This window comes from Delphinapterus leucas, chromosome 12 (genome assembly GCF_059928025.1).
Source record: "Delphinapterus leucas isolate spDelLeu-1000000601 "Yukka" chromosome 12, BTC_Dleu_Yukka2, whole genome shotgun sequence".
NCBI lineage: Eukaryota > Metazoa > Chordata > Mammalia > Artiodactyla > Monodontidae > Delphinapterus > Delphinapterus leucas.
Genome location: NC_143140.1, coordinates 74,237,345 through 74,359,240, shown reverse-complemented (window position 1 = coordinate 74,359,240; position 121,896 = coordinate 74,237,345). Strand labels below are relative to the sequence as shown.

The 121,896-nt window shown below is 35.9% G+C and overlaps 3 protein-coding genes across 5 annotated transcripts; 1 reads left to right on the top strand and 2 right to left on the bottom strand.

Annotated features, from left to right (window-relative positions):
• Positions 1-503: 503 nt before the first annotated feature.
• On the bottom strand, positions 504-73,468 carry VTA1 (vesicle trafficking 1). 3 transcript variants are annotated; one of them, XM_089922059.1, is made up of 9 exons: positions 73,290-73,468; positions 54,998-55,092; positions 52,323-52,450; positions 51,613-51,688; positions 33,591-33,699; positions 28,024-28,197; positions 15,958-16,038; positions 12,637-12,679; positions 9,041-9,186 (listed from the first exon to the last, which is right to left on the bottom strand). In XM_089922059.1, the coding sequence occupies exons 1-9, from the start codon at positions 73,408-73,410 to the stop codon at positions 9,153-9,155; spliced, it is 861 nt and encodes a 286-aa protein (XP_089778185.1). In that variant the 5' UTR covers positions 73,411-73,468; the 3' UTR covers positions 9,041-9,152. The 3 variants fall into 3 exon arrangements, with proteins under 3 accessions (XP_089778186.1, XP_022413660.1, XP_089778185.1); XM_022557952.2 differs by lacking the exon at positions 12,637-12,679 and having other exon boundaries at positions 507-9,186; positions 73,290-73,467; XM_089922060.1 differs by lacking the exons at positions 12,637-12,679; positions 54,998-55,092 and having other exon boundaries at positions 504-9,186; positions 73,290-73,442.
• A 9,783-nt stretch (positions 73,469-83,251) lies between these two features.
• On the bottom strand, positions 83,252-85,904 carry GJE1 (gap junction protein epsilon 1). Its single transcript, XM_089922058.1, has 2 exons — positions 84,751-85,904; positions 83,252-84,191 (listed from the first exon to the last, which is right to left on the bottom strand). Exons 1-2 carry the CDS (start codon positions 84,937-84,939, stop codon positions 83,796-83,798), a joined length of 585 nt encoding a protein of 194 aa, XP_089778184.1. The 5' UTR covers positions 84,940-85,904; the 3' UTR covers positions 83,252-83,795.
• A 20,768-nt stretch (positions 85,905-106,672) lies between these two features.
• On the top strand, positions 106,673-113,383 carry NMBR (neuromedin B receptor). The gene is given in 6 exon segments (XM_022562873.2): positions 106,673-108,149; positions 108,592-108,723; positions 110,144-110,433; positions 110,436-110,487; positions 112,976-113,018; positions 113,021-113,383. Coding segments are annotated over 6 exon segments (1,182 nt in total). The 5' UTR covers positions 106,673-107,847.
• Positions 113,384-121,896: the final 8,513 nt, after the last annotated feature.

The following is a 121,896-nucleotide window of genomic DNA, read 5'->3' as shown; positions in this document are numbered from 1 at the left end:
GAATTACCTATTCCATCTTTAAGAGATTGCTGTCTATCTCACTGGGACCATGTGACTATACCCATCCTGTTATGCAGTTTCTCCTTAGGACGAATATGGCTATTTTGCTGTAACTGAAAAAAGTTATCATGTGCTTTCCTATAATTTTTTTTCCTCAGATGCTTCCCTGTTATCTTAATTACCCACCTTATATTCTCTGTTGGAATAAGGTACAACTCAATGTCACCAGCTCAATGAAATGTCTGCTCCAGCTCCCCCAGTTTGGAAAAAAAAATTAAGTTCAATAGCAGTTCATGAATGTTTTCTTTCTGGAACTTTAAACTATGCTTCCAATTATGTTTATTTGTATACATATGCTTCTCTAAGTAGATTCTGAGGTTGTGGGTAGCAGAGACTTCTAAGGAAACTTTGTGCCTCAGGTTACACAACTCAGGACTTTGTACTTTGCAACTTCTTTTTTTTTTTTTTTGCGGTACGCGTGCCTCTCACTGCTGTGGCGAGAGGCCACAGGCTCCAGACGCGCAGGCTCAGTGGCCATGGCTCACGGACCTAGCCGCTCCGCGGCATGTGAGATCTTCTCGGACTGGGGCACGAACCCGTGTCCCCTGCATCGGCAGGCGGACTCTCAACCACTGCGCCACCAGGGAAGACCACTTTGCAACTTCTTAAGCAAAGTTTGTTGAACTGAAGTAGATTGAAAACCTACAGTATCTGTTCATCAGCTCAAAGATCATTCATTAGAAATGTTTGGATCATCTCTTGCACTCCATTTTGAGGAGAAATAACTACCCAGTACGGTAGGAACAAAAATGCACCTCCAGTCATAGCAGATGAGGAAATTATAGTAGAAAATAAATTACTTATGATTTTCTTTGCTTTTTGTTCCACATAATTCTAAAAATAATTTTCAAAAGGATTACTGTCATTCACGAAGCAATTTCATTCTTTTTCCAGTATTGTCTTAAAACACTGTTTATAAACATCTCCTGACTTTCTAAGTGTTTTCAAAAGTCTGCCAAACAAGCAGCTTGGAAAAAATTTATTCCAAGTCACTATAGTAGAAGCTCTCAGATTAATTATATATACATATGTAATATATGTAACTTATATAATATAAATATAATTACATATACACAAACACAACACATTTATTTAACAGGATCTTCTATGTTATTCTACCTGTGACATTGAGTTTTCTCATAAATGGTACCAATAAATAAAGAATTAGAGAGATTTTGTAATAGTGACTTGGAAGAAATATTTTCTATGCTGCTTGGTTGGCAGACATTTGGAAATACATAGAAAATCAGGGGATGTTTATAGACAGTATCTCAAGACAATATTACAAAAAGAATAAGTATATATATATATACACACTCTCAGTAAGTATATATATTCATTTGTAAATAACTTAGCACACTCATGCGTTTCCCTTTAAATTCAGCATCAAAAAAAGCAGACATATTGCTTGCAGTCTTCACACATGTAGAAATAAAACCTCCAAGTTTGACAAACAGGGTCAGAAGATTATTCTCATATCATCCTATGTAGGAGTCATTACAAAAGAAGAAGAGCAAAAAAAACCCACTGCAAAAAGAAAAAAAAGATACATTGGTTTTATTCAGGGTCATAGACCAATTTTAAGGGTCATATTTTCTTATTGTTCCATCAATTAATAAGATGGCTATTAAAGTCCCCAATTATAATTCTGAATTTTTCTATTTCTCCTTGAAATTATACTAGTTTTTGCTTCATGTATTTTGAAGCTCTGTTAGTAAGTACATAAACCTTTAGGATTGTTATGCCCTCTTGATTAACTGACCACTTTTTCATTATGAAATGACTCTCTTTGTCCCTGGTAATATTCTTTGTCAGATTTTTGCTCACTGGCAATCTTTGCATTGGCAGTAGAAAATTCCCTGCCCAAAGGAACAATAATTATTTTGCTGTCTTGGTCCTTGGTTTCAACTTTGTTCAAAAGTATTTATTTACTGAATTCTTGGCATATTAATATAAGATATTCAGGGGATATTTATTCATTAAATAGGATGGATGTCAGAATTTAAGTTTTGAAAACATGGTATAATGTGTCTCGTTCAAATGAAGACTGATTCAAGGACCACTGACCTAGCCTCAAAATTTGCCTACAGAAATCTATGGAGTAGTCAGAGACTTAAGGAATCTTAGATCTTTAAAGGACATTAGATATCTAAACCAAGCTGCTTATGTTATATGTGGGATGGCTAATGCTCAGAGGAAGGTCAGGGAGGGTAAATTTTCTCTAGTCAATGGGCAGAAAAGATTACAGCAACAAGGGTACTGGAACCACGGTTTCCTGACTCAGAATAGGACACTTTGCATTATAGCACCCTGTGCCCGTGGTTTTATAATCTTCACACCTTTTCTTCAGTTGCTTATCTTTGGAGCAGTAGGTAGAATAAAGTAGTATATACTGAGAAAAAAAAATCAAATGAGTTCTGACTTTTCTCAAAATGTTCAGGTCTCAGTGGCAACTTCTAAAATTTTAAACTTTTATTTGCCCATTCATCTGTAAAAACAATCTTTCAGTTACAATTTCCTCAGACACCACAATTATTTCCAATTTTCACTGTGGCCTGAGTATTTTTTTCCCCCTATTTTTAAGACAGAGGTTTTTTTGTCAAGTAACTCCAATGGGCTTGAACATGTTAATTTCTGCTAGAGTACAGATAGACTGAGAACTATAAGCTGCCAGCAGGGAACACGTATGTTGTTACAAAGATATTATTAGTATACATGATAAGAATGTTCTGAGCATATCTAAGTCACTGTTATCCTTCATGTTTTCAACAGATAAAGAACCATGTATTTGAATTAGTAATCAAGACTTACTGGGTGGTATAGATGGATTCTACCAATATTCCAATATTCTGATATTGTGGAATGAGGGTTTTTTAGATAGCAATGATTAACAAATGATTTCAGAACTTTTGGATGTAATTATCCTTATAAATTTATCTTACACTTCAATATTTGAGAACTTTGAACACAATATTTGAGGTTTCTGAACACAATTAACATTTATTTTATGAGTTCAGTATAATATCTTTATTCTTCCACCCATTCATCTATTAATTTTGCCAGTTAGGGATACTTAATATGCAACAGACATCATGTGAAATACTAGGGATTCACAGATGTATAAATAGCTCTCACCATACTTAGCATCTAATGATCTATCTATATATATATTTAACTTACATGATATATAAGGTGAAGATGTAAATAGTAATTTTGCCAAGTTATGGTTGTTAGAGGGGTATTATTAGTTTTATATAAAATAGTATAGGGACTTTCTTGGTGGTGCAGTGGTTAAGAATCCACCTGCCAATTTAGGGAACACGGGTTCGATCCCTGGTCCAGGAAGATCCCACATGCCACGGAGCAACTAAGCCCGTGTGCCACAACTACTGAGCATGTGCTCTAGGGTCTGCAACTACTGAGCCCGCGTGCTGCAACTACTGAAGCCTGTGCGTCCTAGAGCCCGTGTTCTGCAACAAGAGAAGCCACCGCAATGAGAAGCCCGTGCACCACAACAAAGAGTAGACCCTGCTCGCTGCAACTAGAGAAAGCCTGCACGCAGCAACGAAGACCCAACGCAGCCAAAAAACAAAAAGTATAAAAGCACAGCACAATAGACAAATCTAAATTCTTCTTCTTTCTCAAGGGACTTTGAATGGCTCCTGTATCACAACACAAAATAACACAGCTGAGGGGTCAAAAAGACAAAACCAACTTGATGGTTTGCCAATATAAAGCAAGCAACCAATATGTTAGGAGCATATCTGAGGCGATCAAAGCCTTAAACTGTGAGAAATTTAGGTTGGAAGTCCAAGATCAAGGTGCCAACAGGGTGGGGTTCTGGTGAGTTCATTTTTTCTGGCTTGTAGGTGGCCGCCTTCTCATTGTGCCCTCGCGTGACCATGGAGGGAACTCTGGCGTCTCTTATTTCCAATAACACCAGCCCTATTGGACTTAGGGTCCCGCCCTTATGACCTCATTTAACCTTAATTACCTCCCCAAAGGCCCTATATCCAAATATAGTCACATTGGGAGGTAGGGCTTCAACCTGTGAAGTTTTGGGGGGAGACTAGTCCATAACATCTTCCCACATATGCAATCTCACATTTATAATTCTTGGTCTTGATAAGCCATCTGCCACAGCAACACTAAATTCCTCAAATTCCCTGAATTTCTAACATTTTTTTCTCCATGTTTTTGATCACGTTTTATTTTTGCTAAGTTCTCCCTGCTTCTCTCTCTGGCAAACCTGCAGGTCGATCTCTTTTCCCAGGCCTTCCCTGACTTTCTGCAGGAAGAATGACTGTGTCTCCTACATAACCTCTCATACGGTACAGCACTATCACGTTAAACTTTAATTTATGGTAGACGCTCAATACATATTCATATTTTTCAACAAATGGATGATAGTAACATTTTTACAAAATCTCTCAATATTGCTCACTATGAAGATAGTTCTCCAGGAAGTTATATTCATGGATTATCGTTATGCAATCATTTCTTTTCCCCGCAATTTTAAGGGATATCTAAAGTTAAGGGATAGGTGTTCTTGTCTCATACTTTTGGGCAAAAATTTAATTTAAAGAAATAACTAATTATAAACATTACTGTTATTTTGAAGTCCTGTGACAGCTACGTAATTAGGAAAAACAGTTACGTTGTTTAAAATAAAGAGAAAAAGACAGGTGTGTCTGGGAAACCCAGGACTCCCTAGTGATGTGGAACTCTCTCCAGATGACATATTAATCCATTGCACCAGTCATTCAAATCTGCCTATTTTCTCTCTGGGCACAAACTCCATTTGCTATCAGGCCATGGCTCCAGCGTGTGTGATCATGCCCGGTATTCACTGCCTAGCACCCACAGTTAATTGGAACATATTGTCCAGATAACAAAAAAATCTAGTTGCTACACGTCCCACTAATAAAAGGAATTGTCCAGTGACCTTGACAACATCTCATTCTCATAATAATTTAACCGATCCTTTACCTACATGGATGATATTATTGCCTGAAATAGGCAGCCTGAGCTTAGAAAATTTCAATATTAGCTGTGTAGCCTCAGGCAAATTTATTACCCTGTGGTTGTCTCATCTGTAAACAGGGACCAGTGGTAGGACCCACCTCTCAGGATCGCTGGCAAGATTAAATGAATACATGTAAAATACTCAGAATAGTGCCTGACATTTAGTAAACACTCAAATGTTAGTTATTATATTTACTATTATTAAAGTATCACTTAGTTGAAATTAGTCCTACTTTAAGTATACTCCATTAAATGAGCTTTTAGTCTCAGAATCCCACATGGACATCAAAGATTACAACCAACCAGGTGAGCATACCTCCATATGAGGGGTGCCTTAAAATTCTGTGATCTCTTGAAAATAGAACTTTTCTACTGGTGGAGGTTTATGTACTGTCCAAACTAGATGATCTGATCCAATTGCTTTGGAACATAAAATGAGTAAAGTTAAAAAAAAATGGGGATGGGTAGAGAAAACCGTGCAGATCACCAAAAACATTCAACCCTGAGTCAGTTATTGTTTTCAAGTTGAAGATAATTGTAACAATGCTATCAGGATTTAAGTTTCTTTAGAAAGGACAGTATATAACCATTTCTTAACCCATACACAGTGACGTCACATTTCTAGAAGTACAAGTTATATATAAATAAATTCTATGAATACTAGGATGTTAATTTTCAAGACCTGTAACTGGGGTCTTTTTCATGGGTGTAATCTTGAAGCCTGCAAACTTCCTTGACCATAACCTTGGGAACTGTTCTTGGCTTCTAGGTCCAGTTCAGCAGTGATTTGATGAGATGTCTGTGACAATCACAGTAGACAGAACTTATCTTTTCTTCTTCCTCCTCCTGTCTCTATTGACAAAACGGTATTATCAAATAGTTTTACTGGGATGCTCACAAGAACTTGGGAACACTGTACTTCAGCCTAAATGTCAGCAGAATTCCGCGACTTTCCCCACTGCAATTAATGACTACTTGCTCCTTCTAAGCGTTCAAGTTAAATTTGGGGAGTCAACCTTCACTCCTTCTATGCTCATACCTCAGATCCGGTTTATCAGAAATACTGTGGCTCTACAGAAACCCATTACACTGTATAAACCTCCACTTCTACTCCTGATCTAAGCCATCATAACACTGCACCTTGAATTGTTGCAATACTCTTTAACTCCTCTCCTAGCTTCCACCCTTGCCCACCTTATGGTCGTCTCAACACAGTAGCCAATATGATCCTTTTAAAAGTTGTGGCTACTCTTTTGTTCAAAACCTTTGAGTGGCTCCCTATCTTGCTCAGAGGAAAAGCTTAGTGTTTTACAAAAAGCCTGTGTAATCCTGAGCTTCTCGCTCCTTCACCAGCGTTCCTCACTCATCCTCTCTTCCCTCCTCTGTCGACCTCCCTCTGCCACGAATACTCTTCCTCCCTTTCCCTTTTCACTCAACTGTCACCTCAGTGAGGCTTATCCCATCCTATTTAAACGTGCACAGGCCCACACACACCCAGGCATTTCCTATCCCATACTGTGGTTTTCTCCAGAGCATTTATCACTGTCTAATACATAAGTTCCTGAAGTGTGGTTCCCATCCCACGTGACACTGACGCTAGGCGTCCAGGCACACTTCAGGCGAATCTTCCTCCCAGACTCTCAATCTTTCCGATGGGAGTAGGGCTAAACCACTGACTTGAGGGACCACCAGATTACAAGAAGTGTTTTGTAAAGTGTTTCTTAAATCTCAGAAGGCTGGGCCCCACCCTTGGAATTTCTGATTGGGTAGGACTGGGGTAGGGTCTGAGATTTACATTTCTAACAATTACATGTTCAAAACCACTGGTTGAATAGAATATATGATATACTTTTTATTAAGTTTGTCCGTTTCCTTCCCATTAGAATAAAACTCTATGAGGCAGGGATTTCTTTTTCTTGTTTTCTGCTGTTTCCTCATGCAAAGGACAATACCAGGCGCATAGTAGCTGCTCAATAAATACATGTTGACTGACCAAAAGAAAACTATTTACCCTAGTGTTACACCAGAAAATTTCTAACTTTCTCCTCTCAGATTTTATATGCAGAAGTACAAAGCTAAAAAATCTTTATAGTTCAATCCCTTCATGCAAGAAAGCATTTTAAAGCAATGGGCCACAAAACAACTGGGATTTCTGGTACATCACAGCTCACTTCTCAGTGGACTCCGTGGTTTCCACAGCATCTTCTCCCCTCCATGTGCTCTCCCAACTGGGAGCAACAGGTAGGGTGTGAAATGAGAGGTGACAATTTTCTTCCTAGTGGCCAGACATGTTAGGATTTGAATTAAAATTTGCTGAACTGTATTTTACATTTATCTTTTACAACATGAAATATCACCCTAGTCATTTTTCTATTTCAATAAACTTCTATAGAACTATATCAGAGTCCTGGAATTCCAGATGCAAATGTTGAACCCTGCAAATGTTTTAAGAATTCAGCTGTGAAAGATATGAAAATGTTTTTCAGGAGGCATGTTTTTGGGGGGCTTGTTTTTGCAATAATTTAGAACAGTTTATTCTGTCAATATTCATTCTATCGAACTCTATATAAATAACATTACACTTATGCAAAGAAAAATAGAAAGACATAAGAGATTATGAGATAATGATTCATTTTCTTTCAAACAGACTGTCAGAACAGGGGTCAGCAAACTTTTCCTTAAAGGGCCAAGTAGTACATATCTTAGACTTGCAGGCCATACAATTCTGCCATCGTGGAAAGCAACCAAACACAAACCATAAATAAATGGCTATTATTTGGTTTCAATAAAACGTTATTTACACAAATGGCCAGCCCATGGACCATAGTTTGCTGACCCCTATGTTAAAAGATTCCCAATATTAGTGGAATGAATGAAATGGACCAGATAATTTCAGGTAAATCTGCCAACTTTCTCTCTCTTTATATTCTTATAACTAAAAATAATGACTTTAGAAAAGTGACAATTTTAGCATGCAAAACAGACATTTGGCTCTGCGATAAACTGAATTAGTTAAAAGAATCCTTGTATTTATTTTTTAAACAGCACAAATGCAGGTGACATAGGAAGTCCATAATTCCCACGTAACTTATAAACTTAACAACTGAGAGTCTATGTTTTTATAATCTTCTGCATCATTCATAACTATTCACTCTATGGAATCCATTCCATAGCAGCAGAGGAGAACCTTAACTCAAAGCACCAAGTTTCCAGGCATTATTACAAATGTCTTGTTTTCATTCTCTAACACATGCAGTCAAACTGCCTAGGAAGCAAATACCAATTCACCTTAAGCGTCAATGAATAAGGAAAAACAGTTAAGCAACCAACATTACTCTTACGTCTAAAACTGATTCTACCTCTTTACCTTATTACATTTCCTTCCATGAACATTTTAACTTTTAATGTAGCTATATTTAATATGAATATAAATTGAAATTTGAACATAATCTCTTTCAGATTCAACAGTTTAGGATGTTCGTATCTGTTTCAGAAGTCCTGAGGAAAACAAAAACATTTCTAGAATATTCTGGCAATCTTTATTAAAAGTTAAATTTAGAATTTTATAGCAAAGTAATATGGTCTGTTTGTCCAAATTATAGATTAAAAAAATTCCTTAATTTACGTAGATTAAGATACAAAGCTAATTCCCAATACATTTTATAGAAGTGTGTTCTCATTTTTTGAACGAGCAGGGTTCAAATGGGCATTTTTAGGACCTTGCCCACACCAGCCCTATACACCCAGAGACTACTGAATCCACTAAATGGACAATGAAAACTGGCTGAGGCTGCTGCTGAATGCTTCAACAGGAATCTGATACACAGACACAGATTCCATTGTTATAGTCAATGGAACTGAAGTCTTCCTTAAAATATGCTCCTGATAGGCTGAAGATAGAGTAGTGGACTGTTAGTTCTTTAAGCCAAAAATGCATGGATGTTGTACAAAGGCTTCATTCTCTGCCTGTAGTCAGTAACTTGAGGGCCTTCTGTAGATTCTGCACTGCAGTGCTGACATCTTCATACTGCAAAGCGCTGCCAGCATATTTGCAGTATTTCTGAGCTCTAGCAAAGTCCTCTGGTGTTAGTCGGATATCTCCTAAGAGAAATACAGAATAATTAAGATATTTATAAAGAATATAGGAAGCGTTCTTTTAGGCTAGGTAAATGCTTATATTCAAGATTACAGAAAATGTTTAAGGTTATATTAAAAACTGAAGGTTGTTTTCCCCAATCCCCAGTTGTATTTGAATAGTTTCTTTATGCTTTTAAATTTTTAAATTACTAATATAAACCATACAGATGTCAATACATAACAACTTATATGAGCAAGATTTTCCTACCAGAAGTCATAAACTGGAAGCCTTTATATTTTGGCAAATTAACTGCAAAAAAAATTATATTCTGTATAAAACAAGGAAAATTGCTTTGGTGTGTATGTTAGAATTGCTGAGACTCTCTTCATGGAACAATAAATACACACAGACTAAACCATTCAACCCTCATTTGAACTAGAATATAAATATAACTCAAAAAAAATTAAATAACAAACTTTATGTTAAAAAATTACATAAGTCATCTAATTTTTTTTAAGCAAGAAAATAGTTTGCATTTTTGTGCTGTCCATATACAAAACTCTAAGGTTTAACTAAGACATATCATTACACTACACAATTTTTAAACATGTAAACAACCCTTACCAATTATTTGTCCAAAATTTTTTCCAGCAAGTTTTCTAGTTACACTATGATTGATATGGATGAGCCCAACTAAATAATTTGGGTAAAAAAAACACACTGAAAACATTTCATTTAATCTAAGATTTGAATATACTTGAATATATATTTCTAAAGGTGAAATTAAAACTGACTTTGTGTCTTATCTTTGGAAATAAATAAAATTTTCTTCAGAAATTTTTATGAGGACTCTAAGGAGAACTGGTCAGAAGGCTGGGGGCATACAATATAACGAAAAGATAATAAATTTCGATTCTGTTTCTAAATGAACATATATTTTGATCCTGTTTATAAGCTTATAGTTATAAATATAATTACTTTTTTTAGTTGCTTTTAATTTTGCCAGATAGTACAGCATTAAATGAAAACTTTGACATTCCCTAGGCAAGGACTTCAAAGTATTTAGCAATTCCAGGTACTCTGATACTAAATTCTTATCCAAATTATTATTTTCTAAAAATTTTCAAAAAAGAATACTGAAACAATGTATCCTAAAGTTTCTAGCCCAGTGTAAGTGCTGAATAACTTCAACAAAGGAATATAAAAAAGCTGTCTGTACTTTAAATTCTTTCCCACATTTTAAAAGGAATAGAAGTTCACATAGAATTAAACATTAATTAAATTTCAGATTTTAAGATAATGCACTTATACATCTACATATAGTAACTAGCCCAGTGTGTTACACATACAAAGCCTTCAAATATTTGTTGAATTAATATTATTAAAGCTTATATTAAGAGTTGGTCCTTACTGTTGTGAATCAGAGATTACACATTCCAATTTTAACAGAACTTATTTTAATTTCCCTGAATTCTGGTCTTGCCTAAACGTAAGAAATACAAATGAATAAACTAGTAAAATGTAATTATATATTTAAAAAACAAAAAACAGTTTCTCCACAGTTTTATTTTTAGTATTTTAGTGACTTGGCATTTGTTACCCATTAAACCTAAAAAACAACTGTCCTGCAGTTCTTTTGACAATTTAGTCAGGCACACTTATTTTTTTTTACTGAAAGATTCATCAATGTTTTTTCAAAGTATACTGAGAGGCTCTAGTCACCTAGATGTATACTATTATCTAGGTGAGTGAGACATATTATCTAGGTGAGTGAGACATCTATGAAAATTAAGTTTACCTTAATACTACTCACTTTGTGCTTTAAGAGTCTATTCTTCTATCTCCAGGCAATGTTTAAATATGTAAGACATCTATCCAGAATTTACTGGACTTGCTGGAGGAAAGCCCTAATGCTCCAGACTAATTTTATTTTTTACAGCATCAGCTTTAACACTGTTTTGCTGGCATATCACTTATTTATTAATAAGATAAAAATGTGTATAGTAGTAAGAACTCCATTACTATTTTAGTTTTTATAAACTAAACTTATCTACTAGTGATAAAACTATTTAAAAACACAAATATTGCAATTTTTATGGTATAACAATTTCAATATTTATAAAATGAATATCTTAGAAAACTATAATTACAGATACATAATATATAGCTTACAGCATGTATGACAAATTATGTAACTATCTTATAAAATGTAATAACTAGATGATAAGAACCAACTTAGATGCAAAATGTAATTTACAAATTTATATAGATGTTAAGATTTATTTTTACCAATTAAATATATAAATATTTATAAGTAAATATATATTTATGTAGAATATATAAAAATATTCTACATAAATATATAATATATATATAAATATATAAATAACTTAAAAAGCCATGTCAAATACTTACTTTTGCTATTTTATAATATTTCAAGCTTTCTTTCCTTTAAAAATATTATCTATAAGTCATTAATAATAAAACACATGAATTAAAATTTTAAATTAAATAAAAATAAAATCTGCTTCCTAGTTAGGATTCTTTTAAATTAGCATTTAAAAACTAAATAGAGAAAGTAAAAAAGACATAACAAAGGAAAACACATTTCAGGAAGAGAACAACTGTTCGATTTCAGTTTATCTGATTTTATATTCAAAATAGTAACTATTACTTAATGCACCTAAATGAAAGCTGTTTTTTTTTTCTATCACATACAGCTAATCCAACCGTTAAAAAAAAAAAAAAGAATTAGAGAAGTTGTCTAATTTAATATCTCTTTTTTGCAATCTGTGCTTATAAGTTCCAGATGCCTTCAAGAAGACTGTCTTTATCACAGAGCTGCTTCTCCCCTTCATAGGGCAGGACAAGAACCGGGCAGAGGAGAGGTAGAGCCATCAGTTAAGTTCTCTATTCCGGGGGAAAGAGCCTGGGTCAGCACTGGATCAAAGGTAACATTATTTGGTATAAAGAGAAATCCCTGCATGCTCAGTTGCTAGAAGCATCTGTTTCCAAGGTTGATTTATCTAACCTTGACAGAAGATGGAATACTTAATTGTAAATATTTCCGAAATGGGCCTTTAGAGATTTTTTCCTACTTACCTAGAAATTCATGTGAAGGACCTTGGATAATCTGATCCTAGTGTACTCAATTATCCTCTGACTTGAATGGAAAGCATAGGCAAAATCATATGGGAATCATCTGATTCCCTGAAGTAAATCTTGGAGGTAAATATAAAGTACAGTACTGATCCCTTAAATCCAGGCATCACCAGGACACATCACTTAATAATGGCAACAGCAATAGTAATGATTAGGGGCAGAATATTACTATGTCACGAACCATGCTAAATATTTTTCATATATTCTATTTAATTTTTAAAAAACCTTTAAGAAGTAAGTTGTTATTCGCACTCTAATACTATCAGGTATATACAAGTTAAAAAAGTAAATACTGAACTTCAAATACCTACCTTCCCAATTCCATTCTCCTCTTCAGAGTGAGCCACAAATTCACTATAAAAGTATTTAACCTTTTTTAATATGTGCACAGTATTCCATAGGACAGATGGGCCATAATTTCTCATTAATAGACATTTAAAATTGTTTTCTACTAATACAAGTGATGCTGAAATAAAATATCCTTGTAAATACATTTTGTGCTCATGTCTAAATATTTCTCTAAGATAGATTCCCAAAAGTGGAATAGCTGAGTCAAAAAAAATTTGCAATTCTGACAGTGACAGAATGCTACTGAAGAAGGCTTCACCAATTTATATTCCCACCAACAGCATACAAATAATTCCCTATGTTTATTTCTCTGGTTTTTTTCCCTATTGAGTTAAGTTTTATTTATTTATTTGCAGGAGCTCTTTATATATGCTCTGAACAGTAATTCTTTATAAGTATTGATTTCCTCCTGGTCTATTAGTTGCATTTTAACAACATAATGGGGAGAGGAAATCTTTTGCTGTATGCAATTCATTACTTTTCATTAGTCTAACCTGTTAAGATACAACCAAATGAGATACAGGAATTAGGGGATAATATCTAATATATATTTTTTCTAACATCAGTTTTGATGTTTTGTTTTTCTTGCCACACTGTTCCAAATGCCACTTTTGTCATTATTTTAATTCCCATACTGTGTGGCCTGATTTCTGGATTCTTTATTCTGTTTCACTGTTCTCTCTAGTCTGCTTCTGATATTTTCACATCATATTTTAGGGAGAGCTTTTACAGGTACATGGGACTGTAGAGAGGAATCTGGAAAACAAGTTTAACAGAGGAATATAGTATTTACTGGGCAGGTTATCTGTCTACTAACAGACATTTTCCACTATGTTCTTGGGTAATTTGCTAGTTTATTATAGTTTCTTTACTCTTCTTACCTTAGCACTATGTTCCCCCATGAAACATACACAGACTCTTTTTTTTTTTTTTTGCGGTACGCGAGGCTCTCACTGCTGTGGCCTCTCCCATTGCGGAGCACAGGCTCTGGATGCGCAGGCTCAGCGGCCATGGCTCACAGGCCTAGCCGCTCCGTGGCATGTGGGATCTTCCCGGACTGGGGCACAAACCCGTATCCCCTGCATCAGCAGGCGGACTCTCAACCACTGTGCCACCAGGGAAGCCCCATACACATACTCTTAAACTAGGCCTTTCAGGATTCAAAGGCCATTGCAGCTCTTGATTTTAGGTTTTATAACTTATCTGCTTTTAATAAAACCAGGAAAAGTAGAATAAACTTAACATAACTCATACACTTAAATAAGTCATCTGCCTTGCCCCTGCCCACTTCACTTTTGAATTATTTCTATTTTTTGTTTTCTCTAGGTTACTTCCCTAACCCCAGTTGATAAGCTTATACCACCATTTCTTGATTTATCAGTTTTTAGGCTTTATCTACTGACACTCTGCTATGAAAGGTAAAGAATTTATCTCACTATCCTCTCCTGCCCTGTCTCCTTCTAAATTTATTAGTGCTTTTAAACTGCTTAGTTGCTTACTTTTGTCTTCTATTTCTCATTCCATCAACTCTAGAAAAAAATCACAACATTTCACTTCTGGACACTCATCCTAATAACAGCTTTCTTTTATTCCACCTTTCAACTTCCAGAAATATCTCTCTACCTTCACTTGTCAGTGATGATTTATATTCTGCCCTGAATAAAGTATTCTGTTTGTGATAAGCCTATGCCATTGCAAGGAGAATGTTCTTTGTGTCCAAGTCAAACAAAATCCCTTTTCTTATATTTCATAATTCTATTATTGCTCAAAATCATGGCATATTTCAGTTTGCTTCTTACTTGAAACTACTTGTACGATTTAAAATGTTTTCTTGGATATTTTCATTCTTCTTGGGAAAGGAATTCTACAGCTTCTTATCCATTTCTTTCCCATTCTACAGCTTCTTATTCTATGTATTGCATAGAATCCGCTTGATTTTTCTTAAAGGAGGGGAGCTCTGATGTTCTGTTCTAATTTTAAAGCAATTGCTTTTCAAGCCTATGGAAAAGCTGTCAGTGGACTTTTTCTTTAGGTGACCTAAGATTAATTTCACCATTTCTTATATCTCATATTTCTTTTCTTGGTTATCATTCTTTTCTTGATGGAGTAACTTCTTCTGATAACTTCCTTAGAAATGGTGTATGGTAGGCAAAACTTCAGAATCCTTACATATTTAATAATATTTATTTTGTCTTCATACCTGACAGTTTGGTTGGGTAAAGAATTCCAGGGTTCTAGTTCTAGATGGTAGACTAAGCATACATAATTGACTATTTTTCCTTCTGAAACTATATTAAAATGATAAGGTAAAACAAAAGGAAATAAAATTCTAAAACTGAAGGAAAAGCAGAGAAGAGAAAAGAGTGTAAAAACTGGAAAGGATAATTGACAAGAGATTTAAAGAAACTTCTAGAAAAGTAGAAATTAAGTGAAGGTATGCTGTTAGATAAAACAGTGTCAAAAAAAATCCCAACTCAGAACATGTAATATAGGAGGCAACTGGGGAGCCTATCCAGAGAAACTTCAGAGAGGGTCTAGCTGTACGAGGAGTGGGACTGGGGGAATCTTTACTGAGTCAGTCTAAAACAATTATCTGCACTAGTCTCACATCCTTCCCCCCTCTATCAACCTCTGCATACCTGTACACCCTCAGCCTTAATGGCTTCCCATCTCTCACATGAGGCCCTAGGCAAAAAAGATAGAGAATGTCTCTCTAAAATTGTGGAATTAACTTCCTGGACAGAACTAGGACGGACAAGGTATGTGTGGTACACCCTTTGCCATCCCTCTCCAAGAAAAGATCTCCTCATCCATGGCTGAGATGCAGGAGGAAGCTGAATGGCCTGTTCCCACTCACAGGGGAGAACAGAAAAATCAAGTGAGAAACAGACCTGCAGACATAGTATCGGGGGAAATTCAATAACATCTACTGAAAATAATCAATCAACATCTTCATTCTAAATATAAAAGGACTAATCTCAGCAGACACATGAAGAAAACTCTGAATAAGAATGACCAAATTTAACAAACAGAACAACCAAGTGGGGGAAAAAAAAAAGAAGTTGAAAAGATAAAAAAAAAAGAGAGAGAATGCCTTTGGATTTAGGTATTTTTGATAATAAGAAACAATCTTGGTTTACTGGAGAATCTAGTGAATAAAGGCATTCAAAGAAATGTGTTTCAAATTACCTAGACATTCAAATACACTGCACTCCTAAGATAAAAGTACAAAACAACGCCCCCAAACAGCAGAAACACTATATCTCATAAAACAGCTGACTTACCCTGGGAAACTGTATTGAAAAGTGCAGGATCAATGGCCGGAATAGTCTGTGGAGTAGGCTGGATAGTGTTACTTGCTACACCTGCAAATCAGAAAACCATAAATGGGTATAAAAGTGTTACACCTCTCAATTACATTCTAGGAAAGTGCTCAAAGGATCATGGAGGAATTTCATTACTTCACTTAATTACTTTCTTGAAACCTTAATGAACTGAAATTTGATATACTTATTTGACGGTGGAGGCTGCTATAGGAAATATGCAGAAAAATACATTTTGAGTGTTTACACACATGTATTGGCCACACATTTCTTATTATGTATTTTGCATTTTCTATCATGTCTAATACTTCAAGTTGCTTCTCAAGTAAAGCTTACCTAATATCTGTAGAAGTAACAGACTCCCTTCCTACCTTTTAATTTCTTAAATAATTAATTAATTTTGGGGATAAGGTGGGATATAATTATGATTTAGTTTAACTTATGGGATGAGTCCCATTTCATCACTATGAATGAAATTATAAATTATATATTCCAGTTTTCCAGTTTATGTTTTTAAGATAATATTTTTATATATCCAATAAGCAATTAGTTTTGACTTCCTATTAGAACCTGTCATGACTGTCATATTCAGTGGATAACTAGCATTCTTGACTAATACTAAGTAATATACTAGAGTTGAAGATTATTAATCATCTAAAAAATTAACATAAATTGTTGAAACTTCCCAAAAGAGACTTAGGTGACTCAATTAACAAGAAAGCAAATGAACAGGAAAAGTTGATTGCTCTTGATGAACGGACTGCCCTAAGCTAAGAGGATTCTTCTGCCCTAAGCTAAGAGGTTAAATCTGAATAGGCAATCTGTAGTAAAGGTAAAGTAGGATAGACACTAGGACAAGAAGACGGGAACAGAAGAGAGGGAGAAAACAAATTGTGAAGTTTTCAGGGTCACGGATACATAGCCAATGAGAGTTCTAGAGCTATGGTTTCACAAAGGTTGACTGAAGCTCTGAAATATATTCTACAGCTATGAAGTCTTGAGTGTGAAGGATCTTCTCAATCCCTATCCAAAGGAAAAAAAATGGTTTAAATATATACTATTTTATCTCATTTAAGTTTGTCTTAGGACAAACTAGTTTCACTTTACAGGCTTGGTGCTATTAAGTCATGAAAGTCTTACTTTTTAAACTAAAAATTGAACTAACAAAAATTTTAACAGTACAAAGGGGTATGGATGAAAAGTCAAGTACAAATTTTAAATAGTACAAAAAAAAAAAAAAGAGAGAGACAGAGAAAAAAAAACGGTGAAAAGCCTGCCTCTCATTCCTATTCCAGGTCACTTGAGGGCTATCACTAGTTTTAGGATACCCTTCTATGCACATACAAACGTGTGTGTCCAGGCATGTGTGTGTGTGCAAGGAAATAAATGTACTTTGCTAAGAAATTTGTGTTCTAGCCTAAATCAAAACCCTCCGGACAAACTCATTTCTCTATGGAGAGTGCATTATTTGGTATGTATGTTTTGCCAGTGGTAATATGTCTGCATACTGTACGATTCTGTGCATTTTTCACTTAATACGCCTTAGCAATAATTCCAGTTAAATATATTTAAATCCACCTTTTTTTTTTGATGTGGACCATTTTAAAATCTTTATTGAATTTGTTAAAACACTGCTTCTGTTTCATGCTTTGGTTTTTTGGCCATGAGGCATGTGGGATCTTAGCTCCCCGACCAGGGATTGAACCTGCACCCCCTGCACTGCAAGGCAAAGTCTTAAGCCATGGACCGCCAGGGAAGTCCCTAATCCTCCTTGTTCTTTTTAATGGCTACATAGTGTTCCATTCCATGCATGAACCACAATTTATAATGCTATCCATTACTGACGAACATTTACGTTGTTTCCAAACTTTTGTTGCTAAAGCTAATACTACATGAATATTTTTATACACTGTATACATATATATGCATGAATATATTTACAGGAAAAAATTACCGAAGTATAACTGCAAAGTCAGGAGACATACAAATTTAAACTGACCAATTCAATGTCTATCTTTTGCTTGATTTTGATAAATACTAACAAACTATATTAAACTGTAAACATATGACATAATTCTCCCCATAAAACTTGAACTTTCAAAGGCACATAATTTACATAACATATATTTTTTAAAGTTAGAATGCAAGATTTGAGAGGGCTCTTGAGACTACCTGGTGAAGTCCAGTGATTTGAAGCAGCTGAGCATAAAAACACAGGTAGGTGACTATATATATTCTTCACACAGATCTTTAGAAAAGAGGATAAGTTGACAACCATCTCACAATCTGGGTATCAGTGCCATTCCTTACTAAGTAATTTGTGCTTCTGCCTAAATTAAAATTCTCCTAACAAACCCTTTTCTCTATGGAGAAGGCATACTTTCTTTGGTCAGCCTCCTGCATTAATTTTTAAATGCTTATTTGTACATCTCCAGATGATTAATTAAGTAGGTAATATTATTTAACAAGAACAAAACAGAATTTACAGAGAAATAATTTACTTATGTAGTAAAATTTTACTTGAGCAATATTAAAAGAAAAACACAGGTAATCTGCATTTTATTAAGAACTCTGGTCACAGTCATTCAACCAAGACTTGAACAGACAGCACAGGCTGCTCAACACGCCTCATGCAGCAGTCAGAAGATGCTGCTTCTCATTTGTTTCCACGCCCAGGGACCAAGGCCTGTGTTCTTGGCAGCCATCATGACATGTTCCCACGGGGGCCTAGCATACAGGTTCAACTAAGTGCATAAATATCTGTTAAATCAGTAAAAATGGTTTTTAGTTTATGTTATTTATTTTTTGAAATGCCCAAATCTAGTTAATTCTCCTTCTTTCTTGATTTGGAAAGATTTCAATTGTCAATTATTGAATGGATTGCAGCCCCCTGGACTACAGTATGTTGGAATGATGTCACCATAAAAACATTCCTGGGGGAAAGCAGAACTGTGTTAGAAATTTCTTTCTTTCTATTACTTAACAAAAAGAAATGTTAACAAGTAACTTCTGGTTAATTTTTTAGCGGATGGTTGTTACACAGGCTATTTGATGAGATTAATATATATTCAAGAATTAAATGCTATATGATTTCTATTTAAGTACTAAATTGTTCTCCTGACTATGTGGTGTGGGGATTCTGAAAAGGGAGAAATGGGTGTTAGTTAGAAAACTCTAGAAGATGTTGTAAAAAGTATTAATTAAACAGAACCCTGAAGGTCAGTGGCATTTGAAGAGGCAGAGAAAGAGAAAGACATGCTAACTATGAGGAACACTGTAAGCAAATGTAAGAAGATTGGGTTAAATAAACCTCAGAATAGTCATGGAAAATAGCACTGATAGAAATGGTTAGGCCAGAATATTAACCACTTTGAAAGCTGTACAGCAGAATTCAAATGCAGTACTTCTGTCACTTAAAAGAACAACAATAAAAGAGCTAAGCTTTGGATTTACTTATGAGGTGAGCTGCATTTATAATTAAAAGGCTAGCATTAATTCTAAAATAACTCTTTTAATCTATTTAGATTTATCACTGACATCTTCAATATTTACAGACTGTGAAAAGCATGTTTCAAGAGAAAGAAAAAACCATAGGCTGTGTTGCCTCTATCTGATATTACACAGTGGTAAAACCACAAAGAGGTAAACACTTGGCTGTTCAAACAATCACTATCCCCGCCCTCCTTGCACCCTCTGCTTTTCTGTGGAAGAACTAAAAACTGTATATTAGTACATACTATTCTTTTCAGCTATCTTAAGGATTTCCCTTTGATAAAAGTGCATCCTGGACCTTTATATGAGAGAAAGTAAATCATTCTTAAAGCGAGTAAAAGGGGAAACATCTGCTATATTTATAAACTAAAAATGTTATTTCACTTTCTATTAGGCAACTATGAACTATTTTTTTTTTACTGTTTTAAATATAATAGAAAAAAAAATCTGCCAGCAAAGAGGAGATTCCCATATCTCAAGCCAACCTTAAGAGGAAAAATATTATGAGAAATGTAGGTTTTGATTTGATAGAACTTTAGTTCCGTGGAAGGGAAACAGAAGGGAGGTGCCAAAAACATGAAATCCAAAAGACTTGGATTCAAATTCTAGTACTGTTACTAATTAGGTATGTTTTTATGTGTATTTTTTTTGGATAACTGCTTAATTTCTTTAGTTTGTAAAGTAGGGATAGCAATATCTAATATAGCTCTGTTAGAATAAGTTTATGAAATAGCTATGATAATTATTTAAATGCTAAGTCTATAAGAAAGTACACCTGATGCCCTAAAGCAGTTCCAAGGTTTTTAGTTTTATGTCCCACTCTGAAGAACATAAGAGAGTGAAAAAAAAAAAAATAAGGCTCATGCCAGATTTAAATGGATCAAAATGAACTGTTCATGCCAGAAAACTTCCTAACAGAAATAGACTACCTCCTGATATCTATCTTCATGTGTGGATATTCTGAGCAGGAGTCTATTAGCTTGAACATATGAAACTACTAATATTTTATCACTTTTGTTGTACAAAAAGACACTTTGTTTGGTTCAACCTATTACAACCCTCCTACTACAAGCATATTTTCCCTCTCATATATACACACAGTATGCCTACATATAAAATATATGTATATGGGCCTATACCACAACTCTGCCCTAAGATACACTGTCTGAGCAATAGCCCTTAGGCAATCTTTTTGTAAGGTCAATGTCCTACCCCAACAGTGACACTTTTCTTGATTCACAAAATGATTTTAAGTGTTCATTAACTTCCTATTAAATACCCTTTCTTTGGCACAGAAATAGGAAGGAACATTAAAAAAAAGGAAGCACAACTAAGGCACGTACCAGGCACCTGTGGAGGACCACGGACACCTAAGGGGACGGCAGGAACCCCCAGTGACCGGGTAGGACGTGGGGCGTGGGGGGGTAGTGAAGGGGGAGGAGAAGTGGAGGTGGGAGGGACTGGCGCCCCTGGGGGGGGCTGGGGGAGGGGAAGGGATCCCACGCCAGAAGGGAGAAACTGGGGAACCACTGGGAGGGCAGAGGATCAAAAGGGAGCGTGGCCAGGTTTATCCTGCCCACTTGGGCCCCCAGGAACCTGCTGAGATCCTGGGCCTGATCCTCTGCCCACCAAGGCCCCCTCCAGCCATGCGGGTCCTGACAGAGCGGGAGGGAGGGAAGGGGGAGCAAAAGTAAAGGCTGGACCTCTGGAACCAGCACCCCTGAGGGGTGGCTGGGGGAAGGGAGGAGTTCCTAAACCCAGTGACCCACACACGGTTAGGGGTCCCGTGGGGATGGGGGAGACCCTGGGGGGGAATGGCGGGGGGGTACTCAGAGGAACAGAAGGGAACGGGGCCAGAGCTTTCCCTGTCCACTTAGCTACAGGGGAGCCTGCTGGGCTCTTGGGCCTAATCCTCTGCCCGCGGAGCCAACCTCCTGCCGTGCAGAGCCCAAGCCCCACTCCCACACGCTCACCCAGGCCCTACCTCCAAACTCCGGAACTCCACACTCCAGAGGCCCTCCTTTGTACATGCTGCCTCTCGCCTTCCCTTCACGTCCTAAGCAGAAGCCCCGTCCCCAGGGCCTTTTCCAGCTGGGTCCTGAGCCTAGGCCCCGCCTCACGCTCAAACTTCACCCCCCCACCCGCCTAGGCCCTGCCCTGCCCTAAACCCCGCCCCTGCCTAAGTTCCACCCCCGCCTAAATTCTGCCCCATACAAAGGCTTTTTTTTTTCTCCTCGTTTAGATTGGGGTTCTGTTTCATCTTGTGGATTCACTGTTGTTGATTCATTTACATTTCTATTTTTCCTAATAAAGCTTTTATTTTTCTAAATTTATTTTATTCTTTATAGTTTGTTATTGTTCTCTCTCTTTGGCTTGTTCCCCTGACCTCCCTTTTTTTTTTTTCTTTGCTGTGCCATGCAGCTTGCCGGATCTTCACTCCCAGGCTGGAGGTCAGGCCCCAGCTCCTGTGGTGGGGGCTCCAAGTCCAACCCACTGGACTAACAGAGAACCTCAGATCCCAAGAAATATTCATCAGAGTAAGGCCTCCCAGAGGTCCTCCTCTGAACACCAAGACCCAGCTCTATCCAACTGCCTGCAAACTCCAGTGCTGGACGCCTCAGGCCAAACAACCAGTAAGACAGGAATAAAGCCCCACCCATCAAAAAAAATTTTTTTTAATGGAAATGACAAAAAAAAATGTTACAGATGAAGAAGCAAGGTAAAAACCTACAAGACCAAATAAATGAAGATGATTAGGCAACCTACCCGAAAAAGAATTCAGAGTAATCATAGTAAACATGACCCAAAATCCGGGAAACAGAATGGAGAAAATACAAGAAACATTTAACAAAGATCTAGAAGAACTAAAGAGCAAACAGACAGTGATGAACAACACAATAACTGAAACTGAAAATACTCTAGAACGAATGAATAGCAGAATAACTGAAGCAGAAGAACCGATAAGTGAGCTGGAAGATAAAATGGTGGAATAACTGCCAGGGAGCAGAATAAAGAAAAAAGAATGAAGAGAATTGAGGACAGTCTCAGAGACCTCTGGGAGGGCATTAAATGCACCAACATTCGAATGACAGGGGTCCCAGAAGAAGAAGAAAAAAGAAATGGTCTGAGAAAATATTTGAAGAGATTATAGTTGAAAACTTCCCTAACATGGGAAAGGAGATAGTCAATCAAATCCAGGAAACGCAGAGAGTGCCATATATGATAAACCCCAAGAGAAACATGCCAGACACATATTACTCAAACTATCAAAAATTAAATACAAATAAAAAATATTAAAAGCAGCAAGAGAAAAGCAACAAATAACATACAAGGGAATCCCCATAAAGTTAACAGCTGATCTTTCAGGAGAAACTCTGCAAGCCAGAAGGGAGTGGCAGGACATATTTAGAGTGAAGAAAGGGATAAACCTACAACCAAGATTACTCTACCCAGCAAGGATCTCATTCAGATTCGATGGAGAAATTAAAACCTTTACAGCAAGCAAAAGCTAAGAGAATTCAGCACCACCAAACCAGCTTTACAACAAATGCTAAAGGAACTTCTCTAGGCAGGAAACACAAGAGAAGGAAAAGACCTATAATAACAAACCCCCCCAAATTAAGAAAATGGTAATAGGAACATACATATCGATAATTACCTTAAATTGAAATGGATTAAATGCTCCAACCAAAAGACACAGACTGGCTCAATGGATACAAAAACAAGACCCATATATATGCTGTCTACAAGAGACCCATTACAGACCTAGGGAACATACAGACAGAAAGTGAGGGGATGGAAAAAGATATTCCATGCAAATGGAAATCAAAAGAAAGCTGGAGTAGCAATTCTCATATCACACAAAATAGACTTTAAAATAAACACTATTACAAGAGACAAAGAAGGACAGTACATAACGATCAAGGGATCAATCCAAGAAGAAGATATAACAATGGTAAATATTTATGCATCCAACATAGGAGCACCTCAATACATAAGGCAAATGCTAACAGCCATAAAAGGGGAAATCGACAGGAACACAATAATAGTAGGGGACTTTAACACACCACTTTCACCAATGGACAGATCATCCAAAATGAAAATAAGGAAACACAAGCTTTAAATGACACATTAAACAAGATGGACTTAATTGACATTTATAGGACATTCCCATCCAAAAGCAACAGAATACACTTTCTTCTCAAGTGCTCATGCAACATTCTCCAGAATAGACCATATCTTGGGTCACAAATCAAGCCTTGGTAAATATAAGAAAACTGAAATCATATCAGGTATCTTTTCCGACCACAACCCTATAAGACTAGATAGCAATTACAGGAAAAAATCTGTAAAAAATACAAACACATGGAGGCTAAACAATACACTACTCAATAACGAAGAGATCACTGAAGAAATCAAAGAGGAAACGAAAAAATACCTAGAAATGAATGACAAAGAAAACACAACCACCCAAAACCTATGGGATGCAGCAAAAGCAGTTCTCGGAGAGAAGTCAACAGAAATACAATCCTACCTCAAAACAAGAAAAATCTCAAATAAACAACCTAACCTTACAACTAAAGCAATTAGAGAAAGAAGGACAAAAAAAACCCCAAAGTTAGCAGAAGGAAAGAAATCATAAAGATCAGATCAGAAATAAATAAAAAAGAAAAGAAGAAAACGATAGCAAAGATCAATAAAACTAAAACGCTGGTTCTTTGAGAAGATAAACAAAATTGATAAAACATTAGCCAGACTAATCAAGAAAAAAAGCGAGAAGCCTCAAATCAATAGAATTAGAAATGAAAAAGGAGAAGTAACAACTGACACTGCAGAAATACAGAGGATCATGAGAGAATACTACAAGCAATTATATGCCAATAAAATGGACAACCTGGAAGAAATAGACAAATTCTTAGAAAAGCACAACCTTCCAAGACTGAACCAGGAAGAGATAGAAAATATAAACAGACCAATCACAAGCACTGAAATTGAAACTGTGATGAAAAATCTTCCAACCAACAAAAGCCCAGGACCAGATGGCTTCACAGGCGAATTCTATCAAACATTTAGAGAAGGGCTAACACCTATGCTTCTCAAACTCTTCCAAAATACAGCAGAGAGATGAACGCTCCCAAACTCATTCTATGAGGCCACCATCACCCTGATACCAAAACCAGACAAAGATGTCACAAAATAAATTACAGACCAACATCACTGATGAACATAGATGCAAAAATGGAAATAAAAACAAAACTAAACAAATGGGACCTAATGAAATTTAAAAGCTTTTGTACAGCAAAGGAAACCATAAACAAGACAAAGACAACCCTCACAATGGGAGAAATATTTGCACACAAAGCAAATGACAAAGGATTAATCTCCAAAATATACACACAGCTCATGCAGCTCAATATCGAAAAAACAATCAACCCGATCCAAAAATGGGCAGAAGACCTAAAGAGACATTTATCCAAAGAAGATATACAGATTGCCAACAAACACATGAAAGAATGCTGAACATCACTATCATTAGAGTAATGCAAATCAAAACTACAATGAGGTATCACCTCACACCAGTCAGAATGGCCATCATCAAAAATTCTACAAACAATAAATGCTGAAGAGGTGTGGAGAAAAAGGAACCCTCTTGCACTGTTGGTGGGAATGTAAATTGATAAAGCCACTATGGAGAACGGTATGGAGGTTCCTTAAAAAACTAAAAATAGAACTACCATACGACCCAGCAATCCCACTTCTGGGTACATACCCCGAGAAAACGATAATTCAAAATGAGTCATGTACCACAATGTTCACTGCAGCACTATTTACTATAGCCAGGACATGGAAGCAACCTAAGTGTCCATCGACAGATGAATGGATAAAGAAAACGTGGCACATACATACAATGGGCTATTACTCAGCCATAAAAAGAAACGAAATTGAGTTATTTGTAGTGAGGTGGATGGACACTGAGTCTGTCATACAGAGTGAAGTGAGAAAGAGAAAAACAAATACTGTATGTTAATACATATATACGGAATCTAAGAAAAAAATAATGGTTCTGATGAACCTAGGGGCACGAAAGTAATAAAGATGTGGACGTAGAGAACGAACCTGAGGACACAGGGAGGGGGAAGGGTAAGCTGGGACGAAGTGAGAGAGCAGCACTGACATATATACGCTACCAAATGTAAAATAGATAGCTAGTGGGAAGCAGCCGCATATCACAGGGAGATCAGCTTGGTGCTTTGTGACCACCTAGAGGGGTGGGATAGGGAGGGTGTGAGGGAGACACAAGAGGGAGGGGATATGGGGATGTATATATATATACATATAGCTGATTCACTTTATTATAAAGCAGAAACTAACACAACACTGTAAAGCAATTATACTCCAATAAAGATGTCAAAAAAAAAAAAGATAACCAACAAGGACCTACTGTATAGCAAAGGAAACTCTACTCAATATTCTGTAATATGGGCTTCCCTGGTGGCACACTGGTTGAGAATCTGCCTGCAAATGCAGGGGACACGGGTTCGAGCCCTGGTCTGGGAGGATCCCACATGCCACGGAGCAACTAGGCCCGTGAGCCACAACTACTGAGCCTGCGCATCTGGAGCCTGTGCTCCGCAACAAGAGAGGCTGTGATAGTGAGAGGCCCGTGCACCGCGATGAAGAGTGGCCCCCACTTGCCGCAACTAGAGAAAGCCCTCACACAGAAACGAAGACCCAACACAACCCAAAATAAATAAATAAACTCCTACCCCCAACATCTTAAAAAAAAAAAATTCTGTAATAAAATATATGGGAAAAGAAAAAGGAAAAAAAAAAGGAAAAGGAAGCTAATTTGCTGAACACTGATTTTGTGTTAGGCATAGTAGTCAACTTTCATACTTCTTCCCCTTTAATAATTGAAACAACTATGAGAAGTATGATTAATTTCATTTTCAAAGAGAGAATAACCTCAGTCGGGAACTGAGTACAGTTGAGTTTGTGGTTTAGCAAGGAGTAGAAACTAATTACTAATACTATGTGACTCCCAAGTGTATTTTATTCTCACTTCACGCTTCTGTAAAGATGCTTGTGTTGGAGGGTCTTGGTCAGTTTTTAAACTTACTACCAATAGTATAACTTGAGCAGTATTTATCAAAGGCAAATACATCTAAATATGTAGCTGGTTTTGCTTACTTCATTCTACCCTGGAAATACTGAATATTCCCAAAAGATAATAAAATATTTAAAACAGTGTTCCATGAAATTTTACTTACAAAACTAATGGGAATTGGTTTATTAATTCTATCACACAGACCTTAAAGCAATGAAAAGTCACGCAGGGTAAAATATACAGAATGATGATACTAAAGAGATCAGTGTTAAAATTATCATGTTCATCAATATGCTTACAAAAATGTTTGCATTATTTGTAGATGATATGAAGTTGAAAGCTTTAAAATAGGAGGAAAGAAACTAATCATAATTGCTGCTACAAGGGTCAAAACAGAAAACTCTTAAATGTTGTTCAACTCATGCAAAATAACCTAAATGGTTTGGGTAAACTGAGGCTGAAAATTTGAAAGTCAATGAAGTAATGGTGAATAACCACAATAGTAGAAATCAAGGCACAAAGGCAACTTTTATTCTATTAATTAAATATTTTGAAATATATAGGTTACTACCATAGATTACCCTTATGCTGAGATAAAAGTTTAAAAACAATTTTTGGAAAAAAAATTAATTAAATTTAAGATTTATTTAAACTATGGTTTTAAATGCCCCTCTATTTGGAAGTAAGGGTTATACTCTGTCAACAATACAAGTAAACAAGAGTATTTGCAACTTTCAAAAGTTTATATTATGACATTGACTTATTCCTGGAGACTAGTTTTGTCAGATCTTTTTTCTATGAAAACACAGACATATAGTACTAATTTATTCAAAGATAGCAGGTATCACTTCTGTGGTTTATTTTTAGACACGTTTGTAATATTAAAAAACCAAACCACCAAACCCCAAACCCCCTCCTTTCACTTGTCTGTGAATCCACGGCTATTGAGATTCTGTGCTCAAAGCTTGCTCCTTCATCAATAATACCCATGTTGAGGGAGGAGGCAGGGTCCTAAGGGAATAAGTCAAGAAAAATGAATCTTGCGATCACAGTGGGAACCTGACAGACACATCCTATAATAAGCCCCACTCACCTCAGTGCTATTCTTGAACAGTGAAGGGGAAAGAAAGGGAGGGGAAGAAAAAGAAAACAGCCACACACACGAAAAGCACAGGAACTTTACTTATTAATAAAACATAAGGTCAATAGTAACCAATTGCACATAAATATATTTTGTCATTTCTTAAAAAATTAAAATACAACTAATATTAAAACTTCAACGAAAAGGATGTAATTTTTTGGTGGGTTCAAGTGGAACTTAAAGATCTTATCATGCTTTAGGACCATCATTATGAGGCACAAATATGAGAAGCGCAGTTGTTATTTATGAAAGGAGAGTTCGAATTTGTTAAGCTTCAATTTCCTACCTGTGCTATGAGGCACTTCTGCTGGGGTATTAGCTGGAGCGTGGGCACCGGGAGGAATCTGTATTCCAGTATAGCTGCTTGATGGCATGTTGCTTGGGTCATACGTTGAAGATGACGGCTGAGGTGGCTGACTGGGCAGAGAGGCTGTTCCAGCATCTTCATTTTCCTCAACATCTATTATATAATATACATGCAATGTTAAATGAGGTCCACACAGTCCCTGATTCATGGGGTTTTTGTACGATGGTGCAAAAGTGATAGGAACTCAGTAGAAACCATACTTTGAATTTTGATCTTTTCCCAGGCTAGCGATATGCAGTATAGTACTCTCCGTGATGCTGGGCAGCTGCAGCCACAGCTCCCAGTCAGCCACGCAACCACAAGGGTAAAAAACCGATACACTTACAACCATTTTATTTTTCACTTTCAGTACACTATTCAGTAAATTACATGAGATATTCAACACTTTATTATAAAATAGGCTTTGTGTTAGATGACTTTGCCCAACTGTGGGCTACTGTAAGTGTTCTGAGCACTTTTAAGGTAGGCTGGGCTAAGCTGTGATGTTCAGTAGGGTAGGTGTATTAAATGTATTTTCAAATTATATTTCCAGTTTATGATGGGTTATCAGAATATAACCCCATTGTAAGTTGAGGAAGATCTGTATTTTGAAATAGAAATGCCAAATATTCTTATTTTGCTATACGGACATGACAGACATTTGAATGTAATTCTATTTAATGCAACTGATAAGCAGCTTCTCTTAAAATAATTGTTTTAATTTTTTTCCTTTTCTTAAAACACTTAGTTGTGCCTGGCAGTATGATCAACATTTCTTTAAATTAATACTTTCCAACTCTGTTAAATCTTTGCATATATTGTATTTTTCTTAAAAATAAATTTTCTTTAAACCCATTCTTTAAATTTATGAAAAATGGAGGACATTTTTGGCAAAACATGTCACATTTATGCTCTCCATAAGAACTCTACTTTCTGACAGCTGCCTTTTACTCAATATTTATTGTTTACTAGCTATTAAATGATTAGCTGTGTGTTGTTCAACAAATTAATCAACAAAAACAAAGGAATAAAATTTCACATTGAGCTGTCTATGTAGAAAGGAGTAATAAGAGAGCCACTTTGTTGTTCCATATCCAAGTGGATATGGAAACTTAGAGTTTGAATGTTAACAGATATTCCTTCAGTTGAGCCTAAATTTTTTCTAGAACACTTTTTTGTACCAATCATATGGCTTCCTTAAGTATTTTCTGACAATACGGTGACATAGTACTGTTTTCAAAAATTAGGTATACTTTTTTTTCTTACTCTAAATTAACTAACGTATAGTATCTATTATTTTTTACTAGCTTTACTAGAATTAAATTCCAGAATGACAGAAAATTAGACTTTTATTAAACATAATACCTTTTACACCTAGAATATCTTATAAAATTTAAAAACACAAGAGAATATAATGCTACATTGAGAAAAAGAAAAATCAGTTTTAAAGAAGAGTTTTTGCATACATATTCAGATTTAATAACATCCTCTTTTAGAGCCGTAAGCCATTTCTGAGCAGACACTGTTAGATGTTATGACATTAACACCTAATGACACCAGGGTATTTTTTAAATTAACAGGTTGAAAAGTATACAATGAAAATATTCTCCTTTATATCTAAAAGGATTATTAGTATTCTATAGCTAACAATTTTCTACTACCCAGAAGCTCTATAAAAACTGAATGAAAATAATGAATAAAAATTACAAGCTCAATTTAAGCCAATTTTGGGAAAGCAAAATAAAAATTACATAGATTTAATAATCTATAGTATTATAGAGGGCTTAAAACAACCATTTCAGAACAAAAGAGATCAAGATAATAATCAACACTTTCAAGAGAAAAAGGTTAAAAAGTTTCAGATTAGAGAAAGTCACTGATGCTGAAAGAGTGCCTGAAAAACAAAATTGATCATTTATTGGTATTTCAGTGTATCTAGAATGATACCTCAGAAATACTACTGAAAAGTAAAATGATATGTTTAAAAAAACAAAGATTTTTTTCATGGTGTATTTTCATACATAAGCATATATAAGCAGTGAAGTATCTTTCAAATCAAATGTTTGAGAGTAATTATGAATATTACATGTATTTTTACATTTACTACACATATGTGTATGTACCTTATATGTAATAAGATAACAGAAGTGTCTCTGCTTCAGACTCCAATTTAATATGATTACTAAAGGTGAAAAAAGGTTGGTTCCACCTTTGGTTTTAATTCTTAAGCAATCCATTCCCCCTGGGTGATCCAGCATTTTACTTTGGCTTCACTTCTTCCTTTCAAACTGACAACTCCAAAATTCTACTTTCAGCCTTGACCTTTCTTCTGAAATCTTGGGTAGAATATCTAATCGCTATTGAACTTCTTCAAGTAGTAATCACATTAGCATCTCAATGCCTTCCCTTGACTTTTCCCACCAACCTGCTCATCTTGTATTAGCCATTTCTTTGAATGGAATCACCATGCCTCTGAGCACAAAAGCCCAAAACAGGAATCATTTTCTGTTTTCTCCCTCTTGTCTCATATTAAACTGTTCCTTGATCCTATTGATTACACTTCCTTAACTATACTTCCTTCTCTTTATTCCCCCCCCGGCCAATAACTTATCCAGATTTTCATTATTTATAATTTGGACTACTGCTCCTGGATTCACATTGCAACCTGCAGAATTATCTTTCTCCAATTCACTCTCAAAAACATTTTTCTTCTTTTTTTTCCTTTCTTTCAGTTCTTACAGTTGGCCAGTTCTCAATCCGCCTCCCTGCCTTTGAAGATGCTATTCTCTTCAGTTGTAGCATCCCTCCCTTTTTTCTTTACCTGACTTAATTAGTTCAATTTATCTTTTAAGACTCAGCTCAGGCACCACTTCTTACCAACATGTACTATAACTACTTATTAACCTATAGCTCCCCATGAGAATGTAAGCTCTTACAGTACAGGACCATGTCTTATCCAACCCTAGTACCCAGGTGACGTCAACAAAATGACTTTAAAAAAGAAAAAAAAAGTTTCTTAAAAAATGAATGAAAAAAATGTATAAGATTTAAAAAATGCAAGCACAAGGGTATGTCCTAGGAAACGGGAGGTCATTACAAATTTGGGGCTCTATACCATGGCTAAAGCACAGAAGTGTTTCTCATAATGTTGGTACTATGTTCTCAAGGGAAGACTAGATTTATGTTAAGTTGATTGGTTGATTGGGACATTTTCCTGGAAGGCTCAATGGGGAAAATATATACGTATTAAGTCTTGTTATCTGGTTGAGGAAAAAATGCATCCACTTAAATGTAGAATAAGAGCATAGACGTTAGAATGATAAAGATTTGGGTTCAAATCCTAGGTTCCATTAACTAGTCATTAGAGCTTGAATAGGGATGCCCAGCTACCAACAGAATTATATGGGGACTAAATTAGATAATATATGTAAAATGTCTATCACAGTGCCTAACACCTAGCATGTGCTCTATAAATTATAAATATTATCATAAATTATGAAAATACTCACTTTATTAAATATATATTTTATAAGAAACTATAAATACATACATAAAATAGCTCTGCAGAAATTCACATGAAGGAAGACTTTTACAGAAAGGCAGGATTCAGACAGGTAAAGAAAGATGAACATTTTAGGAGGGAGAAATGGTTTTAATTAAAGAAAGAGACAAAGGTACTTTCTTGCCGTTAACTTCTATGGATGTAATAAAGGGTTTATATAGGTGTTATGGACTGAACTGTCCCCCCAAAATTCGTATGATGAAGCCGTAACCCCCAATGTGACGGTATATGGAGACAGGGTTTTTAGAGGTAACTACAGGTTAAGTGAGGTCATAAGGGAGGAGCCCTAATCCAACAGGAATGATCTGCGCCTCTCCCCCTCCTTTGCCCCCTCTCCTTGACACTCCACCATATGAGAACAGAAGGAAGGTGGTCCTCTGAAAGCCAGGAAGTAGATTTTCACCAGAAACCAAACTCTGCTGGACCTTGATCTTGGATTTTCCAGCCTCCAGAACTGTGAGAAAATAAATGCCTTTTGTTTAAGCCACCCCGTCTATGGTATTTTGCTATGGCAGCCCTAGTGGACAAAGACAACAGGAGACAGGAGTAGGAAATAAAACTGGTCAGTGCCAGATCATGGTGAGTCTTGCTTGGTAGGCTAAGGATCTTGGATCTTTTCTTTTGGAAAACTGGAAGTGACTAATGGTTTTGTAAACAGTAGAACTAACATAAAACATGCCTGACTGTGGTCAGTATTAAAGCAGCGAAGGAAGTATGTAAAACATTCCAAAATATTAAATGAAAAAGTGAGAAATAAGGTTGTAGCAATACACTTGAAAAAATCCAATTTCACCGCCATGCTGTAAATAACTCCAAAACTTAACCATGTCTTAGAATAGTTAACTTTAAACACTTAATAACAACTTAATATTACAGTATTCATGCTATAGTGTTAGTAAAAAGAACAAAGGACTTTGAGTAATAATTCAACTTCTGGTTCTCCTTCTCTGTGGTTCCATGACATTAGGCAGGCCAAAACCCAGAACCTCAATTTCCTCTTCTGTAAAACAGAAATAACACCAACTATCTCTTGGAGATTTTTGAGGGTATGAGATACATGAAAATGATCTGCAAGCTTTAAGGCATTATATGAATGCAAGGCATTTATTATATGACTGCAAGAAGCATTCTATGTGAAAAAGGCTACCTCAAGATTAAACAAGGATATATCATGAAGTGTCCTTCAGGAACAGATAGCAAAAAATTCACTTGAAATGATGCATAAAAGCTTGCTTCTCTAGGAGAAGAGCTGCAAAAATAGTTTACACATAGTATTTATAGGTAGAACTGTAGTGTTGCTTTTTTACTGAGTGGCATTATAAAATTCTAAATAGTCCTCCAAATGAATGAATAAATAAACCAACCAACCAGATGTAGAATAGTGTGTGTATTACCAATTGTGTGAAAAAAGTGAGAGTATATATTCCTATTTACTAGTAATTAATAAAAAATAATCTCTGTAAAAATACACAAAACACTAAAAACATTATTTACTTATTTGGGTTTCAGTAGAATCTGGGAAGATAAAGGGTATGGTGGAAAGGAGAATTTCACTTCATATTTCTTATATACTGTATAAATTTTTAACCATGTGAAAGTATTACCTGCCCCTCTCTCCCCAAAAAACCCACCTCAGGTATATACAAAATAAATTCAGTGTTCTTTGTGGTTTGGAAACATTTTATAGATTAAAAAAGGATTGCCTGTCCCACGTAGGAAAGAAATCTGATTAGAGGCCAGAGACAGATATTAGAGCAGTTGACACAGACAGATATTAGAACAGTTTGGCCTTAATTTTTCACTTGTCCCTAAGTTTATAATTTTACACCTGATTTCGGACCTGATGAAGGAAACAAAATTGTATCACTCCTTCTAAAAACTCTGAATAATAATATATTGAGCAATTATGATTCTACTAAATCATTTTACTTAGATAAATACATACCATTATCTTCTTCAATCCCAACAGGTCCTGCTTGAGGAGTCTCTCCATTCTTTAAACAATTGTGAATATATGTTGCCTTCCACCTTGCATACTTTCTGTGTTTCACATTCTAAAAGAAATATTTTTATGTCAATGTTAGACTGCAGTAAAAAAGTCAAATAAAAATATACATTATGATGACCATCATACTTCTGTGATAAAACCTATTTTTGCACGGTACAGCTCTGATATATTCTGGCAATCTCCCCACTTTATCATGGGATTCTACCAACTGCCTAGGGCTTGACAGACTTCATGAAAAGCCATCTTCCTCAAGACACATAAATAGTTCTCTTTTGTGGTTTTGTGTTTCAGAAAAGGTCTATAATGGAATTATAGGAGTGTCCTTTCAGCAAAACTGGCAACTTTTATGCACAGGACAGAAATAGGCTAAATTGAATTTAAAATTAAACGTAAAATAACAACATACTAAACGATTTTCACTAAAGAGGGAAAAATTAACCTGTACAAATATATGAAAACAAACAAACAAAAAAATAAGATGCTACAGTGGTTACAGCAAACACATGAACATTAGACCGACAGCTACGCAAACTTGACCTTTTAACTTATGTTATTTACCAGCTCTAAAACTCAGTTACCTCGGTTCTAAAAAGGGGAAAATTATACATCACTGGGTTGCTGTAAAGAGAAATAGAAAATCAGTGAAGAACCTGCTAGTTGCCTCTTCTTCTTACCTGGCTTAAAATTTATGCTACATGCTATAAAATATGACAAAAATTTGCTTTAAAAATACAAGAGTAAAATCTGTTCGAATTTCGGATGGACTACTGATTTTCAGTTTATATTTTCATTTGACCTTTATTATAATCATGGACCAGTGGCACTGCTAACACCTGGGAGCTTGTTAGAAATGCAGACTCTTCTAGCTTACCCCAGACTTCCTGAACCACAATCCGCACTGCATCAAGGCCCCCCAGGTGATCTGTACGCACATTAAAGTTGGAGAGAACACATGACTTTATTATGTTGAAAACAACTGTAATTTGCCTTTTGTAAAGATCCACTAAGTCATCAATAACTACAAGTACTGCATACAGTCCAGATACTTAGTTGAGTATTCTGTAATGTGAGATTCTCTACATACTACTATAGATAAGTAGTACAACATACAGAAACCTAAAGAAAAGTAACCCTTCAAATTACTGAATTTGTATATTTAACTTCTCTTCTCTTATAAAACAATCCTCTCATATATTCCATTTTTAAAAAAGTTCCATACGTTGATTTTCATTTTCTTCCAGGTACAATTATATTTTGCTCCACTTCCCCTTACCTGGTCCTTACCACAACCTTGAAATTTAGGCAGGTCATGTTTTACTCACACTAAGGCTCTGAGACATTAAAAGATTGACTCAATGTAAATACAGATTAATCTGGCATTCAAGGCCTTCTACGTTGTGGACATGGCTTCAGTCTCATTTCCTACCACTGCCCTCAAACCAGCTGGGATTCTGCCTCACCTGCAGTCTTTCTCATGCTATTCTCCCTGTCTCATACGGTTTCCTCTTCTGCCAAAAATCTCCTCTTCTCTTAGGTTCAGTTCAAATGTTTATTCCCGTATGAGCTACCCTGACTCCCAGCAAGTCAACAGCTATTTATCATTTACTCAAGTCAGGCACCATGCTAAGTGCTAGAGGTAATGGGATGAACAAGTTAGGCATGAGCTTTGGAGTCCAATGTGAAAGCCAGGCAATAACTTCCATCACTAAATGTGACACCTGTATTATCTGAAGTCCATAATATTTTCTTCATCTTTTTCTCTTAGGATTCTATAATTCCAACATTATAGAGATGAGGAAGTGGCATTACAAAAGTAAAATGACCTATCCCATGTCACACTAGTAGTCAACCCAGCCATTCAGTTTAGGGCTGTTCTGGTAAGCTACAACTGGCAAACTGCAATTTGCAATTTAGACAGGAATATATACAATAAGGGAAAGTGTGCTTTTTAAAATTATTTTTTTAACACCTTTATTGGAGTATAATTGCTTTACAGTGGTGTGTTAGTTTCTGCTGTATAACAAAGGGAATCAGATATACGTATACATACATCCCCATATCCCCTCCCTCTTGCGTCTCCCTCCCACCCTCCCTATCCCACCCCTCTAGGCGGTCGCAAAGCAATGAGCTGATCTCCCTGTGCTATGCGGCTGCTTCCCACTAGCTATCTATTTTATGTTTGGTAGTGTATATATGTTGATGCCACTCTCTCACTTTGTCCCAGCTTACCCTTCCCTCTCCCCGTGTCCTCAAGTCCATTCTCTACATCTGTGTCTTTATTCCTGTCCTGCCCCTAGGTTCTTCAGAACCAGAAAATGGGCTTTTAAATGTTACTTTAAATATAAAGAGAATCATTTTGAAAGTAAATGAATAAATTGCTTAGGAAAGTTTAAGTTACCTTCTTTTGGAGTCTTTTAAAAATGAGACAGACTTTCTTTGGTCTGAAATAATTTAACATCGTCTAAAGCCTTAATTGGGTAAGTCGTATTGTAATGACTTTAGAAGGTTCCTTCATTCCTAATTTCATAGTATGAACAGTGTAGAGACATTTAAACCACGTTGGGTTCCTTCATTAGTATGTGAAGTTTAAAAAACATTACTCTAACCTGAAATGGGTTCATTTTAATAAATAACATTTAAAAAAATTTCCCCAAAGCAGATAAATCAACACAACAGTTTGATTTTTATTCCACACTATTTCCAAGACATCGCTAGAAACTGGTGCTTAAATTCTGAGCAGATTTTGGCAGTTGTAACTCAAAACTAATTCACCTTTTCATTGTTTTCTTTAAAACAAAGGATGCTAAATATTAAACAATATTTGAAGAGGAGAATTTCAAGATGTCAATATTTTTGAAATTTTTTAACTTATTTTGGCTGATTAGACATCCTTTCTGGGAAACAGGAATTACAAAAAGAACTTTTACTTTTGTCCCTGGCCTCTATGTTCCTGTTTTGTAACTGGATTGATGAGAGTCACTGACAACTGCAAATTTTAGCCACTGAGTCAGCAGTTAAATAAGAATTTTCATTTAATTTTTAAATCATTTGCACTTGCTACACTGAAGAATGACTGGCCAGCAAACACCAATCATACATTAAAACAGGGGTTCTCAAACCTGGTGCATGTAAGAATCATATTAGGGTGTAATAAAAAAATAAATTCCTGGGACTTCCCTGGTGATCCAGTGGTTAAGACTTCACCTTCCAATGCAGGGGGTGTGGGTTTGATCCCTGGTTGGGAAGCTAAGATCCCACATGCCTCACGGCCAAAAAACCAAAACATAAAACAGAAGCAATATTGTAACAAATTCAATAAAGACTTTAAAAAAATGGTCCACATGAAAAAAAAAATTCCTGGCCCAAATTATAGAAAACCCGATATAAATCATTCTCCATTAGCATACCAAAAAGCCACCTTGAAAGAGAATGCTTTATTTTTTATAACATCTTTATTGGAGTATAATTGCTTTACAATGGTGTGTTAGAAAATGCTTTATATTAGCTGTCTCCAATTCTTCCTCTTGAACCCATCCTAGTCAAGTTTTTATCCCTAGCATGCACTGCAACTGCTTTTGTCAAGGTTAAGGATTACTTCTCTTGCTAAATCCAAAGTTTAGATGTCATCTTACTTGTCCCCATTAACGTGGAAAGTTGAGTACTCCCTCCTCCTCGCAACCCCCTTTTCACTTGCTTTCCTGGTCTTCTGGTTTTGCCCCACTGGGTGTTCCTTTTCAGACCTTCATAGTGATTCTTTCTCATCTCCAGGGTGGGGAGTGCCACAGACTTCAGTTCTTAGACTTCTTTTCTTGTTTTCCACACTTTACCTTGACGACCTCTTCCAGTCTAATGGCTTTAAATACTGTGCAGTCAACTCCCAAATTCATATTCTCTGCTCAGACCTCTCTTCTGAACTTCAAGATGTATACATTCAACTCAGCATTTCACTTGTACATCTGATAGCTCAAAACATCCAAAGTTCAAAACCGATTTCAGACCTTCCCGCTACTCAATTCGTTCCTCCACGTCAATAAATGTCTTGTAGTTGTTCAAGCCCCAACCTTTGAAGTCATTTTTGAGCCCTCTATTTCTCTCATATTCTACCAATGAATCTTAAATTCTGTCAGTTCTACATTCAAAATGTATCCAGTTTCTCACCATGTCTTCTATTGCAATTTCTGGTCTGAGCCACCACTGCCCTCACTTTGATTATTAATAATATACTAACGGTGCCCCTATTTCCACCGTTGTCCATTATAATGCAAGTAATAACACTTTAAAGATAGCAGTCAAATCCTGTCAACTCTATTTGAACTCCCCTTCCCCACCGTCACCTGCCAGCACTTTCCTCACTCTAGATTCAGCCACGTTGTATTCCTTGCTATATCTTGAACTTTAACAGGTACCTGTGCTGTTCACAGATCTTTGCACTTTCTCTTGTCTCTTCCTGGAACATCTGAATGATTCATTCCCTTACTTCTTCAGGGCTTTGCTAAAATGTTGCCTTCTTAGTGAGACATTCCCCAAATACTTTATTTAAATTGACCTTCCTATCCCTACCATGGGATCCCTACCATAATACTTACCATATGACATACTATACATTTTATGTGTTTATTTGCTTATTGTCTGTCTTCTCCAGAGGAATGTGATAACCACGAGGGCAGGGATTTAATCCACTGCTGTATTACTACTGCCTAGAACAGTGTTTGGCATGTAGTAAACATTAACAAATATTTGGTGAATGAATGAATGGACAGTAGATTCTGGAATCCATTTTTTTTTTTTTAAATCAAGTACCACAAACGATTCTGCAGCTGGCTGTCCTAGAACGGCACTAAGAAAAATACTGAACTGGAGTGAAACGCTTCTTGCTAACAAATAAATGTGAACGCTAAACTTCAGTACACAGTTTCACTTAAGCTTGCAGGGAGGGGTCAGTGGATAGGGTGAAGGGTGTCCTTGAAACCCCCTGCATTATATGAAAAAAAAGCAATACACATATGCATGGGAGAGAAGCCACAGCTTTCATAACATTTCAAAGTAGTTAGTGACACAAAAGAAAATAAGAATCTCTAAGCTGGTGGTAACATCACAGATAACACATTTATACTCTTAGGCCCTCAATTCTCCCAAGTATATTACACAAACAAGGGCTCTATATAACTCCCAGGAACACTGGACACAGCACAATGAGAAACACTTTAAAAATACATATTCAACAAACTTACTATCATGATTCAAATATTAAAGTGTTATCACAAATAATATGTATTTCCTGGAGACTTACTCAAAATTTTTATACCTTTATATTTTTCAAAGCAACTAGAATTTTATAAAACAAATTTTAAAAATGAGAGTAAAACTGTACCAAAAAATCTTAACTATAATACACAAATACTTAAATTTACTCTATTTTTATAATATTTGAAAGGTACACTCCAATTAGCTGAAAGATATCCAAAGAAGGTATGAACATTAACTATTTAAAACTTAATCCACCAGGGCAAGAAAAGAAGCCAATGCTATCTTCTGGAGGAGAAAAAAAAAAAAAAAATATATATATATAGTTTTGTGAAGGAACTTTATATAATTTCATCAAGCTTGGAGAAAAGTTTTAAAACTAGTACACGATATCTTTCACTCAGATCACCCAATTGCTTACATTTTGTATTATCAATCTACTCATATATGCATGGACTTACTATGCACATATTAATATGCAAAATGTTTACCGCATTTTTTTCTGTACCAATTAAGAGTAAGTTGGAAGTCACTCTGCCTCCTTACCCTTTCATTAATCATTTTCTAAGATCAAGGACAATCTCACACACAATGGTTATTAAAATCAGGAAATTTAACACTTACACAAGAATGCTGTTTGATCCACAGTCCCAATAAATTCTGTCAATTGGCCCAATGATGTCTTTGGTAGTTCCTCCCCTGGGTCTACTTAACTTAAAAAGCATACATTATTTAGTTGTCATTATCTTTTTAGCCCTTAATCTGGAACAGCCTTTGTTAGTGTTTCTTGACCTTGACATTTCAGTTTGGATTTGTCTGATGTTTCCTCATGATTAGGTTCAGATTATGCATTTTCCACAGGATTTGCACGGAAGTGATATTTGCCTTTCTCACTTCATCTTATTAGGAGCCACATAATATCAGCTGGTCCCAATATTGAATGTGTTAGGTTTGACGACTTGGTTAAAGTGGTGTCAGACAGGTTTTTCCATTACTGGCTTACTATTTTCCCCTTTAAAATTAATAAGCAATCAGAGGGGAGACATTTAGAGACTAATGTAAATATCCTGCTCGTCACCAAATTTTCTACCCACTAGTTTTAAATCCCATTAATGATTTCTAACTTCATTGTCATTTCTCTATTTAATAGTTAGAACGCTACTGTAAGGAGCTTTCTCCGTCCTTCCATTAATTATTCATTCATTTATTTATTCCATTGTATGTTTCAGTAGGGACGAATGAATTCTTATTTTATTCAATGCATTACCTATTAATATCATTCATATTTCGATAGTCAAATTGTCTCTGATGCCGACAGTGGGAACCCTTTCAAGTTGGCTTCTGGATCCTTCTGATATGTTCCTGTGATTATGTGAACCATTTCTTTACTTTCTGGCACAGTAAGAAGATCCAGCTTCATTTAGTACTTTCCCTTACCCAGCCCTAGATTCAGTCCTTTCTATAAGAGTCCTGGTTCCTTTTATAGATGAAGGGTATTTAGAACCCAAAATCAGGCACTAGAGGTGCTCACTGTTATTGATGCATCATTGCTTCTAGGTTCTTTCAGTACAGAGATACAGGAACTATGTTTTATGTGCATGTGTACACACACCTGTGTATATATGCTGTATATACAAATACATGCATATACTGTATATGCACACATTTATAGTATACATACATACTGTTTATAGAAATATATCTATTTTGCCTTATTTGTATATTTAAAAGCATGAGTTAATATGGACATCTCCAACGCCAATCCAACAATATAATACAATATAGTCTTCTCCCACCCGCCACTGTAACTTCTTTCCCCAGAAGTAAGAAATCTGGCTTCCTCAATATATTTACTCATTTGCACAATCCTCGAATATAGAGTAAGCAGTTTTAGAATTGCCAATTCAATATCATCAAGAAAAAACAAACCTACAAACAATAGTTCAATATTTAACTGTTTTTGCAGTAAAACTGATATACCTTGAGATGTATAAATCTTAAGTGTATAGTTTGAGTTTTGACAAAAAGATCTACCTGTGTAAAACATACTCCTATCAAAATACAACATTTCTAGTTCCCCAGGAAGCTCCTTTATATCCCTTTCCGGATCAATTTCCCCTTTCCATACACCAAAAAACTCCTAATTTTCTTCACTAGAATCAAGTTGTCTATTGTAGTACTTTATATGAAGGGAATCATACAGTGTGTATTCTTTTGGGTCTTTTTTTGCTCAACATAATGTCTACAAAATTGATCCATGTTTTAGGGTATATCAGTAGCCTCTTTTTATACCTTAGTAACAGCACAATTTATTTATCAGTTCCTCTGCTGGTGGACATCTAGGTTGTTTACACAGCTTTGGGATATCATGAATAAAGTTCCTATGAACACTCCTGAACAAGTCTTTTCTGGACATATGTTTTCATTTCTCTTGGATAAACACCAAGGAATTGCTGGGTAAAAAGGTAGATGTATGTTTAACTATATAAAAATCTGCCAAATCGCTTCCCAAACTGGTTATGACATCTAACAGTTTCACCAAGCGATGTACGAAAGCTCTTGTTTTCACACATTCTAGCCAGTATTTGATGTGGCAGCCTTTATTCATTTTAGATAATTTTACTGCTTTTAAACTATTTATCCTACCATGACTGAGAGGGGGGTGTTAACATCTCCAACCACTATTATGATTTTTTTCCTGTATTTTCTTTTATTTTTATCACGTTTTGTTTCATAAAGTTTAAAACTGCTATTAGGTACATAGACATTTATAACTGTGGTACCTTCTTAATGAACTGTAATATCTTCTTGATAACAAAATGTCCCATTTTACCTCTGGTAAAACATCATCTTAAAGTTCACTTTATCTAATATTAATATGGCCACCTCATATTTTGCTAACTTAGTATTTGCGTTGAATATTTTTTCATCCTTTCAGTTTCAAAATATCTGTGTCTCTGTATTTAAAGGATGTCTCTTATAAATAGTATACAGTTAGGACTTGCTTTCTACTTTTAAATTGGAGTGTTACTCCACTTACATTTATAGTATGTACTGATACAGCTGTATGCAGGCCTAAAATTTGCTATTTGTTTTATATTAGTCCTATCTGCTTCTGTTTCCCTCTGTTCCCTTTCCCTGCCTTTTTTTTTAGAGGGGGGGTTACCAAATATGTATGTATAGTTACAATAAGTTTTAGTTAAATGGCATATATATCTTTTTAAAGAAACGAATAAAAGAGGAAATATATAGTTTTTAATGTATTTACTTATACACTGTATCAGTGTACTTTATTCCTTCCTATAAATCCAAGTTGTCATCTGGTATCATTTTCTTTCAGCCTGAAAAACCTCCTTTCTGCTGTTCTTTAGTTCTTTAGATCTTTAGTGCAGATCTGCTAGTAATGAACTAATTTATCTAAAAATGTCTTTTATTTTACCTTCATTATTTGAAGGGTAGCTTTGCTCTACATAGAAGTCTGAGCTGTCAGGTTCTTTTGCTTGTTTGCTTTTTCTTTCAGTACTTTAAATATGCCAATTTCATTATCTTCTTGCCACAACTTTTTTAAAAAATGAGAAGCCATCCATCCTTCAAAGCATTGTTACCTTGTGTGTAATGTGTCATTTCCCAAGACAGCTCCTTCAAGATTTCCTCTTCCATCACTGAACTTTACTGGTTGGACTATCACAACCAGTAAATGCTCTCAGGTATGGTTTCTTTGTATTTATTTTACTTGAGGTTCACTGAGCTTCTTGGCTCCATAACTATTTTTTTCACTCAATTTAGAAAATCTATGGTAATTATTTCTTCAACATTTTCTTTCTAGTCTCTTTTTTGGGACTCCAATTGTACATGCTAGACCTCCAAATATAGTAGTAATAATACACAATATGCCTATTTCTGAATAAATTTATCTTAATATATAAGATTGAGTAGATGAGGATAGTTTCCATTAAAATTGTCATGTATTTTACGTGGATGTCCTCTCTAAATACAGGATATTAGAACATTATTCATCAACTAATAAAAGCAAAATTAATGTTTTTAAAGGTTTACTATATGCTAGGTACTTTGTTAAAGGCTTTACATGTATTTTCTCATTTAAAATCCAAGACACCTTGAAGAAGTAGGTGTTACAATTTTCTTCATCTTCCAGATGTGGGAACAGGCTTACATAAGTCAAATAACTTACCCAAAGTCACACAGTTATGAAGTGGCATATGGGATTTTGAGGCCAATGCCTGCAGTATTCTGAACCACATTATACTAACATTGTATGCAAAAATACTTCATTCATTTACAACTATTTGAAGATCATGTACAAGACACTGTTCTTGGCAATTATTACACAGAAGTGAACACAAGATACATGAAATTCCTACTCTAATAAGAGAGACAATACTACCCTCATATCTTTCTATTTATTATTACAATTACTAAGAATGAGACCTTCAGTGTACAGTGAGAGCATGAAAACTTAAGGTATGGTGTATGTACAAAACAGTTTTGTAAGTAGATGAATTTCTCCTGATCTACCATGGTGTTCTAGGCTAGCAAGAAGATGTTGCTTAATTCTGAACCTTACAGTGCAAATGAATACCTTAAATAGACTGCCTCCTTTGCAGACAGCTATTCATGTATATTATTATTCCAGTTATGTTGCAGCCCTGTTTTTCGAGTAGGGAGAGTCCATGATTGAGATACAAACAGGATTCTCTGGGAGCTCCCACAGAGGGATGTAGATCAGTGCCAATCAAAATATGGTCCCAGAACCAGAGCTGGCCTGCAAACTGTTTACCACTTTTGTGACAAGACAATACAGAAATTGAGAGCATTTAGGAAACTTATAGCAAATTAGGCTTGTATTTTATATGTCTTTTTAAGGTTTTATTTTTCTAGTTAATCATTATTTATATTTTACAAAACAATCAGCTTGCAACAGAATGGAAATTAAGAAGAAAAAAACGCCAGACCTTTATCACACAGAGTTTGTTAATACTGTTCTGGGCCATAGCATCTGGGGACAAGGAACTTTTATTTTCTGATTCTGTTTTCTCACTGTAATTCAGGGTTGTGAAAGTGAAACAAGATATATCTAAAGTGTCTAAGCACAGTGCCAGGCAAATGGTAGGACTGGATCGCGTCACTGTATTTTGTCATTACTACACCATGTTACCATCATACTCAGTTATTCTGCTTCCCTTTCCAAGTTGGAACACAAACCTTGTGAGGGCAGGAAAACATACCATATTCATTTGATTCCCCCAAACTAGCAGAAACTCAACAGATAAAGGCAAAATGGTATCTGCTCCTCAAACATTGCTAGAAGTGAAATAAATCTAAAATACGATAAAAGAAAGCCTATCAATACTGGCCAGAAGTAGTTAACACAAGATGTTAAAGTAGAAAAATAACATTTATATTTTGAACATCGCCTGCTTTAAAATACAAAATTAAAAATTTTAATATATACTTTTGGTGACTCTATACCTAAAACTGGGACACTGATTCCAAGACAGTTATAACTGGAATGGTAGAAGTTTACAATGACAACAAATTTAATCAAATTCTGAGATGGAATTGTATATATAAAGCACAGTTAAAAGAGTTAAATACATATAACTAAACAGATAGGAGTGTTCAGAAACAGAATAGCAACAAAGTATTTATTTTTAAGTTGAAGATGAAAGAAAATACAGACTTTAAAAATTTTTGTGAATACTGCAAACTATGAAAAATGACATGAAATTAAAAGGAAAAAATGTCAGGAAATAGACCAAGAAAAATGAGATCTATTACATTTTAGATGAGTTATGAAAGAAGTTCCATGTAAACAAGTCTGAACATCATCTTCAACTATAGATTGAAAAATGAAAAGCTAAACTATAGCAACTTTTGAAATTTCTATAGCTAAATAGCTACTAAATAGCTACTGTTTTTACTCTGAGATTTTACCCAATGTGCAAATTTACAGCTACTGCCAGAGAAGATGTAAGAGTAGAATGAGACAGTCTCCCCTTTGAGGACTTGCAGTATAATTTACTCCAAAATACGATATATAAAACTTAAGTCAGGGACTTCCCTGGTGGTGCAGTGGTTAAGAATCTGCCTGCCACCCTGAGAAAACCATAATTCAAAAAGAATCATGTACCAAAATGTTCATTGCAGCTCTATTTACAATAGCCAGGAGATGGACACAACCTAAGTGTCCATCATTGGATGAATGGATAAAGAAGATGTGGCACATATATACAATGGAGTATTACTCAGCCATAAAAAGAAACGAAATTGAGCTATTTGTAATGAGGTGGATGGACCTAGAGCCTGTCATACAGAGTGAAGTAAGTCAGAAAGAGAAAGACAAATACCGTATGCTAACACATATATATGGAATCTAAGGAAAGAAAAAAAAAAAAGGTCATGAAGAACCTAGGGGTAAGACAGGAATAAAGACACAGACCTACTAGAGAATGGACCTGAGGATATGGGGAGGGGGAAGGGTAAGCTGTGACAAAGTGAGAGAGTGGCATGGACATATATACACTACCAAACGTAAAATAGATAGCTAGTGGGAAGCAGTCGCATAGCACAGGGAGATCGGCTCAGTGTTTTGTGACCACCTAGAGGGGTGGGATAGGGAGGGTGGGAGGGAGACGCAAGAGGGAAGAGATATGGGAACATACGTATACGTATAACTGATTCACTTTGTTATAAAGCAGAAAGTAACACACCATTGTAAAGCAATTATACTCCAATAAAGATGTAAAAAAAAAAAAAAAAAGAAAAAAGAATCTGCCTGCCAATGAAGGAGACACAGGTTCAATCCCCAGTCTGGGAAGATCCCACATGGCGTGGAGCAACTAAGCCCGTGTGCCACAACTACTGAGCCTGTGCCCTAGAGCATGCGCGCTGCAACTACTGAAGCCTGCGTGCCTAGAGCCCATGTTCCACAACAAGAGAAGCCAATGCAATGAGAAGTCCACGCACAGCAATGACGAGTAGCCCCCGCTCGCCACTACTAGAGAAAGCCCGTGCGCAGCAACAAAGACCCAATGCAGCCAAAAAAATAATTTAAAAAAAACAAAAATCTTAAGTCAACACATTTATAGTGTAACATTCATAAAGTTAAGATCCTAAATGAGTTGAGAGAATGGAGAAATGCATATAAGGGCTAGAATAATGGAGCTACGACTCGAAGAGAAGGTAACACTTAGACAAAGCAGGCTAAAAAACCAACTTTTACAACGGTGAAAGCTGAGCGCGGGAGGTAAGCAGAATGGTCTAACAAACATACAATGGGACTGGTAAGAAGTAGCATAGGAAGGAGTCTGGACTTGCAATGCCAGGAAAGGAAAAGTCCCTGTTAGGTTCTTCAGTAAAACAATGACAGAGAAGAATAGGTTCCAGGGTAAAAGAGCCTAAAATAGGAAAATTAATTAGGTAAACTGCAGTAGTGTAGCTTGTGAACCAACGACCTTTAAAAAAAAAGGCTGGAATGTTAAATAAAAGGAATTAAATTAGAAAACTCAACATCTTTACGTACAAATGCCATAAGAAGGCCCCAGATGTTCGTCTTGCTCCCTCCCTACACTGACAACCTCTACATTGCCATGTCATGTTTCTTCTCCTTTCTTCCTACTAGAATTTAGTTCTCTGCTGTCATAATTTCTGGTGGCTCTACTTTTCATTATCATTTATATAACTTAAATGGGTAATTTTTCATCCCTCCTTTTGGAGCTTCTAATCTAAAACTATTTTTGCTTCTCTCATTTTCTTTTTTTGTCTGCTTTTTCATCTTTGCTTTTTATTCTCCTTTTCCTATCTCTTCTTGCATGTTTGGAACATATAATCATAGACTGGTAGAGCTGCAAAGGATCTCAGAGATCTGCTTGACCAGGCTTCCCATTTTACAGAAGAAAAACCAAGTCCTGAGAGGTAAAATGACCTCTTGGCTTGGAGTTTAGGCTTGGCTCTGACAACCACTGTTGCTATTCTTTTAAATAAATTTTCAGAACTGACAGGAAAAAACCATACCATTTTTTAAACTTTAAAAAAATATAATTAAAAAACCCCCATTATCTTGATTATAAAGATGATAAAATTAAAAGATAATTTTAAAATACACAAATAAAGGGCTTCCCTGGTGGCGCAGTGGTTGAGAGTCTGCCTGCCGATGCAGGGGGACACGGGTTCGTGCCCTGGTCCGGGAAGATCCCACATGCCGCGGAGCGGCTGGGCCCATAAGCCATGGCCGCTGAGCCTGCGCGTCTGGAGCCAGTGCTCCGCGACGGGAGATGCCACAACAGTGAGAGGCCCGCGTACCGCAAAAAAAAAAAAAAATACACAAATAAAAACTACAATTATAATGCCTTTCCCTTCCTCATTTTCTGTTATTGTAGACTTTAATGTTTCTCAAGCAGCATTCTTTGAGAAGCAAGGCAAACAACTCTTTTTGAAGAAAGTTCCAGCTTTATTAAAAAGCTATGGGATATTATGCAGGTAATAACACCACCACATTTCCTTTATAAATGAACAAATAAGAAACAGCAATTCCTGAAATATACCTACAGGAGTATATATTAAAAAACAAAATCTGACGGCTTCCCTGGTGGCGCAGTGGTTGAGAGTCCGCCTGCCGATGCAGGAGACACGGGTTCGTGCCCCGGTCCGGGAGGATCCCACATGCCACGGAGCAGCTGGGCCCATGAGCCATGGCCGCTGAGCCTGCGCGTCCGGAGCCTGTGCTCCGCAGCGGGAGAGGCCACAACAGTGAGAGGCCCGCGTACCGCAAAAAAAAAACCAAAAACAAAAAACAAAATCTGCCTACCTGAAATCCTTAAACTTATTCTTTTCCCACCTTGCTGTTTCCTGTCTTTGTCTCTGCTAGTATTTTCAAAGTATAGGATGAAACTAAAGTGAAAGTGGAAAGAAGGAATGAGTTACAATGCTTTGAGTAACCAGTTATACCCAGCTTTTAAAACATGTCATATTTTTAATAGTTATTGTGAAATAAGAAATGTTCTGCTAGTTTGTGTCTTATTTTAGGCATAGAGTGCTTAAATCACAAGTAAATAAATACAAGCCTTAGATTTCCTCAGACAACAATGAGGACCTACCAGAGAGGGTTGATACCGATGATACTCTGCTTATCTGTTTTGGTAGGAGCTGCGAAAGTCACAGCTAGAGTGTATTCCTCCCTATTCCACTCAAGTGGAGCATTATTTAAAGTTATGACATTTTAAATCATTACTTTGAAAAACCTGTATCTCAGTGATAATGATGAATATGCCACTTCTAGAAATGGAAAATGATGGAACAAAAATCAACATTAAAAGTAAGGGAAAATAGAATTTGAAACTAGGCTGATCAAACTGGCTGGCTAGGGGATTATGTTATTGCTGTATGAACAGTCTTGCCAGTATTTCACTTTCCTTGTCAGCTGCCTTTATTTAGTCAACCTTAGTTCATGGCCAAAAACCAGTTCACTAGTCATATAAGGATAAGATCACTGTATAATAATGGATATGAGAAATGTCAGTATTGTATGCCAAACAAATTATAACTTTTTTTTTTTTTTTTTTTTTGCGGTACGCAGGCCTCTCCCTGTTGTGGCCTCTCCCGTTGCAGAGCACAGGCTCCGGACGCACAGGCTCAGCGGCCATGGCTCACGGGCCCAGCCACTCCGCGGCATGTGGGATCTTCCCGGACCGGGGCACGAACCCGTGTCCCCTGCATCGGCAGGCGGACTCTCAACCACTGTGCCACCAGGGAAGCCCATAACTTTTGATATATACAACTTTCACTGGATGTATAAACTTTGCATGTTATAACAAGCATATGTAAGTTAGTGAAGAGCACCCACATATAATTACATACTAAATGTGTGTACATACATTTTCTAATTTAAAATGCAGGATTTACATAAAGGCCCAAAGAATAAACCTCAGCCCAATCAAATAATTATAGAGACGTCCTTTCCATGCTGGCCTTACAATGCCTAATTTCTTTTTTCCATACCATATCAGACCCCTCCTGCTCTCTGGATCCTTTAACCACCAACACAGATGTTATTTCCTACTTTAATGCCAATGCAAGGCAGAAAAACTTAGGTAGCAGGTTGGGTGATTAGACAGGGAAAGAAAAGAGTGTAAACATTTTGGAAAAATGTCCCTTTCACTCTTGGGCTACATGTAGTCTTTAGTATCCTCAGTATCTAAACATCTCTCCCCCAACTCCTTTTGAAGCCCTCTCATTTGTCCCATTAAGAGTCCCTGCCTTAGCTACTATATTCAAATAACTAAGAAAGCTGTTCTTTGTTAAGGATACCTGTATGTAAACTTAGATTTTTTTTCCTTCTGAAATGCAGATGAATTACATGCTAATTATGTGTGGAGGTATTTATGTGTCCCTTAAGTAAAACAAAAACAAAACAAAACCTACATTACTCACTTAAGACTTCTGGACATTTTGTTCTTTTTCCCGTATCTATTACTTTACCTTTTATCTGGGTTCCCCACTGTTAGCAGTTATAACTTCAAAGAACTGTGTGCTTGCTTCCGAGATACGTGGGCAAAAGCAGCTCCTCTAAGTAAGGAGTAGGAGAGGCAAGAAAAGCCATCTCAGAAGTATCTGGCAAACTGATCTGCTACTGTGCTTTACCATGACCTTCTCTTCTCATATCTTACATTTCTATCCACTTCTCTAATTGTGTTTCTTTATTCACTTCTTCCTCTAGCCTTTTAAATACAGGTGTTTATCAGGATGTTTACCTGACCATTTTCTCTCTCTTTCAAAACTATCTTCTTACCTGAGGGTTTGTCTAATCTCCTAACTGAACGTTCATCTCTATTTTGCATATTTCTTGTCTTTTTATTTCCAAGAGTCTTGTGGTGATTTATTTTTGTATGCTACACCTGCACCTAACACTTTAAAATTTAAGTCTAAACATATTATTTCTCCTCAGGTCAACGACAACCCACTTTGTACGAAGTTCCTCAGTAATCATTAACTAGTTCTTTTGCCAAATGACTTGTAGTTCTTTCCTACCCCAGTTCATTCTATAGAGTCTTATCATACCAAGCACCCCAAAGTCGAATTCTTTATTCAATAAATATAATAAATATAAATCCCCTAATTGAAGATGCCAGGCCTTTCATCATCTGTCTGATCTGGCTTATGACTTACTTTTCTAACCTGGTCTCATTATTCTCCTTCAGCCACCTGGTACTCACCAAAACCCTACTACCTATCTACAGCTTTCCATAATATCATGCTTAAATCACCTCTATGTCCTCTGTATGCCCTGTTTAGTATAGAGCCCCATACTAGTAAAACAGGAAACAAAATCCAGATCAGTAGTAACAGGAGACAGGAGTAGAAAGGGAGCTAAACAGTGGATCCACAGGGCCTCTAAAATGCAAAAAAGTGAGAAGCATTTGTGGTTTTCACACTCCAGGCCTCAGTTTTCTCTGATGTTTCTCTATTTCAAGAAAAGTTAACAGCTGTGGCTCTCAATGGGCATTGCCCCATACCCTTGCGGGTGTTTGGAAATATCTGTTGGTGGTTTCTAGTCATCTGACTGGGGAATGCTGTGTGGGCAAGAGACAGGATGCTTGATGTTTTGAAAGAAAAGGGACAGTCACACACAATAAAAAAGTGTCCCTCATTTGGCACAACTTTGAAATGTCCTGCACATCTCTGCCAACTCAAAAACTCAGCTTATGATCATCAGGCCTCGAGCTTAACTACATTTTACATATAAACAAAGCATTTATTGCAGTTTTGATGTACTGTTTTACGAACATGTAAAATATCGCATAGATAGATTGTACTTTGTTTTGTTTGGAATGATACACTGAGCTGCTCACCATTTTGAAAAAATCATTTCACAGAAAGCAATGTTCTTCACCGATCTCAAATCACTAATATGACATGCCTCTATCAGTCTCATTTGTAACTCTCTTTTCTCCTCCCTTCCTCCCTCCCTCCTTCCCTCCCTCCCTTCCTTCCTCTCTCTCTCTCTTTTGTTCTCTTTCTAGATTAACATCTCCCCTCTCAGAAAACAAAATTTCCATGTCAATGGTAAAGCCTGCTACAGTGAAAACAACACTGAACTCACGGCAACAAGTTTGTCACTTAGCCTCAGTTTGCTCATATATAAAATGAATATGTGCTCTACTTAACTTAGAGTGGTTATGAGAAACAAACTGATAAAATGGATAGGAAGTATCTTGTAAAATATCAAGTTCTATATGTATTTTACAATAGAGACAAATCTTTAACAATAATATTTCTGGCTAGAAACAAAATAGGAAAAAAGCAGTACTAAAAAGTCTCTGCCTCCAGTAATGTTTACCAAATAACAGTACAGAAATTTAACAGCATCCAGGATCAGTAATATTTAAACACTTAATAAAATCAAACTCTGAACCTGGGGTTCAGAGACCAATACAGTAGCTATGTACTCACTAAAGTATAAAATACATGCTGGATTTAAAGAACTTACTACAAAAAATAACATTTATCATTAAAAATAATTCCATCTTTTGTTTTCACTTTTTAAAATGTGGCTAGTAGACAATTTAAAATTACACGTTTTGCTTATACTACATTTCTGATGGACATGCTGCTCTAACTAAATAATGCAATAATAAAACTAATAAAAAGCAACAATACTGATCTCCAGCTAATAAGACAATAAAGAATGTACACTCACTTCATCAGTGAGTTCTCCAAACACTGTTATGACATCTATTAAAAGACTTGCAGTATAGAAGGACTTGATCATGTTTCTGGAAGAGAAAAGAAAAGTTCATCTAATTCAAATGAAAAAATGTAAGAATTAGTCTTGTAGCTACAAGACAAAAGCTTCCAATGTTTATAAAAGCACTCTGAAATTGTTTTAAATAAAATCAGATTTCAAGAACACAATGGAGCTCCTTCTGTAATCTGTTATTAGGAGGAAGTTACAACACATATAACAGGTGAATATGCTACAACAAGGTTTCATAGTATGCGTCTGATTTTAGAAAATGTAATGACAGTACTATCTGAATCCATATCAAGCCATGTGTATTTCTTTGTATTTAAGTCTTGTTATAATAATGACAAGTCATTTGAATCTGTAGGGGTGGGAATTTTTAAAATCAGTATCATTGGACCAGGCTGTTTTTGGCTAAAATCAACACAGACCTTACTAAATGGCTAGTTAGGGTATATTTACGAAGAAAATGAATCTGCCCTGGGTATTCTTCGTTTAGCCATTTTCTCTAAAAAGCCAGGATCACTCTTGTAACCCAAACTCATTCTGAGATTCAAAAAAAAAAATCTAAATCGTTAATCAGGAAGTCTGAGAGTAATCAAGAGAAAACTGGATAAATTCTGGTTATACAGTAACTAAATTTAATTTTATCTATCTTTACTTACTTGTGAAATCGCCCAGCACGATCTTCATTATCTGCATACAAAAACATTTTCAAAGCATAATTCTCCAAATGGGCACAGCCAACTATTTCTTGAGTAACAGCTTCATTATCACCCAACTGTTTCTTAAGCTAAAATAAAATGAGATACAGAACTTATGATTCTGGGCTCACAGAAGTGTATACTTAAGTATAATAATTCCCAATAATCAAATCCAACGTTCACAAAATTTTGAAGAAAGACACTCATGATAACGTGAACGTTTAATTTAGCTCTAAATATCAAAATAATCAAGAATAAAAAACATCCAACTATCTATGTAAAGCATCAGACAAATATTTCAAATGTACTAACAAGTATCCTAAAAATGGGATTAAGAAATTCTTTCCTAACCATACATAATTTAAATCTTTAATTTATTCCTATTTCAATTTCTTCTATCAAATATAGAAAAATACAATGAGAAGGATCATTATATCCTAAAAAAGTATCTCTCAGAGCACACTGCATTAGAGATCTAATTCTAAGTAAGGTATAAGAAAACAAACTTAGAATAGGATTACGGAAGTTTTAAAAATTTAGACAAATATATACCTCAAATCAACACAATTTACAACCATGTAAATTTCCAGTCAGTACATCCCTTTCCTACACATACAATAATTTAAAGTGTTTTAAAAACAACAAACTAAATTTCTACATTTTACTCAGACTGTCATACTGGAGTAAAATGACCTTCTGGAATATTAGATCTGAGCACCACACTACTGTTTAAAAATTGCTTTTTTCAAAGAACATTATAAAATAACAAATTAAATTTAGAAAAAGCGAGAGGATTTTTCATAAAATCAGCAAAGTACATATTCTCATAATTAAGGCCCAGAAGAGTTTGAATACTGGAATTTAAGGACATCTGAGCATGCTTATCCTGAACAAAAACAGAAAAAAAGCCCCACATATAACACTGGTTTACTGTATCCACACTGCGAAATGATTTAATTGTAGAGGCAACTTATTTCTAGAAAAATTTAGTGGGAGCATGTCATTTCATCTCACCTTCAGCATAAAAAACTGGCAGCAAAAACATAATATACTTGAAGTGTTCCAACTATAAACATTATAGCACAAGCAGATATGTTCTCACCATGGAATGAACTTGTTATTTAATGTAGATAATAATAAATTCCTGGTAAGTCTCTTTATAAATGTGATTTTACATTTTGCATATTATAAAGACTGTTTGAGTTTTGTCTTATCCATAAGCTATTGTTATTTTAGCTATTATTGTTAAGCTGTAAAATTAATAAAGAGATATATTCTATATAAAATGTCTGTAAGAGACTATTTGTACAAATGTATTGCTACGTGTCAGACACATTCTTCCTCCCACCTCCTAACCCCACCCTCCAAAAGGAGAGTACTCAAATTCTTCCTGCATCCACAGAAGCAGTTTTAGAAGCAGAAGGCCAGACAGGCTCCAAGGGCAGCTGAGTTGTCATCAGTGGTGCCACCAGGCTACCTTGGATGGTTAATAGTAGCAGATGACAGGATTCTGGGTCAGAAGGCCAGGCACCCATACAAAGTTAGAGAGAACACTATTGCCCATGGCTGCTTAATACAAGTAGGCTTTGATCTGAATAACTTTCAACATTTAAAAAAAGTTCTGGGCCGACTGGTAAAAGTGTATTGATTTTTAATATGTCTGAATTTTGTTTCTCTAAACAAAATAATGCAACTGATCAAATAAATATTTAGGTTTCTAATTCTCTTGAGCAGGTCACATAACTAAATAAGCAAATAAAAAGTAAACCACAGCTATGAATATAACTGCCTTGGAGGAGATGCATTAATGAGAAGTAAACCTTGACATTGTTAAAAAAGAAACTGGGATGGCTGGGCATGGGAGGCACAGGGTGGAGCCCTGCTTACTAAGTAAGGTTACTATGGTTTAATAATGCCTTCCTGATGCACTGACACCTAATCAAATCCTTCAATTTTCCCTGGATTCGTGCTTCTACATAATCTGTGAAGTTCTATCACAGTTCAAGATGACTTATTGGTCACCTACCACATTTCTGCTAGCAGAGGAAAATGCCTAGACCATAAGAGTATCTTGTTATGGGACCAAGAGTAGGAGGAAGAAACAACAGGCAACTTCCTTCATGGTCCTTTTCACTAAATAAATAGCCCGTTTCTTTCTTTTATTTTTTTTTTGCCCGTGCCTCACAGCATTTGGGATTGCAGTTCCCCAACCAGGGATCGAACACGCACCCCCTGCAGTGGAAGTGCGAAGTCTTAACCACTGGACCACCAAGGAAGTCCCCGATTTCATTATTACAAGAGCCATTTAAGAATTCCCAAATCAATCATCGGTGTGACTGCATGAAGGAAGGTTAGAAAGGGTTTGTTACTTACGAAAGAATGACTCAAAGGTCATCTACAATAACCTGGAACAAGATATAATGTATATGTAAAGATATTGAAACCGACTTATACCTACTTACAACTCCCTAAGCAGTATGATGTAAATGAAAAAAAAAACGTGTCTCATTTTTCCTCAGCTATGACATTGCTGATTGCTGCCAACAGGAAGAACTAAAATGACAACACACACACAAATGAAATAAAACGGCATTTTAAACATTAAGCAGAAAATAAATTTTCAGTGTTCCACTTACAGCTTCTAACTGATCCATTAGCTTTGATAAAAATTTACGACATTCAGGAGTTTTACTATCAATCTTCATTCCCGTTTGCATCGCATACAAACGACCTACAAAGAAAAATACGATTTGAACAATTTCCAGGACTGAATGTTTAAAATATGTTTTGTCTAATTAATAATTTAAGTTTTAAGTGAATTGAGAAATAAAATAAAACTTTGATTTACTATGGCTCTTATTCACAAATATAAAGAACACAAAAATATTATCCAAAGAATGCAAGATGAATGATGATGGTAAGTTTTTATGAAGTAAGGCCTTCTCTTTTGGCATTATGTTTAAAAAATAAAAGGACTAGGTCCTAAGCTGTCAAAGGGACCTGCAATTTAATAGGTAAGTGAGGGCATGCAGAAAAACAACCACGTGTACAAGAGCACTTGCCAAGGGCGAGATAAGTAATGCTGATAAAATACACAATATGGGCTGGGACAATGGGAAATGCCACTCAAGCTGAGGCTAACAGGGAGAATTTTTTTGGTCATTTTTATATATACAAATAAAAATAAGTATACCATCTCTTTAAAAAAATAGAAATATTAGAGATAAGGCTGAAGCTAAAAACCTCTCTGCTACCACAATCCTAAATAGCTTTCCCAGTGATAAGAGCTGTAAAGTTTGGTGGTAATTGTTGTTACCACTGGTATGTACATATACTGCCTATAATTTACCTCTTACACTCAACAATATGCTCAGGAGATCTGCGTAGCACTACAGTGCTCCACACTGTGGCCACAACAAACTAAAGCACATTTGGGTAGTTCTCAGATTTTCATCGTTACAAACCATGTTGCGCTACCAGACCTTCTTGAGCACACATTCAAGAGTTCCCTGAGGGAGATACCAAGAATGAGAATTGCTGGCTCATAGTATATGTAGTACCTTTCTCACTTTAAGAGCTACTCTTAAAACTGTCTTCCAAAACGAATTACCACTATGCAGTTATATCTATAACACATGCAAGCACCCATTTCTCCTAAACTCACAAAAAATTGATATTAAATTAAAAATTGATATTAAACTTATCAATCTCAGAACTGTGTTACCTCACTGTTTGATTTTGCATTTTCACTATTCAAAGGTATTAGAGATTTACTGGATAGCTCTATATCCTCCTTTATGAATTAGGAATAGCTATCAAAATAAAAGGAAAAAATCTGCCAAATTTTCTGTTGGGTTGTTTGCTTTTTAACAAATTTCCGTGTGGCAGTTCTTTGTACAGTAGAAAGGAAGGAGATCATGTTTCCCCCACCAAATGGAATCTTGTGAACACTATCCCCCTTCCCTGCTTTATTTTCTCCTCAGCAGGTAATCATCTTCAATTTATTTATCCTCTGATTCTACTACAACTCCAACTTAAGCTCCATGAAAATGGCGATTGTAGTCTACTTGGTTTGATGTATCCCTGGCATCTGGGATAGTGCCTGGCCTTCGATAAACATTTTCTGAATAGATAAATACATGAATGAAAGAATAGCGCATTCTGCCCTACTGATTTAAATGCCACTTTTATCATTCATTAGCATACATTAAGTTTTCATGGGATAAAAGGGCCTAATTCTTTATATTATCTATCTTGCTTGTTATTTGTTAGTCTACTGGTCTATCATTGCTTTATTTACTGCAGCTTTAGAACATGGCTTGGTATGTTAGCTACTCTCAGGATTTCCAACTCAATTATGTCAACCCAATCATATCTTCTTTAAAGATGTATTAATATACAAATAATACAGTTATGTATTCTGCATGTGTTTTTAATTTCAATAGCTGTATCTGAGGGAACTACTTTTGAAGGCTTAGGCTTTTAGAGCTATCTCATGTTATAGAGCTTTAAACTTAATTAATTAACACCTTTATTTCTATATCAAATTTAAGGGTTTGATCCATCTAGGTATTAATGAGAGGAAAAAATGGAGTTCTAAAAGTACTGTATAGATTTACACTGACTTACAGTGTAAAAAGCATGATGCTTTCATTTTCACTGCACAGTAACCAGCACTGGATATCACTCTGACAAAAAAAAAAAATCCGAGAAGCAAAAAAATCACTTATTATCCATTGCTTTAATCACAAGTGTGACTAAATTTTGCCTTTTCCTCTTTCTTTTAATCAGTCATATTTAACAACATGTCCAGGTCGTTTACCCATTTGAGTACCAGGTTCTAATCACCTCTCCCCACTCCACGCCTTTTAAAGCATGGCTGAACACCCTCCCCTCTTCAAACCAGTCATATCTCTTGAGTTGTTCAAGCTCTGTACCTGTTTTAGTCAGCTTTTGTTGTTATAATTGTGACTGAACTCCCCAACACCTCCTCTCTGTGAATTGTTCTGGTCTTCCAGCATTTTTGTTGCATTTTTTTTTATTATTAAAAGTGCATCACATGAGCTCTTTGGAAAATAAACATATTGGCTGCAAATACTGTGCCATCTTCCAATTTTTGAATATTGTTTTAAAACACAGAAGCTTAAAATATTTATGTACCCAAAGTGATTTTCCCCCCCAATTCTAAGCTTGGAAAGCTCTTTTATCTCTAAGAAACTGGATATTCAGTTATGATTTTTCCAGTTAAATTCCTTTTTGAATTTAACTTTTAATAACATGCATCCACCTCAGTTACTGGCATCTGTCTCAAATACACTCAATAAATAATCCTTTCTTTCTCTAATGATTTGTGGTTCCTTAATATGTTTTTGCTTTTTATATGTCTTGGCTATTTGATTTCACTGAGATCACAGATTAAATGTCATCTCACATGATAATACCTATAACTGATAATATGCTTTTTCTTCCTCCAAATTTAATCTTACTATGTCATATGGTATTACAAATTTTTTTCTGAAGAATTTTAAGTGTTCTTGCTCTTATTTTTAAGGGGAAGGCTTTTAGTTGAGAGTAGGGATCAATTCTGTGTTAGGTTGCTCCTATTTCCCCTAATAGTCCCCACCCTAAGCTATACTGAGGCTGCAGCCTTTGAGACCTATAAGATCCCAGGGATTGGTAGGAGTGTGGGGAAGAAGATATCAGCATTTCTATTAATACATCTATCTCACTCTTTATAAGTTCCTATTTTTACATATCTTTTATAACACATATAGTATTTTTCTAATACATATATAGTATTAGTACATCAATACAGAAATGTTATTTATAAATAATTACATAATATTGGAGATTTGTGTTTAATTATTTTTAACTCGTGGGTAGATGGGCAAAAGGTTAAGAATCACGGCTCACTGCATCCTTACTCTTCTCAACTGTAAACTGTATTTTCTCCACACAGCCCTGTTCCTTCTACCATATTCCCTGGAACTACTGTTTCAGAATCAGCAAACTCCCCTACCTCTCCTCAGATTCCTTCTTCCTCTTTGTCTTAATTAAAACCTGAATGTCACTTGAAGAAATAATTTTATTTGCAGTCCTCTCAAGTAATGAGTTTTAATTCTCTTACATTCCTTCTAGTGTGTAAAAGAATTGAAAAAGAGAATTGGCAGGTATGATTGGTTTTCTCTTTGCATCCCACTATTACAGTATTCTCTCAATGTTTTCTAAATACGCTGGTCTAGGGCTCATCCACTCTCTTCCATTGGATTGTTATGCTTGTAATTGCCCATGGACCTCAGGGTCTCTCCTTGTCTTTCCACCATCTTGAAACTTTCGCTGTTCACAGGGATAATCAATACTTCTGGCAAAGACTGCTAGCTGTCTACCTGCATCCTTTCTCCCCGTGTTCTTTACAAACTAGATCCCTACACATTATTAGGGAGTTGTAATGTAGCTAGCCAAAATAGTATATTTCCCAGTATTCCTCAAAGTAAAATATGGCCATGTTATTACCTAAGACAAATATCATATAACCAGAAATTGTTGGGAGAGACTTCTGGACCTTAAAAGGGGGAATGACAGCAGGGAAAGGACCTTACTAACTCCTTCCCCTTTCTCCTCCCTGCTGCCAAGAATAGAAATGGGATGACTGAAACTCTAGCAGATATCTTGGACCACAAGGCGACCTTGGTAATCGTGCTAGTTTGTAGACTTGAAATTAGAAAGAGCTTGAGTCCCTGATGACTTCATGGAATTGGCACACTGGCGCTGGGTACTGCCAACATCAGACTTTCCTTTAAATGAGGGAATAAATCCTTATTTTACTTAGCAATTGTAATTTTGAATTTTCTGTGATGAAAAAGCAAATCTATTTCTTATGCATACAGTGAGTGCTGTGTTCTCAATTCTTATCAACAATGATCTCCAATAACTGTACATACTCTCCTTTACATGCCAGTCGCCCCATAACTAAATTACCATCTCAAAGTGCTGTACTGTCAATATCAGTATATCAATCACTCACTCTAAGCATAATTCCTTTTCTTCCAATTTTAAACTCTGCTTGTTACAACAGGCTTCCAGTTCACTGGTGTTGCCCTACTTCTTCATTACAACCAGTCTTTTCTCCTTTAACTTCCCGCTGCAACCAGCTTTGATTTTATGATAGATTTTTCTTGAACTTTATTGTCCTATCTCCTATCCCTGAATCTTTTTATTACATTCCTCTGGCAAAAGCACACTCATATATAAGCCCAACTACCCTCTCTCCCTATGCCTACATACTAGCAACAGAGACCACTGGCAGATCAGCATCACTATAAATACCCTAATTATCAACCTCAAATGAGCTTTATACCTTTTTTATAATTGAATATTTCAGTATTATTTATTCGACCAAAGTAAAATACACTTTCTATCACTATAAACTGAGCACAAGCTACAGTTGTTTAAACATCCATATTTTTATGATGTGCCAACATTTTGCATCCAATGTGAAACAGCTGGTTTGAAAATATTAAAGTTCTCTATTTTGTTTACCATCTTCTCTCCTGTTTTCTCCATTCTCTGAAGACATTTTATATTAATTGTGTAAGACGGATTTCCTTATCTTCCCAACCTCTCAAATGACTTTTTCAAACATCTTTCAAACAAAACCTCACCCAAACACACACACAGAAAATTTAGTAGACATTAATTAATTACTCGCTATCTATATATACTATTAGTCAACACAATAACACAATAATGTGAGGAAATACAGTACTGACGGTTTCATTTCCCTAGGAGGTCTTTCTCCCTACTTTATCAAAGTAGTGAACAATATATGAATCCTACCATCTATGGAGTGTAGTTAGCTACCTAGTGGACCAACTTTGGGCATAAATGGCTATCCAGCATAGGTAAGAGCCCATTAAGCAAACATGCACAAAATTAATCAGCACTTTCTTGCTACCAAGCGATGAAGATTATCTGTATCTCCTTTGAAGCAAAAATCAAATTATTCCCAATTCACTATCACCACAACCATCATCAATCTCCCTCACAACACAAATATAAACAAATGTCAGCTTCTTGTTCTTTAAAAGTTAACCTTAATACAAATGGCTAATGCTCAAAATATAGTTTAATAACAATATAGTTTAATGGTTTCACTTACATGCATTGTTTTCTTGGCTTACATGCATATTCAGTTTTCGCAATTATAGGACATTATTATAAAGCAACACCTTTAAATGAAGGACTGAAAAGAATCATCTCAGACCCGGAAAGATTTAGGATAAAAGTTGGCCTTTTACATTTTTGAATATCTTACATGGTTTACAATTCTTAAGTTGTATCACAAGATACACTTTCTAATATTAATAAAAGTGAAAAGGCATTAAACCTACTTATGAAAATTAATAAATACACCAAAAGACCTTTTTCATAATGGATGGAAAAAAGCATCACTTTCATATAGAACTCTGTTCAGGACAAGTAATTCATTGTAGCAGCAGCAGTACGACGAAAAATTAATGTCTAACATGGAAAGTTGCCTACTGAAACAGAATAAATATGTAGCTAGAATCATGTATAAGAAAATATATTTGATTTATTTCATCAAGGAAATGTTTATTTTTATGAATAAATATTATTTGAAGATGAGTAATGAGGCATATTTGCCAAAGGATTAAATACTTTCCAACCTAACTTTAATGTGAAACATTTAGGAGACAAACATTTACTAATCCTGAAGGTATGAACATTAAATCTAAACATTAACATTCTAACACACCCTTGCTTATACATGAGAAATCTAAAAATATGAAATGCATGATATAAGCACACAAAAGGTATATAAAAGCAATTGTGAAGAGTTATGAGTTAATAGGTTAAATTAATGTAGCACTCAAATAGGGATCATTATGCTATACACTGATGTATAAAGGCAAATTTTATTCCAATAAATAGAACTAAATATATTACTCTACTCATAAGTATATTATAAATCCCTGCTTTTGTGAAAGCAGGGATTTTATTATCTTTTGTGAATGGACTTCCAAATCAAAGAATAAAAACAAAGTATGAATGAATATATATTAATAAAGGGTATTTACTTCACTCATTCCTTCTTAAACAAATTTTTTAGAGCTTCTGTCATAATACAGTAGCTTTAAGAAAAAGTAGCTTTAAGAAAAAGTTAGCTATTTCTGAATTCCTACTAAAAGACCATGCTGGTACTTAGCGAACACTAAGTGATGATTTGATTACTAAAATGAGAACACAGATTCTAATTCTGACCACATGGAGTAGTGAGATTTGCTATCCCACTGTAAACAACAAAAAAACTACACAAAATATACAAAACAAGTTTTCAGACAATGGAAACAAACATGGTAAGACCAAGACATCTGAAGAAAGGAAACATATGAGGTGACACCAATATCAGCCTAACATTCTGTCTGCCTGGAGGTACATCCCAGTCTAAGGAGTAGGAGGGGAGTCCAAAGCAGAGCACAGTCCTCTAGCTGAGTTGAGAAAACAGACTGGAGTTCACGGAGACTGAGGCAGCTGTAAGTTGAGGGGCAGAGTTCTGAAGAGGATGAAGCTATGAAGAAAAGAAATCCAGAAATCTGTATAGGGGTAAACTTGAGGCTCAGGAGAACCCTACCATAGTGCATGTGAAGGAGAAAACTCCACACGGCCAAAGAATGAGCAGAAACTGTGAGCTGGACTGTCCCCAGAGCACACACAGGGCTGGGATGTATTCAAGTTCCAACCAGAAGGAGTGGAGAGCCCTAGATGCTTACCCAGGATATTCAGTAGAGACCCCCAAAGGGATATGCTTTAGTGATAGGGTTAACCTGTCCCTAAAGCAAAGGCTACTTTAGACCTGCTCCCCAAAGCTAAAAACAAACAAAATAAAGCACAAAAGAATCTAACTGAACAGCAATTAACTTAATTGTTGGTCACATTAAATCCCTTCAAGAACAGACATTCAAGAACTTAAAATTCACTATGCCCTGCAACCAATCAAGAATGACTAATGATGGCAATAACAGAAGAATGTGAACATAAGATAAAACAATAAGATAAGATAAAACAATGACAAAATAATGGAAATAGCAGACAATGACATTAAAATACTGGGGAACTATTATAAAGTATATTTAATGGAAACCATGAATAAAATGCACAGAGAAACAGAACATACACAAAAGAACACAAATGGACCATCCAGGGATGAAAAATACACTATCTGAAATAAAAAATTTACTGGACAGGATTAATAGTAGTTTAGACACCATAAAAGAAAAAATTAGTAAAATTCAGAACATAGCAATAGGAACTACTTAAAGCAGGGAGAAAAAGGATTGAAAAGAGAAACAAAAACAAACACAAAACCGGAGTTTCAGTGAGGTGTGGGAAAACACCAAGTGCTCTAACACACATGTAATTGGAATCCTCCCCTCCAAAGGTGGGGAGGTGTGGCAAAAACAATTGACAAATTAAATTTTTTTAACCAGCAAAAATATCTTTCAAAAATGAGAATGAAATAAAAGCTTGTTTCACAAAAGAGAAGCTGAAAGAATTGGTGGCAATGCTACAAATGAAATGATAAACTTTTCAACAGGAAAGAAAATGATACCAGATTTAAAACAATCTACACAAAGGAATGAAGAGTGCTAAAAATGGTAATTATGTGGGAATATATTAAAAATTATATTTCCTCATTTTATGAATCTTTTTAAAAAGGATGGTTAAAAAATATATTATAGGGCTTATGGTATATGTATAAATAAAACACATAACAACTACAAGCAAAGGACAGGAGAAAAGAAAGTGAAGTTCTTAACTTATATGTGAGGTGTTATATGATAGTAGACTGTGATAAGTTACTGTAAATGCTAGAGCAACCATTAAAAATACTAAAACAAAGAGGAATATCTAATAAGCCCACAGTGGAGGTACAATGGACTCCAAAGTGTTTCCAAAGAGAAACAACTGGGATTAAAAAACACCTAAAAACCAAAAAACCTGGACAAGCCACAGAAAAATACATGATGAATTGAATGAAAGTGAGAATTTATCAAGCACTGAAGCCTGTGCTGCTCAAGAGGATGTAAGCTTTCACTTTGAACAATCATAATTGTCATTAAAAAAAAAATCTTATCAAAGATGATTTAAACTTGCATGGGTGCCAAACATAAGACAATGACAGATAAGGACAAGTTACTTGACCACACTGATCCTGTCCCCTCAACCTTAGAAACAGGTTGAAAGAGTCTAAAACCAAAATGATTTACTTTAGTCAAAAAAGGAGTAATTATTGGGCTTCCCTGGTGGCGCAGTGGTTGAGAGTCCACCTGCCGATGCAGGGGACACGGGTTCGTGCCCCGGTCTGGGAAGATCCCACATGCCGCGGAGCGGCTGGGCCCGTGAGCCATGGCCGCTGAGCCTACGCATCCGGAGCCTGTGCTCCGCAACGGGAGAGGCCACAACAGTGACAGACGTACCACAAAAAAAAAAAAAAAAAAAAAAAAAAAAAAAGGAGTAATTATTAAAACGACTATTTTACGATATAAAATGCATGTCTGCATATATGTTTGCAAAAACAAAAAGAATGGAGTACTAATGGATAAGCCAGTAGTCCAACTTTCTGTGCGTATTTATTAACCTGTCATTGCTACAGTAAAGTATCCCGAGTCAGCTTATAATAAAAAATGATAAGTACTTAGATAAGAGGACTATGGGCTCAAATTAATTGTTACAGGTTCAGTAATCAGCAAAAAAAAAAAAAGAAAAGAAAAAAAAGCCACTGCTTATCTTCATTGGCTTAGTTAAGCTTATCTGTCATTAAAAAAATCCAATTTCTGTGTAACAACAAAAAAATAACAGGCAACTGATTATTAATCCTAATATCCACCATCAAGCAAAAAATCCAATATTTTTCGGCCTTTAAACTAAATTAAAAATTTACATTTGTGCATCTTATAACATCTTGTATATGAAATATACCATATGTATTTAAAACTTCCTGAAAACTACATTTAATTTTCCTATGATCATATAAACATGACTCTGAAAGAACACTTGTACACTTTCACTGAATGTCTATTAACTGTACAATATCACCCCCTAGAGGAAACTTTAAAAAAACGAACTTGAAACTTTATGTATTTAGTTACTTAAGCAAATTTAAAAGGAAGGAATCTTTCTACTTTTAGCTTTATCCACAACACCAAACTTCACAGAATCAAAATAGTTATCATATGGTGCCCATGTTTAGTAGAGACTCAAGTATTTTCTGGCTTCATTAAGGAAAAAAAAAAGAGACATAACAGAGCTCAGAGATATGTTAATAACATCAAGCCTGTCCTCCATTTCTACCTTCCACTTATTAGGAATCTTCCAGATTACTGCATTGGCTCCCACTTTCTTTTTCACCAATTTAACTAGTCCCTTTACCTTCACTCTGTAAGTGGTATTCTAATTACTACCTACTATCAACAATTTTACATATAACCATTTCTCATCTAGAATCTGTCATTCAGGTCCTGGCTCCATCACTTACTAATAAAAGGACCAGGATAACTATAAGGTTCAAATCCGATGCTCTGAAGAAAAGTATTGTTATTAATGCCAAGAGCTACATAAATGTTAGTCATCTGGCCTCTTTATTCAGTGACAGCTATAAGGCCATAGCTCCCTGTAGGGACCATAGTTGCCTTAAAATTCAGATCAATTTAACATTTTTGGAGCACCTATTCTTTATTGTGTAAATATGTCTAGTGGCCTAGCACTACGTGGTACAGTAAATGAATAAAGAGCTCCCAGCAGGGTGCAGCCTTCTTAAGTTTACCACCCAGAAGACACAAGAGGCAAATGAAAAGCAATTAGGTAAAGCCATACAAGGCATAATAAGGACACAGAGATGATGCACCTTAAAACTAGGGAGTTTAAGAGAAGGTCTCCCAGAAAAAGTGACATTCAAGCTAGTATCCAAAGGATAAAAATGAAGCAGGGATGGCAGGGAAGGGAAGAGGTACCAAGGGAGAGAGAACAATGTTGGAAAGCTTGGAGACAACAGAAAGCCAGTAAGGTTCTAGAAACGGAATGAAGTTCAGTTTGATTAAAACTACAAAAGATGATGCCATGTTCAAATCATAAGTGGTTCCTAAAGGCACTTATATTTTTTCTGATAGTCAGATGGAGCTACCACAAGTACCTTTACAAAAATTTTTGCTTTCAATAAAGCTTTTGTTTTTTAGTATTTATGGGACATGCCCACTTACAGAATAGAAAACATTAAAAAAAAGACAATCAAAAGAAAACCATATATAAACCTAAAAGCCACAATTTCTTCTCCAAGTGTATGTATGTATGTACATACAAGAAAGTTCAAATCGTAGTATATATATAATTTTATATCCTGTATTTTTATATCAATTTTCTCCCATGTTTCAAAAGATGCTTTCTAATTTTTAAATGATTACATCACTTTCTATCTAACGGATATACCATAACTTACTTAACCATTTCCACAATGATATATATTTAGGTTGTTTTGAGCTTGCCACAAATGTATAAATAATCAGTCAGAGAATTCTGCATAAAGTTCTTAATATATTAGTGATTATTTCCTAAGCACAAGCTTTTCAAAACTGGAATTACTGAACATCAGATAGTTTTACAATTCCATACACTCTGACAAAATGCTTTCTAAAACTATGAATCAACTCACACAGCCACATCAATGAAAATTTCACCATATACTCATTTGCACTGTTATAACTTTATAGTCCAAAAAAGGTATGCCATTTTAACTTACCTGAATGTTAATAACTAGTATTCTCTCCTTTAGTAGTACATACATATTCTTTGTCCATTTATCTATGGGGATCTTAGTTTTTTTTTTTTAAAATGGATTTATATGAGTGTTTCATATATCAGGGATATTGGCTCTCATCTATTGGATCTTGGATCTCTCATCTTTGTCTATCATCTATTGGAAATATTTTTTCCTAATGCAATGTTTTTATAAATTAATTGTACTGTTTGTGTCACATACAATTCCTAAATGTTTAGTTAACTTTATCATTTTTTTATTCTACATTTTTTCCCCTAAGCATTTAAAGCAGAACTTTTTAGTAGCAACAGGGATTACCTGCTTGAAGTAGAAGGTAGGAAGCTATGTCAATAGCTTAGATGTAAGGTGAGGGGATGATATCAGAGAAACTAAGGAGATAAGTAAAATTTTAAATGTTTGATGACTGGCTGATTGTGACAGGTATGAGGAAAGGACGGGAAGGTTAAATTTGTAATTTTTAACTAATAAATTTGAAAATCTGACAGATATGAAAGATATTCTAGAAAACTTTAATACATCAACATTAGCTCAAGTCGAATTTTTTAAAATTTAAGAAATTGACAAATATAAAAAATAACTTCCCCCAAAAACATAAAGTTCTGGCTCTAACAGGGTAACATGAAGGATTCTTCTTAGGAAATTGCTCTCTATCTTCACTACGGTGATGGATACATGAACCTACACCTGACAAAACTATTTAGAACTAAAAACACACGCACACGTAAATGAATACATGGAAAACTACGGAAGTCTGAATCAGATTAGTGGATTGTGTCAATGTCAATATTCTGGTTGTGATACTGTACTATAATTTTGCAAGATATTACCATTGGGGCACAATGGGTAAAAGGCACACAGGATCTTCTGTATTATTTCTCACAACTGTATGTAAATCTACAATTATCTCAAAATAAAAAGTTTAATGAAAAAAAATCTAATAGGATTCTTTCCAGGAATGAGGAGATGTTCCAAATATGAGTAAATTTAATAATTTGTTATTAGTTACTACATTAAAAGGTTCAGAGAAGTAAACACTAAGCATATTAGTCAAACAGTAATTTGATCTATGGTGTTTCAACACTCATTCCTGACTTAAAAATAAAAGATCAAACAATTTAGAAATGTTTAATTCCCGTTAAGGCCAGATATAAATCATTTTTGGAAATCACAAAATACTGGAAAGGAGGAGGCACAATGGGCACATCCTATGACATATCTATGACTTAATCTAATACCCACAAGTCATAAAATACTGTGTTTTGAAATTCTTTTAATTACGTTTCCTTACTGTAGTAAGAGCATGTGAAAAAACTAAGAATTACCGTATAGTTCATTTATTCAATCAACAGATATAACATGTAAATTACATAATTTACAATTATCCACCATGGCTTAGGTACTGTATTAGGAGTTAAGAGACTCAACTAAGACATACTTCTTGCTCTCACAGAGCTTACATTCTAGTAAGAATGGAATATTCATAATATTTAGAACAATGGCATTCATTAAATATTTATGAATGCCAATTATGTGCCAGGTGAAAAAAAGGTATCAATCCCTGTCCTCCAGGAGAATCCAGGAGACAGAAAGATAACAGTGTTATAACACAATGTGATCAAGATGAGGGACATATATGAAACAATTTCTAGACCATTCTATGAGGTCAGGAAAACCAATCTGCAAAAAGTACTGAGTCCGTAAGCATAAATTAGTTAGATTAAGAGGAAGTCAGAGGGGATTCCAAGCAGAGAGCAACATATATAAAGCCTCAGAAATAAGAGAATATGGAACTTTTATAAATCAGCAAGTACTTTAGCAAAATAATCTTGAATTTTTTTCTCACAAAAAATTCTTCGTTGCTCTAGGAATTTAGAATATTTTTGTTTGCTCTAAGTTTATAGAAATGTATCCCTTCACACATTTTTCAGTTGACATCTACCACTTTTCATCAGAAGTTTAAACAGGTAAAAAAATGTAATTTCTGTACTACATCAAATATTGACGTCTAAAAATTATATCACTCTTTCAACTGTAAATACCATAGTAATTTGGTATCTATTTTAATCTATTTTAAGATACAAAAAGCTCTTTTTTTAAGAGTCAGAAATAATACTGTGTATTTTATTTTAACCCATATTTCTATTTACTTATCTTATAGAATTTTATTATAAAAAATGTATTTGTATGCTCAAAAGTCCTACTTGATTATCCTATCATACTGCTCTGCAACAGAAAGGATATAAAAATTGAAATTTTGACAAAATTTCCTGTGAGAGAAGCTACTATGTGTTAAAATATTTCTTCTGGAATTGAGTTTTGGCAATTATTATTATGTATAATTGATCAAGACAACATGATTATTTATTTTAATAATCATTAAGTATAAATATTACAATTTTCTTGGAAATGCATCAAATAATGAGTTAAACTGCCTATCTATGAATTAATGATTTATCCTCATAATGAACCAGGGTAGAGTACTGGTTCTATTCCTACGTTCATTTTTATGAATTTAACAAGGGAGAAAATTCATTCATATAAAGCAGCAGATGTGAATGGAAGCTCTGTCACAGCAAAATCACTGAATTCTTTAAATTCCTTCTGGGTTATAGGCTAAAAACCACATCATCACTTATCATCAAATAATATTGTTAATAATCTCTCTTAGCTGACATTTTAATTAGGTCTGCCTGAAAATTTGTTTTAAGACTAGAAAAGAATCTGTCACCCCACATTAGAGTATTCATTCTCTCAATTCCTGTGAAGTATTCAGAAAAGATCTTATAAAGAAAGACTCATCATTTTCTTTCAAAGGCTTCTTTTTATCCTAAGACAGTGACACAGGATTGGGAAAATGGAAATACTGTTCATTTCAACATCTGCTGGCAGGAAAAAAAATTTTTTAGTATTTTAATTTTGTCACTTGTTTTAAATGTATTTCTGAAAAAACAAAACACTTCAGAGCTAAAGATTGACCTCATTTAAGGAGAATGTCCACCATTTTACATAAATGGCAAAACCAGCTGTTAAAGCCAAACCAATCAGCCACTGGAGGTTTACTTTTTTCAGAAAAATATGACTTCTCTAATTCGAATAAATACGTTAACACGTCCCCGCAAGCCCCATCTCATTTCTGAATTCTAATTCTAAAATTTTGATAACCTACAGACCTTTACATGAGCTTGTGACTTGGATGAAATAAGGCACTGCCCCACTTCAGCATTTCCCTTTTGTTTCTTACCTCCGGAATGACACTTTAGTAAGGAACAGAGAACAAAAAGGTAAGGTCATATAATGAAAACTCTTACCATTTTGAAACTTCAGAACACCTCAACACAGGCCAATTTTGAACATGAGATGTTACCCTTAATATATATACATACAAGTGTAAGAGACTCTGAAATACAGAGACGTTTCCACTGTGGTACGTTCATGTGCTTGTTCCCACAGCTAACCCTCTCCACACCATCTTGCACTTGATCTTGGTCGCACACTGTCCCTCTGCACTCCTCTGGATAAAATCCAAAATGACCAAACAATGGCTGCTAATACCTAAGAACAATTCCTTCTTCTTCTGAGTTTCATTCCTGACCGCTCCCCTTATAAAAAGTTATACGTTAGAATGTTCCTTTGACATCCTTTCTTTCTCATGCCCAGCATTTTAAAATAAAAGCTTACTCTTTGCTCTGACTGGTGTTCTTCCAAATAAGACAGAGAAAGATAGGAAGCTCTACCTAATACCTTAATTAATGGAGGTTTCACTAATACCAGTAATTTATTTGAACTGTCCCTTTTTTCTGGACACCCTGGAGTATTTTCCACCTTCTTCTCCAGGGCAATACACCATAAAAATGCTAATGAGGCATCAGAGTATGTCCTTCTTCTTTAAAGTAGGAGAAGGGCAACTGAGAACAGGATATGATTTAAAAAAAAGGAAGAAGCATACTACTTTGCTACCTTGACCAAAGGAACTTTGTCAGGAAAGAAACATACAGAAGTTGAGAACTGTGAAAATGATTCCTGTAGAATTATTTGCATACTGAAGTTTGAAGAGCACTGGTTTAGTACATCTAGAGCATAAATTACAAGGAAAAAAGTCATCATGAGCCATCTTCTGTTAGACAGCAGAATCACACCTAAAATATAACGTGCACAGGAATTATCAGACAGCAAATATAAATGTAAATATTTTTTAAAGCATTTAAAGAAGAGGGTTTTAAAAACACAGTTAACAGAAGATTATCAGAAATGGCTAGCTGATTTAAAAACAAAATGAGAACATCTATAAATAAAAAATGGAAATAGAAACTCAACAGACGGGTTCTACAATAGGATATGTGGAGGTGAACACAGACCTAAAGAAATTATACACAATGTAACACAGAAAGAAAATGGATACAAACTATGAAAGCATTAAGAGACAAAGAAGCTAAAGGAGAAAAATGCAACACATACCTAATTAAAACTGCAGGAGAGAATAGAGATAGCAGAGAAGCAGTACTTGAACAGATGATAGTAGAAATTTTTCTAAATTTAATGAAAGACACCAACCTACAAACTCAGGAAGGCAAAGTGCCAAATAAAGTACACAAAAAGAAATCAAGGCCTAGAAAATCAGAACATGAACCATAAGGAAGAGATTAATAAATTGGCCATATTTTAAAATTAAAAACTTTTGCACATCAAAGGATTTCATAAATCAAGTGAAAAATCAAACTATAAACTTAGAGAAGACAATCACAACGCATATACCAATGGATCAGTAGCTAGATTGTTAAGAAAAGACAATGAAATAGAAAAACGGTCAAAAGCAATAAATAGGTATTTCAAAAGGAAATCACAAATGGTTAATTAAAATATGAAAAGATGCTCAACTTTATTAAGGCTCAGTGAATTGCAAATTTCACTCGAATGAGACATCATTTCACACTCGTCAGATCAGCAAAAATATAAGTCTAATAGCAGCAAATATGGTGAGTACATTAGCATTCATTTTACTGCTCCTTACATACATTATATATGTTCTTTAACATGCATATGTTTCATAACAAAAATATTTTTCAAGTGCCACCTGGATTTAGCAATAAAAATGTTTGTTCATGACCCTGCTGAGAGCAATTACAGTGAAATAATGGGCATGAAAACCAGACCACAATGGGCTGAAAAAGTTCTATTAGATAAGGATGTAAAGACAACTACAGACAATTATTTCAAGCTTATCTTTGAGGCTGGGCAAACAGGACTGCAACTTTAGGGGAATGTCACAGTGAGAGCTCCTTTTAGTTTTTAAATAAAGGAAACTAGGGCAAGTTTAGAAAGAAATAGCAAAAGAGGGAAGATAATGACACGGGAAATAAAGGGTCTCTGGGCAGTCACAAAGGTATATAATACAGAACCCATAAACAGGGATTAGTTTTACACAGAATCAAGGGTTCCTATTTCATTGTTATAAGAGATAACCTCTTTGACTTTAATCACATCGTTTTTCTCCTTGCTCTATCACTCCAGTTACAATGGTCACCTTGATCCTCTTTCAAGCAAGACTTTTGTGCTTGTTACCCCCTCTATGGAGAGTACTCTTTCCCCGGTGATGCAAAGCCTGCCTTTCACTCCTTTCAAGTCTTGCTCAGATGTGAAGCCAGTGAAGCTCTCCCTGACCAGTCTAAAAATGAAATCCCTTCCTCACTTCCTACCACCCTACTCCTGGTACTCCCTATACTTTCCCTGCTTTATTTTTCTTTGTAACCTTCTAATATTCTATATAATATACTCATTTTATTGCTTAATCTCCCCACCCCATAGTATGTAAGTTCCATGAATGCAGGAACTGTAGTCACAGTTCCTGGTAATGCTCATACAGGTAGAATCTTAATAAATACAAGCTGAATGAAAGACTAATGGTCCCTACTTAAGGAACCTCAAAAACAAGTATAATGGGAAAATGCTGCTACGATTTGAACAAGCTGAGGTAAAGCCTTGAGAGTAATCAACTTACTGCCCACAGAAGTGGTGACATTTGAGTTAGACCCTGAATCATAAGGAGTTTGCCAATTGGAGAATAAAGGAAGAAGGTCCAAGACAGTGAAGAACGTGGAGGTTTGAAAGAGGCTTGCAATTTGAGAAATGAAAATGGGGTCACCTGGAGTATGGCAGGGATGACAGTGGACCATTTTTTAGCTAATCTTATAACGTCCACAATAGAGGACACATTATATTGAGCTTCTCAAGGCTAAAAATCCTTTTCAGAAGCTTTATAGTTGCTTAGTCACGTGTTTTATTTGCAGTAACATTAGAGTATGGAATATGAAATAAAGTTTACCGGATCTACTCTCTTTACTGCAAAGGAAAAAGTGTCAACAAAGTTAATCTGTGTTTTTCATCACCTGTAGATTATAAGCATCACAGTCAACCAAAGCGAGACTATTGCTACCAAATGTCTCAACCCCAGGTATTATTCAAAATCAAGACTATAAATTCTCATTGGTGGGACAGGGTAGTTTGAATGCAGAAGGGGGAATGGACAAATCCAAGTGCTTGTTTTGTAGCAGCTACTCTCCATTTATGAATTTTTGAATGCGCTTGCATGTTGTCCTAATTCACCTGCACTTATTACTATAGTTTCAACTAGTCAATCTTCCTTTTGTCCACATCACTACTGTCTTTGGGACACTTACCTTCGTTTTAGCTCCAACTCAATTACTTAACTACCCAGGTTATTATCAGGATTCCCTGGTGGCGATAGGAGCCTCTTGTGTGTACACGCAGAAAAAAACCCTTAGAACAGTGTGTTCCAGAGTTCATGAGCCCAAGTATTCTGTTTAAAAATATTTAAGCACAAGACTGGGTAGGTCGTGGACACCATGGTCCTTTCGAAGTTTTGCCTTTCTGGGGCCTTCGAGGGGGCGGAGAGAAGGTGGAGATCCCTGAGGAGGGAGGGGCCCCAAGGGATTCCCAGGGCAGGTCAGAGGTCAAAGCTCAGATCTAAAGCTAGGGGAGCGGGGCCTGCCTTAAGAACCAGGGGGTGGTGTGTGGGCCCCGGGGGGTAAGTAAGGCCGCGGCGACTCGGAAAGACTCACAGTAATAGGCCACCACAGGGTCCCGCTTGTCATGCTCCTGAGCCGTCCTCAGATGATGCTGTATGCTCTTAAACTGTGGAGGCAGCGGAGGCAGCGAGGGGAGCGGAGCAAGGGCCGCCATCTCCACTCCAGGAACAAGCCCTTCTTACTCGCCGGCCACCGACACTTCCGCTTCCGTCTGGGAGGGTGCGCGCACTAACGCGCAGGCAAATCCCGCCCATTTTCCCGTTGCTCAGCAACGTCGAGGCAACTACGGGTTCCCAGCAGGGACAACCTCAGTGCGCCTGGCTCGTAGCAGTTATAGAGCCCAGAGGAGGTGGAGCAGCTTGGCTGTGATACCGCCTATGGCACCAGCGCTCCCTGCTGGCCGCTGGCCGGAGGGAGAAGAGATTTTGTTTTATTTCTCTTCTGTTTCCAGCCTCTACCCGCCTTTTGTGGCTGAAGGATGGGTAGAAAGGGAAACACAAAAAGAAAATAATGTTTGTTGATTGGAAGAAAAGGTAAAGATATGAATTGCCTTTGGCATCCTTCAGGAATTATCGTTTCCAGTACCTCAGATTATATTAATAGCGTCCATAGAAGCTTTTCTAATTTTAGAAACTTTAAATTCAATTCTTGCGTAAGATGAGAGACGATGTGTTTCCATTTTAAATTACACTCTTCTGTATGGGCACATTGGATAAAATAGCCAGTTACTTTTTCAACATAAATACTAACACATTAAGCTTAAAGAAAATCGAGCTTTTGTTCTGAGCTGGAGAGCATATACACTAGTGAATGAATAATTTGTAGATCGTTTGTTTCTGGAGAGTAATGAGAGATTTGCAAAGTCATTTGACAGCTACTATCTTGTCAATGCACAGATAAGGCGTTCAGGTAGTAGTTCTTGCTCAATGCTGCCGACTCATACCGTTGTAGGTAGGCATCAACTTTTCCTTCTACCATCAGTGACGTCATCAGTTCTTTTTCTCTCCTCTCCAGCCCATGCTATCAGGACTTTACACTTTATTTACCTCCTCCAGTAACCTTAATCTTTATTTCTTTATTTTATCTCACTCCCCAGTTTTGAGAGTTCATCTTAAAACTGGTTTTCATTGGAATCACACCATCTCCAAGAAACAAGATCTCAAGCTCTGAAATTTCCCTCTGCCTACTATTTTCTAATCAACACTCCACCCTATCCCCACCCCCAAGCTCAGCAGAACCTACTCTGTGTCCTTGTGTTGTCTCCAATCCACATTTTTGTCTATCCCTTTTTGCAGAGTACATCACCTTAGTTAGCGGGCTACCTGTTTTACAAGAAACTTGAGTTCTGTATTCTCCCCAATTTCAGCAACACATTCATTACCAGTTGAGAACGTATGTACTATGGACTGAATACTGGTGTCTCCCCAAAATTCATATGTTGAAACTGAATGCCCAAGGTGATGATATTAGGAGGTGGGGCCCTTGGCATATGATTAGGTCATGCAGACAGAACCCTCATGAATCAGATTAATGCCCTTATAAAAGAGACCCCAGAGAGCTAGCTTGCCCTTCCGCCATTTGCAGATACAATGAGAAATCAGCAGTCCTCAGCTTGGAAGAGGGCTCCCACCAGAACCTGACCATGCTGGCACCTGAACTTGACCATCCAGCTTTCAGAACTGTGAGAAATAGATTTCTGTTGTTTATAAGCTGCCCAGTCTGTGGTATTTTGTTATAGCAGCTGGAACAGACAAAGATAGTATGGTTTCTTTCTCCTGCTCTATTCCCACTATCCAGTCAGAAGTTGCTAGATTGGTAGAGAAATTAATGAAGCAAAGCAGAATCATCTCTCTGTCCTTATGATGTCTCATTTATTCTTTCCTATTAGTCCTTGATTCTCAACTTTGGTTGTCCTTAAAGTTCACCCCAGAAATTTTTTTTTTAATTAATCAATTTATTTATTTATTTTTGGTTGTGTTGGGTCTTCGTTTCTGTGCGAGGGCTTTCTCTAGTTGCGGCGAGCGGGGGCCACTCTTCATCGAGGTGCGCGGGCCTCTCACTGTCGCGGCAGAGCACAGGCTCCAGACGCGCAGGCTCAGTAGTTGTGGCTCACGGGCCCAGTTGCTCCGCGGCATGTGGAATCTTCCCAGACCAGGGCTCGAACCTGTGTCCCCTGCATTGGCAGGCAGATTCTCAACCATTGTGCCACCAGGGAAGCCCCAACCCAGAAATTTTTTAAAAGCTCATGTCTAGGTACCCCCGCCCAGGCTTACGGATTTAACTGTTCTGAGTTGGATCCTACATACCAGTATTTTTAAAAGGTCTTTAGTAAATTGGCACACTCAAGTTTGACGGCCAGTGCCCTAGTGAATCATCAGTACATGGCTGATGTTTTAAGCCTTCTCCACTCTCTTCAAGTCAGATCCTCTAGCCTGATTGCCTTGGTCAGAAACTGCACTTCCTGCTACTGAAGTTAAGTTCACCAAATATGAATTCTTTCACCTCTTCCGTGCCACAACAAAGCAAGAATAACTAGCTAGCAGTTTGCCAAGTATCTACTGTGTATCGGGCATGTTTCTAGTGACTTTAAATCACTTAATCTTTACTACAACCCTGCAAAGAAGGTGTTATCATTTTCATTATTTTACAAGTGAGAAAAATGAGACACATAGAATTTATTTAACTTGCACCAGGTCACAGCTAGTAAGTGTGAGCGTAAACAGGGTGAATATTTACAACATGAAGTTGATTTTTCCGGTTGATGATTTACAATTAAGAATTTACTGATATTTTACTATGAAGAAGGACCTAACTCTCTTCCATCCAACTCTGATCAGTTGCTGAAGGACCTGATGTCACCCTACAGGTTGGGGCTAGAATCTTGGCAAGTTAGGGGAGGGCAGAGATAGGGGATAGGAGCAACCACAGGAAGAAGAAAAGGGAGAGAGACCAGAACTGACTGGTGTTTTGGTGGGAAAAGGTAAATGTTCTGCACCATTCCCTGGACTCCAGTGTACTCGTGGTCTTCTCACAGCAAAACTTTCTGTTCTAATTGTGGTCACCAATATTTTGATGGGAAATGACAGAGCTCAACCAATGTAATAATGGTAGTATATACCTATAGCTGTCTTTTTTGGGTACACTCTCTATGGTAGACATTTGTCTTCCAGTATATGAGACTCACATTCTGATTGTTTAGCATCCCCTAAAATAGAGTTGTTTTTTTCCCCTACAGTTGCTATCAGAAGACTGAAAGAGATGACCAATGACTTGGCCAGGTCCATTTACACATCCATGGCTGAGACAGGGGTAAAGGTAAAAAAATGCTTTTTATTCTTTTCAACATGGATATCTGGTTGTTCCAGCACCATTGAATTAAATTGGAGAATTAAAAGAAACAACAACTATATATGTGCTGAACTATTTTTGGTCTCTATTGTTCCTGTAATCAATATGCCTATCTGCATACCAACCCTACTCTGTTTTGATTATTGTACCTTTGTAGTAAGTTTTGAGAATACATAATGTAAGTCGTCTTTTACTTTTTCAAAATCATGTTGGCTATTCTAGGTCTTTTGTATCCCATATAAAATTTAAAAGCAGCTTATGAATTTCTACAAAAGCTTTCTGGGATTTTGACTGGGATTATATCGGATCTACACATTAATTTGGAGTGACCAAAGTTATAAAAGATTAAGGTCTCTAAACCATGAACTTGGTTTATTGTTCCACTTATTTAAAACATCTTTAACTTCTTTTTTTTAATAAATTTATTTATTTTATTTTAGTTATTTTTGGCTGCGTTGGGTCTTCATTGCTGTGCATGGGTTTTTCTCTATTTGCAGTGAGCGGGGGCTACTCTTCGTTGCGGTGCATGGGACTCTCATTGCGATGGCTTCTCTTGTTGCGGAGCATGGGCTCTAGGCACGCGGGCTTCAGTAGCTGTGGCTCACGGACTCTAGAGCGCAGGCTCAGTAGTTGTGGCACATGGGCTTAGTTGCTCCACGGCATGTGGGATCTTCCTGGACCAGGGCTCGAACCCGTGTCCCCTGCATTGGCAGGTGATTCTTAATCACTGCGCCACCAGGGAAGCCCTAACATCTTTAATTTCTCTCAACACCATTTTGTAGTTTTCATTGTACAGGTTTAGCATATCTGTTGTAAAATTTATCTCTACCTGTTTCATACTTAATGAATAATATTGTAAATCTTATTTTAAAATTTAAATTTCATTTTTTATTGCTCTACAGAAATTTCAATCTTGATAACTTAATTACAAATTCTAGTAACTTTTAGCATATCCTTTAGAATTTTTTATTTACATGATTATGTCTGTGATTAAAGATGATATTTCTTCATTTCTAATCTGTATATCTTCTATTTTTTGTCTTACTGCATTTATTGAATAAGTATATATTAAATATATATGTAATTTTTGTTTTGTTTAGTCTCATTGGCCTTCAGTTCAATGTTAAACAAAAGTGGTAAAAGTACACATCCTTACCTTTTTTCCCGATTATATGGGAAATTATTCATTCTTCCACTATTAAATAGGATATTTCCTGTAGGTATTTTTAGATGCTTTTTGTCAAGTTTAGCTAGTTCCGTTTTACAGTGAGAGATTTGGGGTTTTGTTTGTTTGTTTCATTATAAATGGGTGTTATGTAATCAAATGCTTTTATCCGCATCTATTAGGATGACTAGGTGATTTTTTTCCTTTATTCCATTAATCTAGTTGAATTACATTAATTGGTTTTTGACTGTTAAAAACACTTTTCATTCCTGGGATAAACCCCACTTGAACATAATGTATTATCTTTATATATACTGCTGGATTCCATATGCTAGACTATTTTTGCTAAGAGTTTTTGATATCAAGGTTATGCTGGCTTCGTTAAATGACATGGCAAATAGTCTCTCCTAGTTCCTAAAAGAGGTTGTGAAGTATTATTTCTTAAACGTTTGAAGGAATTCACCAACGAAGCTATCTGGGCCTGATGTTTTTTTTCTGGGAAAGCTTCTATTTTAAATTCAATTTCTTTAATAGGTGTAGAGATATTCATATTTTCTGTTTATTGTTGAGTCAGTTTTTAGTAATATGTGTCTTTCAAGGAATTTTTCCATTTCATCTAACTATCAAACTTATTGGTGTAATATCATTCATGGTGTTTCCTTATAATCATTTAAATGTTCTGTTGTGATGTTTCTTTTTTCATTTATGATATGAGTAATTTTCATTTTCTCTTTTATTATCTCAATCTGTCTAGCTAGAAATTGGTCAGTTTTACTAATCTTTTCAAAGACCAGCTTCTCCTTTCATTGATTTTTCTATTGTCTTTCAGTTTTCTATTTCAATGTTTCATGCTCTTATTTTTATTTCCTTACTATGTAATTTGTATTTAAACTGTTTTTTAAAATAATTTCTTGAGGTGGAAGCTAAAAATTCTTTTTTCTAACATAATATATAGAACTTTTAAAATGCTGTCGAGAACCATTTTAATTGCTTTCCACAAATTTTGATAAATTGTGTTTAAAGTAGTTTAAAACTTTCCATGTAATTTCTTCTTTGATCAATGGGCTAATAAAAATGTATTGTTATTTTCTCAAATATTTGGGCATATTTCAGATATCTTATTTTTATTAATTTCTAGTTTAATTCTATTGTGAATTAAACAAAGTCATTGAGACTTTATCATGACCCAGAAAATGAACTTTCTTGGTGAATGTTATACTTGCACTTGAAAAAAATGTACATTCTGCTGTTGTCTAGTAAGGATGTTCTCTAAATATCAATTAGTTCAAGTTGCTTATTGGTAATGTTTGTGTTCTGTTTCCTTCCTGATGTTCTACTTTGTCAATTGATTACTGATGAGGAATGTTGAAATCTTTAATTATAATTGGATTTATTTCTCTTTTCAGTTCTAGCAGGCTTTGCTTCTTCTATTTTGGCACTGGTGGCATACACATTTATAACTGTTATGCTTCCTAATGAAATTATACTTTGATCATTATGAAATGTCTCTTTTATCCCCGTCATTATTCTTTGCCCTGAAATCTGCTTGAGTTTTCTCATATTAATACAGCTAATTCAGCTCTCTGATGCTTACTGTTTGCATGATATATCTTTTTCCACTTTTATTATTATTTATTTGTAAAAATATTAAAATGTTTTAAATATTTAAAATGGGGTCTTGTTAATAATTTGATCTGGATTTTTTTTTTTAATGTGTGGCTTCCCTGGTGGCGCAGTCGTTGAGTCCGCCTGCCGATGCAGGGGACACGGGTTCATGCCCCAGTCCGGGAAGATCCCACATGCCGCAGAGCGGCTGGGCCCGTGAGCCATGGCTGCTGAGCCTGCGCGTCCAGATCCTGTGCTCCGCAACGGGAGAGGCCACAACAGTGAGAGGCCCGCATACCGCAAAAAAAAAAAAAAAAAAAAAAAATGCAGTCAGAAATCCCTGTTTTCGTTTGGAGTGCTAAGACCTTTATATTTATTGTAACTGTTGATATTTTTAGGCTTAGTTCTACTACCTTGCTATTATTTTCAATTTGTCCCATCTGTTTTTTTCCCTTTTTGTCTTTTTGGTCATCTTTTGGATTAATTGAATGTTTTAATTTCCTTTGTTGGTTTAGTAGCTAAAATTTTGTTGTTTTTCTGGTTGTCTTGTATTTAATAGTATACATCTTTAAATTATCACAGTGTACTTCAAGTGATAATATATAACTTCATATATATTATAAAATCTTATAAGGATATACTTCCACACTTGATTTGATATGCCACACATAGTTTTTTCAAGAACAATTTTGGATTTATCCATCGTATGCTGTTTTTTTTCTAATTTATTACTTTCTGTCTTTATTCTTATTATTTTTGTTTTCCTTAGTTTTATTTTGAAGTTCTTACATTTGCTGTTTGAATTACATTTATTGTTTATTTTTTAAAAAGAAATGTATTTTCCACTGTCAATTGGCCATGCACTACAATTTTGACAATATCTTATAGGTTTTAATAGGTAATATTCTGACTGTTGTTCATTTATAAACAAACTGAAAAACTTCAGTTTGAATTACCTTATTTGACCCAACAACTTTTTCTGGAATAACTTTAAATATATTTTCAAGTGGTTAGTTATTTGTTTAGCTTTGACATTCTTATTAATTTTTGCTACATTTGCAGTTTAGTTAGAAAAATCAGTTTTTATATTTTAAGCTGTATTACATATATTTAAATATCTTCTATTTTATAAATGCTATATTTTTATGTAGCATTTATTATCCAGGAGTGTACAGCTGTGTGCTAACAATCCTGTTATACTTACTAACAAAATGAAATCATAGAATAGTATAGATCATTAAGGAATTGAAAAGACTGTCCAAACCAACTCTCACAGGATCTGTATCTTTACACATAACAATATGGACTGTTTACTTAAAAGAAGCAGAGGTGACCAGGGTTCGTCTAGTGGCTTAGAAATGCTATCCTTCCTCCTTGTGAGTTGAGGAGAGAGAGTCCAGGGCTAAAGAGGCTAGTTTTCATAGGACAGACTACCTTAGAGGGAGAAGCTACAAAGCATGAGCGCTCCAGAGATCTGTAAAGGGTCTTCGACTGAGTCCTGATCAATGTAACATCTTTAAACATCTTTGCAGAAAAAGAGCTACCTGAAAGGATTAAAAGGAACAATACCCAAGATTCGCACAGAACTGAGAATAGTTACTTTTTCCAACAGCTAGGGTAGAAATCCTCTTAAAAAGGAACATACTTTGACAATGTCCTAGGATGAATCAGCATAAGAATAAATCAAATTGTTCGCCTGTGAATGGGCAATGATATTAAGGGGAGGTCTGTTGGTTTTTTTAAAAAATGGTCTTCCCTTAGAAAAATCCTGAGGGGCAAACAAGAAGAACGTCTTTTTGCCCCTTCTCCCTTCTTTCCCTGGGCACAGCAAAAACCTGCTTCCTGTAGCTACAGCAATTTCTGTTGTAACCATGAGTGCAATGGGCTGAATGTTGTGTCTCCCCAAAATTCATATTTTGGAAATCCTAACCTCCAATGTGATGGTATTAGAAGGTGGGACCTTTGGGAAGTAAGTAGGTCATGGGGAGGGAGCCCTCATGAATGAGATTAGTGTCCTTATAAAAGGAACCCTAGGGAGCTCTCTGGCCTTCTTTCCACCATGTGAGGATACAATAAGTCTGTAACACAGAAGATGGCTCTCATCAGAACCTGAACATGCCAGCACCTTGGTCTCAGACTTCCATCCTCCAGAACTATGAGAAATAAATTTCTTTTGTTTATAAACTATCCAGTCTAGGTATTTTGTAATAGCAGCCCAAATAGACTAAGACAATGAGTCAACCAGCTTGAGGAAGGAATTCAAGAATTTGAGAATGGTGGAAAGATAACATTTCCAAAGCACCAAAGAGGCATCTCATAGAGCACTCAGAAACGTTTTGCCTTAGTAACGGGGCAAAATTAGCCCTTCAGTAAGGGCTACACTGGTCCCATCTAACAAAGCTTAAAAGGAAGTACAAAGGATCAACTGTTTCCAAGTAATTTAACTGTGCCCCAGAATAAAATTTAAGAATTATTTATGGGAAGACAAAAATATTCAGCATCCGACAAGGTAAAACACACAATGTCTGGTATCCAATAAAAAATTACATGCCTTCTAAAGATGCAGGAAAATATGAACCATATTGAAGATGTATGTGTTTGTGGGAGAATTGGTTGGAGGAGTCCACCCTAGGTACAGGCAATAAAGGGTATATTATCTACAGATAATTTAAAAATAAGAATAAAACATACTAGACATTGTTGCTGCTTATTATCACTAAGGGCCAGTGATTCTAAACAAAAACAGTAAGCAAATAGTCTTTCCCTTCAGAGGGGGCTATTTCCAACAGCCCCCAGCCTCTTGTCATGTCACTGTGCCCCCCACTAGAATATGATCTTATAAAGGTACTACATCTTGTTTATCTTTGTATTTGAACTTTTAATGTGGTACATGTTTAATAATCGATACTATGCAGCTATTTGTTGAATGAAGGTAAATTGGATTTTTTCTTGTGCTTTTCTGTGGAGAAAGCCTCAATGATTTAAAAATTAATGTAGAAATTCATGATATCAACCATAGGTTGAATAATGCTTAAGAAAAAAATTGAAAACCTCAGTTTTTGACTGACTATACTTATTTCCCTAATAAAGCACCAGTACAAGGCAGTCATACATAAAGTTTTTAAATGATATCATATGGACATGATTCTTGGTAAGGCAGGCAGATAAAAGGAAATGCACTGAATTAATATAAAATTACCTTTGACAATGTTATGTGGCAGCCTGAATGGGAGGGGAGTCTGGGGGAGAATGGACACATGTATATGTATGGCTGAGTCGCTTTGCTGTGCACCTGAAACTATCACAACATTGTTAATCGGCTATACTCCTTTATAAAATAAAAAGTTTTAAAAATTGCCTTTGAAATCATTTCATAGCTATTTAGGAAGTCTGGCTTAGTATAAATATAACTTACTATTTCAATAATCTTGAATATAGAAACTATTGTTGTAGGATATCTATGAGCACAGAGGTTTTTTTTTTTCCAACAAGCAACAAGGAAACCATGTACGTTATTTTCCATAGCATTTTTTATTTATTTGGTGGCCACATTACCATATCATTTAATATTTAAAATTTCAAGAGAACAGTATGAGTATAATATTAAAAATGTAAGTGATCCATTTCTTCAAGTTAGTCATCAAATTATAGAATGACTCTTTTAATAATTAATTGACAACTTTTGCACTTAAATAAGTTTTATTTTACATGAATACAACAATAATTACATCCTCAAAGTTTATGCTGCATAGTTAAGTGGAAAGGGAAATAGCTTTATAGTTAGGAAAGCTGAATCCTAGGGTTGCGTATATTAATCTCCCTGAGCCTCATTTTTCTACTCTGTGTAAAAGAGTTAATAAAAATTTCTCTGGCCATAAAATACTGTGATTGATTAAGATGTTGTATATGAAAGAACTCTGTAAAAGTACTATTTAAAAATGAGTTAACATTAGTTCCATGTATGTTTCCTAATGTGTGACAAAATTAAAATGGAACAAAGGTTTTGTTCAAGAATCCCTTTCTTTGGGGCTTCACTGGTGGCACAGTGGTTGAGAGTCCGCCTGCCGATGCAGGGGACACGGGTTCATGCCCCGGTCCGGGAAGATCCCACATGCCACGGAGCGGCTGGACCCGTGAGCCGTGGCCACTGAGCCTGCGCGTCTGGAGCCTGGGCTCCTCAGTGGGAGAGGCCACAACAGTGAAAGGCCCGCGTTCCGCAAAAAAAAAAGAAAAAGAAAAAGAATCTCTGCCTTAGAACTGAGTATTGTACTTTATACTAGACATAAATTTTAGACACACTGAGATTAGTTTGAAGAACAGATATTTATGTTTGAAATTGAGATACTCACTGAATGAGATAAAACTAAATAAAAATGGTTGATAAATAATTGTGGCATGACAGTAGGTAATCAACCTTTTGGTCATTGCTTAATTAGAAAGCATAATCTTCTAAATATTATCTCAAAAATCTCAGCAACACATAAGACTATTGTAATTACAGTAAATGTATACATTGCAATGAGAAAAATGGTCTTCTCAAAGTGTTCTGGCACCATGCATTTTATGGTAGTAAATTTTTTCCGAAGAGACACAGCATCACGCAGGTAGAGAGGTTTTACTTGGAAACCAAAGAGGTGAATCTGAAGCCAAAATGCTACCACTTCTAGACTAATTCTTAATAAAACAGAGAGGATATAAATCACAGTGTAGTTGGGCTTTTGAAGAATGCATTCTTGATTGATGCTTTTACATGCAGCATAAAGATGAAAAATAGCTCCAGGAACCAGGACAATCACTAGTTGTAATGCCCAGAACACCTAAAGTATGTCAGAAATATCTCAGTCAAATCAGTCAACGCGTAATGAAAAAACACACTAAAAAAACCCATAATTCACTGACCCTCAATAGAGGCTAATTTAAAAATTCTAAGTTTTGTAAGTCTTATGAGGATAAAAATAATATAATGAAGGTGGTAATGCTGGACATAATCTCATTTAATTACCAAGATGTTTAGAGTTTAAAATTTTAAACACTTAGTAATTGTAAAAAAGTAGTCATATTTTACTGTCATCACCTACCAATTACTAATAATGATGGAATATGTTATTTTAGTATCTACTCAATCTCCATTTCTAATTACAAGCCTGGAGTATAATTCTAACATCAATAGATAATAGGATGCTGGACTTGGAAGAAACTCTTGACCAACTCAAATTAATTTACCTGAAATATACAGATAATATTTTAAAAAGGTAATTATTCTAGAAATAATACCTGTTAGAATATTCTTCATCTTATTATGACATTATTTTACATTTAAAAAGAAAACAATTTTATCTGGTGTGGAGTAAGGTTTACATTTGTGCACACAGAAACACTTACCTGTGGAGTGATTGGCCTGAACTGATTGTAACAGATGAGGTTTATTTCTCTCTTGTCTGGATCACAACTGAAGTGCAAAGCCTCATTCCCATAGACTGCAAAGCCTAACACCCCAAGGAAAAACATTCGGACCGACCCAAAGAAAAGGGTGTGGAATTGACCGATCACGGTGGGAGGCTTCATCTGTTACAGTTTTAGGAGAAAAAAAAAAACTTTTGAAAACAAACATTAAAGGGGGATATTTTAAAGAATGTTTTCATTATCACATTAGAAAAAATTTAAGATTCATAAAGTTTCAAAGAAAGACAGGAATTTACAGATCATCAAGCCCAATTCAAATCCTGCATTTTGAGATTTCTTACCCTTTTCACTTTGAAAATCTGAAGTGCAACAGTCAAATAGGGACTTGTTGCTAATGACATAAATAATTTTGGAAACTTGTAAAAAGCTTTGAATTTAATTAATATCCCTTACCCCTGTAATCCTTTTGCAATAAAATCAAGGTAATCTTAGTATATCTAGTACCTTTTTAAAAAATTGGATAATAAATCCAACATTAAATTCATTAGTATACACACTATCTTAATAAGCAAATAATGTTTATTTAGTTGTCATTACAGCTTCTCTTCTCAATTATCAAATTGAGAGAGCGATCAGCTTTAAAGCACCAACAGCTAAAAGTACTTCCTGAATTATTCTACTTACAGTTATTTAAATTCAGAATATGTTGAAGCAAATGGTTGATATTTATATCATTCTCCATACATGTAGAGGACCTTATTCATCAGCACTCATGCAAATCGGGTTAAAATAACAGGACTCATACAATTGTTGTTGCTGCTGCTTGTATAATACTTACACATCCTTCATAGAAGTTTGTGATGTAATTTAGAGACATGTCTCAGGAGATGTTATCCCAGCATCCCTGTGGGTTAATCCTTGACCCACATTGCCAGTTTGTTTCTGCCAGAATCAAACTCTTATTTTCTGTCATAACTTTTACAACAGAAAGCACTTATCACTGCACATTTCTCACCCCTCCTCCTTTTCTTTTTTTCTTTTTTCATAGATCTCTGGGGCTCCAGTCAACTTTCCTCTCTCCCTCCCCAAACAAAACAAAAACAAAGAAACAAAAGACTAGGGCATGTGGTCAATCTGATAATCCCTTGATTTACACCGCAGCATAGCCAGCCAGCCAGACAGGAGTGCCAGTGAAGCAGGAGGCCAGGCCGGCAAGGGTTCTGACACTCAGTGCCTCTCAGTTACCTAAGAATTGCCTGCGTGTAAAGCAGCGGACTCTTTAGCTTAGAGTTTTCTCTGAAATGTCAAGTGATCTTTTTTTTTTTTTTTTTGGCTTCCTTTTAGGTATGTCTGAAAAGATAGGTATGTGGGAAATATTCCTGATTCTTTCTTGTTTACTTCCGTGGAATAAAACTGATTTCTGGGAAGTTTAAGAAACTGTAAAGCAGGTTATGATAGCTATTACATCACTGAATATTACTAATGTGTTATTATCTTTGTCTTTTTGATGAATACTTACGACAGCCATGGAAAAATCTGCAGTTAGATCTTGATTCTAAGGAAAAAGATAGGATACTGCTAACCAAGATAAGACCTGGATCTAGCATAAACCATGTGAATAATCCCACCCTCCCTTTCTTTTGTCCTCGGTAGACACATCATCTGCTAGGCATGGTTCTGGGTACTGAGAATGAGCAGGGCCAAGAACAAGTGGCTGCCTTCTAACTGGTAATACATCTGCTTGCTATCTTCCAGCCGCCTATAACACTATTCAGCCAATGGCTGATCAAACTTGATTTCTTCACTTGCTTTTCTCATCTTTGTTTTGTTGGCAATCTGTGAAAGTGATAACTCCAATTGACTTCATTGCTCTTGTCAGCAAGTGGAGAAGTGATTGCATAACACATGTAGTTATAACCAATGAGCAAGAGGCAGTGGCCTTTTGAACCAGACTGTTGTATTGGATAGGAAAAAATAAAAATGGGCAATGTAATCACCCCTCAGAACTGTTGAGTAAGAGAAATTGGTATATATTCTCATCTTCTGTGAAACAGAATTCCAGGTTCACTGTGTGTTGATTCCTTCGAAGGGGTATCCAAAAGCCAAAACAATCATTGGCATGAGAGGAATCCTGCTTTGACTTCTACCATTGTACAGTAGTAAATGTTTTTGTTTAGACAAATATATTCAAGTGTCAGACTTGCAAAAATCATCAAAGTTCTTCCTGTGTTTTTCCAGAGATGAATGAAATTGTCTTGAACCTTAATTGCATGTGTAGAAGAGGAAAATGCAGCATCATTTCATTGTTGGGATCTATGAGAGGCAAAATAAATAATACTGGTCTTCCTCTTATGGGTTATGACCGGACTGAATCATAAGACAAAGGAATAAGGCAGATGGGTGCCAAAATGTCACCTTTGTTACACTCTTACTACCATAAAGATTTGGTTGGAAAAGGGACATGGCTTAACTCTTTGGGAAAGTGTGACTTTCAGGCAGACACAGGTGCAGGCCAGGTCAATGCTGTATCATGGCTGCCTTTCCAGCATGGAGCGGCCCTCTCCTGTATAAGATTTATGCATGAAAAGAGCAGAATAGAACTATTGATCTCTGTGGGCAACTTGCTCCCAAGGGGAAGATGCTGAGAAATGAATGATGTATGCCAAGTTTTACTTTCCAAATGTAAGGTGAACTCACCAGATAAGATAGTGAGGTTGGCCTCACATGTATGATACTTGGTAGGGCTGTTAATTAGGGTGACAACATGAGCTTCCTTACATGTTAATAGTTGCAAGTTTCCAAAAGCAGCAAAAGAGGGCAATCCCCAGTGTGCAAGCATTGTTTAAGCCTCTGCTTGCTTCATGTTTGCTGATGTTACATTAGGCAAGATGAATTACGATCCCAACCCAGATTCAAGAAATAGATTCTATGTCTTGATGGACCTGCAAAGTCATGTTGCAGAGCTGTGGGTACAAGGATAGAAAAAAATCTGTGGCCAACTTTATATTCTACCACAGTGTGCCCTATGATCACATATATTCATATCTCTCCTACATGTCTTCACCTTAATCCCAGGATGTCAGAACTCTCATCTAATTATAGCATTAAAGTTTGAGTCCAGGGTTCTGTGATTTGTCTCATGTGCAAATCTGGATGTGGCTCAGAGGTGATTCTTGGTGATCCAGAATCTAATGAAACAAAAGGAAAAGTTATTTTCCATACAAAGTCAATATACAATGATGATAAGGGGTAGGATGATTCCAATAGATGCTTCCACTCTAACAGAGGCACATCACTGTCACTGGTCCATAACAATTTTGAAATCTTGCAGGGGAAATGTTGCCAGTTCTTCTTATTCTGGAGTCAGAAAATGTCCGTGATTAAGGTATAGTACTATTCCCTGAAAGTTGCTCCCTAATTTACTGTACTCTACTGCTTAATGGAAGTGGGTCCTTGGCTGAAAATATCTTCCCTTTTGCATTTAAAAGAATGGCTATATTCGAAGCTGATTATCTTCCTCAAACTGCTTCTTGTTAGAAGAAAGTTGGGGCACCAGAAGTCGTTTCTACAATTTCACCACTATTTTATTTTAATTGAAATTAGTAGTTCTTTTACTTGTACAAGTCTCTTAATCACTTTTTGAGTTTTCTATGTATTAGATTTAATGCAATTAATTAAGTTATACCCACAATTATTTTACAGATATTTATTTATTTATTTACTGCTATTTTTGAATTAAGCTTCTCTGAGACCATGCTTTTAAGATTTTTAGAAAACTCTTGTCTAATTCATTGAGATGATCATTAGTCATGCCTTAAGTATTTGAGTCTTATCAAGGCCATTATAGTCACATGAATGATTTGTTTTTTACCCTCAAACCATGTTTTACATGAGAAAGTTTTACTGGCCAACACTAGGGATAAAAAGAAAGAAAGAAAGGAATTCCTGTGTAGCAAGTCCTGATCCCTCTATATTTTCCCCAAATTTTCTTTGCAAACTCATCTCTAGGCTCCTTCACTAGGTAATCTCTCTCTTCTTACACTTTATAAAATGTGGCCAGTAGTACCAAACTGTTACCTTTAGTATTCTCTCTGGGATGTTCCTTAGTCAAATCCAACATTTAATTAATCCATTTTTTACCTTCCAAGTTATTTCAGGTGACTGTTGTGCTAATTGTCTCACTACGTATAGTAAAGGTTACCATATTTCCAGCCTGTCACAGTAGTTTCCTCACTGCTTTTCCAGCCTTCACTAATAGTTTCTCATTGCTTTCCCTGACATTAGTAATAGTTTCTTTGTTACTTTTCTACCTTCTGCCTCCTGCCTGGTCCCAAAGATGATGTCATGTTTTTTTAACATATTTGTTATAGTAGCCCCTGATCCTTGGTACCAATATCTCTATCAGTTAAGAATTGTTTTCATAGCAAGCCACTCAATTAATGGTCAAACAGCAAACACTTACTTAGCTTATGGTTTGGGTGATTATTTTTCCTTGTCTGGGCTGGCTCAGTTGACCTCTGCTGGATTCTCACGTGTATGTGTGGTCAGTATGCAGATAAGCTGCCAGAGGGTTATCTAGAATGACTTCACTCAGGTCAGGTGGTTGGCAGGCTTTGGGTGGAGTGATAAGGGTGACTATGGCACATGTTTCTTGTCATTTGGGGGACTAGCCCAGGCTTATAATGGTGGTGATTGCAGAGTTCCCAAAGCAGCAAGTAATGGAAAAGCCCAAATGTGCAAGAGCTTTTCAAGTTTCTGCTTGATTCATGATTGCTAACGTTCCACTGGCCAAAGCAAGTGTCACCGCAAACTTAGATTCCAGCTCTTAGTGGGAAGATCTGAAGTCACATTCCAGTGGCATGGATGTGGAAAGATGAAGAATTTGCAGTAATTTTACAATCTATCACATGACTGGGGGCATAAATCGAGTAAATCTAATATTCAAGAATCTTGGCTGTTTCAAAATGCAATTTGAGAATCATGGATATGTACTTTCTTTCGTAGAGAATCCTAGAATCGATTTATGAGAACTAAAGTTTGAGGCCAGGCTTGTGTGCCGTTACATTGAGCCCCTACTTCCTGGTGTGAAAGAAACATGAGAAGGACTAGAACAGATGGGAAAAGAACTCTCCTGTAGTTAAAAGCTAATAATAATGTATTACACTTATTGAACGGTTTCTATTTGCTACTAAGTGTTTTAAACAAATTATCTCTCTAAATTCTTACAACTCCATAAAGTATGTACTCTTATAGATCTATTTTGCAGATGAGGCTTAGAGGGTTTAAGCAATTTATCCAAAGTTACAGTTAGTAAGTGGCAAAATCAGGTAGGGACAGACAGTGAATGAGTTACTTGCTGTTAAATGACAAGCTAAAGGATATTATTGAGGATATTAATAGGTTGATTGCTAGGATCCTGAAACACAGGGAATGAAGGGGAAATAAGCTCAGACATTCTTATTTTCTCTGAGAAGAGCTCAGAGAGTTATCAGGGCACACAGCAGCTGGATGGTTCTGCAGAGCTTGGCCCTTATCCCATGCTCCTGGCCAGATCTCATTGTGAATATGAAAGACCATGAAGAGAGCTAACCAAGTATAATGCATGCTGGGGGAGTACTTGAGAAACATGAAGGACTCCACAGAAATGAATTTAGCTAATGTTTCTTTCCCATTTGGCCTCAGTGTAAGGCGAAATGACCACATGGTATCTGGGATCAGGGGCTCTGGAGTCAGAAAATCTACACCATTTGGCTAGATTTGAGATCTCAGGAAAATTTACTATCTCAATCTCAGCTTCTTTACCTGGGGATGACAATAGTATTTACCTCACAGTGTTGTTGCATGTGGATTATTAAAGCACATAGAGGGCTATTCCTCCTGTCTTTAATGAGAGCTTGAACCATCAATTGTTTTCTATTCATTTTTCCTTGTTGTGGAGACTATAGGATATTAACATATTAATAATCTTTCTTAAACAAGGAAGAACCACTACTTTCTTCAATGTAAAGAAACTTTGAGTTGGCCAGAGTAAGAATGTTTCAGGGAAGGATAAATAACATGCAAATGCCATGTCTATTTTCAGTGTCTCTCTCTTCATCTCTGTTTAATCTATTTGGGAGGCGTGTCTCTTCTGTTAATGTCTATTACTAAGATGGCAAGATATGGACTTTTGCTCAGCAAGGACTAGTGGGATTGAACCCCAGTGGGCCTTGAGTAAATTTAATCACTAAAAGCTACCTCTGCTCTCCAAGCCTCAAAGATTTAAAAAAATGACCAGGACACCTCTATCAATTTCCTGACTAAATGGCCAAAAATTTGAGGCAACTGTACCAGCTTACTTGCTCAAACTTGCTTAAAGCTTTTAACTTCAGATAGCGGGGTGAAGACAAGCTCAGGTTTAGCACTACTACTGCTGCTACTACTACTATACACATACACACAAATTGCTGGCATTTATGGATCGCTGTTATCTTCCAGTACTAATCTAAACCCTGGAAGTCACATATAACCTTTGACAGATATTCTTGATGTCCTAAAATTTCTGAGATTAAAAACATTTAAGACCTTTGTGGTCTAACCCGGAAGGGGGATAAACCTTTACTTCTGTGCAGAACCCAAGACAGTATTGAATAAATTAAAAGTGTAGAAAAGCACTATTCCTGACAGCTTACACATGAAAATCAATCCATACGTTACTTATTATTACTATTTAGTAATCTTCTCTAAATTAGTACTTTAAAATTGAGTTATATGTATTGCTCTATATCTATGCTTTTCTATGCGTTTGTGCTTATTCACCCATTTTTCTCATTCATACAATAAATATTGAGCACCTACAGTATCAACTGCTGTGTAAGGTATTGGTAATATGTAAGAACGTTGTGGCCCCTGCCTTCATGGGGCTTACATAAGAGCATGTGTGCTTGTGTTGCATGTATGTATGTACATATGTACATGTGTATACATGCATGTAGTTGACGTGTATACTCCTGAGAACTTGCTTAACATGAGGCATGACATATTAAATCCTTCAGAGTAGTGTCGTAAACTATCTTGGGTTATTTTATATCTGGCAAACAAGAAGAAATGATCTCTATATAAGTTTTGCACCGTTGCAGTATTTACCCTCCTCCACATGAGCTATCCAGTGACTGTTGAATGGGATGGAATAGAGGTCAATTTAGGTGCTCACAATAGTGTGCTTCACAGAAGGACAGCTGAGATAAGGCAATCTGGATAGCTGCCTCAATTCATAAATCACAGTCCTTAACCAATTCACATCTCATTGAAATCTCTGACCTGCCAAAGTTGGGTTTGTCCTTCTGCATGAATAATTTATATTTTCTGGAATGGAACTGGGGATGGCTTAGAATAAAAGGTCAGTAACCAATGATGTTATTTTAGGCAAGTTATTTAACCTTCTGGGGTGTGTTTCCATTTCTCCAAAATGAAAAGGCTGGATTCTATGATTTGTAAATAATTTCACAATCTATGTTTTTTTTTTTATTTTAAGTCTTATAACCATACTTGGAGCTATTTTACTAGCTCTGAGATTTATTGTCAGTAATTTTTATGATGCCAGTAATTACTTGACTTAATGGTTAAATTGAAGGCCTTGTTTTCCATCTTTATCAATGAGTTTGTATTTTAAATATTCCTAAACTACATGGTTTCTAGTTATATAATACGTATGCTTTATTTCTTTTTTCAGATACTCCATCCATATAGCCAAGCTTTATAGGAGAACACAGCCTGTAAATCCAGAAGACCTGAGTTCATGTCTTTTTCTACCATTACTGGTTGTTATTTAAACATTCTGTCTTAACTGTGAGTTTTAGTTTTTCCATCTGTAAAATGGGGAAAATTATTCTTATCTAATAGAGATACTGTAATTAGATGAGAGAATATATGCGATAACATGGAGCACAGTTCTTGATGCATATTTGGCTTCTCAATAAATATGACCTTTGCTCTTATTATGGAGACTAGAGTCATTCTATCAAGTTTGAGAGGAAGCCTACCAAATAAGTAAAATCTTGGGTTCTTTAAACAGCAAACATGAATTTGAATCACAGCTTGTAATGAAAATACATTGGCAAAATTATCTAACAACTCTAAACCTCAGTTTCTTCATTTGCTTGGAATTTGTTGAGCTCTCTGTATCTGTAGACTTGTTTTCAACACATTTGGAAAAACAAATCAGCCATTATTTCTTCAAATATTTTTTTCTTTCTCCTTCACCTCTTGTTCTCGGACTAAGAATATATATATATATCAAGACTGCTTGATATGTTGCCAAATATACCTGATTCTCTCTATAAATCATTGTTCTCATGGTGTTTCATTGTGAATAGTCACTATGTTAATTTCCCTGATCTTGTACAGAATCTTATCTGAAGCTAATCCTATTCAGGGCATTTTTCATTTCTGATATTTTTATCTCTAGGACAGAGGTCAGTGAACTATTTATTGTCCATAGATCAGCCCATTCCTTTTGTAAAATAAGGTTTTATTGCAGTGTAGTCATGCTCATTCGTTTATGTGTTGTCTGTGGTTGCTTTTGTGAGAGTTGAATATTTGCAATAAAGATCATATTGCCCATAAGCCCCAAATATTTACTATCTGTCCCTTTAAGAAAAGAGTTGCCAATCTTTCCAGAGCCAACCCTGCTCTAGACGTTTTTTTTTTTTTTTTTAATGTATTTATTTTATTTATTTTTGGCTGTGTTGGGTCTTTGTTGCTGCACATGGGCTTTCTCTAGTTGTGGTGAGCAGGGGCTACTCTTCGTTGCGGTGCACAGGCTTCTCATTGCAGTGGCTTCTCTTGTTGCGGAGCACGGGCTTTTGGTGCGCGGGCTTCAGTAGTTGTGGCTCGCGGGCTCTACGGCGCGGGCTCAGTGGTTGTGGAGCACAGGTTTAGTTGCTCCACGGCATGTGGGATCTTCCCGGACCAGGGATGGAGCCCGTGTCCCCTGCACTGGCAGGCGGATTCTTAATCACTGCGCCACCAGGGAAGCCCTGCTGTAGAGGTTTAATTTGGGTCTTTTTTTAGCCTTCCATTTCTCTGAGCATCATGTTCATATTTTTCTCTACCTTTGTAAATGTAGATGGAATATATATATTTATTTCACTTTTTGTCTTAATTGACAAATAACATTACATTATTTTAGTTTCAGGCATACAACAGAGTGATTTGATATTTTTGTATATTGTGAAATGATCACCACAGCAAGTCTCCTCAAACATCCATCACCACACATAGTTACAAATTTTTTTCCATTGTGATGAAAACTTTTGAGATTTACTGTCGTAGCCACTTTCAGATATACAATACATTATTATTAACTACAGTCACCATTCTGTACATTAAATCCCCATGACTAGTTTATTTTATAACTGGAAATTTGTACATTTTGACCCCATTCACCCATTTCACTTACCCACCATGTCCCACTTCTCACAACTAACAATCTGTTTTCTTTATCTACGAATTCAGTTTTTTTAAAAAAATTTAGATTCCAGTTATAGGTGAGATCATATCATATTTGTCTTTCTCAGTGACTTATTTCACTTAGTGTAATGCCCTCAAGGTCCATCCATGTTACAAATTCCAAGATTTCCTTCTTTTTTTATGGCTGAATAATTTTCTATTGCATATATATTCTGCATTTTCTTTATTCATTCATCCACTGATGGACACTTAGGTTGTTTCCATGTTTGACTATTGTAAACACAGATGCAATGAACATAAGGGTGCATATATCTTTTCAAGTTAGTGTTTTTGTTTCCTTCAGATAAATACCCAGACGTGAAATTGCTGGATCACGTGGTAGTTCTATTTTTAATTTCCTGAAGAACTTCCATACTGTTTTCCACAGAGGCTGCACCAATTTTCCCACCAACAGTGCACAGGCATTCCCTTTTCTCCACATCCTTGCCAACACTTGTTACTTCTTGTCTTTTTATGATGGCCCTTCTAACAGGTGTGATGTGACTTCTAATTCTGGTTATGATTTGCATTTCCCTGATGATGAGTGATGTGGAGGATGGAGTATATTTTAATAGCTGTTTAATGTCCTTATTTTCTAGTTCCATCATTTCTGTCATTTTTATGTCTCTTTTTAATGATTGATTTTCTCCTCATTATGGGTTATATTTTCCTGGTATATATATAACTGATAATTTTTAATACTGGATGCTTGACTTGTTGGTTGCTGTATTGTATTGTCATACTTTCAATAGTGTTAGAATTTGTTCTGGCATGCAGGTAGGTCACCGGAATCAGTTGGATACCCTTGAGGCCTGATCAAAGCATTGCAAAGCTGAGTTTAGATTAACTTGTAGTATATGGCGTATTTAGGCTCACAACTCAAATAATATGTTTCTAAGTATTCTACAGGGTACACATTGCTTTACAAGGTCTTTCCACTCTCCTGTGGAGACACAAATTACTCTCAGCCCGGTTTGTACTTTAAATCTTAGTGGGTGGTTCTTTCTCTAGCCATGGGAAGTTTCTTCTCATGCATAAGCAGATCAGTACTCAGTCAAAGCCTTAAGTGGAACCCCCTGCAGATCTCTGAAGTTCTCTCTGTTTAGCTCCCACTTCAGTAGTATGCTGCCCTCCAAATTCTAGCCATCTCTGCCTCCTCAGATGCTGCCTCTGGTTCCTAAATTCAGTGAGGACTTTGGGCTCTATTAGGGTTTCCACTTCCTGATCAGTGGCCAGAAAACTACCTCGAGGAAGTAAGTTCTTCTGTTCAAGGCTCCCGTGGTTTGCTTCCCTCTTCTCGGTGATTATAGTCCCTGTGCTGCTTGTTTTCCAATGGCTGTCTCATATTTTACAATGATGGTTACCTTTTTTGATCCAGTTTTCTAGTTGTTGTTATGCAGAAAGTAGAAAAGAATACCCAATCCTCATTACTCCATTTCTACCAGAACATAAAACCTTTTACACTGGTTTCATGGTTCTTGACAATGTTCCAAAGAGTTAAGATCATATAGCTTTGAATAAGTATAAAGTCAATTTTGCAATCTTTGTAACGCAGTAGATCTAACTTTACATTTAAAATTAAGAAGTCGGGCTTCCCTGGTGGCACAGTGGTTGAGAGTCCGCCTGCTGATGCAGGGGACACGCGTTTGTGCCCCGGTCCGGGAAGATCCCACATGCCGCGGAGTGGCTGGGCCCGTGAGCCATTGCCGCTGAGCCTGCGCGTCCGGAGCCTGTGCTCCACAGCAGGAGAGGCCACAACAGTGAGAGGCCCGTGTACCAGAAAAAAAAAAAATTAAGAAGTCAACAGAGTTCTTTTCAAGTGTCAAGTAGTATATGGTTAGTAATAAGTCAAGTTGTGTAGATAGTTTAGTAAAGTTCTTACAATGATGGAGTGTGAAACCCTAAGTTCCATGACTTATCAGTCATGTGATATTAAGTACATTTGTCAGTTTTTTTTTCTGGGTTTCAATTTTCCATCTGTAATATAAAAATAACAGTACACATCTCATAGGGTTGCTATTAAGATTAAGTAAGATAGATTAAATAGAAGTATTTAACATGGTACCTAGCACTGTATGTACCAAATTAACGTAAAATACTATTTTATTACTGTTGTTGATGTGATTGTTATTGAGAAGTTGTACTGAAGATGAGTCTATAAACATTTAAATACCCATCTTGCTAGAGTCCTTGCTTTATGTTTTGGGTGAAAGCAGGCCAATTTACTTGGCTTCAACAGACCGAACAAGCTCTTAGGGCACCAGCTGAAACTGGCCATGAGTAGGTATAGTAGAGAAGGCCATGCCTAATGACGTGTTCTTACTTAGTGGAAGTAACCTGATTGAGTCAGAGCTCTCTTCTTGGGGTGGTGAATGCTATGGCACTTTGCCTTTGCACCATACCCCCGCTGCTGGGAATATTGGCTGGTGGCAATGCATATATTCTTCACCGAACACAGCCCTCCATTGCAGGGAAATGCCTCACCCAAGCTTGTGTCCCTTCCCAGAGCAAAGGGATATGTGGCCAGAAACTGGCTGATGCAGAGCTAAAAGGCCTGCTCCCATCCTATTTCAGAACAACTCTAAAGGGCCATTCCAGCTCTGGAGCAACCCTTGGGATTGATGGAGACTTCAGTTGCAGCCACATTGCAAGTGTTTCTTCATCTGCTCAGTCCTACTTTCCTCATTTCCTTACAGTGTCAACTCCTGAGAGCACTCTTCAATAAACCTTCTGCACACATGTCATCATCTCAAAGTCCATTCTTGTGGAACCCTATCTAAGACACTTGGGGAGCATGAATATGAGACATACGCAAATGAGAGAATGGTAATTTGGCATATAGATGATCCATTGCTCTGGCTCTCTCTGAGACCAGACATAGGCCTCTGAATCAGGAGTATCAATTTGCTGTAATTTTCCAATGTTGGACATAATGAGAAATTGTAAGTGCTTTTGTTGCATGCTTTAGAGTGGAGAAAAGTATGATTCTTTTATATTTGGCAAAGCAGTATACTCCAACAGTTTCTTAATTTCAGTATATACTGAATCATATTTTGCATTGTTGAAATACATAGCATTCCTTTAATTTATGAAATGCTTGTAGTATCAAACTTTGGTGCATATAATCAGTCTTATGTGTATAAACTCCAGATTACTGAATTAAAACCCTGTTCTAAATTGCTGGGCTATCATTAGAACTTCCATTCTTTATTCCCTTTGTGACATGTTACCAGGGAAAATTCATTGCTTTGAATAATAATGAGCTTGAGACAAATTTAGCTTTTGAAAGCTGATTAATGACTTTCCTGCTATGAACACTTAATATATAAACCATATTTTCTCCCTTTTAGAAGCAAATTTTAACATCCATTTTTCTATGAATTCCTACTTATTAAGTATTAGGATATGCTAATTTACTTTTAAAATGTTAATATAGATCTCAGGATGCAAATGTACTGGAGTTGGTAAAATATGAAACCATATGTGAGATGATTATATAAATATGATACTGACTATAATTATTCGAGTTTTATGAGTCAGATGAACTAAAACCATCACGTAGTCTCTGATAGTTTTAGAAAGAATGATTTGTCCAGCTTTATATGTTCAGGGTACATACTTTTCAAGATGTAGTGAAAGGTTTTGTGGATGTCTAGTGACCTTTAGTGACCTTATCATCACAAGATCCTTGTACACTGCAACGAATGGAAACCAGTCCCATCATTTGTTTTTGAGATACAAACAATTTAAGGTGAGTTTATGGGCTGCAAGTTCCTAATAACACTTTTTATCTATAAAACGTATGTAAGGGCTTCCCTGGTGGCGCAGTGGTTGAGAGTCCGCCTGCCGATGCAGGGGACACGGGTTCGTGCCCCAGTCCGGGAAGATCCCACATGTCACGGAGCGGCTAGGCCCATGAGCCATGGCCGCTGAGCCTGCACATATGGAGCCTGTGCTCCACAATGGGAGAGGCCCAACAGTAAGAGGCCTGCATACCGCAAAAAAAAAAAAAAAAGTATGTAAGACAACTTATTTTGGGTGAGGTGGCAGGTTTCTAATGATGATGTTATAAGTTAATTTGTTTAAAGCAATTATGTTAACTACAAAGATAATAATTATGGGGTTATTTGCCTCACTGGATAAAATTTACAATAACAATAATCTGAAAAATGTTTTTATGCCAATAGATCTTAAATCTATTGAGATATGTAACAGTTATGAATGGAGATTTGATGGATAAGAAAATAAAAGAATGACTAAGTCACACCTGGCTGAAAATTGCTTATCAATTGTCAAATGACACAAGGAGATCTTGTGAAAAAGCAAGACCCTGGAGTTGGTAGACAGAGTAATTTGGAATCAAGTGGTATCACAGATATGATATAGAGACCTTCCCCTGATTCCTGCTATGTCACAGCTCAAAAGCATCAACAACCTTCTAGAATTTCAAGACTGTTAGTGAAAGTACCGTTTGAGCATGAGTTCTTCATAAAAGGTTCTAAAAATAGAACCCCTTGAAGAACTTTATCTGCATTCAAACAAGGTTTTAATAATGCTACACACTCCCTTTGAGCCAAATATTCTGTGCACAGCTTCCTATAGTAATTGTAGGCTGAAGATATGTTTTTGTGTAGGTGTGGGTGTATGTGTTTGGGTAGGTATATGTTTTTGTGCGATTAAGAGAATACACAGAACAATGGGTGGATCCTTTGCATTTTCCAAAAAAATGTCCTACTTTACCTTCCCACTCTTCATCTTCCTAGTTAAAATTCTATACTTTTTGTCAGGCTAAGTTTAAATTTTACGTGTATGATCCTATTTCTGATCAACTGAGCTAAAAGCAAACTTCTCCCTGAAGTTGTAGAACATTTGCCACCACATGGGGCTGGTACTAGATCCCTGGACATTTCTGTATAAATGCGAAAGAATCACTCAATTTGGGCAGACAGTCCCACAGGCGCACAGCTGGGTGAACTGACTCTGATTCTAAGTGAATTAGAAAAAAGTATTTCTTAATCCTATCACATGTAGCTCCTTGCCAGGATGCATTTTTCCTAGTGAATGGAGATTCACTAGACTTCAGTTCTCTCTTCTGTCACTGTCTAGCTGGATGACCTTGGATATGTTAGTTTACCTCTCTAAATTTAGTTTTCTTCCTGGTAAAACAAGCATAATAGTATGGAGTTCATAGTGTTGGTAAGAATACAACATGAGATAATGAATGTAAACTCTCTAGCAAGTTATTTGGCATAGAAACCCTAACCAGTAAGTTGTACTGACCTTTACAAATATTATGTTTTGTGCCACCATCCTTAGTCTCAGGACTAGTCTATTTTCTCCTTGAATTAAAGTTTCTGCTATAGAAATTAAATGTATTTGTAGACACAAGTACATTTTTGTTTTTTTTGACTGAAATGTTTTTCTGATGATCATTATCAAGTCAGTACCTCTTAAATAAATATTAACAAGACTGCATTTCTTGAAGCATGTTGTTATTTTCTTCTGCTGTTGACATTAGCTAGACACAGACTGACATAAAACCTAGAGAGAGAAAATAAATATGAGGAAGGTAGAAGTCCTATTCATACCCTGACCTTGATTTAAAGTCATGATGGATTTTGAGAAAGACATTTGTTATCATGATCAATCATTTCCATTCAACTAATGAGAACCCTTTCCATTTTTTGAAAGACAATTTGTGAAAAAATAGCAGATTACTGACCACAAACCACCTAGTTATGTGGAGAAAAAAAAGTGATAGAGATAATTCTCCACACAACACCAAAGAAAAAGGTCTTAGCCTTGACCCAAGGAGATTGCCTTCAAGGCAACGAGGTAATTTATTTTTCCAACCTATGTGCATTCAAATTCTTGTCTTCTCTAGCAATATCACTGCAGGTTATATTCAGTGGACCAAATTCTTATCAGTTTTTTAACCTCTCCAGAGCACTTTGTAACTGCATGTATAGGCTTTGAGTGAGCTTTTCCCATTTCATAATTGGGCTCTTCATGCTGAGAAACCTCTGGGGCATCACCAGAGGTTTACAGCCAGAAAAATGTGAATGTAGGAAAGAATTGAGCCAAAGGAAGATTTCTGCTAAATATTCGTGTATTTGCATTTGGAGACTACTAGTGACTTCAATATTTTGGCTATGTTTATATTTTCAAAACATCAAAGGCTCTACGTGAAAAGGAAATGTTCAGACAAAATTGTTGAATATCAGTAAACTTGACACTTAACCACTTTAAGTTCTTCATGTGCTTCCTGACTCTCAGTTGTTTCAGAGAAGTCAGAAGTTTGAATTACCACTCCATTTTCATCAATTGAGTCTTAATACACCATGTTCAGTGTGTATGATTCAATGCATTTTCAAAACTGAAAAATAAAATATGACTTTAGGCTATAAAAATACCCCCCCTTTATTTTTAGATATGAGAAAATACTAAGAAAGGGGTTTAAGCATCAAATATGGAAAATCTCTTTCCAGTGAAACGAAATATTTCAGCTTTCCCAAATTTTTTGATTAATCAAAGTTAAAGTAACAGCCTAGCTTAGATCATAAGTTCAGTTGTAGCATTTTAAAGTTTTTTGAAAAAAATTAAAACTGAAAATGGCATTCCATTATGGGTTAAATTGTATAGAATGTTTTAAATTTTTTAGTGTTTTGTGGTTTGCAAAGATTTTTCACATGGATTTTTAATATAATTTTTATTATAATTCTGATGAGTAAGGCTGGTATGGTTTAATATTTGCTTTTGTCAAATATTTTAATCAAATTAAGTGTCATACTTATATAAATGAAATTTAAAGATAATTCTTATTTTTTTTGACCTGACGGTCACTGCTCTGGCTACTGCATGTCTACTCAAATAGCATGGATTAAAAGAAATGCTGAGATACAATCATTCTATTGTCATCCTTCTGTTACTTTGATTTGGTTCCTTTCCCATTTACTTGTAACTATTTCTGAAATGTGACCAGCACTCAGTAGGTGGAGCTAATGAGACACAAAATATTGAATTGTCAACTCCTATTGCCCATGAAGATACATTATAGTTTAGTAATAAGAATTTAGGGGGTAAAGACATGCTAGTCATCCTGTCTCTTATTTGAGGAGTGCTGATGCCACATCCAATGATTTTCGAGATTTATTCAATTCTTACTTTATATTGAATTTGAAGAAAATATTTATTCTTTGATGTTTACTTCATAATATTTGAAAAACATAAAGCACCTTCTACTGAAAACTAAGTCAAGTTGTTTGCCTCTATGAACTACTTTCCAGTCATATGCTGCAAGAGGGGAAGATGTTGAATCACATTGTGGTGATTCCTTTAAGCACAAAATTCAGAATTCAAATGAAATTCTTGGGAGCTACTAACTCCCAAGAAACTACAATCCTGCCTATTTTTGAAAGACATGAGGTTACCATGAGGTTTGTGTAAACTGTCTCATAGATAAAATAGTCCTTTTTCTGCTAATGGCATCTTATCTTCATTTGCCTATATGGGTTCCATGCTTTTCCTCTTCCCCATTTTTGATTTTTTTGTCTCAAATTATCCCTTTTCCTGTTGTGAGTTTGTTACCAAATTGAAGTAGTTATAGTACTATCACTGCTTTTTTCCCTTTAACCTTTGTGCTACAATTAAGTTTTTAACAAACTATCCCAACAGAGTTGCATTTTTCCTGTATGTCTATTTATCATCTTACTCAAAGTTTTGTGTGCTTTTCCCTTTTCGTTTCAGATAGAAGAGCTTCTTTCATTATTTCCTGTAAGGCAAGTCTAGTGTTGATGAACTCCCTCAGCTTTTGTTTGTCTAGGAAATCCTTTATTTCTCCTTCATATCTTAAGTATAATTTTGCTGTGTGGAGTATTCCTGGCTGAGAGTTTTTATCTTTCAATAATTTCAATACTTTGAGTGTGTCATTCCACTCTCTCGTGGCCTGTAGAGTTTCTGCTGAAAAAATCTGCTGATAGCCTAATGGAGGTTCCTCCGTAGATTGCCATTCTTTTTTCCTTGGCTGTTTTTAAAATTCTTGCTTTGTCACTAACTTTTGACAGCTTTAATATAATATGTCTTGGAGAAGTCCTTTTTGCTTTTAGGTAATTTGATGTTCTCTTAGTTCCATGGACTTGTATATTCATTTCCTTCTCCAGGTTTGGGAAGTTCTCTGATTTTATATCTTTACATAAACTCTCTGCTCTTTTCTCCCTCTTTTCTCCTTCTGGGATACCCATTATTCTAACATTGCCCTTCCTAATGGAGTCAGATAACTGTCATAGAATTTCTTCATTTTTTAACATCTTAATTGTGTCTCCTCTTCTACTTGTCTCATTTCTATATTTCTATCTTCGAGCTTGCTAATACTCTCTATCATATGGTCTTCTCTATTTCCAATGCTTTCTAATGTGTTCTTTATCTCATTGATTGAGTTCTTCAACTCCAGAATTTCTGTTTGGTTTGTTCTTAGAATTTCAATCACTTTGATAAAGTATTCCTTCTGTTCATTAATTTTATTCCTGAATAAAATTATTTTATTTTATTATATCTTGAATTCTTTATCAGTTAGATCATAATACTCCATGACTTTAAGTTTGGTTTCTGGAGAATTGTCTTTTTCGTGTGTCTGTGATATCACATTACCATGGTTCTTCATGGTGCTTAATGACTGGTTTCTCTGATGGGGGCAGAAGGAGTCTCGTGTTCGTTGCTGCACCCACACAGAGAGGAGATTTTGTCATGCAGAGCTAGCAGTGTGGGGGATAGAAAAAGAGATCAAGTCTCAAATGTCAGACTTTGGATGTTTTCACTTAGATTTAGTAGATAATATTGAATAATATTTCTTCAGTTGCTGTATGTACTTTGGACAATTTCTAGAGACATTAAATGATTATTTATGTTTACTTATAATTTTCACCAATTATGGTTGTTTCACTAGGGAGAATGTATGTGGACTCTTTGCACTGCCATTCTAGACATTGTCCTCCCATCCTGGGCTACTTCTGCTTCTATTTGTAGTAATATATCTAACAGCTCTTTTTGATTCAGAGTACAAGCTCCTTCCTACCATTTTGTTCATTTCTTCCCTTTGGAAGAAATTTAGTTAAAGCTTCTTTACCAGACTAAGAAGCTTACTCTCATTTGCCTTCTCCCTAGAATAAGATATCATGGGGCACCATACTCTTGCAAGAAGGTTTTATCCTCTGATTGTCCTTTGCATTAAAGGTGAATTCTGTTTGTGTTGATTTACCTATGTCTAGTCTCATTTCCCCTGATGGTCTCTTTGACCTGGTAGTCCAGTTTTGTTTTATCTACCATATATGTTGTATCCATTGTATTGTAACTGCCTGAGTGAAATTAGGAAACACATTTGCACAGAAAGTTTTTCCATTTCCCAAGACAAACTCATGTGGGAGTGGTTACCCCTAAATATACCTTTATATACCCAATATACCTATGTGGGTCTCCCATAGGCCACCTTGATTGCAAGTAACGTGATCTCCAGTATCTGAGCCCAGTTATGTTCCCCATGGATTCATCTGCTTTAATAATCTCAGCTCTAGTACATATTTTGTCAGATTTATACCTAAGTATTTTATTTTGGTGGGTGCTAGTGTAAATGGTACTGTGTTTTTAATTTCAAATTCCACTTGCTTATTGCAAGTGGACTTTTATTGCAAGTGGCTTATCGACTTTTATAAATTAACCTTATATTCTGCAACCTTGCTGTAATTGCTTATTAGTTACAGGAGCTCTTTTGTTGTTGTTGTTGATTTTTTGGATTTTCTACATAGACAATCAGGTCATTCCCTAACAAGGAGTGTTTTATTTCTTCCTTCCTAATCAATATACCTTTCATTTTCTTTTTTTTTCCCTATTGCAATCCTAGAACTTGCAGTACAATGTTGGATAAAAGTGGTGAAGGAGGACACCCTTTCCTTTTTCCTGACCTTAGTGGGAAAACAGCTAGTTTTCAATCTTGGTAGAGTTTTCTTCATGTTTCTTCTGCCTGGGATTTGCTTTCATCAAATTTGAAAAATTTGGGGCCATTTTTTCTTCAAATATTTAAAAACCTTCCTTTCTTTCCTGTCCTTCAGGGACCTAGTTACAGATATAGTGCGCTGATACTCTGTTCATTATTTTCAGTCTTTTTCTCTCTGTATTTCATTTCAGATAGCTCCTCTTACTATATTATCAAATTCTCTACCTTTTCTTCTGCAGTGTTTGATCTGCTGTTAATCCTGTAAAGTTTATTTTTTCACAGACATTGTTTTTATCTCAATATAAATTCAATATATTTAATTTTATATGCTCCATGTCTCTCCTTACATGCTAATGTTTTCCTCTTCCTCCTCAAAATCATGAAATAAGGTTTTGCTAACATTTTTAATATCCTTATCTACTTATTATATCATCTGTGCCATTATTGGCTTAGTTTAAATTGACTGATTTTGTCCTTATTTTGGTTGTGGTTTCCAACTTATTTGCATGAATTTGAAAGAGCAAGAAATGTTTATATATAGTTCTGAAAAACATTTGTTCAGTTTAAGGCAATGAAATGTATAATGTATATTTTATAAACATTGAATGCCTTAGTACTAAAAATATATCCTTCAATTATATAGAAATCACATTTTCCCAGGCACTTTTATTCTCTGAGAACAGTGAGATACAATAGACTTTGAAGTCAAATATAATATATTTGCAGTTCTTCTGATGTCTTTATAAAATTAAGAAAGTTATCTTGTCTCTATGAGTTTTGATTGTCTCATATGTAAAATTAAGATTCAAATACCTACTTCATAGAATATTTATAAATGTTAAATTAGACATGATGCTAAGGAATCTAATGTAGTGTATGACACATTAATTTCAAAAAAAGTTTGTTCCTTCAATAGATATTTATCTCTGATGTATATTGTTCCTATACAAATGTGACAACACTCGTGTACCTATATGTAACTTGGTGATGTGTCTAAATAACACATACATAGTGCCAATAACTTTATAACATATTTTAATAAAATATCAGGAAGGCCATCATTATTAACACATTTATTATACTCTCCGCTCCTACGAGCCCAAGCCTTTCAGTAAATGCATATGGATTCACTTGAAATGGAAAAAAATCAATAATTCAGATGCCTTATTTCTACAATGCTAGGCAATTGGATATTTATTAATCCAGTTTTAGATGAGACATTTTTCTTATGTAAGTCCTTAGCATCATCCAGACACAATCAGAAGAGAATACAGCTATGCATACAGCAATTTAGACTAAAATATGTTTTCATATAAAATAGGTTAAAATGTATAGTTGCAGTTTGAAAGGCTGAGAGATTTCAGAATTTAGAAGATTGCTTTGTAGTTAATTTAGCTTGCATAATGACATTGGATGCTAAAAGTGAAAACTTAAATAACTTTGAAGTTAAAATTCCTAGAGACATTTTCAACTTATATGTAATATTAATTGCCTTGATAGCTGTGATATATAAAGTTCATTAACATATATTCAAATGTGTTATATAAGCATTCTATTTAGCCAACCTCAATAACAGACTATTTTAAGTAATGAAATCCAAGAAGAGTATAATTAGCACTTGTAATTGTGTTAGAAAAACATAAAATTGATTACAATGCAAATGTTTACCTTGTCTAATTAAATTATGACAATTAAATGCTGTTCTTGGTCAGCAATATCTGAAAAAATTACTTAAATTTTACAAATGGCTTGGCACTTTTCATCAGCTTATGACTAGATCATTGTAGGCAGTCCTTGACCAATTTTCTTGTTATCATACAATTTTATCCTTTAACCAAGAATTAGCCAGATGTTTTTTCCTAATGTAAAAAGTGTTATTTGGCTAACTTCAGAACTGTGCCACTCCTGAGAGGTTTATATTAGACTCAAATGGTGTTAATTTGGAGAGTTATTTTGTTCTTAGGGACATTCTATTTAAAACAATGTATCAGATATATATTGAGAATATACTTAGGGGTGGCATTGCTCAGTCATAGACATGCATATGTTCAGCCTTAATAGGTATTGTCAAGCAAGTTTCCAAAAGAAAAAAACTTGGAATTCACTTTGAAAAATTGTTAATTTCTGCTCAAGTTTAACATAATCATTGTGACCTAGCAAATCCACGTCTGGAATTCCAATGTGCACCAGAAGACAGGCACATGGATATTTACAGAAACATTACTCAAATTAGCTAAAGCTATAAAGAATCCAAATGTCAATCAACATTAGAAGGGATACCCGAACAGTGATATATTTATACTGGAATAGTATACAGCAATAAAAAATACTACACACAAAAATGTGGGTGGATCTCACAGCTATAATGTTGAGTAAAAGAAGCTGGACACAAGATTAAACATTTTATAATTTCATTTATATGATGCTCAAAAGCAGGCAAACTAACTTTAGATGATAAAAGGCAGAATGAATAGTGGTGACATTAGGGGATAGTGGTTAGATTGTAGATTCTGAATGGTGGTTAGACTGAACTTACATTTAAGAATTGTGTACCTTATGCATGCTATATTTCAATAAACTGTAAGTTAAAGAATAATATGCCAGCAGTAGGAAAGTTTCTATATTTGGGGTGAGAAAAGTGGATCAAGGAATAAAAGTAGGGAGGGAATTCCATTCATTTACTTCCTCTTTTGTCACTCCTTTTCCTTCCTAAATTCAGCGAGAGCCTCAGGGACTCACCAGCTCAGCCCCCAAATCTTCAGAGGTTCACAGACTTATGTCTGGGGCGTCTCCTACTCGGATGTGGGTAAGAATAGATCTATATAGGGAGGCAGTGTGCGAGAGAGGACTCAGAGCCTCTCCAGTCCCACACAATACAGCAGGAACTGCAGAAACAAGAGCAAAGCTGTGGGACCAGCAAGGTGCCAGCCGCCCCACGCTAGTTCCTAGCGTTTCAGCGGCGGTTCGCTGGAGAGCGACAGGATGACTTCCTCCCCTCCCCGAGAAAGGTCTGGCAGGTTTTTTGTTGTTGTTGTTCCTTTTTGTTTGTTTGTTTGTTTGTTTTGCGGTACGCGGGCCTCTCACTGCTGTGGCCTCTCCCGTTGCGGAGCACAGGCTGCGGACGCACAGGCTCAGTGGCCATGGCTCACGGGCCCAGCCGCTCCGCGGCATGTGGGATCTTCCCGGACCGGGGCACGAACCCGTGTTCCCTGCATCGGCAGGCAGACTCTGAACCACTGCGCCACCAGGGAAGCCCTGGCAGGTATTTTAATTAATTCCAGAGGGATAAATCTTTGTTCACAAAAAGGCTGTTCTCCGCTATCTATAAGCGAGAACAAACCATTGAGGACTGGAACAAAGACTCAACTTCTAGCCAGCAGGAGCCAATGTGCGTGCCCCTTCTAAAAGTGAAAGGTTGGAGCCTGTGGCCAGTCTTCTCACCCGGCCCGGTCCTCCTCCAGACAAGGCGGTGTGACGTGATCCCCGCGGGAGGTAAACTTGGCAACAGGGAAATCCATTAAGCCCAAGAGTGCGTTGCACTTTTCAAGGCACCTGGGTGCAGGAAAACTCCAGCGGACTCTCCTGGGAAAGAGACCATGCCCCCCGAGTCTCTTTCCAACCTCTCCCGGACCACGGGCGTGAATCAGAGCGGTTTCGTTCCAGAGGTCTCGGAAAGGGATTTCCTACCCGCCCCGGACGGGACCACTGCGAAGTTCGTGATCCGCTGTGTGATCCCGTCCCTCTACCTGCTCATCATCACAGTGGGCTTGCTGGGCAACATCATGCTGGTGAAGATCTTCATCACCAACTGCGCCATGAGGAGCGCCCCCAGCATCTTCATCTCTAACCTGGCCGTTGGGGACATGCTGCTGCTGATCACCTGCGTCCCTGTGGATGCTTCCTGCTACTTCTCTCTCTCTTTTTTTTTTTTTTTTTAACATCGTTATTGGAGTATAGTTGCTTTACAATGGTGTGTTAGTTTCTGCTTTGTAATAAAGTGAATCAGTTATACATATACATTATGTCCCCATATCCCTTCCCTCTTGCGTCTCCCTCCTTCCCACCCGCCCTATCCCACCCCCCTAGGTGGTCACAAAGGACCGAGCTGATCTCCCTGTGCTATGCGGCTGCTTCCCACTAGCTAGCTATTTTACGTTTGGTAGTGTATATATGTCCATGCCACTCTCTCGCTTTGTCACAGCTTACCCTTCCCCCTCCCCATATCCTCAAGTCCATTCTCCAGTAGCTCTGTCTTTATTCCTGTCTTACCCCTAGGTTCTTCATGACCTTTTTTTTTTTTTTCTTAGATTCCATATATATGTGTTAGCATACGGTAACAAATCCCGCTACTTCTTTGACGAGTGGGTGTTCGGGAAGGTGGGCTGCAAACTCATCCGGGTGATCCAGCTCACCTCCGTGGGGATGTACGTGTTCACTCTCACTGCCCTCAGCGCCCACAGTTAAGGGCATAGGTAACTGTGGGTGACCTAGAAAAGCAGTGGAGAGGGGCAGGGAGTGTACCTGGGGAGAGGAGGGAGAAAGGAAGGGCTGAGAGGAAGAGGGGAGAAGGAGAGAGACTGTATCTGGGAATTAGAGTAAAAGGAGTTAAAATTGACTGATGTGATGCTTGAAAAAAATAAGAAAATCATTATTTTAAAAATAATTAAAATTGCATTAGAGGCTCCCCTCGGAAAGGTATTGAGGCTGGGGGCTGCTTCTGTCCCGTGGGCAATGAGACGCATCTTTAGAGAACCTCAGAAGGAGACTTTATCTGCTTGTTATGTAGCTTGAAATATTATGAATTTTTAGAATATCAGACTAATTCAAATGTAAATAAGGAGAAGGTACAGGGTCATGGCATGGTTAATATCTGCTAGGTGCCAGGCATTGTAATAGGTGTTCTATACAGTTTTTCTAATCACAAAACTTTGAGGGTGGTGTTTTTATCCCCACCTTACAGATGAAGAAAAAGATCTTAAGTGATTTTCCAAAGGATATCAGAGATGAGATAACAGTGCAGACTTGTCTGACTAAAATCGCTTTCTGCTGTATCTTGTTAACCTCCTAGGTATACTGTAACCTGAAATACTTTTAAAGACAGATATAAGTAATGTGAGGTTTATATACAATTTTGCTCGGTTTGTATTTTTATTACCTTGCTTAATAGTCATGTGTAATTGAGTGAGGTATAGAGGCTTGGATTGTTTAAGCCATTGCGTCCTGGAGTGTGGTTCATTTACCACTACGATGGTGTTAGGTGGGAGGAGAGGAGACTGCGTGAGGTCTTGACATTAAAGAAATTTGAACTGTAAAGACAGAATGTTATTCCATTTTCAGTTCTTTTCGTCCTTATGACTGAATTAGGGAGAAAATCCCAGTCTGGATTAGTCTCTAAGATTTCTTAATGTCCTTAAGAAAAAAAAGTAGGAGACCCAGCCTCAGAAGCTCTAGAAGAGTATCCAGGTAAATTTTAATAATACTATTTTGTGAACATTTTATATTTTATGGTTATTGTATATTATATCAATTTCAGTAGTAATAGATTTTTTGGAAATAAAAGTATTTAAATAAAAATATTCAATATACAATGATACTTGTAGTACGTGTAGATTTAGAAAATACTTGTGAAGGAGGTAAGCAAATTACTGCAATTTGGGAAAGGACAATTTAAAATATTTGTTTTTCTCTTCATGTCTTCTGTGCTAATAAGCAGTGGAATGACTTTTAGACAGAGAGACACCAAGGATCTTAGTTATTGCACACAGTACATAACAGCCTGGGAATAATGGGGTGTTGGCACCTCTCTTTTAGTAAGATCTCTCTCTCTCTTTTCCTTTCTCTTTTTAATTTTTCTTTCTTAAGAGAGTAATTTGAAATGTATTATCTGTCCAGGTACAGAGCCACTGTAAACCCCATGGATATCCAGACATCAGGGGCGGTGCTGTGGACCTGTGTGAAGGCCGTGGGTATCTGGGTGGTCTCGGTGCTGTTGGCTGTTCCAGAAGCCGTGTTTTCCCAAGTGGCGCACATCGGTGGCTTGGATAACGTCAGCTTCACGGCGTGTATACCCTATCCTCAGACTGATGAATTACATCCAAAGATTCATTCAGTGCTCCTCTTCTTGGTCTACTTCCTTATACCACTTGCTATTATTAGTATTTATTATTATCATATTGCAAGGACTTAATTAAAAGTGCACATAATCTTCTGGGAGAATACAATGAACATTACCAAAAAACAGGTAAGCTTGGTAGGTGTGTGTGTTGGGAGCAAGCTGGGCAGAAGCAGTAGGTGCTATTTTGAGTTCTCTTTCATGGGCTTTCAATATCAGGAAGGATTAGAACAGCCAGAAGGGCACTGGAACATGCACTAGCCTGAACTGGAAGGGATGTTGGGCGTTCTCTAATATGTGGCCATGTGTTAGCTCTAAAAGCCCACTGAGGTCCAGCTTATCTGACATCTGGGCCTAGGCTCATTTGAAATTAATGTCTCTGGTGGCTTTTCTTTATGTGCAAATGTTTATGCAAAGAAACACATAACAAACCAGAAAAGAATTTCACATTATAAGTATATATTTATTCAATTATTTTTTCTTCTCCCATTAGCTCACTAAAGATGACAGAAAGTCTGGGGGAAGGACGCATCAGGAAAGGACTGTAGGACACTGCTGGGGTCTGGGGATGAGGTTTGGCTAAGATGCCAAAATGAGAGACTGGGAACAGAGGGCAGCAGAGCAATAGTGAGAGTGATCAGAAGGTGGGCTGGTGCTGAAGTAGGACTTGGTCTAATTCAACTTTATAGCTTTTCCGATAAATAAATATTATATACTAATTTTAAAACTACGACCTGCACCTTATGTACTTTTTCTTCTCTAAAGAATACATAGTACTAATGTAAGGTAAAACCAGTTGCGTTAATCTAGAAAAAGATGGAAATACTGCAGTTATGGGACAGTTTCAAGCTGTACATTTGTGCATTCCTAGTGAGGAACTTCTGCCAAAGGGTTCTATAGGTATGGGGAGGTCATGGATGCCTGCTCCCCAGTTTGAATGAAAACAAGTTGAATCACAGATGATTAAAATTTGATGGGCTGTAGATGGAGGCACAGGCTGGGGCTTTGGGCACTAAATCTGGTTAAGGTTTTTGTGTGCAGATGGTGACCTCTATTTATTGATGTCCATAAACATCAGTGATCCACATCTGCTTTAAAGGCTTAAAAAATACAAGTCATTAAAGTAATTATTAGAAAAAGTAATATATTTATTACCTCAATACCTGGCATCATTGAAGCAAAAATGTCTGGGTCATAGGCTCACTGTACTTTTCCCTTTATGTACAATCCTTTTATTCAGAGCCCTGTAATCCAATTTGTATCTCAGTTTGGGTATCTGAGTTTTTGCTTTGGTTTCTAAAGTTGAGTTCCTCTGACCTTCCCCACCTCCACATTTTTGTTTTTCAGTGGCCTTAGTTCTGACTTTTGTGTGTGTGTGTGTATGTGAATTTCCCTATTGGGATTTATAAACTCTGGCTGGGTAACTGGGCTTGACATCTTCCAAGAAGTAATCTCAATGCTAACAGCCTACCTATACATTTGAATCTCCAAGTATAGACTGCTGTGAAATTCTTGCACCTATGCTCCACCTGCTAGGGAGGACTGTGCTTAGTAATGTAAATTTCACATCCACCTCATTTATAAGGCCAAGTTGCCTAATTTATGCCACTGGGATACATCTGGAGTACCACATTCTGCTTCTTGAACTAGATTCCTTTTCACTTGCACCTTTGTTTACTGTCACCATTCACTACTACTTACTCCCCAGTGTCAGATCTGTTTCAGTCCTAAACCTTTCCAGACTTCTCTGGTATATTCTAGTTAACTACCAATAGTTTTAGCTCAGAAAATATGTTATCTACTATAAATATCTTAGTAAATTATGTTTTCACTTTCATGTTGCCTTATTTAAATATTCAAACAAATTAGACAAATGTGAGCTAAACTTTGGACTCTAGATGTTAGAAAATGATTTTTAGATTTAAAACGATTAATGTCCCATATTTGAATTTTGTCTATTTATCACATTCCTGAAGACCTTCTTATAAAACAGTAAACATATGAGGTGAATTTCATGAAAAGATAGAAAATGTTTTTATTTTTATTTTAAGGTTAGGCAGCTGAACATAGTAATGTTTATAGAAATGACAATTATGTCAGGTTATTTTGATTTATGAGAGTCAGAAGTTTAAATTAAATCTCAAGGTTGTTTTTTTTTGTGGATAAGTGTTTTAAAAAAGTCATGCCCTTTTTCAATAGATCAGTATTTCTTATTTAAAATAGTCTGATTTAAAAATTTTCTAAGCTTGAATATATTCTGTGGTTTATTAATTCAATGGATTTAATACAAACAAATGATTTATATTTATAGTGATCACAGTAAGACGTTAAGCAAAGGAAAAAGAGTTAAAAATAAGAAATTTTTCAAGATCACAGTTTTAACATGAAGACATATCCATTTATAAACTGTCAAATATTTTAAAGTGAAATTAGTATAGTGACCAAAATAGGCTTCATCAAATTGTTAAAATCATTACTTTGACTAGGAAAATCCTTTTTGTGCTTTTGGGTGCATTTGCATGCTAAGTTTTACATCTTTTGTACCATGATGTGTTTTAGAATGTGGCTGCCTCTGTTTTCATTTTAATCGGTGGGACTATTTCCTTATATTTGCAGATGGAAACACGGAAACGCCTGGCCAAAATTGTGCTGGTCTCTTTGTGTGTTGCTTTGTCTTCTGCTGGTTTCCAAATCACATCCTTTACGTGTATAGGTCTTTCAACTATAATGAGATTGACCCATCTCTAGGCCACATGATTGTCACCTTAGTGGCCCGGGTTCTGAGCTTTTGCAGTTCTTGTGTCAATCCATTTACTCTTTATCTGCTCAGTGAAAGCCTCAGGAGGCACTTCAATAGCCAGCTCTGTTGTGGAAGGAAGTCCTATTGAGAGAGATCAAGCACCTACCTACTCAGCTCCTCCGCGGTGCGTGTGACATCCCTGAAAAAAAATGCTAAGAACATGGTGACCAAATCTGTATTACTTACTGGACACAATGTGAAGTAGGAAATGGCACTGTGATTTTGGCCATTCAACTCACTACCTGAAAAGAACTTACTCTCGTATCTCTGCTGAGTAAAGCAAAACTAAACAACGTTTTCTTTCTTACTATATCTCAGCTAATTCATTAAACAGTTTCATGATTGACTCAGAAAAGGCAAGTCAAACAGAGTTACCATTTTTCACTGAACAAGACTTTAAATGACATTAAAAGTATATGTATAACTCACATTGAAAGTGATTCAAAAAGCAATATATGTGTATTGCTATATGCGTATAAGTCAATATTGCTTCAATATTGAAGTTGTTCCTAGAGCCAACCTAGCACATTTATCTTAAATTTGTTTTATTCGGGAGTATGAAATAAATTTCTTTATTGACTCAGTGATTCAATGAGTATAATATTCAAACTCCAAATATCTGAAATACAAGTCATATTTTCCTGGTGAATTTTATTCACAACTAGTGCCTGTATATATCTCCTTTGTTTGAATAAACTAATAGAAAATTCAAAAGGTGGAGCAAATCGTTTTATGATTAATCATAATTTATAGAAATAGTTTATATCTGTAACTTCTCAGTATGTGATTAAAATGTATGATGACATTTGTATTATGCATAGTGAAATAGATATCATCTGAATATGATCTGAATGTAAAATAGGTATCTTATGTCCTAAACTGTAAAACTATGACTCAGAAATTGTCATGACCATCTTTGTATACATTGCTAAATCCCTGGATATTTGGGTCATTCTGTGTAGCTGTGATGAGATATACATAATTCTGCTGAGTCCAACCATTTAATGAGTTCAACCATCCTTTTTTTGCAATAGCACCTGACAAGTGTATATAAAATCTACTTGGGAAGTTTACTCTGCATAGTATCACAGTCATCTCTGAATAATTTTGGATTAAAATTTTTAAAAAAGGAACATTTAAAATATTTACGGTGGTCTTTCAAAAAATACACAAGGTAATATGTCGCACTTATACAGTGTAACATTAGTAGCATTTGTCAAACATTAGTAGTAGTCCTAGTTCATCCACTATTACTCACCTAACAATTACATGGAAGGAAAGACTTAAACAAAACATGAATCCCTAATGTTTTCATGTCACCTGTAATTTGATGAATAAGTTATAATTTATTAATATATTATCAATATTTAATATTACATTAATGAGTCCTTATTTGCAATATTGCAAGACTTGGAATCCAAATAATTAACAAAACATTTTCCATTTTAATAAACATCAATTGTTATTAAAATTAAACAAAAAATAAAGAAACCTAAAGAGGATTCCACAGCCATGTGGGAGAGGTAGGATTTAAAAACCAGACACCATACCATGGTGCATGCACCCACTATTCCATCATCTCTCAATTTCTTTCTTTCTCTATTGACTTTCTTCTAACTCTGATAGTTCTTAACCTTTAGGAAAGTTGGAAAGCCACTCATCAGAGAGGTGTAAAATATCGCACACAAATTTTATATTGACTCTGGGTGTTTTATAAATCTTTCAAGTCTCATCCATTAAAACCTAAAGAACCATGGGTTTCTGGGTGAGAATCCTTGGTCAATGCAGAACCATTCTCCTTGTTAATAATGTGATGGTAGAAATAGGTATATATGAAAAACTACAAGATACATGCATATCAGATTACATAACAATATTATTTTTTCAAGCTCTAAATTACCAGGACCTTATAGTTAAGATGTGCCTATGTCCCTTTAGTTTCAGATATATGGAATACATATTATACAGTATATATTCACTATATATATAAATATATACTATATTAGACTGTATATATGAATACATACACAATACATTGCATATGTATTTAGTTTCACATATGCTATATATATGAGAAACTAAAAGGACATACATACATCTTAACTATAAGGATACAATAATTTAAAGTTTAAGAGAATAACATTGACATATACTCTGATATCTGATTTGTTTTTAAAGAATGAAAAAATATTTATTTATAAAATATCTTAGAAAATTTTTATTTTATTAAAAAACATTAAAAATTTTTGTTAAAAATGTTTTTCTGTAATGATACTAATGGAGTAATAATGGCACCACAAATTTCAATTTTCCTTTTTTTTAAAAAAAGAATTTTAACAATAGCCACATATCTGATTACATAATGTTATCAATATTATCAAACTTTTGACTGCATTTTAGAATCTTCTTTCTGGTTACTATTTATATTAATGCTGAAAATCAGACTGTCTCTTAATGTTGAGCCCTGCTCTTTGGAGACATGCTCAATACTTAGAGCTCTCTTCATGAATTAAGCAGTTTGAGGATTATCTGTACAGACATTTTTGTGAATCTGACTGTTGCATTCTACAACTGGGTTCTAATTTTAATTCACTCACTAAACTTTTATGATTTCTCATTTTCAAGGAGTTCTGTGAATCGCACAATTTTTTCAAATATTTCCGTTCTTTGGAATAGAAACCTGAAAGCTACTATATTAGTATATATTCTATGATATATGATCATACTATATATAGCATGATGAAGTAAATATTTAATGTTTACTTTTATCATATATTTTCCAAGTCAAACAAAACTTCATGCCTTATACACACATACATATACTCACACACGTGAGATTTGGTTCATATTAAAATTAGAGTTTTAACTTTGGCCTTGATCAGATCTATGTATACTTAGCTTATTTATAGTTATTGTACATATATTGTGAAATATTTCTATTTATTTCTGGACATTTAAATTTTTTATTATTATTAAGGAATGAAGTTAGAGGACATAAGCTTCAAATTTATCATCTATGAAATCATACAACAGAAACAAATCAAACCGATTATTAGCCAGAAATGGAACAAAAATGCCAGATTCCAAATCTGTTTAAAAATGTAGGGTGAAATAGATCTTTAAAAAACACAATCAATGAATTGATTTATATAATTTCATCTAGTAGTATTGTAATTCATGGAAGTATTAGGAAAAAAGCTATGTCTAATGTGGTAATATCTGCCATAATGGAGGGAAATTTCTCACCAAATTATTATTTTTAACGTAGATATAGGCTATGTCTTTTTCTCTGAATCTCCTCTTTAAGCCTAGAGTAGTTCAAAAGAGATAAAAAAATATATAGTATCTTTGAAATGCTTGGGACTAGAGAATGTCCCCCCTTAATTGTTTTGTCTGTAAAATGGGTTAACAACGTTGTAAGGGTCAAGTTAGATAATGCATGTAAAGTACTCACATGGTGCCTGGCATAACAGTACATGTTCAGGAAATATAGTTTCTATCATCATGTTTTAAAGTCATCTTTCCGCATGTAGTAAAATAATAATAAAATTTATTAAACATTTACTATGTGGCAGACCTTGTAGTATATCCTTTGCAGGAATGCCTCATGTCAGCTCATAAGGAAGGCATGATTCTGGTTCCCATTCTATGGGTGAAGGAACTGAGGATTAGTAAGCAGATAAGTGAAGGATGGAAGAGCTTGGTGTTGAACTCTCATCTATCTAACTTTAAATTTGTGTAATTTATCTATAGTCAATACTGTCAGGAAACTGGAAATCAGATAATTCACCGGAAGAAGAAATAAGCATGCAAATTTTCCTCCCTGGAATGTAGAGCTTCCCTGACAATAAAGGACAAAAAAGAATAGTTCTCTGAGCTTACCTTTCTCATTCTGGGGTGAGGATAATAGCTTAAATTCTGGTCACCCATGTGAATACTTTTACAGAAATAAATTTCGTATATAACAACGTGGGAACATAGTTTCTGCCCCTGCATTTCTTTCTCCGTTTTGTGCATGTTATACAAAAAAGGGAGAAGAGAAATAATAAAAATTAATGGAACACCTTTTGATACCAAAACATATATTTTATTGGACTATTTGCTTGTTAGAACATATCTTAAATGTTTATAATTCTATAGAGGTGTAAAATAGTTAGTGGATTGTGAACAAGTACAATTTTCCACTTACTCATATTTTATTACTGTCTTCATTGCACACTGAGGAACTATTTCCACTAAGTTTCTGAGAAATGAAATGCATGTGCATTTCAACTTCAAATAAATTAGCATGTGTGCATGTTTTCCTTAGACTTTTTTGAACAAGGAGCAAGGTGTGAGTGAATAGATATGAGCAAGCTGTGCCCAGTTTTAGTGCAGAAAGCCATTTTTGTAATGTTATAACAGAATAAAATAAGAGTGCTAAAGAAAGTCCGATTATAACTGTATCTTTAATGGTTATTGGAGGAAACCTTACTTATATACTGTGGTTACAGCATTTTACACCATTTCATTTTCTAAATTATTTTACCAAGTTACTTTAAGAGCTCTATTTTTTCCCATATGTTGTGTCTTCCCAAAATTTTAAGCAGGAAATTTTCTTATACACAAAGCCAAGTCTTAATCTGTTGTGGGTAATTTGTACTTGAAGTAGTGTACAGCAAAATTTAACCAAGATTTTATTTCTGGGAACTAATTCCCCTCTTGGGCAATAAACAGATAATAATTATCCATTATTACTCATTGTAGAAGAATAATATAAATGTAACCCACTTAGGGACCCAAAAAGTATTTTACAAAATATTTAGTGGTACTTAACAGAATTAGTTGAAATGGGAAACCTGTAATCATTTGAGGTATTTTGGCATTGTAGATAATCAAATCTGAAAATCAAGCACTTAAATGTTCTAATTGTTGTTTGCATATGTTGCAAAAATTTAATGGTAAACATGAGTCTAGGCTTAACATTTCTAATTTTCTTATGAATTTTATCTATTTGCTTTGAGTGTGTGGTATTCTGCTGCATTCTTCAAACCAAGAAGTGTAAGCCCTCATCAGTATGATCCTTTTTTCCCCCATTTTGCATGTTTCTTTACGTGCATGTGTGAAAGAAAGGAGAGTATAAAAAAGCATGGTGTTATGAGAGTGCAGAAGTAGGAGGAAAAAACCCACAAATTATTTTAGTATTACTGCTTTCTCCATTAGACTTACTCATCCACATAAGTTCATGGTTTTCAATGGCGAAAACTTCTCCACCTCAAAGCAGGAAGAATTTTGTCAAACAAATATGTGGTATATTGCAGATACTAAATAAAATTCAATAGGAAATTGAATTTAGTGTAGACTTCTAACTTATTTTAAAAACATAAATTTACCCAAATAGCCAGTTACGAAGAGCAGTGTTATTTCTGCTTATGTGTTTAATCAAATAAATCTCTTGGAATCAGTAAGGACCATGTAAAAGTGCATGCTGAATTTCAGGAGTACTTGATCTCCCTGCATTTGTTTTGTATTTCAGCCTAGGCTATAATAAGCTGTCTAGAGTATTTAAAAATTAAAACTTGTTTCTCCTCTCCAGGCAATTTGCCAAGAAGCATATTAATGAAATGTATCATGTTTTAAATAGAATGATTTGGCATACCTCACTGCACAGGACAGGAGAATACATTTTCTTTAGGATAATTTATTATTAGTGAATGAAATCAAGACATAGAAAATAAAGATAAATGTTTGAACACTTTTAATGCTTTTTAGTTCATTTTATATTGACCTCAGATTTAGAATACCATATTGACTTCTCTTTAATTAATAAAATATTACTTAATAAACTCAGGGTGTGAAGTTACACATATGAAGACAAAAATCACAAAGTTCTGGAGTCAAGTTCTACAGTCTTCTTAGAACACTGTTCTGGTGTCAAATAGGGACATTTCTACTTAAATTATTTAATAACTATATTCTTTCCTTTATTAATATTTCCTTAAACCACTCAAAATCTAAATATCACTATATATACAATTTTCTTTTAAGGTAATTGTATAATTTTTCAGTTAAAACTAAAATCCTGTTAAATATATATATATATTTTACATCTTTATTGGAGTATAATTGCTTTACAATGGTGTGTTAGTTTCTGCTTTATAACAAAGTGAATCAGTTATACATATACATATGTTCCCATATCTCTTCCCTCTTGCGTCTCCCTCCCACCCTCCCTATCCCACCCCTCTAGGTGGTGACAAAACACTGAGCTGATCTCCCTGTGCTATGCGACTGCTTCCCACTAGCTACCTTACGTTTGGTAGTGTATATATGTCCATGCCTCTCTCTCGCTTTGTCACAGCTTACCCTTCCCCCTCCCCATATCCTCAAGTCCGTTCTCTAGTAGGTCTGTGTCTATATTCCTGTCTTACCCCTAGGTTCTTCATGACATTTTTTCCCCTTAAATTCCATATATATGTGTTAGCATACGGTATTTGTCTTTCTCTTTCTGACTTACTTCACTCTGTATGACAGACTCTAGGTCTATCCACCTCATTACAAATAGCTCAATTTCGTTTCTTTATATGGCTGAGTAATATTCCATTGTATATATGTGCCACATCTTCTTTATTCATTCATCCGATGATGGACACTTAGGTTGTTTCCATCTCCAGGCGACTGTAAATAGAGCTGCAATGAACATTGTGGTACATGACTCTTTTTGAATTATAGTTTTCTCAGGGTATATGCCCAGTAGTGGGATTGCTGTGTCATATGGTAGTTCTATTTGTAGTTTTTTAACGAACCTCCATACTGTTCTCCACAGTGGTTGTATCAATTTACATTCCCACCAGCAGTGCAAGAGGGTTCCCTCTTCTCCACACCCTATCCAGCATTTATTGTTTCTAGATTTTTTGATGATGGCCATTCTGACTGGTGTGAGATGATATCTCATTGTAGTTTTGATTTGCATTTCTCTAATGATTAATGATGATGTTGAGCATTCTCTCATGTGTTTGTTGGCAATCTGTATATCTTCTTTGGAGAAATGTCTATTTAGGTCTTCTGCCCATTTTTGGATTGGGTTGTTTGGTTTTTTGTTATTGAGCTGCATGAGCTGCTTATAAATTTTGGAGATTAATCCTTTGTCAGTTGCTTCATTTGCAAATATTTTCTCCCATTCTGAGGGTTGTCTTTTGGTCTTGTTTATGGTTTCCTTTGCTGTGCAAAAGCTTTGAAGTTTCATTACGTCCCATTTGTTTATTTTTCTTTTTATTTCCATTTCTCTAGGAGGTGGGTCAAAAAGGATCTTGCTGTGATTTATGTCATAGAGTGTTCTGCCTATGTTTTCCTCTAAGAGTTTGATAGTTTCTGGCCTTACATTTAGGTCTTTAATCCATTTTGAGCTTATTTTTGTGTATGGTGTTAGGGAGTGATCTAATCTCATACTTTTACATGTACCTGTCCAGTTTTCCCAGCACCACTTATTGAAGAGGCTGCCCTTTCTCCACTGTACATTCCTGCCTCCTTTATCAAAGATAAGGTGACCATATGTGCTTGGGTTTATCTCTGAGCTTTCTATCCTGTTCCATTGATCTATATTTCTGTTTTTGTGACAGTACCATACTGTCTTGATTACTGTAGCTATGTAGCATAGTCTGAAGTCAGGGAGCCTGATTCCTCCAGCTCCGTTTTTCGTTCTCAAGAATGCTTTGGCTATTCGGGGTCTCTTGTGTTTCTATACAAACTGTGGAAGTTTTTGTTCTAGTTCTGTGAAAAATGCCAGTGGTAGTTTGATAGGGATTGCATCGAATCTGCAGATTGCTTTGGGTAGTAGAGTCATTTTCACAATGTTGATTCTTCCAATCCAAGAACATGGTATATCTCTCCATCTATTTGTATCATCTTTAATTTCTTTCATCAGTGTCTTATAATTTTCTGCATACAGGTCTTTTGTCTCCTTAGGTAGGTTTATTCCTAGATATTTTACTCTTTTTCTTGCAATGGTAAATGGGAGTGTTTTCTTGATTTCATTTTCAGATTTTTCATCAGTGTATAGGAATGCCAGAGATTTCTGTGCATTAATTTGGTATCCTGCTACTTTACCAAATTCATTGATTAGCTCTAGTAGATTTTTGTTAGCATCTTTAGGATTCTCGATGCATAGTATCATGTCATCTGCAAATAATGACAGCTTTACTTCTTCTTTTCCGATTTGGATTCCTTTTATTTCCTTTTCTTCTCTGATTGCTATGGATAAAACTTCCAAAACTATGTTGAATAAGAATGGGGAGAGTGGACAACCTTGCCTTGTTCCTGACCTTAGTGGAAATGCTTTCACTTTTTAACCATTGAGGACGATGTTGGCTGTGGGTTTGTCATATATGGCCTTTATTATGTTGAGGAAAGTCCCCTCTATGCCTACATTCGGCAGGGTTTTTATCATAAATGGGTGTTGAATTTTGTTAAAAGCTTTCTCTGCATCTATTGAGATGATCATATGGTTTTTCTCCTTCAATTTGTTAATATGGTGTATCATATTGATTGATTTGCGTATATTGAAGAATCCTTGCATTCCTGGAATAAACCCCACTTGATCACGGTGTATGATCCGTTTAATGTGCTGTTGGATTCTGTTTGCTAGTATTTTGTTGAGGATTTTTGCATCTATGTTCATCAGTGATATTGGCCTGTAGTTTTCTTTCTTTGTGACATCCTTGGCTGGTTTTGGTATCAGGGTGATGGTGGCCTCGT

What these genes read in the sequence shown, in the direction of transcription:
- VTA1 (XM_022557952.2), bottom strand. Translation starts at nt 73,410, where the DNA reads ATGGCGGCCCTTGCTCCGCTCCCCTCGCTGCCTCCGCTGCCTCCACAG. An exon ending in TGGGATTGAAGAAGATAATG is followed by an intron (nt 28,198 to 33,590) that starts GTATGTATTTAT and finishes ATTATATAATAG; the next exon opens with ATGTTGAGGAAAATGAAGAT. An exon ending in AGAAGTGCCTCATAGCACAG is followed by an intron (nt 16,039 to 28,023) that starts GTAGGAAATTGA and finishes TCTGATTTGCAG; the next exon opens with GTGTAGCAAGTAACACTATC.
- GJE1 (XM_089922058.1), bottom strand. Translation starts at nt 84,939, where the DNA reads ATGAAGCCTCCCACCGTGATCGGTCAATTCCACACCCTTTTCTTTGGG. An exon ending in CAATCACTCCACAGGTAAGT is followed by an intron (nt 84,192 to 84,750) that starts GTTTCTGTGTGC and finishes GACATACTTTAG; the next exon opens with GTGTTCTGGGCATTACAACT.